This window comes from Pan troglodytes, chromosome X (assembly GCF_028858775.2).
Source record: "Pan troglodytes isolate AG18354 chromosome X, NHGRI_mPanTro3-v2.0_pri, whole genome shotgun sequence".
Taxonomy (NCBI): domain Eukaryota; kingdom Metazoa; phylum Chordata; class Mammalia; order Primates; family Hominidae; genus Pan; species Pan troglodytes.
Window position 1 is genome coordinate 82940367 of NC_072421.2, and position 144179 is coordinate 83084545.

At 35.8% G+C, this 144179-nt stretch overlaps 1 protein-coding gene across 2 annotated transcripts; it reads right to left on the reverse strand.

Annotated features, from left to right (window-relative positions):
- Window positions 1–3131: 3131 nt before the first annotated feature.
- Window positions 3132–105167, reverse strand: POF1B (POF1B actin binding protein). 2 transcript variants are annotated; one of them, XM_016944183.4, is made up of 17 exons: window positions 105060–105167; window positions 104593–104915; window positions 93066–93140; window positions 84936–85016; window positions 76740–76841; window positions 71249–71431; window positions 56359–56489; window positions 41161–41188; window positions 39882–39956; window positions 33571–33663; window positions 32610–32723; window positions 31628–31780; window positions 31238–31357; window positions 29786–29914; window positions 28849–28931; window positions 7946–8060; window positions 3132–5170 (listed from the first exon to the last, which is right to left on the reverse strand). In XM_016944183.4, exons 2-17 carry the CDS (start codon window positions 104872–104874, stop codon window positions 5165–5167), a joined length of 1770 nt encoding a protein of 589 aa, XP_016799672.1. In that variant the 5' UTR covers window positions 104875–104915; window positions 105060–105167; the 3' UTR covers window positions 3132–5164. The 2 variants fall into 2 exon arrangements, with proteins under 2 accessions (XP_016799672.1, XP_016799671.1); XM_016944182.3 differs by lacking the exon at window positions 3132–5170 and having other exon boundaries at window positions 7922–8060; window positions 105060–105164.
- Between the last annotated feature and the right edge of the window lie 39012 nt (window positions 105168–144179).

Genomic DNA, 144179 nt, shown 5'->3' on the forward strand with positions numbered 1-144179 from the left:
CGAGATCGCGCCATCGCACTCCAGCCTGGGTGACAAGAGTGAAACTCCGTTTCAAAAAAAAAAAAAAGAGAGATGAGACCTATGAGAAGTTTGAAACGGGAAGTCCTTGGGAAAAGTTAAGGAAAACAGTACTGTTATATGTTTTGAAAATCACTCTGGAGGCTCTAAGAAATGTAGAGGAGCTGAACGATGCAGCCATGTTAAGTGGTTATTCTAGTTGTCATGGTTACAGTGGGGCTGGAGAAAAGTATATGGATTTTCTTCTACTTGTATATTGGGCTTAGAAAATGCCAGCCCAGGTAGAGCAGACATGAACTTAGCCCATGTTACAAACAAAATATTGTCTTTAAAATACAGATTTTCCTGGCATAAGGCTTTCCTACATACCAGGACAGATTCCACCTAGAATGTAGATCTATAAGTCAAAGTACCTTCACAAGACAAAGAAAAAATTGGGAATTACTGAAAAATCATTTTTCCAGAACAGTTCAGGGTCATATGTGTAGATGGATTTATCCAATTGTCACTTTTAAATTGCTTATGCCATGATGGAGAAGATAGTATTTGGGAACTCTTACACAGATAGGGCCCTTAAGTTCAACTGCTCCTGTCTCTTACATGACAACCACAAGTTTAGTTTGAACCTTGAACTTCCCTTAAAGATATATATCCCTTTAATTGCAGAAAACCGTGTACAAAAATAGAAAAATATAATGAACCTCTATATAGCCATCACCCAGCTTCAACATTTATCACTTTATGGCTAATCTTGTTTCGTTTGTATTCTTCCTCACTTATCCCTTCATCCACTTACACCTGATTAGCTTATTTTGATGCATCCTTCCCCCACTAGTTTAATTTGTAGCAAATCCCAGACATATTTGCAACAATTTTTGAAGGATATAGCACAATTCTTGACATGCCTACTTCCAAGGGGGAAATGACTCGTCCTCTATGAAGGCAGAGGAACAAAATAATCATCTCATTTAACTCTTTCAACTTCCCCTTGTGAGAACCAAGAAAAAGCTGACTAGGCTTGGAATTCTATACAGTACGATTTTTTTGAACTAATAAGGCTTTAGAGAAGCTGCAGGACTAGATTAGAACCCTAGAATATAATTGGTTTGAGACCATTCCCAATCTCCCAACTTTGTTCAGCTCCACCCTGTCTTTCCAAAAGAATTATAACTTGTAAATTTGGAACTGATTGAGAAAGATCTCTTAGAGTCTTGGATCCTGGATAAGAACTGGATATTGTTATGAGGGGTCTTTAGATTCCTAAAGGTCCTGCAGAAGAAATTGGCCAATTTGTAACTTCAAGGGTATAGCACTAGATGTCTCAAACTAAAAATGTGTCGCTTGCCTGTTTCAGTTATGCCTTTCTCTTTGAGCATTACCCAAGTAACTACCCCAAAGGGAACTCTCCTCCATTTTAAAATCTGGACCAATTGACAATATTGACACTATCTCATTTAACCTATAATGTAAGTCCTAGTCACTCCCATCTGATTCCAAAACCCTCTTATCCTAGATTCCAGCTCCATTCACCCATCATGACAAGGCTGGCTCATCAGACCCTTTTAGGGAACTAGAACAAAAAGCCTATATTTTCTCCCATTTAAAGAAATTCATCTGTCTTATTGGATCTTGGCACATATGATTTATAAGTATTCGACACTGTTAGCAAACAAACTACAGAATCAAAGCATTACATTGGAAGCACTGTTCCTTAACATAAAGGATCTCTGGAACATAAACTTCAATTTGAAAAAGAATTTTTTTAATGTGGTAGGATGGGAAACCAAACATAAAGGCTATGAACTTAACAACATCTCATTGTCTGTGTCAGGCCAATCTAAGATTACCAAGACTGCCTAGCTATCTAATTTTCTCATAAAACAATTCTGAAGTATGTCTTCTTCAGGACTAAATATTGTTAAATGTTTTATTAAGAAAGATGCGCTTGTTTATTACTTCCTTTATTTAAATGTTTTCTATGTACTATTTCATATATCCTAAGTTGTGCATGAAATACTTTGTATTTTTTTAACTGGACAAAAAGTACTATGGAAATCCAGTCAATTTAGTTTTGGCATGTGGTGGGGAAGATGTACCTCATAAGGAAACCTTTTCACAACATATTATTTACTTTCAAAAGAATTATTTTCAAAAGAAACATGTCATCTTTGTAGATTGCAATAATGGGAAATGTGTGATGATGGCTTTTTGTTAAGGTGATCTAAATTGGGTAGTGAGATGGAAAGTTTTTTAAAGCTTTACTTTGTTCCTTTTGTACTGTCTATGTTAAGAAGGAGTAAGGCAGCAAAAGCACCATTACAAGGATGGGAAGAATGCTTTATGGAACAAGTGAGTTATGGAACTTAGAAATCTAAGTTTGAAAGCAAAGAAATTCTAATTTAAAGAAGAAACTTGCTTCAACTGGAGGTTGAACTATGTTAAAGTAGTCCACATAAGGAAGTTTTCTGCTTTTGTTTTGTTTTTAATGAGAGTGATGCTTGTTAGCTCCAACATAAACATTCACATGATGATAATTTCCTGACAAAAATATATAGCTAAGCTAAAAATCCTTCTGCATATTTCCTACTTGGACTTTCACACAAACCATGTAAATACTTCACATATTTTATTTAGACACATAAACAGATTACTTTGCATGTCATTGCGCAGTCTCCATTTTATGTGACAAATCTAAAGTGAAAACATACTGGAATAGAAATTAGATAAATAGGCACTCCTCACCTGACAACTTCGAAGTTTTCAGAGATAAGCAGTGTGAAACTTATGAGAGGGAAATATATCACTACTACCTCTATTGATCTTAATCACAAATTGGAAAAGAAATACATATATTTAAATAGTCATTTAAATATATAGAACAGCTCTTTATATCATCACATTTTGTATTACAATTTAAAAAATTGTTAAGTATGATAAGGACGTTGTTATGACCCCAATTCACTATCCATGGATCAAGTGAGCCAATAAAGTGCTGGCTTCTTACTTTTTAAAATCTTTGTGGATATATAATAGGTGTATATATTTATGAGGTACATGAGATATTTTGATACAGGCATGCAATGTGAAATAATCACATCATGGAGAATTGGGTATCCATCCACTCAAGTATTTATTTGTGTTACAAACAATCCAATTATACTCTTAGTTATTTGTACAATTAAGCTATTATTGACTATGCTCACCCGGTTGTGCTATCAAATACTAGGTCTTATTTATACTTTCTAACTACATAGTTTTTGTACACATTAAGCATCCCCAGTTCCCCTCGCACACCCCTTTTCCCAGCCACTAGTAACCATCCTTCTACTCTCTATATCCACGAGTTCAATTGTTTTGACTTTTAGATCCCGCAAATAATTGAGAACATGCAATGTTTGTCTGTTTCTGGCTTATGTCACTTAATATAGTGACCTCTAGTTCCATCCATGACTCCTTAACTGCCCCTGAATTTTTGACACTATTATTTTTAAGTATTTTGGAAAACTCACACCTGTTCTCATTTTTAAACCTTAATAATAACAATTTCCTACTAAGCTAATAAAACTTCCCCTTATATTATTTGTAATGTGTGCATAACATAGTACACTTTTGTTACAGTTACATATATGAATAGTTAGCAGAGGAGAAACTCCTCCATTGTTCCTACACCAAGGGAAAAAATGTAAGGACTGTATAGCTCATGAAGAATATTAACATTTTTCTATCACAAAATATTGATAAAATTGGAATTGTATCAATTCATGTTATGGAGCTTAACATTTTAGCCGAAATATTAAGATAATATAAATAAGGCTTTTAGCTTCATATCAAGACCTATTTGAACACTTCTAGAAAAGAACATTAAAAGTTTTTTCCTCATTTATGGTTTGATTTAGTGTAGTGCCTCAACTGTTCTTAATGGTGTCTTAGTATAATGCATAATTATTAGAATATAATTATAAGGCATTACAGAATTTTATGTGGATACTTGCAAAGATATTTCAGTCCAAAACTTCAAATTACACACCCAAATATGTTTGTTGCCTTAATCTATACTTGGACAAAGGCAACATTTTAATTTTTGCTAAGTCTTAACTTTAGCCAGATGGGTTGAAATTTAAAATTTTCATCCTCATCTTGCATTGAAAAAATACTTGTGTTCAGTTATGTTCACTTTGTAAGGTCATTAAAGCCCAATTGCTAAATCAACTTCTAAGTATACTAAATACTCTGCTACAAAATATTTCTCCCAAGTAGGATAAATCTATCAAGTATTTGTTGTTGCTATTTTTATTCCCTAAGTCTTTATATCTATGTAATATTTCAATGATATGTTTGCATACCACTATGAAAAAACTTACCTTCCTTACACCTACTACTACCATATTGTGTTATATGTTTTTTAAGAAGTAGGTAGGCTCATTTGGGGAAGGTATGCTTTGAAAGAACAGATTTGCCAAGGGACTAATATGTACTTAGAACCAGAATAGCATACTGTATAATTTAGTGGACTTAGTTATTTCAAAAGATATTATTCCACTTCCCTGCTAAATGAAATTAATCATCACCTTTGACTTAGCTATATCTTCAAGAGGTGAAAATAGCGTGTAATAAAGCATATCTTTTAGTCATCAGGCCTAGTGTGAAAAGCAAATACAGACTGTATATATTATATACTAGCTGTTATTTTTTGCTTCAATTGTATTTTATCTCTTTTGCTAAAAAAACATGATTTCATCTTGTAACTGAACTGCACATATAATATCAGAGAAAATCTCCTAATGGCATGACTTGTAAAATCTCTACCCCAACAAATTAGTTTGATATCTAGGAGGTACCTTATCTGAAACATAATGAGTTATGTTCTACAGTGTCTGCAATCAAACTTTAAACAATCAGGTCCCTCTTTCAGTTAGTATGTTGTTATACTGAATACATGAGTGTTATGGAAAAGATTTAGGTCTCATAAATGGGTGAAGAAATTGTCATCTACAGAACTAATTCATTCCATTAGATTTCTTGGGTAGCAGCATGGTTCCAAATTCTGATTGGCCTTTAGTGATGGAAAAATAACAAAGTACTAATGCAGAGACACACACACACAAAAAAAACGGCTTTGAGTTGTAATACTTTAAAGTGGATCCATTCATGGCTAGAAAAGAAAAAAAAAAGGTTATCTTACAACTGGTTCATAATTAAAGTCATTGTTACTATATGCAAAGTTATGGAAAATTATTTAAATTGATATGTATAAAACCAAAGGACATGTATTGCACTTTTGTGGCACTCTTTTATATATATATATTCAATGAAACAATGATTTGTCTTTCTTACTTTAGTCATGGTATGTTTCAAATGACTTTAAGCAAGAGTGAAGGACAATTAAGTAGATTTCCTTCTTAGTAATATTTAGAGTTTAAATATGTCCAATTGTCTCTTAATAAATATGGATTTTCATCTGTAAATGCATTTAAATATATTCTGACCTTGCTATCAGTATCTATAGATTCTTCAAATATCAATTTTGATTTTTACTGCTGCACATTTTTAATGGAGAGAGAAGTAGTGACTACTATTCTGTAGAAACTTTATTTGGCAGGTCTTCATATTGCCACCTCTGGGATACATGTGGTTAGGGTTAGTGGCAGCAATTGCTTCTCAGTCTTAACTTTGGGCATCAAATTATCTTTGAGTGGCCAATTTTAAATTCTATGGGTTAATAATTAGTAGTAAGTAATTTTCAGCTAACTAATGACCTAACAAAAACAACATTTCAGAGTTTAAATGCAGTTATTTTTACTTTGGGATTACTAAACATTGGTTGTTTTCATTGATGATAACAACCATACTTAAAAGATTGATGGCTGGATTGTAGTTAAAGAAGGGCTTCAGCGCTAAAGAAACTTTTTGAATTTTTTTGTTGACTCAAATATTTGAGCTTGTTCAACCAAAAGATGTTTCTAGAAGTTATTTAACAGATGTTTAGATGTTTAATTTTATTAACTATACATCTGAAGCATAATTTTTAAATATTTTTCAAAAGGTTCTGCAGAATACTGGATTGATATTTGTATATTTGTCTATTGCTCACCACGGTACACTTAAGCATTTTAAGGCTTTTACTGAGGTATAATAAACATGTAGAAAGAAATGGACATATTATAAGTATTCAAATAAATGAATTTTCCCAAACCGAACATGCATATGTAACCATCTCCCAGATAAAGAAACAGAACATTATTAAGACCTTGAATCTCTCCTTATGCTTCCTTTTAATCAGTATCCACCCCACAAGGATAACCATTTCTTCATTTAATAGCCATAGATTTAGTTTTGTCTACTTTTATACCTCAGTAGTTTGACAGGTAGATAATTTTATCATAAGAAGTCAAAGGCTGTCATTTTCACAATGTTTTAAGTCAGATCTGTATGATTTGAGAACTAGAATCCTCAAACATTTCTCTGTTCATTTCACCAGAAGGATATCACACATTCCTATGATCCCTACCAGTGGCTTACTATTAGAATCTCTTGCACCAGTGTAGGAGTATATAATAATTAGGAAAAAAACCCAAGAGCATTCTGTTAGCAGAGTTTTTCAACCTCAACACTATTTATTAGGGGCTGGATAATTCTTTGTTATGGGAGACTGTCCTGCACATCGTAGTATGTTCAGAAGCATCCTAGTTCTCTAACCACTAGATGCCAATAACACCCACCCCTCTGGTTGTGAAAACCAAAAATGTCTCTAGATATTGCTAAATGTCCTGTAAGGTACAAAATTGTTGCTGTAGAGAGCAACTGTGCTAGGGAATATATAGTTGGCCCTTGGTATTCATGGGTTCCCCACCAATGATGGGTTGAAAATATTCAGGAAAAAAATCATTTCTGTACTGAACATGTACAGACTTTTTTTTTTTACTGTTATTACCTCCTAAACAAGACGGTATAACACGTACATAGAATTTACATTGAATTAGGTATTGTAAGCTAGAAATGACTTAAAGTATACAGTAAGATGTGCATAGGTTATATGCAAATATTATGCCGATAAGGGACTTGAGCATCTACAGATTTTGATATCTGTAGGGGATCCTGGAACCAATCTCTCATGGATATTGAGGGACAACTATATATCCCCTATTTGATGATCATTACTTTAAAAGTTAATAGAGCAATATGTAAAAGTTTTAGGGAAGTAGCTCTCAGTCCTTTATAAGAAGGTTTCAATAATCAGTCCCCTTAGCAATGGATTGGACCACTTAGAAAGATGCTAAGGTCCATGTCACCTGGCCATTTTGGAGGATGTTGTAGAAGGTAGAGTAAATATTGGAGTATATGATGTTTAAAGTACTCTTCAGCAACCTCACTATAACTATGGGATTTAAGGCTGGAGGATGTTACAGTCTAGTGAGGAAGCTAGAAACATCTCTTCTTTCTAAATCCTAATATATATTATATATATATATAAAATCCACAGGAATAAGTACCACATGCAAGATTGCAAGACAAATTCTATTGAAACATGCCTCTTCTCCATTTTCCAGTTGCCTTCATAATTGTCTATGATATTTGCTACCTGCTTTAGAAAAAGGGAAACTGTTTTGGAAAATTTTAATGGAACCCATTCAATAACTACCGAGCTAGGCAAGAAAATAAATAAAATTAGCATATCACTAATGTTAATCTTCTTCCTTTTGAGGGGCAAAAATTATATTTATATTATAGCTTAAATAATCAATTATATTGCCATATGTATGAATCTTTCCAAAATTTCTTAATTCCCACTATATATCAATAATGGAAACAGAAAATCTCAAAAGAAAAAAATACTCAAAGTTTTTAGTTCATTTGATATTTTACCTCAATTTTAAAAGGCTGTACATATATAGTCAAAATAGGGCTAAAAATGCCCAAGTGAACTTACACAAGTGTATTTGTCTTCTGTTTTCTCAATCACAATAGTCTGTGTTTCACTACCTGGTGGTATATATTCGTAGTCATCATATAGGAGTCCTAGGATTGGATATTGTGTCCTGTACCTGTTGGCAAGAAAAGAGTTAGTTTACAGGCTGCATGAGAAAATAACTTTCATTCCTTTTTAGTCACTCCTAGTTTGATTGCCCTAATTAAGCCAATTCGGCTCTGAATGACTTTTTAACTGTTACTGAAAAAACAAAAAAATAAAAAAACCCTATTTCAATGGACAGAGATGTACAACCATTATTTTCAAGAAAATAAAATAGAGGGACTTCTGTTTCTGGCCATGATGGACGACTGGCAGCACAGGACAGTGACCCCAGAAAAGGGAAGCAAATGATATGGGCCCTACAAGTGCCTAGCTCACTGCCTGGAGAGATTTTCTTGGTCACGGGATAAGCAAAAGGAAGCTAAACAGATCCCAGCAGTCTCACCAAGATAAGGTGATAAAGTTTAGAGTAAATATAGGCAAAGGCACCCAGAGTTTGTGGGGCAGAGTATCAGACGGAAGAGAGCTACATAGATAGAGAGAGGTCAGGACAGCTGTAGAGGTTTTCCCAAAAGCCTTTGGGTGAGTACTGATCAGTGTGCCTGTATGTGAAGAAGCTACCAAGACTTAGGAAATAATGACTAGAAAGGAGCAGGCTGGCAATTTTGGGAGCTCTCATAGGGATGGTAATGTTTTGTGTTCCACTAACAAAACCAGAGTGAAAAGCTCTCCTGATATAGAGGCCATCAGATAGATACTGCAGAATATTGCCTTAGTGGTGGGATAAAATTAGCCTCAAAGTACAGGTTATTCTCAAAGAGTTTAAAAGCAAGGCTTGGATGTATTAAATTGTTTCCAAATAATTTCATCTCAGAACAAAACTCCAAATATTTTAAGTAATACCCTAGCGAAAATCTAAAACTCAACAATATAAAATCACAATTCATGGCATTCAACGAAAAATGAATAGTCATGCAATGGACGATACGACTAATAATGAAGAGAAATATAAATTAGTAGAAACAGACCAAGAGACAACACTGATGAAAAAATTAGTAGGTAAATGTGCATCTATTAGAAACATACAAAATATACAAGGTATATTCAAGAAGTTAGAGGAAAGCATGAACACAGTGAGGAGAGAAATAGAGAATATAAAAAAGATCCACATTGGACTACTAAACATTAAAAAAATTAGATGGAGTTAACAGTAGATTAGGCACTGCATTACAAAAAGACCGATAAATTTTAATACATCAAAATAAATAATTTAAAATAAAACATAAAAGAAAACGGAAAAAAATGAATGCAGCATGAAATAACTGTGGAAAATATCAAACGTCCTTATATATATATAATTAAAGTCCTGCAGGATTGGTGGTGGAAAAAAATAATTGACATAATGACCAAATTATTTCCAAGCATGATGTAAAGCTATAAACACACGTATCCAAGAAGCTCAGTGAACGTGAAAAAAAGAAACATGAAGAAAACTACAGAGAGGCACATCATTATCAAATTCCTGAAAACCAGTGAAAGAGAATCTTAAAAACAGCCTCAGAGAAGAAAGGACATTATTCAAAGAACAAAAATCATAAGATTAACAAAAAACTTCTCAGTCACAATGAAAGTCAGAAGACAGAAGAGCAATATTGTTAAAGTACTTTTAAAAAAAAAGTGTAAAAAAATCTCCTTAAGCTGATAAGCAACTTCAGCAAAGTCTCAGGATACAAAATCAATGTGCAAAAATCACAAGCATTCCTATACACCAATAACAGACAAACAGAGAGCCAAATCACGAGTGAACTCCCATTCACAATTGCTTCAAAGAGAATAAAATACCTAGGAATCCAACTTACAAGAGATGTGAAGGACCTCTTCAAGAACTACAAACAACTGCTCAAGGAAATAAAAGAGAACACAAACAAATGGAAGAACAGTCCATGCTCATGGGTAGGAAGAATCAATATCGTGAAAATGGCCATGCTGCCCAAGGTAATTTATAGATTCAATGCCATCCCCATCAAGCTACCAATGACTTTTTTCACAGAATTGGAAAAAATTACTTTAAAGTTCATATGGAACCAAAAAAGAGCCCACATTACCAAGAAAAACCTAAGCCAAAAGAAAAAAGCCGGAGGCATCACGCTACCTGACTTCAAACTATACTACAATGCTACAGTAACCAAAACAGCATGGTACCGGTACCAAAACAGAAATATAGACCAATGGAACAGAACAGAGCCCTCAGAAATAATACCACACATCTACAGTCACCTGATCTTTGACAAATCTGACAAAAACAAGAAATGGGGAAAGGATTCCCTATTTAATAAATGGTGCTGGGAAAACTGGCTAGCCATATGTAGAAAGCTGAAACTGGATCCCTTCCTTACACCTTATACAAAATTAATTCAAGATGGATTAAAGACTTAAATGTTAGACCTAAAACCATAAAAACCCTAGAAGAAAACCTAGGCAATACAATTCAGGACATAGGCGTGGGCAAAGACTTCATGACTAAAACACCAAAAGCAATGGCAGCAAAAGCCAAAATTGACAGATGGGATCTAATTAAACTCAAGAGCTTCTGCACAGCAAAAGAAACTACTATCAGAGTGAACAGGCAACCTACAGAATGGGAGAAAATTTTTACAATCTACCCATCTGACAAAGGGCTAATATCCAGAATCTACAAAGAACTCAAACAAATTTACAAGAAAAATTCAAACATCCCCATCAAAAAGTGGGCAAAGGATATGAACAGACACTTCTCAAAAGAAGACATTTATGCAGCCAACAGACACATGAAAAAAATGCTTACCATCACTGGCCATCAGAGAAATGCAAATTAAAACCACAGTGATCTCAGGCCACTTAGAATGGCGGTCATTAAAAAGTCAGGAAACAACAGGTGCTGGAGAGGATGTGGAGAAATAGGAATACTTTTACACCATTGGTAGGACTGTAAACTAGTTCAGCCATTGTGGAAGACAGTGTGGCGATCCCTCAAGGATCTAGAACTAGAAATACCATTTGACCCAGCCATCCCATTACTGGGTATATACCCAACAGATTATAAATCATGCTGCTATAAAGACATATGCACACGTATGTTTATTGTGGCACTATTCACAATAGTAAAGACTTGGAACCAACCCAAATGTCCATCAATGATAGACTGGATTAAGAAAATGTGGCACATATACACCATGGAATACTATGCAGCCACAAAAAAGGATGAGTTCACGTCCTTTGTAGGAACATGGATGAAGCTGGAAACCATAATTCTGAGCAAACTACCGCAAGGACAGAAAACCAAACACCACATGTTCTCACTCATAGGTGGGAATTGAACAATGAGAACACTTGGACACAGGTTGGGGAAGATCACACACTGGGGCCTGTCGTGGGGTGGGGGGAGGGGGAAGGGATAGCATTAGGAGATATACCTAATACAAATGATGAGTTAATGGGTGCAGCACACCAACATGGCATATGTATACATATGTAACAATCCTGCACATTGTGCACATGTACCCTAGAAGTTAAAGTATAATAAAAATTTTTTAAAAATGACCAGCTTACTCGTCTATACACAACAAAAATACTTTTGAATAATGAAGAATTGATAAAGACTGTTTTTAGACTTAAAAGGCCAAAAGAAGTCTTCACCAGAGAAGAAGCATGATAAAAAATGTTAAAAGAAGTTTTTAAGGCAAAGGGAAAATGATACAAGATAGAAATTTGAATTTGATCAAAGTAATACATAGCACCAGAAAAGATAAATATGTAGTAAATTTACAACATTGTTTTTCTTATTGTTAACATTTCTTTAAAAGATAGTTGGCTGTTTAAAACAAAAACAATAATGTATTTAGGGGCTAATAATATATGTGAAAGAGGTATATATGATAAAAATAGTAGAAGTCATATTAGTCATATGAAGGGGAAATGGAAGTTAATTATTACAGAGTTGTTATGCTACATGTGATGGGATATAATATTATTGGAAGTCGGCAGTGATCACTTGAAGAATATTATGAACCCTACAGCAATCAAAAGAAAGAAGTATACCTAATAAGCTAATAAAATAGGTTAAATGAAACATGAAGAAATAATTTATCCAAAAGAAGAGAGGAAAAGAGAAAGAAAGAAAATGTGAGGTAAATAGAAAACAAATAGCAAGATAGTAAATTTAAATCTATCCGTATAGATATGTATGGCCTGAACACTCAATTAAAAAGCAAAGATTGTTAAATTTGATAAAAACTCAAGACCCAACTACACATGCTATTTACAAAAACCATACAATCCTTAACACTTTAAATACAAACAGACTAATAGATTAGAATAAAAGGATGGAAACATATGTACCATGCAATTTCTAATCAAAAGAAAGTTGGAGTAGTTATATAAATATCAGATGAAGTAGCCTTCAGAATAAGAAGCATTAGTGCAGATAAAGGGTGATTTTATAATGATAAAGGTGTCAATTCATCAACAAAATGTAGCAGTCCTAAATGTTCATTCATCAATAAAACATAACAATCCTAAATGTTTATGTACCCTCCCAGCAGAAATTCAAAATATATGAAGCAAATACTGATAGAACTGAAAGGAGAAATAAACAAATCCACAATCAGAGTTGGAGATTTTGGCACGCCTTTCAAGGTAATTGATATAAGTAGAAAGAAAATTAGTAAATATATAGATGAAATCCCCAAATATGTGGAAACCAAAAAATTTAAATCTAAAAAACCTGTAGATCCAAGTACAAATTAAAAGGGAAATTAGAAAATATTTTGAACTGAATGCAAATGAAAATATAACTTATCAAAATTGTGGGGATGCAGGTAAAATAGTGCTTAAGTAGAAATTTATAGCATTCAAATTTTATATTACGAAAGAAGAATGGTCTAAAATCAATGACCTATGTTTCCATGTTTTGAAACTGGAAAAGAAACAGAAAAGTAAGTGGAAAATAACATAAGAAAAAACAAAGATAGGAGAAGAAATTAGTGAAATAGGAAAGAGAGAAACAGTATAGGAAAATCAATTAAATTGAAAGCTGGTTCTTCAAGTATATCACTAAAATTGACACAACTCTAGTCAGACTGGTTAGCAAAGAAAGAGAACATACAGTTTACCAATATCAAGAAAGAAAGAAGGGATATCCCTATAGGTCCTATAGTCTTTGAAAGAATAATAAAGAAATATTATGGCAATTTTATGCCAAAAACTTGGCAATTTAGATGAAATGCACAAATTCTTCAAGAGACACAAACTACAAAAGCTCACTCAAGAAGCAATAGATAATCTGAATAAGTATGGGTCAATTTTTAAAATTGAATTTACAATTAGATGCTTTCACACAAAGTCAACTCCAGTCCAGGATGACTTTACTAGTTAACTCTACCAAAAAATTAACAAATAAATAATATCAATCTTACATAAACTCTTCCAAAATATAAAATAGTAGGGCATACTTCTCAACTCATTCTACGAGGTCAGCATTACTCTGGTGAAAAAGCAGTCAGAGGCATCATGAGAAAAGAAATGTATAGGCTAATATCACTAGTAGAATACAGGTGTCAGATCCTTAACAAAATTTTAGCAAATTGGATCTAGCAATATATAAAAAGGATACTACATTAATCCAGCACAATTTATCCCAGTAACAAAAGTTTGGTTTAATATTCAAAAATCAACAATTCATCATTTTAACAGATCAAACAAACAATAGAAACTTATGTGCGGGTTTGGGATTTTAAGAATGGAGAAGTAAGGAGTTTGACAGACACTCTCTACAATAAAACAATGATTCAATGATTTCACTGGTGAAAATTACATATTTTTTAAAAATTAATCATTTAAAGTCTCTGGAACGCATTTAAGGGAGGACAGCAAGTAGAAAAATATTCAAGAAAAACTACTAAACCTTGTTAAGAACATTGAAAGTCTGTGATATTTGAGCCATGACCTGCTTCATCCAACTACCTCCTGCCCCTCAGTTCCTGTTTCGGGCAAGAGTGGTTGAGAAGTCGTACTCTCTTCCTCTACCCTGTCCCCCACTTGTAGAATGGAAACTCTATACCAGACATGGCAGGCTGAAAATATTGGGTTCCTGATCAACTCCATCCAACATACTCCTTGGTCAGAGATTCTACAATGAGAGGAGCAAGCCAAGGAGATCATAGACTGCTACCTCCCCTCAATGCCCACTGACAGAACAGAGATTGTCACTGGAAAAAGTGGGTACCTGCCCCAGTTCTGGTGCAGTGGCACAGGGATTCTTCCCAGGTTGAAAGGCAGTGATATGGTTTGGCTGTCTCCCCACCAAAATCTCAACTTGAATTGTGTCTCCCAGAATTCCCACGTGTTGTGGGAGAGAACCAGGGGGAGGTAATCAAATCATGGGGGCTGGTCTTTCCCATGCTATTCTCTTGATAGTAAGTCTCATGAAATCTTATGGGTTTATCAGGGGTTTCCGTTTTTGCATCTTTCTCATTTTCTCTTGCCACCGCCATGTTAAGAAGTGCCTTTCACCTCCCGCCATAATTCTGAGGCCTCCCCAGCTATGTGGAACTGTTAAGTTCAATTAAACCTCTTTTTGTTCTCAGTTTCAGATATGTGTTTATCAGCAGCGTGAAAATGAACTAATACAGGCAGTCTATAAGTACAAATGCTATGCAGCTCTGTGTGATGGGACTGACTTCATTTGAAACAGATAATGTAAAAATCCACATCTAAGAATGTTGCTGAAAATAATGGTGGACTTGGTGGAGAGCAATTAAGAGGAGGCTGGAGGCTCTAGAATACAAGCAAAATGGCAGAACAGCCTGAAGATAAATAGGGAAAGAGATGGCTAAAAAGAGTCCTCCTGGGACTCTTTATGGGAGTCAAGAAAGCTATGCACATGTGCTAGGCCACAACCACTCAGGCGCATGCAGAACAGAAAGTGGGGGAAGAAATGAAAGCATATCACAAGCTGGACAGACCATCAACACAGGTCACATGACTCACTGGCGCAAGGGGCTTAAATGTAACCTCTAACAAATTGTTGAACAAAAAGTTGCTCTGGTCCAGGGGCAATTCCTAGGAAACAAAGCTAAAAATAAAATCAGGTTCATACATGGCAGTCTGGACAACCGCGTGCATGCCCAAGGCTGCACGCTCTCATGTGCAATCACGGAGGGAGCTTCCAATACACTAGTCTCTGGCTGAATGTGGGTCAAAGAAATGCAAATATCCTGAACTGCGATGGCAGCTCCCAAGCCACACATATATCCAATAGTGTAAAAATATAACTGGGTAAGGTGTCATAAGCACAACTTTTTACCACTAGGTGGCTTATTCAAGCCCGGGGGCATCCCGGTTCAGTCAGAAGGGAAAAAACAAACAAACAAAAAAACCAAAACCAAAACAAAAAACCAAGATAAAAAAATCTGAACAGGGACATTAGAAGATAAACAATTTGGAGAAAACAAAAGACTTTGAAGAATTAATTTAGGGAAAGTACTAAGTACATAATCAGGCAAACAACCCCTAGCAAGAGGTGGGGGTGTGGGAACAGGGATCGGTATCCAGAGTTGCTACAGCATATTATTCAAAATGTCTAATTTTCGACAGAAAATTATAAAACTTGCAAATAAAGAAGAAATGCTGACACATAAAGGGAGGGAGGAAAGCAAGCAATAGAAAATAATTTTTGTATTTTATTTATTTTTCAACTTAAATTTCAGAATAAGGGAGTACAAGTGCAGGTTTGTTACAAAGGTTTACATGATGCTGAGGTTTGTGGTATGAATGATCCTATCACCCAAGTAGTGAACATGGTACCCATAGTTTTTCAGCCCTTGCCTGCCGCCATCTCTCCACCCTTCAGTAGTCCCCAGTGTCTACTGTTCCAATCTTTATGCCCATGAGTATCCCATGTTTAGCTCCCACATTTAAGTGAGAAAATGCACTATCTGGTTTTCTGCTTCTGTTCGTTTTATATAGGATAATGGCCTCCAGCTACATCCATTTTGCTTCAAAAGACATGATTTTTTTTATGGCTGCACAGTATTACATGGTGTATATGTACCACATTTTCTTTTTCCAGTCCAACATTGATGGGCACGTGGGTTGATTCCATGTTTTTGCTATTTTGAAATAACGCTGCAATGAACATGCAGGTGCATGTGTCTTTGGGTAGAATGCTTTTTTTTACTTTGGGTATATACCCAGAAATGAGAATGCTGGGTCAAATGGTAAACTCGTAGTTCTTTGAGGAATCTCCAAACCGCTTTCCACAGTGGCTGAACTAATTTACATTCCTACCAACGGTGCACTAGCATTCCCTTTGATCTGCACCCTCACCAGCATCTGTTGTTTATCGACTTTTTAATAATAGCCATTCTAACTGGTGTGAAATGGTTATCTCATTGTGGTTTTAATTTTCATTTCTCTGATCACTAGTGATGATGAGCATTTTATTCATGTTTGGTGGTTGCTTGTATGTCTTCATTTGAGAAGTGTATGTTCATATCCATTACCCACTTTTTAATGATTTTTTGCTTGTTGATTTAAGTTCCTTACAGATTCTGCATATTAGAACTTTGTCAGATACAGAGTTTGTGCATATTTTCTCCTATTTTGTAGGTTGTCTGTTTACTCCCTTGATATTTTCTCTTGCTCAGCAGAAGCTCTTTGGTTTAATTAGATATCATTTGTCAATTTTCGCTTTTGTTGCCGTTACTTTTGACATCTTGGTCATTAAATCTTTGTCCATGCCTATGTCCTGAATGGTAATGCCTAGATTGTCTTCCAGGAATTTTATACTTTTGGAGTTTACATTTAAGTCTTTAGTTCATCTTTAGTTTATTTTTGCATATAGTGTAACGAGGGGTCCAATTTCAATCTTCTGCATATGGCTAGGCAGTTATCCTGGCACCATTTATTGAATAGGGAATTCTTTCCCCATTACTTGTTTTTGAAAGCTTGGTCAAAGATCAGATTGTTATAGGTGTCTGGCCTTATTTCTGGGTTCTCTATTCTGTTCCATTGGTCTATGTATCTGTTCTTGTACCAGTACCATGCTGTTTTGGTTAGTGTAGCCCTGTAGTATAAATTAAAGTTGAGTAGTGTGATGCCCCCAAGCTTTGTTATTTTTGCTTTGTATTGCCTTGGCTATACAGGCTCTTTTTTCGTTCCATATGATTTTGAAAAGTTTTTCTGTAGTTCTGTGAAGAATGTCAAAGATAGTTAAATGGAAATAGCATGAATCTGTAAATTGCTTTGTGCAGTATGGTCATTTTAACAATATTGATTCTTCCTATCCATAGGCATGGAATCATTTTCCATTTCTTTGTGTCATCTCTGATTTTTTTTGAGCAGTGTTTTGTAGTTCTACTTGTAGAAATCTTTCACCTCCCTAATTAGCTGTATTCCTTTTTGTGGCAATTGTGAATAGGAGGTCATTTCTGATTTCGCTCTCTGCTTGACTTTTGTTGGTGGATAGGAATGCTAGTGATTTTTGCATATTGATTTTGTATCCTGAGACTTTGCTGAAGTTGTTTATCAGCTTAAGAAACTTTTGGACTGAGATTGTGGAGTTTTCTAGATATAGGATCATGTCATCTGCAAACAGGGATAGTTTGACTTCCTCTCTTCCTATTTGGATGCCTTTATTTCTTTCTCTTGCCTGATTGCCCTGTTCAGTACTTGAATGTACCTAACATTCAATACTATGTTCAGTAGGAGTGGTGAGAGAGGGCATCCTTTTCTTGTGCTGGTTTTCAACGGGAATGCTTCCAGCTTTTGCCCATTCAGTATGATGTTGGCTGTGGGTTTTTCACACATGGCTCTTATCATTTTGAGGTATGTTCCTCTAGGTTTATTGAGAGATTTTGACATAAATGGGTGTTGAATTTTATAGAAAGCCTTTTCTGCATCTATTGAGATAATCATGTGTTTTTTGTCTTTAGCCGTGTTTATGTGATAAATCACAGTTATTAATTTGTATATGTCTAACCAACCTTGCATTCCAGGGATGAAGCCTACTTGATTGTGGTGGATAAGCTTTTTGATGAGCTGCCGGATTTGGTTTGCCAGTATTTGTTGAGGATTTTTGCATTGATGTTCATCAAGGGTATTGACCTGAAGTTTTCATTTTTTTGTTGTATCTCTGCCAGGTTTTGATATCAGGATGATGCTGGCCTCATAGAACGAGCTAGGAAGGAGTCCCTCTTCCTCTATCTTGTGGAATAGTTTCAGCAGGAATGGTCCCAGCTCTTCTTTGTACATTTGGTAGAATTCAGCTGTGAATCTGCCTAGTCCTGGCCTTTTTGTTGTTGTTGTTTGGCAGGCTATTTATTACTGCCTCAATTTCAAAACTCATTATTAGTCTGTTAAAGGATTAAATTTCTTCCTGGTTCACTCTTGGGAGGGTGTATGTGTCCAGGAATTAATCCTGGACACAGCAAAGGAAACTGTCAACAGAGTAAACAGACAACCTACAGAATGGGCAAAATGTTTTTGCAAACTATGCATCTGACAAAGGTCTAATATCCAGCTTCTGTAAGGAACTTAACAAGTTTACAAGAAAAAAAACAACCCTGTAAAAAAAAAAAAGTCAGCAAAGGACATGAACAGATACTTTTCAAAAGAAGACATATATGTGGCCAACAAGCATGTGATAAAAAGCTCAACATCACTGATCATTAGAGAAATGCAAATGAAAACCACAATGAGATATCATCTCACACCAGTCAGATTGACTATTAAAAAGATTGATTATTAAAAAGTCAAAAATGACAGATGCTGGTGAGGTTGTGGAGTAAAATGAACACTTATACACTGTTGGAGGTGTGTAAATTAGTTCAGCCATTATGAAAGTGTGGCAATTCCTCAAAGACCTAAAGACAGAGATACCATTCAACACAGCAATCTCATTACTGGGTATATACCTAAAGCAAAATAAATCATTCAATTGTAAAGATGCATTTATGCGTATGTTCACTGCAGCACTATTCACAATAGCAGACATGGAATCAACCTAATGCCCATCAATGATAGGCTGGATAAAGAAAATATGGTACATGTACACCATGGAATACTATGCACCCATAAAAAGAACAAGATCATATCCTTTTCAGGGACATGCATGGAGCTGGAGGCCATTATTCTTAGCAAACTAACACAGGACCAGAAAATCAAATACTGCATGTTCTCACTTATAAGTGGGAGATAAATGATGAGAACACATGGACATGTAGAGAGGAGCAACACACACTTGGCCTTTTAGAAGGTGGAAGGTGGAAGGAGGGAGAGGATCAGGAAGAATAACTAATGGATACTAAGCTTAGTACATGGGTGACAAAATAATCTGTACAACAAACCTCTGTGACTCGTTTACCTATGTAGCAAATCTGCACTTGTACCACTGAACATAAAATAAAAGTTAAAGAAGAAAAAAACAGGCCGGGCATGGTGGCTCATGTCTGTAATCCCAGCACTTTGGGAGGCCAAGGGGCAGATCACCCTGAGGTCAGGAGTTCAAGACCAGCCTGGCCAACATGGTGAAACCCTGTCTGTACTAAAAATACAAAAAATTAGCCGGGAGTGGTGGTGCATGCCTGTAATCCCAGCTACACTGGAGGCTGAGGCAGAAGAATCGCTTGAATGTGGGAATCAGTGGTTGCAGTGAGCCAGGATCATGCCACTGCACTCCAGTCTGGGTGACAGAGCAAGACTCTGTCAAAAAAAAAAAAAATGAAGAAGAAGAAGGAGAAGGAGGAGAAGAGGAACATTTAAAAAGAATTAAAGAAAATGCTACTGAATTTTTACATTAGTTTTGTATTCTGAAACTTTACTGAAATCATTTACTAGGTCTAGGAGGCTTTTGGTGGAGTCTTTAGTCTTTTCTAAGTATAGAATCCTATCAGCAAGGAGAGAGAGTTTGACTTCTTTTCTTAATTGGATGCCTTTTATTTCTTGCTCTTGTCTGATTGCTCTGGCTAGGACTTCCCATACTATGTTGAATGGGAGGGTTAGAGAGAACATCTTTGTCTTGTTCCAGTTCTGAAGAAGAATGTTTCCAGCTTTTGTGAGTTCAGCATGCTATTGGCTGTGGGTTTCTCATAGATGGCTATTATTATTTTGAGGTATGTTTCTTTGATGCCTAGTTTCTTGAGGGTTTTTATCATGAAGGGATGTTGGACTTTATTGATAGCTATTTCTGCATCACTTAAGATAATCACATGTTCTTTTGTTTTCAATTCTGCTTATGTGGTGAATCACATTTATTGATTTGCATAAGTTGAACCAACCTTGAATCCCAGGAATGAAGCCTACTTGAATGTGGTGAATTAACTTTTTGTTGTACTGCTGGATTGGGCTTGCAAGTATTTTGTTGATGATTTTTGTGTTTATGTTCATCATGGTTATTGGCACGAAATTTTCTTTTTTCATTGTGTCTATGCCAGATTTTGGTATCCGGATAATGCTGGCTTCATAGAATGAGTTAAGGAGGACTCCTTCCTCCTCTATTTTTGGAATAGCTATGGTAGGATTGATAGCAATTCTTCCTTGTATGTCTGGTAGTATTCACCTGTGAATCCTTCTGGTCCTGGGCTTTTTTTGTTGTTGTTTTGTAGGAGTTTTTAAATTACTAATTCAATTTTAGAATTCATTATTTGTCAGTTCAAGTTTTCACTTTCTTCCTGGTTCAATCTTGGAAGGGTATGTGTTTTTATGAATTTATCCATTTCCTCTAGATCTTCCAATTTGTGTTATAGAGGTTTTCATAATAGTCTGAGGACCTTTTGTATTTCTGTGGGATTGGTTGTAAAGCCATCTTTTTTATTTCTGATTATGCTTAGTTGAAACTTATCTTTTTCTTTGTTAATCTAGCTAGTGTTCAATTGGTCTTTTTTATTCTTTTGAAGTACCAACTTTTGGTTTCATTGATCTTTGGTATGAACTTTGCATCTCAATTTCATTCAGTTTTTTTCTAATTTTAGTTATTTATTTTCATCTGCTATCTTTGGATTTGGTTTGTTCTTGTTTTTCTAGTTCCGTTAGGTGCAATGCAATATTAGATTGTTAACTTGAGATCTTTCTAACTTTTGTTGTAGGTGTTGAGTGATGTAAACTTCCTCTTAACACTGCTTTGGATGCATCCCAAAATATTTTGATATGTTATTTCTCTATTTTCATTAATTTCAAAGAAATTATTTTTTATTTCTTTCTTGATTTTGTTGTTCACCCAAAAGTCATTTGGGAGCAAGTTGTTTAATTTCCATGTAATTGTGCAGTTTTGAGATATCTTCTTGGTATTGATTTCTATTTTTATTGCACTGTGGTCTGAGCATATGCTTGGTATAATTTTGATTTTTTAAAATTTATTGAGGCTTACTTTATGGTCAAGCATATGCTCAATATTAGAATATGTTCTGTGTGCAGTGAAAGTCTGTTTTGTGGTTGTTGGGTGGATGATTCTGTTGATGTCTATTAGGTCCAGTTGGTTGAGTGTCAAATATAAGCCCGAAATTCCTTTGTCAGTTTCCTGCCTCAGTGATCTCTCTTATGTTGTCAGTGGGGTGTTGCAGTCTCCCATTGTTATTTTGTGGTTGCCTAAGTCTTTTCATAGGTCCAAAAGAACTTCTTTTACAAATCTGTTTGTATGCAGATGTTATGCTCCGATGTTGGATGCATACATATTTAGGACAGTTAAGTTTTCTTGTTGAATTGAACTCATCATCATTATGTAATGCCCTTCTTTGTCTTTCTTGATTGTTGTGGATTTAAACTCTGTTTTATATGATATGAGAAGAGTAACCCCTGCTGTTTTCTTGTTTGCCATTTGCAAGATAGATCTTTCTCTATCCCTTTACTTTGAGTCTGTGGGTGTCACTGCCTGGGAGATGGGTCTCTTGAAGACAGCAGACAGTTGGGTCTTGTCTTTTTATTGAACTTACCACACTATGTCTTTTAAGTGGGGCATTTTGACTTTTTTACATTCAAGGTTAGTTAGTATCGATACGTAAGATTTTGATCATGTCATCTTGTTGTTAGCTGTTTGTTGTGTAGCTTTGGTTGTGTAGTTGTTTCATAGTGTCTGTGGGATATGTGCTTAAGGTGTTTTCATGGTAGAAGATATAATTATTTCATTTCCATGTTTATCATTTCTGTAAGAACCTCCTGTATAGCTGGTTTAGTGATAATAAATTCCCTTAGTGTTTTCTTGCTTTGGAAGTTTATTTCTCCTTTGCTTATGAAGCATAGTTTGGTGGGATATGAAATTCTTGGTTGGAATTTCTTTTCTTTAAGAATGCTGAATATAGAACCACAATCTTTTCTGGCTTGTAAGTTTTCTGACTAGAGGTCTTCTTCTAGCCTGATAGAGTTTCCTTTGTAAGTGACTAGAGCCTTCTGTCTTGTTGCCTTTAACAATTTTTTCTTTCACATTGACCTTCGTGAATCTGATGACTATGTGTCTTGGGAATGTTTGTCTCGTATAGTATCTCACATAGGTTCTCTATATTTCTTGAATTTGCATGTCAACCTCTCTAATGAGATTGAGGAAATTTTCATGGACCATATCCTCAAATATATTTTCCAAGTTATTTCTTCTCTCTCCTGTCAGGAATATCAATTAGTTTCAGGTTAGTCTTGTTACATAATCCCATATTTCTCAGAGGTTTTGTCACAATTTAATTTTTTTTAATTTTTGTCTAAGTTGATTATAAGATTCTGTCTTCAAGCTCCAAGATTCTTTCCTTGGCTTGGACTATTCTGCTGTTAATGCTTCAAAATGTATTAGTTAATTTTTGTAGTAATTTTTTCAATTCCAGAAGTTCCATTTTGTTCTTTCTTAAAGTGGCTATTTTGTCTTCTTTCTACTTTTGGATAGTTTTACTGGATACCTTGGATTGGGTTTCAACTTTTACCTGTATCTTGATCAGCTTCCTTGCCATCCAGATTCTAAACTTTATGGCTTTCATTTAAGTCATTTCAATTTGGTTAAGAACCATTGCAGAGGAGTTGCCTTGTTTGAAGATAAAGGGAAACTCTGACTTTTTGAATTGCCAGAGTTCTAGCACTGATTCTTTCTCGTCTGAGCAGGCATGTGCTCCTTTGTGTTTTGGATTTGCTGTAATTTCTATGAGGCTTTTTGTTTTGATATTCTTTATTTCCCTTTACGGTTTAACTGTTGTGCAAGTTGAGTATAGTTAATTAGCTTTGTTTCTAGGTGCTTCCAGAGGGCCAAGGCTCTGTATGAGATCTTTATTTGTGGCTAGATTCTTACCTTGGGTTTCACAGGCAATGTGTATTGGCAGAATACTTTTGGTATTGTAATTTGGGCAGTGATCGAGTAGATGAGTAATGGTTGGCAGAGAGTCTTACTCTGCTCTGTGGCTTTTTTATATTTCTGCACATTTGCAGTGGTACTCTGTGGGGACCAGGGGAGAGAGATGACACCCTAGCCAGGTCCATTCCCTGGCCTTAGGGTAGCCCCACTTGATCACTGGCACTGCATCCACATTTCATTTGTTAGATGTTCAGGCCATGGGGCTCTCTCAGGCAGATATTTTGTCTAGCAGACAGGCCTCACCCTTCCTGGACAGGCCCTGGAGACAGAGGTGTGCCCTGCTTCTGCACTGGCCTATGAACTCACACCTAACACTCAGTGTATTGAGACTGGGGGCTCCTCCCCAGATTGAGTTCTGGCAAAAATCTCAACTCAGAACTCCTGAGTGTGTGCTGCAACCTTGGGGCATTGGAACCATGTCTGTGGCTTTGTCCTCTACCTCCTTGGGATCAGGCACCTGTTGTGCTAGGAGAGCTGAAGTGTTCCCAGGCTGTGGGGAAAGCACTCCAGCAGGGCCACTGGCAAGACTGTCAGGCCAATCAGTGGAGGCTGTGCTGTGTGAACACAGTTGCAGAATCAGCCAGGCAAGAGCCTTGTAGGGATTGTGGACAGGAAGACATGCAGAACAGATGTGTCCAGAGAGCCTTGGGGGAATGGGTGCCTATGGCCACATTTTGTTGCAGCTGTTCCACATGTAAAACCCCCTGGGGTCCATGCAGGCTAGAGCTCTGTCTTTGTCTATTCTTTGGGCAGATCCTCCTGACAATTGAAATGACTGCAAGAGTCATGAGATCTCTTGTAGCTAGGATGCCAGAGGTACATGGTGAGAGTGGGTTGCCCTGCTGTCACTTCACTCACCCATTCCTTAGGAGGTGTTCAGGACCAGGAACTAATCCTGGTGCTTGGCACACCAATGCAGTTTTCCCAGCTTTCTCCCTATTCAGCCTTAGTATCTGTGTTACCTATCAAATCTCAGTGTTTTCTCTCCAAAGATCTGTTTGAAGTACAAACAGATAGTGGAGAATTTGCTGGTTTGTTTATTGGATATTTTGGTCTTTTGTGGTGGGAGAAGTACTTCCTGGATGTGTCTACTTGGCCATCTTGTCCCTCTCTCCAGAAACTACTTTCAAAGAGGACCAGATGGTGTATTTAGAAGATAAAGACTTCAAAGTAGCTATAATAAATATGTTTATAGGGCTGGGCTCAGTGGCTCATGCCTGTAACCCCAACACCTTGAGAGGTCATCATGGGATGATTGCTTGAGACCAGGAATTTGAGGCCAGCCTGGGCAACATAGTGAGAATACAAAGAACTAAAAAAAACCCCATGCTTAAGGAAGCAATGGAAGACGATGTCAGTGAAAATATACAACAACCTCCAGAAATGCTCTATGCCATAAAAGAAAAAGGAAATCTGGCCAAAAAAAAATCAAAATTAACTTTATCAGGACTCTCAAAATTAATAAACTTTTACAGCCATCAGAGAGCATTTATTTAGGAAAAACAGCTAAATCAGCAAGATTTGTGGCATTTGAAATTGTTCTGTTCTCATCTCTGTCTCTCCAACTATGCAATAGAATTTTAAAACAATCTTTTTTTTTTTTTTTTTTTTTTTTTGAGACGGAGTCTTGCTCAGTCACCCAGGCTGTAGTGCAGTGGCGCGATCTTGGCTCACTGCAAGCTCCGCCTCCTGTTTTCACACCATTCTCCTACCTCAGCCTCCCGAGTAGCTGGGACTACAGGTGCCCGCCACCACGCCTGGCTAATTTTTTTTTTGTATTTTCAGTAGAGACGGGGTTTCACCATGTTAGCCAGGATGGTCTCAATCTCCTGACCTCGTGATCCATCCGCCTCGGCCTCCCAAAGTGCTGGGATTACAGGCGTGAGCCACCGTGCCCGACCCTTAAAACAATCTGGGTAAAACCCAGGAGCCTGGCAGCAACTAGAAGACAAAACAAGGTTAGAGCTCCTTCAAAGCCACATTGTCGTTATTATAATTGTCATTGTTTGATTTGTCTGTTGATTCTGTGGAAAACTCCACTTGCAAGGATGCCTTTTAAAACTTGACTCGTAGCTCAACCAATTTGCAAATCCTTTTTCCTGGGAACATTTGTCGAAAATAATGTGTGGAAATTGTTTAATATCACAACTACCTGAGGTGGCTATAATAGTTCAGGCAGACAAGAAATTGACCAAAAATGATAAAAGGAAAAACTGAGAAATAAATTGTCCATAGTGGGCTTTGAAAATTTGTTATATGTTCCTGGGAATCTAGAAAGGCACAGGCATGTGTAGGGCTTTGTACATGCCCAAGGCTGTACGCATGTGAAGGAAAGACCTGAGAAAACCCTGAGCCCTCAGTACTGGCTAACCTTAAAACTCTGTGTAAGCAGGAACTGGGGGCTAAGGACGAGTTATAAATTGCCTACCAGAACATTGAAGAGGTGTCCAAACACAGACAAAGAGCCTCTCAGTGAAAACTAGGAGACTTACTAGTTTCATGTTTGTAACGAAACCTCTGTTTAAATGTTAACTGACCACTAAGATAAATGAGTAGAGACTTCAGTGACCACATATGAAAAGAATACAGACTTTATAGAATTAAATCAGAAAAGCCACTAAGCAAAAGACAATAACATCAACAGCAAATAATAGCAACAATGAACACCTTGGCAGGAGGGAGTATCTAATTTCCAGAGTTACCACATTATATTATTTTCAATGTCACGTTTTCAATAAAAAATTATAAGACATGCAAAGAAACAAGAAAATATTGCCTATCATGGAAAAAATCAGTTGAAACTATCCATTAAGGAGCCAGATGTTGCATTTACATAGCCTTTAAATTGGCTATTTTAAGTATGCTCAAAGAACTAAAGAACTGAAGGAAAGGATGAGAGTTGTGCCTTATGGAATAAAGAACATTATTAAAGAAAGAGAAATTACTTTTAAGAGAAACTACAGTAATTCTGAGGTAAAAAAGATAATAACTAGATTTAAATTTCTCAACAGCCGATGTAAGCAAACGGAAGAAAGAATCAACAAATTGCAAAGAAGGTCCGTTGAGTTTATCTATTCTGAGGAACAGAAAGAAAAAAGAATTAAGAAAAATAAACAGAGCCTCAGATAACTGTGAGATACCATAAACAGAACATTCTGTTCTGTTTATGGGGACTCCACAAGGAGAGGGAGGAAAGTGGCAGGAATAATAGCTGAAGAAATGTCTGAAAACTTCCCAGATTTGATTAAAAATATCAATCTGCACATCAAAGAAGCTCAGCAAATGCCAAATAGTGAAAAATAAGAGATCCAAACCTTGACACATAATAATCAAACTGTCAAGGGCCATAGAAAAAAATAATCTTGAAAGCAGTAAAAAAGAAACATGTCAGGGGGATCCTCAATTAAAAATTATCAACTGATTTCTCATCAGAAATTATAGAGGCCAGAAGGCAATGGGATGACATATTCCAAGTAACAAAAAAACACTGTCAGCTGAGAATTATTTTATCCAGCAAAACCATTCTTCAAAAATGAAGGAAAAGCAATATATTCCCATACAAGCAAAAACCCAAATAATTTGTCACTACAAAACCTGTTCTACAAGAAATTCTAAAGGAGTCCTTCAGGCTGAAATTTAAGGACTCTATACAGCATCCCAAATCCATTTGAAGAAATAAAGATCACCAGTAAAGGTAACTATACAGGTAAATATTAATTAAATTTCTGGGGGAAACCTAAGGGGAAAAACTCAGAAAATATAGTAAAAGTAACTAAAATGGAATTAAAATGTTACTGTAGAAAATATTTTACACAGAAGAAGGCAGGAATGGAGGAACAGAAGAACAAAAAACATAAGACATAGAAACAAATAGCAAAATAGCTAATGTAAATTCTAACTTATGAATTACATTAAATGTAAGTGCATTAAATATTCCAGCTAAAAGCAGAGATTGGCAGAATGTATAAAAAGATACAACTATGTGTGGTTTACAAGAGTCACTGTTTAGAATCAAATACACAAATAGGTCAAAAATGAAAGGACAGAAAAAGATATTTCATACAATTAGTAACCAGAAGACAGTTTATATTAATATAAGACAAAATACTTATGAATGTAAAATTTATGATCTTGGGTTAGTCAACAGTTTCTTGTATATAATACCAAAAGCACAAGCAAGAAAAAATATAGATGAATTGGATTTTTTTCTATATTAAATACTTATGCTGCATATTATACTCTCAAGATAGTGAAAAGACAACCCATGGAATTGATGAAAATATTTGCAAATCTTGTCTCTGATAAGGGACTTGTGAACATGTGAAAATCTCTTGCAATTCAACTATAAAAAGACAACTCACTTAAAAAATGGAAAAAAAATCGAATGGACATTTCTTCAAACAAGATGTATAAATGGCCAATAAGCACATAAAAATTGCTAAAAAACATTAGTTATTAGGGAATACAAATCAAAACTCCAATTGGATACCACTTTCCACCACCTAGGATGGCCATAATCCAAGAGATGAACAATAACAAATGGCAATGAGGATGGGGAGAAAGTGGAACCGTCATACACTACTAGGAATGTATGATGGTGCTTTTGCTTTAGAAAACAGTATGGCAATTCCTTAAGCATAGAGTTATCATGTGACCTATCAATTCCACTCCTAGGTATATACTCAAAAGAAATGAATACATGTACCTTACACACTTGTACACAGACGTTCACAGCAGCATTATTCACAATAGCCAAAAATTGAAAACAACCCAAATGTCCAACTGATTAATCAATAAATAAAATGTATATCCATACAACTGGATATTATTTAGCAACCAAAAGGAATGAAGTCTTGACTCATGCTAAATCATGCTTGCATCCTGCAAACATTATGCAAAATGAAAAATCCAGACACAAAAGACTATATGTTGTATTATTTCATTTATATGAAATATCCAAAATAGACTTCTGCTGAAGCTATTCATAATTACTTTATATTTGGTTTTGCTAAATGGCTGGAATGTAATTTGTGGTCATATTACTACCATGAGGGTAGACCTTACCTGATTAAGATGTCTACACAGGAAAGAGCAGAGCCAAGATATAAAGAAAGACATATTTATAAAGGCATATTTTGAACACACAAATCCATCTGGATACCAAGTAACCCCATTTAAGTGAATTTAAAAAGTCCCAGTTTACATTGGGTCTCTTGTCACATGAAACAGAAAGAGTCCTAACTAATGTGGTTGGTTAAAAAAACAATTATTTGTTTTTCACTTCCAAGGTAATTAATATATTGTAAATTCAGGAAAGATGTGCTTCAGGATTTTTTTGACCACAATAGTGATGTCTTTTTGTGAATATTCATTCTTCAGTAGAATAACTGGCCAGCAGAAAACACCAAACTCTGTCTAGCTTGTATATACCAATTAAACATGAAATAACTTGGATTATATGATCATAATTTTTATATTCAAATTTCATTTAAAAATACATTACTTTTTAGTGGTAATAGTAGTCTTTCCACCAGTGGAGGGTTGGTTATGAGAGGAATATATTTCTTGCCGCAACTTGGAGAGTTCCTTACAAATAAAAGATAATATAATCATTTGATGGAAAGTAGAAACATGAGATAATAAATATATTTAATCATTTAGAAGGGTTACTAACAATGATTATACCCCCTCCCTTTTACCCCTTTTTAGCCTTGACGTAATAATGTTCTAATCCCACTTGTTGAATATCACCTAGTGTTGCTTCACAGTACCTAATAAGTTATATTATATGCCGGTGCAGGAACCTGCAACTGATACAGGATATCTAAATTTGGAGGATAACTTGAGATTGAATGGGCGTGGTTCTCAGGATGAGGATGTGAAAGTTTTTGCTCTGAAAAGCCTGAAAAGTATATCCATAGAAGAAAAGTATTGAAACTTCAATATATAAGCAGATATAGTTTCTTAAGAGAGAGTTTATCAATGAATGTTACTACAAGCACCATTTGCTCCATAACAGCAATACAATATTACCCATAATTTTTGACAATTCCTTCAGGACCTATTGAATGCCAGGTCATGGGCTACATGCTACAGATACAAGGAGGAATATAACACATGCTTTAATGAAGCAGCTCATAATGTAGTAAGGAGGTCACAGTCTACTGGGAATTTCACTGCTAATGAAATATAAAATCAATGTCTTAAAAATATTAAATGTATAACAGCACTTATTTTTTGCTTCAATTGTAACTTTCATTTGAATTGTTTCTCCTGAAATATGTATATTCTACTTCCTCACTTGCACCTGCATTTTATTTCATTAAATAAAGTGACTCTTGGATATGTGTCCTTTTCTAGTCCATGGGAAGTATTTATCCTACAGTACTACAGTACTAAGTTGTATTACTTTTCTCCATCCCCACCCCTTCCTTTTATACCTCTGACTGACGCTTTATGAGGGAATCCTTCTCTTCCAGCAAGCTTGTCAGTTCATGAAGCTTAAATTGGAAGTCACTACAACTTCCTTCTCTCTTTGAAACATCTTTATGGTACTGGTTTAATTGGGACTAAGGATTTAAAAAGAAATAAATATTATTATAATCTTCATATAGAAAATGTGTAACTGAGTTCCAGGGAGGTTAAGTGACACAAACTCACACAGTTAGTTATGAAATGAAAGTAAAATACCAATAGTCATAAACGTTCGAAGAATTTCATGAGTATGTAATATGAAATGAAATGCCAATTACAAATTTCTCCTTTTTTTAAGGTGTCTTTGCTATGTAGGACTAAACATTATCTACGTAACAGTCTTAGGCCACAAAATTTAAAGTAAAGCTAAGAAAACAGGCACTTTAGAGTCCTTGAAATAATAATTAAGGAAATAGTGATAACAAATTACTACTATTATATTCTGATTTTCAGTTCACAAAATATTCCTCCTTCATGAATTATCTCAGTTCTCACAGCAGTCCCATGAAATAAGCATTATTATAATCTTCATTTACAAAACAGATAATGGGCTCCAGAGAGGTTAAATGACACAGTCACGCAGTAACATAGCTGCAACTCCAAAACAGGTCTTCTGACTACAAATCTTGTCCATTTCCCTCTTTACCTCATATGTGTGTAGCTTAGGTAGAAGTGCTATTAGTAATGTTGGAATGGAAAAGAAATCAGTGGAGGAAATCTGCTAGAAGTATCGGTAGGTTTTGAAAACAAATTATATTTTGTTTCATTTTGATTTTTGGTAAAAATTATACAGTGATGTTTGGAGAGACAAATTTGTGATTATTTTGTTTATTAAAATATTTAAGTATATTTTACTACCTTTAGGAATCAGTAAAATAAGGGTTAGATTAAGTAAATTCAACCTAGAATTACAAGATAAGGCAATATATACTTATAAATATCACCTTAATTTTGATGTCAACTATAGGTACCTAAAACTTAACACTGTTTTCCTCCTCATGCTTGACAAAGTCCTTGCTATTCATCATCCCTCGAAATTAAGTGAGAATTTTTACAAATCTAACTGTGGCTCTGTTGAGTAATTTCATATATTGCTTTTGCCTACATAAGCATGCTTTAGGCAAGATCATGAAGAGTCCTCCACCTATCCCAAAAAATAAGTTAATAAAAACCAAAACCAAAACACTGAAATGAATATCTTCTTTTACTTTCCTAGAAGAAATTAAGCTAAATTAGAAAATCATTTAACAGTTATATTTTAGATACAGTAATGTATTTAAAACAAATGAATACGTGACATATTTCTAAAACTCTACCTTCAGCTAATTTTTTCTGGTAGCTTTAAACTTGAAGCCATCATTATCTTGCTAGAAAGTTTGTGCTGACCTGTGTATTTATGCAATGTAGGATCAACATACCCTCAGTCTGCAGATCTCTCTATCTTTCTCCATTCTCAAGTTTTTTACCATCTCCGTGTAGTGGTTGCCAATCTCATCCATTTTAGCCTGCAGCATTGGGCCTGTGCAAGTCTCAGAAACCTACAGAAGGCAAAATAACTATCTGTAATTGGATTGTTTTGAAGAAAATACATGTTATGTTACAAGGATTGTTATTAGATGAAAACCACATGATTAAATAAGACATTGAAATAATGAAAGTGATTTTCAGGAACTGCATTATAAAGCTCAAATGTCAGTGATTAAGATCTAACAGTATGTGAGGGAAAGCAGTCCATATGTTTTCTAAATGCTAGGATTACAATGATGTAACTAAGGTAATACTGTATATTTAAAAGGAAGTTTTAATACCTGCATTCTAAGGTTTTGATTCTCTTGCTCTAAATTACGTTTACAATATTCCAGTTCTTTTAGTCTGTATTCCATGTCTGATAGTGTATGTCGAAGAGAGAGATTGTTTTCTTCCAATGCCTGGCATTTTGAACTTGAGTCTTGAAGTCCTTGCTGTAAAGAAGACACAAGTACATAAGACAAATGCATTTTGTTTTTGGTGAGGGAGTGTTCTTTTTATTGATTCATTCAATTGAATCAAGTAAATATTTTCCTATGCCCAGTTTTCTTATACTCTGGGTCTTAGATGGTACATTAAGTCACCCATGTAAGATATTATAGTGTTGCCTCTAGTCTCACTCGTCCATTTTGTGAGAGAGGGAATCATGACTAGATGAATTTATAATGTCTCAATTTAACAATCAGACTCTTGCTACTCTGTGACAATACTGTACCCTGCTTTCTAGTAGGCACAGAAACGACCATATGCCTGATTATTTACATGACAACTAGTAACTGAGCAAGAATTTGGGACAGCCATAGAAGTAAAGATCAGGAAGAGGGTAATCCTTAGAGACTACTTACAATTTCCTAGGAATTCTCTCTGCTCAGACATCCAGAGAATTCATCTAGAGTTTTTTCAGTCATTTATTTATTGCACAAACATGTATTAAGGTCTACAACAGCTTTTCTCATTGACATGTTAGTAGATTAAATAAATGCATGAACCTAGATTTTTAGTATTTCTACAATTCTGGTCACCCAACAAGACAAATAATTGTGTCCCATATGTACTTTATATCTAAAATAGATAAGATTATCTGTTTTTCTGAGAGGGCTTTCAGCCATTAGAAATACCCAAAGCCACTCAATTCTCATATGAACAAATTTTTCCATCATATTTAATTCTGTCTTGATTATATCTCATAACTCCAATGTGCCAGTAATTGTGCATATGAAAAGCTATCAATGTAGATTAACACCAATAAAAGCATCAGTTTACCTGCTGCTGGTGATTATTTGCTCTCACTGATGCCAAGAGTTCTTCGTACTCTTTTAATTGAGTGTCTTTGAATGATAAATCTTTCTCAAGTCTCATCTTGTCATTTTCCAGTGACTAGAAGCATAAATTATTTATTATGATTCAGAATTACAAAAACTTAACAGTCACATAATACAAAGACTTGCTTACCTTGGAAGATTTAAATAAGCACTTGTTTCATTTGTACTTGCTTAATAAAGCAGAATTCTTAAAAGTTAAGAAAATACGGGATAGGAAATGATTGAAACTTCTAAAACCTTCATTGAAAGAGACATTTTGATGGACTAACTATACATGAAATGAAGCACAACCCTCTGAAATGTTTTAATGTTTTCCTCCAATCTACAAAGAGTCCTTGTTAATCCCAGCAAGTGGTAAATTTTTAAATTAGAGTCTAAATATGTTCATCATAACCCAGAAACAACAAAACTACTCCAAAGTCCTCAAGGCATTATTCAATGTGTGGAAAGCATTCTGAATGTATCTAGCTGATGGCACCAAGAACACCAATTAAAATAGAAAATGGAAAAAAATTAATTTTTTGGAGAAAAATGTTTTCAAGTTATTATATTTGAATGGAAATTCAGAGTATGCTTTATAATTATGCAAAAGGGGGAATTTACCTCCAATGAGTCAGATTATTTTAACTTTGCAGACTACTCTCTGGCTTTAAGCATTAAATTGCCTTAGTGGTAAACTAAATGATAAGTGCACATCCAACATTCTTTCATTTATACTTTGGATACCTCTTTTCTCCTCTCTCAATGCCAATTAACTGTTTGAAGAAAATAATTTAGCTTTGTCTGAATAAGCATAATATTGTGCTATATTAAATTTTAAAAACATATACTGGACATCTTTATTTCTGTATTAGGAAGCTAGTAACTAGAAAGGCTTTGGAAAAAATCAAAATAAATCTTACTGTCAAATCATTTTGAAGATGTCCAAGCTCCTCCCGTATGTTGCTAAATGTGGACAGCACTAGTCGGAGTGACTTATCAGACATACCCCTCATCTGCAGGAAGAAAGGATTAATGGTTTAGTTTTATTAACATTTGAAAATAGGCAATATAAGTGAAAGTTATCTTATTTTTTTCCTACTAGCAAACTTATTAATAATTTTACTTTGATATGGCAAATTAGAAAGGTGATATAAGGCATTTTGTCAATAGTGTGTTTAAGTAATCCAAATAATATTCCTGAAGATAGCATAGCTAGTATTTATAACAAATATTTATTATTTTTTCCATGACAAAGTATCATCTTTGTCACAAAGTATAATTCTATCAGCAAAATTTAATTTTTACATTATTCTTTATTTAAAAGATTAGAAGAGATGAGACAGTCAATAATCAAATAATAAAATGAATCTCCCTAAGTGTATTGCCAACTGCCTGAATTTTGCCTGAGGTGAGAAGAATATAATTATAATTAAGTTTAACTTTAAAGTATAGAGCTATCTAAATGGTTTTTTTGTTTGTTTGTTTGTTTGTTTGTTTTTTTACCAGAGTCTCACTCTGTCGCCTAGGCTGGAGTGTAGTGGCATGATCTCAGTTCACTGCAATCTCTGCCCCCTGGGTTCAAGCAATTCTTCCACCTCAGCCTCCCAAGTAGCTGGGACTACAGGCATGCACCAACACACCTGGTGAATTTTTGTATTTTGAGTAGAGAACGGATTTCACTGTGTTGGCCAGGCTGGTCTCGAACTCCTGACCTCAAGTGATCCACCAGCCTTGGCCTCCTAAAGTGCTGGGATTACAGGTGTGAGCCACTGCACCTGGCTTATCTCAAATTTTAAAGAGAGGGGAAACTCTTTTACTAGATTATTCTTATTTCTTTAAAGAAAAATGGTTTAAAAAACAGACAACTTCAGCTTCTGGGAAGATGGAGTAAAAATACTTTCCACAACCAATCAGACGTTGTTTAAGGTGTAACTTTGTAACTTCAGCCTCTGATTGGTCACTTTCTGCAACCAATCCGACTGATAACGGGCCACTACTTCATTTACATAGAGTGTACACCAAGTTACCAATGGGAAACCTCTAGAGGGCATTTAAACCACATAAAATTATATAACTGTGCACTTGAGCCAATTGCTCAGCCCACTCCCACCCTGTGGAGTGTGCTTTCATTTTCAATAAATCTCTACTTTTGTTGCTTCACAAAAAAAAAGAAAGAAAAAAGAAAAAAAATACTTTTCCCTAGCCTTCCTGTTAGTTGCAGCTAAAAACCCTGGACATTATATATAAAACAAATATAAAAAGACCCAAATTGGTGAAAAGAGAAATGATTGGTTAGGAATCTTGGGACCTGAGAAATGACACAGCAGTGAGTTCCTGGATTTTCTTTTTGCTTCATATATTAGATCAGTGTTGGGGAAGCTGGTGATCTAGTTACATCAATGGACAACAAAAGTCCTGAGAAAAGCCTTCTCTCTCTAACCAAAGGACCATGAAAGGGTCAGCCTAGCAGGACAGAAAACTTTTAGATAGTAACCACTCTATCTTAGCCAAACACCACAGAAGAAACTGCAACTCTACTTCCACACGGACCACCAAAGGCCAAGAAGAGAGCTTAGACTGCCCCCTTGTCAGGCTCTAGGGAGGTACACAACACCATTCACTGGGATGGTGTCAGAAAAGACAGAGTGAAGAATGGTGCTTTCATTCCTACTGGCCAAAAATGAAATTCCATGCACTGTGATGTCAGTTGAGACTGTGAAGGGAGCTTGGGCTTTCACCCTATCGCATCAAGAGAAGCTGAGTGGGGGAACCTCAACTTCCACCACCAGCTGGCAGTAATAGGTAGTGCACACACTTTCTCTGATATTTGAATATTTGAATGAGACCCAGAGAGTCACAACATAAAAATGGCCAGGTCTCCCATCCAAGTACTAGCCAGGCTCAATCCTGCTTAGCTTCTGAGATCAAACAAGATCAGACATGTTCAGGGTCAATTGAAAATCACTCATAATTCCAAGAACAACAAAAATCTCAACTCAATAAGAAAAAAACACTTAATTGATGACAACATCAAGATAATAGAAATGTTAGAATTATCTGATAAAGTGTATAAAACAACCATCATAAATACTTCAACAAGAAGTTGCAAGGAGACTGTAAAAACACATTGTCTCAATGACAAAATAGAAAGTCTCAGCAAATAAATAGAAGACATAAAGAATACCTAAATGGAAATTTTAGAACTGAAAAGGACAGTAACAAGACAAAGAAACAAAAACCAAACCAAAACAACAAAACTCTCAAGGAGTGGGCTAAAAAGCAGAATGGAGAGAACAGAGGAAAGAATTAATGAACTTAAAGATAGAATAAAATAAAGTATATAATCTGAATATCAGAAACAAATAGATTAGAAAAAATTAAACAGAGCTTAAGGGTTTGTGGGTGTACACCACATATCTAGCTTTCATGTTCAGAGTCCTGGAAGGTAAGGAGAAAGAGGATGGAGCTGAAAAAATATTCAAAAAAATTATGGCTGAGAAGTTTCCCAAATTAGTAAAACCTGGTAACATACATATTCAAGAAGCTGAGCATATCCCAAACAATATAAACCCAAAGAAATCCATTACCAGACAAATCAGAGTCAAACTTCTTAAAACTAAAGACAAACTAAAAATTTTCAAAGCAGCAAGAAAAACATTAATTACTGGGAATAACAATTCAAATGACAACAGATTTCTCATTACAAATCATGAAGCCCAGAAGGAACTAGGATACTATTTTTTAAGTACTAAAAGAAAATAATTGTCAACTGTAAATTCTATATGCAGTGAAATTATCCTTTAGGAATGGAGGGAAATTCACATTTTCAGATGAGGGAAAATGAAAATAATTTGTTACTAGCAGACCTACCCTTAAAGAATAGCTAAAAGAAGTTGTCTAAAGAGAAGAAAATGATAAAAGAAAGAATTTGGAATATTAAGAAGGAAGATATAGCATTGTAAGCAAAAATATGGTAAATACAATAAGTTTTCCTTCTTTTCTAGAGTTTTCTTTTTTTATTATACTTTAAGTTCTGGGATACATGTGCAGAACGTGCAGGTTTGTTACATAGGTATACACGTGCCATGGTGGTTTCCTGCACCCATCAACCTGTCATCTACATTAGGTATTTCTCCTAATGCTATCCCTCCCCTAGCCCCCCACCCCCTGACAGGCCCCAGTGTGTGATGTTCCCATGTGTTCTCACTGTTCAACTCCCACTTATGAGTGAGAACATGAGGTGTGTGGTTTTCTGTTTCTGTGTCAGTTTGCTGCGAATGAAGGTTTCCAGCTTCATCCATGTCCCTGCAAAGGACATGAACTCATCCTTTTTAATGGCTGCATAGTATTCCATGGTGCGTATGTCCCACATTATCTAGTCTATCATTGATGGGCAATTTGGGTTGGTTCCAAGTCTTTGCTATTGTGAATAGTGCTGCAATAAACATATGTGTGCATGTGTATTTATAGTAGAATGATTTATAATCTTTGGGTACATACCCAGTAATGGGATTGCTGAGTCAAATAGTATTTCTAGTTCTAGATCCTTGAGGAAGCGCCACACTGGTTGAACTAATTTACACTCCCACCAATAATCTAAAAGCGTTCCTATTTCTCCACATCCACTCCAGCATCTGCTTTTTCCTGACTTTTTGATGATCGCCATTCTAACTCACGTGAGATGGTATCTCATTGTGGTTTTGATTTGCATTTCTCTAATGACCAGTGATGATGAGCATTTTTTCATGTTTGTTGGCTGCATTAATGTCTTATTTTGAGAAATGTATGTTCATACCCTTTGGCCACTTTTTGATGGGGTTGTTTGCTTGATTCTTGTAAATTTGTTTAAATTCTTTGTAGATTCTGGGTATTAGCCCTTTGTCAGATGGATAGATTGCAAACATTTTCTCCCATTCTGTAGGGTGCCTGTTCACTCTGATAATAGTTTCTTTTGCTGTGCAGAAGCTCTTTAGTTTAATTAGATCCCATTTGTCAATTTTTGCTTTTGTTGCTATTGCTTTTGGTGTTTTAGTCATGAAGTCTTCCCCATGCCTATGTCCTGAATGGTATTGCCTAGGTTTTCTTCTAGAGTTTTTATGGTTTTAGGTCTTACCTTTAAGTCTTTAATCCATCTTGAGTTAATTTTTGTATAAAGTGTAAGGAAGGGGTCTAGTTTCAGTTTTCAGCATATGGCTAGCCAGTTTTCCCAGCATTATTTATTAAATAGGGAATCCTTTCCCCATTGCTTGTTTTTGTAAAGTTTGTCAAAGATCCAATAGTTGTAAATGTGTGGCATTATTTCTGAGGCCTCTGTTCTGTTCCATTGGTCTATCTCTCTGTTTTGGTACCGGTACCATGCTGTTTTTGTTACTGAAGCCTTGTAGTATAGTTTGAAGTCAGGTAGCATGATGCCTCCAGCTTTGTTCTTTTGGCTTAGGATTGTCTTGGATATATGGGCTCTTTTTTTGGTTCCATATGTAATTTAAAGTATTTTTTCTAATTCTGTGAAGAAAGTCAATGGTAGCTTGATGGGGTTAGCACTGAATCTATAAATTATTTTCAGCTGTATGGCCATTTTCAAGATATCGATTCTTCCTATCCATAACAATGGAATGTTTTTCCATTTGTTTGTGTCCTCTCTTATTTCCTTGAGCAGTGGTTTGTAGCTCTCCTTGAAGAAGTCCTTCACATCCCTTATAAGTTATATTCCTAGGTATTTTATTCTCTTTGTAGCAATTGTGAATGTGAGTTCACTCAAGATTTGGCCCTCTGTTTGTCTATTATTGATGTATAGGAATGTTTGTGACTTTTGCACATTGATTTTGTATCTTGAGACTTTGCTGAAGTTGCTTATCAGCTTAAGGAGATTTTGGGTTGAGATGATGGGGTTTTCTAAATATACAATCATGTCGTCTGCAAACAGAGACAATTTGACTTCCTCTCTTGCTATTTGAATCCCCTTTATTTCTTTCACTTGCCTTGTTGCCCTGGCCAGAACTTCCAATACTATGTTGAATAGGAGTAGTGAGAGAGGGCATCCTTGTCTTGTGCCGGTTTTCAAAGACAATGCTTCCAGCTTTTGTCCATTCAGTATGATATTGGCTGTTGGTTTGTCATAAATAGCTCTTATTATTTTGAGATACATCCCATCAATACCTAGTTTATTGAGAGTTTTTAGCATGAAGCGGTGTTGAATTTTATCAAAGGCCTTTTCTGCCTTTATTGAGATAGTTATGTGGTTTTTGTCATTGATTCTGTTTATGTAATGGATTATGTTTATAGATTTGCATATGTTGAATCAGCCTTGCATTCCAGCGATGAAGCTGACTTGATCATGGTGGATAAGATTTTTGATATGCTGCTGGATTCAGTTTGCTGTATTTTATTGAGGATTTTTGCATCGATGTTCATCAGGGATATTGGCCTGAAATTTTCCTTTTTTGTTCTGTCTCTGCCAGATTTTGGTATCAGGATGATGCTGGCCTCATAAAACGAGTTAGGGGGGAGTCTCTCTTTTACTATTGTTTGGAATAGTTTCAGAAGGAATGTTACCAGCTCCTCTTTGTACCCCTGGTAGAATTTGGCTGTGAATCCATCTGCTCCTGGGCTTTTTCTTTTCTTTTTTCTTTTTTCTTTTTTTTTTTGTTGGTAGGCTATTAATTACTGCCTCAATTTCAGAACTTGTTATTGGTCCTTTCAAGGATTCAACTTCTTCCTGGTTTAGCCTTGGGAGGGTGTATGTTTCTAGGAATTTTTCCATTTCTTCTAGTTTTTCTGGTTTATTTGCGTAGATGTGTTTATAGTATTCTCTGATGGTAGTTTGTATTTCTGTGGGATCAGTGGTGATATCCCCTTTATCATTTTTTATTGTGTCTATTTGATTTTTCTCTCTTTTCTTTATCAGTCTGGCTAGTGGTAGGGAAGAGGGTGGAATGGAGAAGAGGAAGGCAAAAACTATGAGATAGAGTCAGATTGTACTAAAGCGCTGAGGAGTGAATAAGGGCATTCTACAGAAGGGAATACTATTTCGAGAATGTTTTCCCAAATGCTAGTCATTCAATATAATTTTTGGTGATCTCACCAAACTGAAATATATCCCTTGTCTAACCAAAGAATCCTCAACTCTTAGGAAATAAGATTTTAATTTGGGACTTTCTGTTCTTAAGGGAAGCAACCTAGGAAGCTGTTTGTTAGTGTTGATTTCACACATCCACTCTTGACCCCATCTCACCTGCAGAATGTAGCGTATTTGCTGTTTTGTAAACTCTGATAATCCTTTAGGAATCAATGATTCAATGTCTTCCAACTGTAAGAAAAAAAGGCTTATCCATGGAACAGATACATGTCAATCGTAAGATCAGCAATCCACAGACTTTTGTGTAATGGGACATATTTTAGGAATATTAAAAGACTAATTCACTTTTTGAGAAACAGTTTCTATGAGTTTAATTTATAGCCTTATCAGTTCTTATTTTAAAAAAATCAATTATATTACAAACAGTATAAAAATAATCCTGAATTCCAAGCATTTTAGGGAAAACCTTTGGGCAACCAATGAGAAGTTCCATTTCTATTTTTAAAAAGATGAAATTAAAAGCAAAATGGTCTATTAAATTCCTTTACACACTTTATTCATTGTATATTTTTAAAAACTGGAAGTTTTGTTGAGTGATAGATATGACATTCTAGAAGCTGATTTTTGAAATAAGGAAAACTTTGGGAAATAAAAATTAAGGGAGTTACAGGTTTTACTGAGAATTTACATAGAGCTGTGGTGACTTTTGGAAGATTATGATGTTGCCACCACAACACTGAAACAGCTTCAACTAATTTTAAGTGAGTAGCTGAAGTGAAGTATTTCTTAAAGGCAATTTAGGAATTACTGCATAATTGTAATGAATGCAGTATGCCAGTACACTGGAAAAAACGATTAAAAACACTAAAGAGGGAATTGTGCTTTTTATTGCATTGAAATAGGCTTTTCTCTATTTGATTATTCTATTAAAAGCAATTAAGATAATATGCATATGTAATAGATTAATACTTGAAAATATTTTTACTTTAAGTTGCTGACTGGCATGGCACATATAAGGTTTTGAAGCATATTAAAACTAAATTTGCTATTTAATTAATCATATAGATTTCAGTTTTCTAAAGCAGAGAATATGTGGTCAGTGAAACATCCCTTGTACCCCATAAATAAATACACCTACTATGTACACACAAAAATTAAAAATAGAACATTTCAAATAAACATTGCAATAAGCATAGACAAATTAAATCATAAAGTGACAGCTGATAACAATTTTTTGTGAATAATTACTAGTTTTATAGCTATTATAAATATGTAGTGTTTATATAATTTTAAAGGCAAAATGGCCATAAATTTTTTCACTTACCTGCATTTTCAGTCTAGTAAGGTACTTAACTGAAAGAATATTATTATTGCAAATATCAGAATCTACTTTGTTATTATACTATATTCGATTTTCAACTATCTTTGCACTTACCTCATCTGTAGACTCAAAGTCCTGTTTGCTGCAAGAACAAAAAAAAGATAGACAACTTTAGGAAAAGGTATTCACTGATCATATATAAATGCTAGTTTTCTATTAATTTTATCTTACTTTTTGAAATATAAGAGGACTTATTCAATTTATAAGCACAAGTGAAAATGTTAAAACTAAAATGGCACTTTTACTTAGTTTGACTAAATTTTTTTTTCTGGAATTAGCAGATCTATTAAAAAAGAACATCTGAATAACAAAATAATAAAATATGCAGAAGTGGTTAGTACCATCCGTTAGCACCAGTTTAATTGTGCCTAGATTAGAAGTCCTCAGTGCTTGGCAATAAATGCTTCTTGGGTGAATGAACAACAAAAATAGCCTTTATCTCTCTATTTCCACCTTCATTTTCTCCTTGTATGTTTCAGTGCTGATTCCATCTTCTCTCCACAGTGTTTTCAAGTTTTTCATACCCTCTTTAACAAAATCAAAGCTTGCAAGACAAGCCTGAATAACTCATTTAATCTATAGTAGAGTATATTTGGTAATGACTGGCTTGAAGGATATTTGAATCTTTACATAGGGACAAAGCATTAAGCAAAATGATCAAAATTCTAGTGGGGTAATAGAATTTCCAGCATCATAATGAGGATTTGGTCACAGGGGTCGAAAGACCCTTTGTGGAGCCGTGATAGGTAGGAAAATGCTGAAGGAGAATTGTTACTGGTTATACCAGACTGGCACTTACTCCTTTGGGAACGTTGAAACCTGGAAAGGATACATTGATAGTGTTGTCTGGGGCAAGACATAGGCCTTCATTTTTGCCAACTTGTTCCCGCTCCACTTGATGGAAGAATTAGGCCCAAAATATATATGGTAAACATACTTCTCAAACAAACAAATGAAGAAAAAACAGTAAACATGGGTTCTGACAGCAAGACAGAATATTTATTTTATTTAAAGTAATTAACTTGACTTTATCATGAAAACATTCCAAGATTGATTTGTCTATTCATTTTTTTAAACTTTTATTTTAGGTTGAGGGGTACATGTACAGGTTTGTTATATAGGTAAATTGCATTTTGTGGTGGTTTGGTGTACAAATGATTTCATCAATGAGGTAATAAGCACAGTAACCAATAGGTAGTTTTTTGATCCTCATCCTCCTCCCACCCTCCACCCTCAAGTAGGCCCCAGAGTCTGTTGTTCCCTTCTTTGTGTCTATATGTACTCAATGTTTAGCTCCCACTTATAAGTAATAACATGCAGTATTTGGCTTTCTGTTCCTACATTAGTTTGCTAAGAATAACAGCCTCCAGCTCCGTCCATGTCCCTGCAAAGAACATGATCTCATTCTTTTATATGGCTATATACTATTCCATGGTGTAGATGTACCACATTTCCTTTATCCAGTCTATCATCAGTGGGCATTTAGGTTCATTCCATGTCGTTGCTATTGTGAATAGTGCTGCAATGAACATAGGTGTGCAAGTGTCTGTATGGTAGAATGATTTATATTCCTTTGGGTATTGTTGAAAACAGTTTGGCAATTAGTCCAAGAACTTAAAACAGAATCAGCATTTGATTCAATGGAATTGCTGGGTCAAATGCTGATTCTGTTTTAAGTTCTTGGACAAATTGGCCAAACTGCTTTTCACAATGGCTGAACTAGTTTAGATTCCCACCACCAGTGCATAATCATTACCTTTTCTCCACAACCATACCAGAATCTGTCATTTTTTGACTTTTTAATAACAACCATTCTGACTGGTGTGAGAAGGTATTTCATTGTGGTTTTGATTTGCATTTCTCTAATGTTCAGTGATGTTGAGGTTTTTTCATATGCTTGTCAGCCACATGTATGTCTTCTTTTGAAAAGTGTCTGTTCATGTCATTTGCCCACTTTTTAATGAGGTTGTTTGTTTTTTGCTTGTAAATTGTCAAAAAGAAGTGTGGCAATTTTTCAAAGATCTAAAGACAGAGATGCCATTTGACCCAGCAAACCCATTACTGTGTATATACCCAAAAGAATATAAATAATTCTACTGTAAAGACACATGCTTGTGTAAGTTCATTGCAGCACTATTCACAATAGCAAAGACATGGAATCAACCTAAATGCCCATCAGTGATAGACTGGATAAAGGAAATGTGGTATATATACACCATGGAATACTACATACCCACAAAAAACAACAAGATCATGCCCTTTGCAGGGACATGGATGGAGCTGGAGGCCATGATTCTTAGCAAACTAACACAGGAACAGAAAACCAAATACTGCATGTTCTCACTTATAAGTAGGAGCTAAATGATGAGAACATATGGACACATAGAGGGGGAACAACACATACTGGGGCCTATTAAAAGGTAGAGGGTAGGAGGAGGAAGAGGATCAGGAAAAATAACTAATGGGTACTGAGCTTAATACCTGGGTGATGAAATAATCTGTACAACAAACCCCCATGACACAAGTTTACCTATGTAACAAGCCTATACTTGTACTCCTGAATTTTAAAAAAATATTTAAATTCCTTGTAGATTCTGGATATTAGACCTGTGTTGGATGTATAGTTTGCAAATATTTTCTTCTCTTATTCTGTAGATTGTCTTTTAAGTCTGTTAAGTCTGTTGATAGTTTATTTTGCTGTGCAGAAGGTCTTTAGTTCAATTAGGTCCCATTTGTCCATTTTTGTTTTTCTTGTAATTGCTTTTGGCATCTTTGTCATGAAGTCTTTGTCAGGTCTTATGTCTAGAATGATATTTCCTGGGTTATCTTCTAGAGTTTTTATAGATTTTGGTTTCAGGTTTAAGACTTTAATCCAACTTGAGTTAATTTTTGTATATCGTATAAGGAGGGTTCCACTTTCAATATTCTGCATATGGCTAACCAGTTATCCCAGCACCATCTATTGAATAGGGAATCCTTTCCCCATTGCTTATTTTTGTAGATTTTGTCAAAGGTCAGATAGTTGTAGGTGTTTGGCATTATTTCTGGGATCTCTATTCTGTTCTATGGGTCTGTGTGTCTGTTTTTGTAGAAATACCATGCTGTTTTGGTTATTGTTGCCTTGTAGTAGAGTTTTAAGTTGGGTAATTTTATGCCTTCCACTTTGTTCTTTTTGCTTAGGATTGTCTTGCTATTCCAGTCTTTTATGGTTCCATATGAATTTCAAAATAGTTTTCTTTAATTCTGTGAAGAATGACATTGCTAGTTTGATAGGAATAGCATCAAATCTGTAAATGGCTTTGGGCAGTATTGCCATTTTGATAATACTGATTATTCCTATCCATTAGCATGGGATGCTTTTCCATTTGTTGGTGTCATCTCTGATTTCTTTGAGCAGTGTTTTCTAATTCGTATTGTAGAGGTCTTTTACTTCCTGGGTTAGCTGTATTCCTAAGTATTTTACTCTTTTTGTGGCAATTGTGAATGGGATTGTGTTTCTGATTTGGCTCTCAGCTTGGATATTGTTGGTGTATCGAAATGTAGCTGATTTTTGTACATTGATTTCATATCCTAAAACTTTGTTTAAGTGGTGTATCAAATCAAGGAGCTTTTGGGCAGAGACTATGGAGTTTTCTAGGTATAGAATCATATTGTCTGCAAACAGGGATAGTTTGACTTCCTTTCTTCCTGCTTGAATGCCCTTTATTTCTTTCTCTTGCCAGATAGCTCTGGCTGGGACTTCCAGTGCTATGTTGCATAGAAGTGGTGAGAGAGAACATTCTTATCTTGTTCCGGTTTCAAGAATGCTTCTATCTTTTGCCCATTTAGCATGATGTTGCCTAAGGGCTTGTAAGAGATGGCTCTTATTATTATGAAGTATGTTTCTCCAATTCCTAGTTTCTTGAGAGTTTTTAACATAAAGGGATCTTACATTTCATCAAAAAACCTTTTCCGTATCTATCAGTGATCATGTGATTTTTGTTTTCAGTTCTGTACATATGGTAAGTAGCATTTATTGATTTGCATATGTTAAACCAATCTTGCCCCCCAGAAATAAAGCCTACTTGACTGTGGTGTGGATTAGCTTTTCGATGTGCTGCTTAATTTGGTTTGCTAGTATTTTATTGGGGATTTTTGCATCAATGTTCATCAAGGATATTGCCCTTAAGTTTTATTTTTTGTTGCATCCATGCCAGGTTTTGATATCAGGATGATGCTGGTCTTATAGAATGAGTTAGAAAGGAATACCTCTTTCTTATTTTTTCAGAAGAGTTTCAGCAGAAATGATACCAACTCTTCCTTATACATTTGGTAGAATTTCGTTGTGAATGCATCTATCTGGTTTTGGGCTTTTTCTATTTGCTAGGCTCTTTATTACTGACTCAGTTTCAGAACTCATTATTGTTCTGTTCAGGGATTCAGTCTCTTCCTGGTTCCATCTTCAGAAGTTGTATGTTTTCAGGAATGTATTTCTTTTAGGTTTTCTACCTTGTGTGCATAAGGGTGTTTGTAATAGTCTCTGAGGGATTTTTGTATTTCTATCCCCTTTTCATTTCTGATTGCATTTATTCGTATCTTCTCACTTTTCCTCTTTATTATTTATCAAACTAGAACTCAGGATTAAGAAACTTACTCAAAACCGCACAACTACATGGAAACTGAACAACCTGCTCCTGAATGACTACTGGGTACATAATGAAATGAAAGTAGAAATAAAGATGTTCTTTGAAACCAACGAGAACAAAGACACAACATACCAGAATCTCTGGGACACATTGAAAACAGTGTGTAGAGGGAAATTTATAGCACTAAATGCCCACAAGAGAAAGCAGGAAAGATCTAAAATTGACACCATAACATCACAATTAAAAGAACTCAAAAAGCAAGAGCAAACACATTCAAAAGCTAGCAGAAGGCAAGAAATAACTAAAATCAGAGCAGAACTGAAGGAAATAGAGACACAAAAAACCCTTCAAAAATTAATGAATCCAGGAGCTGATTTTTTTGAAAGGATCAGCAAAATTGATAGACTGCTAGCAAGACTAATAAAGAAGAAAAGAGAGAAGAATCAAACAGACACAATAAAAAATGATAAAGGGGATATTGCCACCAATCCCACAGAAATACAAACTACCATCAGAGAATACTACAAACACCTCTATGCAAATAAACTAGAAAATCTAGAAGAAATGGATAAATTCCTCGACACATACACCCTCCCAAGACTAAACCAGGAAGAAGTTGAATCTCTGAATAGACCAATAACAGGATCTAAAATTGTGGCAATAATCAATAGCTTACCAACCAAAAAGAGTCCAGGACCAGATGGATTCACAGCCGAATTCTAGCAGAGGTACAAGGAGGAGCTGGTACCATTCCTTCTGAAACTATTCCAATCAATAGAAAAAGAGGGAATCTTCCCTAATTCATTTTATGAGGCCAACATCATCCTGATACCAAAGCCGGGAAGAGACACAACCAAAAAAGAGAATTTTAGACCAATATCCTTGATGAACATTAATGCAAAAATCCTCAATAAAATACTGGCAAACCGAATCCAGCAGCACATCAAAAAGCTTATCCACCATGATCAAGTGGGCTTCATCCCTGGGATGCAAGGCTGGTTCAATATATGCAAATCAATAAATGTAATCCAGCATATAAACAGAACGAAAGACCAAAACCACATGATTATCTCAATAGATGCAGAAAAGGCCTTTGACAAAATTCAACAACATTTCATGCTAAACACTCTCAATAAATTAGGTATTGATGGGACGTATCTCAAAATAATAAGAGCTATCTATGGCAAACCCACAGCCAATATCATACTGAATGGGCAAAAACTGGAAGCATTCCCTTTGAAAACTGGCACAAGACAGGGATGCCCTCTCTCACTACTCCTATTCAACATAGTGTGGGAAGTTCTGGCCAGGGCAATTAGGCAGGAGAAAGAAATAAAGGGTATTCAATTAGGAAATGAGGAAGTCAAATTGTCCCTGTTTGCAGATGACATGATTGTATATCTAGAAAACCCCATTGTCCCAGCCCAAAATCTCCTTAAGCTGATAAGCAACTTCAGCAAAGTCTCAGGATACAAAATCAATGTACAAAAATCACAAGCATTCTTATACAGCAATAACAGACAAACAGAGAGCCAAATCATGAGTGAACTCCCATTCACAATTGCTTCAAAGAGAATAAAATACCTAGGAATCCAACTTACAAGGGACGTGAAGGACCTCTTCAAGGAGAACCACAAACCACTGCTCAATGAAATAAAAGAGGATACAAACAAATGGAAGAACATTCCATGTTCATGGGTAGGAAGAATCAATATCGTGAAAATGGCCATACTGCCCAAGGTAATTTATAGATTCAATGCCATCCCCATCAAGCTACCAATGACTTTCTTCACAGAATTGGAAAAAAACTACTTTAAAGTTCATATGGAACCAAAAAAGAGCCCGCATCGCCAAGTCAATCCTAAGCCAAAAGAACAAGGCTGGAGGCATCACGCTACCTGACTTCAAACTATACTACAAGGCTACAGTAACCAAAACAGCATGGTACTGGTACCAAAAGAGAGATATAGATCAATGGAACAGAACAGAGCCCGCAGAAATAATGCCACATATCTACAACTATCTGATCTTTGACAAACCTGACAAAAACAAGCAATGGGGAAAGGATTCCCTATTTAATAAATGGTGCTGGGAAAACTGGCTAGCCATATGTAGAAAGCTGAAACTGGATCCCTTCCTTACACCTTATACAAAAATTAATTCAAGATAGATTAAAGACTTAAACATTAGACCTAAAACCATAAAAACCGTACAAGAAAACCTAGGCATTACCATGCAGGACCTAGGCATGGGCAAGGACTTCATGTCTAAAACACCAAAAACAATGGCAACAAAAGCCAAAATTGACAAATGGGATCTAATTAAACTAAAGAGCTTCTGCACAGCAAAGGAAACCACCATCAGAGTGAACAGGCAACCTACAGAATGGGAGAAAATTTTTGCAATCTACTCATCTGACAAAGGGCTAATATCCAGAATCTACAATGAACTCAAACAAATTTACAAGAAGAAAACAAACAGCCCCATCAAAAAGTGGGCGAAGGACATGAACAGACACTTCTCAAAAGAAGACATTTATGCAGCCACAAAACACATGAAAAAATGCACACCATCACTGGCCATCAGAGAAATGCAAATCAAAACCACAATGAGATACCATCTCACGCCAGTTAGAATGGCAATCATTAAAAAGTCAGGAAACAACAGGTGCTGGAGAGGATGTGGAGAAATAGGAACACTTTTACACTGTTGGTGGGACTGTAAACTAGTTCAACCATTGTGGAAGTCAGTGTGGCGATTCCTCCGGGATCTAGAACTAGAAATACCACTTGACCCAGCCATCCCATTACTGGGTGTATACCCAAAGGACTATAAATCATGCTGCTCTAAAGACACATGCACACGTACATTTATTGCGGCACTATTCACAATAGCAAAGGCTTGGAACCAAGCCAAATGTCCAACAATGATAGATTGGATTAAGAAAATGTGGCACATATACACCGTGGAATACTATGCAGCCATAAAAAATGATGAGTTCATGTCCTTTGTAGGGACATGGATGAAATTGGAAATCATCATTCTCAGTAAACTATCGCAAGGACAAAAAACCAAGCACCGCATGTTCTCACTCGTAGGTAGGAATTGAACAATGAGAACACACGGACACAGGAAGGGGAACATCACACTCTGGGGACTGTTGTGGGGTAGGGGGAAGGGGGAGGGATAGCATTAGGCGATATACCTAATGCTAAATGACGAGTTAATGGGTGCAGCACACCAGCATGGCACATGTATACATATGTAACTAACCTGCACATTGTGCACATGTACCCTAAAACTGAAAGTATAATAATAATAAAATAAAAAAATAAAAAAATAAAAAATAAAGGTCTATCTTTCTGATTCATTATTTCAAGGAGCCAGCTTCTGGATTCATTGCTCTTTTGTATGGTTTTTTATGTCTCAATTTCCTTCAGTTCAGCTTGAATTTGGTTATTTCTTGTCTTCTACTGTCTGTGGGGTTAGTTTTCTCTTGTTTCTATGGTTCCTCTAGATGTGGTTTTGGGTTGTTAATTTGAGATCTTTTTAACTTTTTGATATGGGAGGTTAGTACTATAAACTTCCCTTATAACATTGCTTTGTCTATATCCCAGAGGTTCTGATATGTTGTATGTTTGTTGTCATTCGTTTCAAAGAATTTCTTGATTTCTGGCTTAATTTCATGATTTACCCAGAAGTCATTCAGGAGCAGGTTGTTTCATTTCCATTTAATTATATGGTTTTGAGTGAGTTTCTTAGCATCAATTTCTATTTTTATTGCACTGTGGTTCAAGAGTGTAGTTGTTGTTATTTCATGTTTTTTGTATTTGCTGATGATTGCTTTATGCTCAATTTTTGGGTCAATTTTGGAATTTGTGCCATGTGCAGATGAGAAGAATGTATAGTCTGTTGTTTTGAGGTGGAGAGTTCTGTAGCTATCTGTTAGGTCCATTTTGTCAAGTGTTGATTTAAGGTTCCGAATATCTTTGTTAGTTTTCTGTCTTGCTGATATGTCTAATACTCTCAGTGGAGTGTAGCAGTCTCCCACTGTTATTGTGTTGTTATCTAAATCTCTTCATAGCTCTCTATGAACTTTCTTTATGTATCTTGGTGTGCCTGTGTTGGGTGCATATGTATGTAGGATTGTTAGGTCTTGAATTGAGCCCTTTACCATTATGTAATGCCCTTTGTCTTATTTGATTTTTGTTAGTTTAAAATCTGTTTTTTTCTGAAATTAGGGTTATAACCCCTGCTTTTTTCTGTTTTCCGTTTGCTTGGTCAATTTTTCTCCATCTCTTTATTTTGAGCCTATGGGTGTCATTTTATGTCACATGAGTCTCTTGAAGATAGGATACCTTTGAGTTTTGCTTCTTTATCCAACTTGCCACCCTGTGCCTTTTTATTGGGGCATTTAGCTCATTTGTATTCAAGGTTGGTATTGATCCTGTCATCATGTTGTTAGCTGAGTATTATGTAGAATTGTTGATGTGGTTGCTTTATAGTATCACTGGCCTATGTACTTGTGTGTTTTTATGGTGTTTAATAAAGGTCTTCCTTTCCATATTTAGCAATTCCTTTAGGACTTCTTGTAAGGTATGTTTGGTGGTACCAAATTCCCTAAGCATTTGCTTCTCTGAAAAGGATCTTATTTCTCCTTTGCTTATAAAGCTTAGTTTGGCCAGATGTGAAATTCTTGGTTGAAAATTATTTTCTTTAAGAGTGCTGAATACAGGCCCCCATTCTCTTTTGGCTTGTAGGATTTCTACTGACAGGTCTGCTGCTGGCCCAATGAGATTCCCTTTGTAGGTGACCTGCCCTTTCTGTCTAGTTGACTTTTACATTTTTTCTCTCATTTCGAGAATCGGATGACGATGTGTCTTGGGTGATCTTCTTGTGTAGTATTTTGCAGGGGTTCTCTGCATTTCCTGAATTTGAATATTGGCCTCTCTAGTGAGGTTGGGGCAATTTTCATGGACGAGATCCTGAAATATGTTTTCCAAGTTGCTTCATTTTTCTGTCTCTCAGGCATGCCCGGGAGTCATAGATTGGGTCTCTTTACAAAATCCCTTATTTCTCAGATGTTTTGTTCATCCTTCTTTATTGTTTGTTCTTTTTCTCTGAGTTATTTTGGTGAGCCAGTCTTCAAGCTCTGAGATTTTTGGCCCACCTTTGTCAATTCTGCTGTTAAAACTTGCAATTACATTATGAAATTCTTATAGCGTGTTTTTCAGCTCTATTAAATCAGTTTGGTTCTTTCTTATAATAGCCATTTTGTCTATCAGCTCCTGCATTGTTTTATTGTAATCCTTAAATTCCTTGGATTGGGTTTCAACTTTCTCCTTCATGTCGATGATCTTTGTTCCTATCCATAGTCTGAATTCTATTTCTGTCATTTCAGCCATCTCATCCTGGTTAGGAACCATTGCTGGGGCACTAGTGCAATCCTTTTGAGGTAGGAAGGCACTCTGGCTTTTTGAGTTGCCAGAGTTCTTGCACTGGTTATCTCTAATCTTTGTGGGCTGATGTTCCTTCAATCTTTGAAGTTGCTGACTTTTGGTTGGTTATTTTTTTTCTTTTATCCTGTTTGGTGTCCTTGGAGGTTTGGTTGTAGTATAAGGTGAGTACAGTCGATTGGCTTCATTTCTGGAGGATTTTAGGGGGCCAAGACTCAGCTAAGGACTCCTGAAGTGCATGCTCTAATTCTGGGGAGTCGTATTGGGCCAGGCTTTGATATGTGGCCCCTGAATGTTAGGAACTTGCCACACTGGAGAGGCCGAATTCTTCCTGGACCGCTGGTCACAACACTCCTATGGGTGGTGCCAGTCACCATACTCCATAGAGTGGTGGCAGTGTGATCCACCCTCGTTTGCACATGCCAACGGCAGTGGCAGTATGGTGGGGTGCACATTCATTGGCTGCAACATGGAGATTGCAGATGCAGGCGTGCCGGCCTCTGTGGTGGTGTTCACAGTGGCAGCAGTGGCAGCATGGTGGTGGCGGGGGAGGTATCAGGCTCCGCCAGTGTCCCTGCATGTGTTTGCCCGGCAGCGGTGTTAGCACAGGGGTGGGGCACTGGTAGCACTGGACTGTGCGCGCCCTTTGTGTGCGCATTCACACAGGCGGCAGCTACTGCTGGGGGGTGGGGGCGGGCCCACTGGTCTCCCCACATATTTTCACACAGGCAGCAGTGTCAGTGCAAGTGCGGGGCGCTGGTGGGTGCTGGACTAGTGGTCTCTGAGCCGGCGAATGCTCTGATGACAATGGCGGCACAGCAGGGGATTGGGGGGGCGGGATGCACGGACGCTGGCAGCTGTGGCACAGGAAGATGCATGCGCACATTCATGCTAGTGGGAAAGGGGAGGCAAGGCCCCTCTGCACACACGCACTGTCAAAACGATGTGACGGGTTGGGGGTGGCCATGGGAGAGTGCGTGCAAGCAAAGTGGCACGAGGGAGGCTTTTGTGGGGAGGACACGGGCAGACTGGTGCATGCCCACGGGGGCTGCTTCCCCTCCCACTTGAGCTCTTCACTGATCAAGTACTGTCTGCCAGTGGAGGAAGTATAATGAGGGCTCCCAGGAGGCACCCCACCTGGGCATCTGAGGCTGCACTACAAGCAGGCAGAGCCAGTCTGGGGCCGCAGGAGAAGGCAGTAGACTGAGGGGTGTTCTGACCTCTTCTCATGGGCAAGACTACCCTGCAACGTTTAGGTCCAACAGTTTCCCTAGGGCTAAAGTGTCCTAGGGATGGGCATCCTTGGCCATGCTCCACCACAGAGGCTCCCACACCAACCCTCTGGGCTCCGCACTGACTGGAGTTCTGCCCCTACCACTTCTCTAAGCATCTCTCCCTGCCAACTCACATGTTCATGGGAGTTGTGGAGTCTCCTGCTGGCAGGTTTCCAGAGGCCCAGGGCAAGTCCAGGTTGCTCTTTACCTGCTCAACTCACTCCTTCCCGAGGAGTTGTTGGGGCCTAGAAAGGAGCCCCAGTGTGTGGTAGCCCCTTTCAGGGTTCCCAGATTCTTCCCTCTTCAGCCCCCATAATATTTATTTTAAAGTAAAATAGTTGTAGTGTGTTAACTCCTACCTCTACCTTCTTTGTAATTGCTTATGAGTAATATATTGCCTACAGAGACAAGAGGGTCACTTACTGTGCAAAACCTCTTACACACACTTATAAAACTATATGAACTAGTGAGTAGAAAGAGAACTGAAGGTTCCCTTTTCCAAGGCATGAGTACATACGTGCAATTGTCTGCATGTATCTATGTGGTATTTCCTGTGTTGCCCAAAATAGAATTTATAGGGAGGGCCTAGCAAAAGTAGAAATATCTTCTTGTTTTTTAATGCTTTACTAAAGTAACTACATGTATAGATGCAAAGTTAAAGCAAGTTAAAAATGTGAATCACAATGCAGTTTTTGTAGCTTTGCATTACTCTTAACTGGAATTATGATAGTATTAATAGACATTTTGCATTTAAAAGATACTAATCCTTACTTCTCCCAATTCAAATGCCAACCTGGTATACATGTCCCTAGTCACTTTTCTTTCTATAAATAAGAAAACAAAACAAAGAAACAAAACAAGGAACAATAAATAGCACTTAATATCAGAATTTTAAAAAGTAACCAGAATGGTTTCATGTGACAAACTTCCTTAATTTTTACCTTGCAGCCCACTAATTGCTGAATTGCATTTTGGAAAAATATGAAAAGTGGATACAAAAGGGGAGGGAGAGATGGAGAACGTGGAAACAAAGACAGTAGATTAGGGAGGTGGAAAGGTCAGCGTGGAGTATATCTCTATTCAACACTGGAAGATGGTGGCTAGAATTACATTGGGCAGAAAAAGGAACAGAGTGACACTCCCTGTATACAGTATCTTTTTTATTTATTTATTTATTTATTTTTTGAGACGGAGTCTGGCTCTGTCGCCCAGACTGGAGTGCAGTGGCGCGATCTCGGCTCACTGCAAGCTCCGCCTCCCGGGTTCACGTCATTCTCCTGCTTTAGCCTCCTGAGTAGCTGGGACTTCAGGCGCCCGCCACTAGGCCCGGCTAATTTTTTGTATTTTTAGTAGAGACAGGGTTTCACCATGTTAGCCAGGATGGTCTCAATCTCCTGACCTCGTGATCCGCCCGCCTTGGCCTCCCAAAGTGCTGGGATTACAGGCGTGAGCCACTACAAAATCTTAAACAATTTGCCTGATATTACACATCTAGTTTTGAAAGGTTAAGTGATTTTCCTAAGGAAAATTGGTTCTCAGAGTGTGGGTTCTAGTCCCAGATTTTGCCACTTTTGCAACTTTAGTTTAGTGGTTCTCAAACTTGATCATGTATCAGAATCCTCTGAAGAGAGTGTTGCTGAGCCCTCCCCACAGAATTTCTAATTCTTTAGGTCTATTTCTAAATGTTCACATGATGCGGATGCCACTTGTAACTACATGTCTTAACTCATTTATTGCTTTAACAAATGAATGAGATAAGTATTTTTACTTGCCTGATACTATACATTTAGTATGTAAAAAAAAAAAAAAAAAAAAAAAAAAACTGTGACATGAACCCAGGATATGAACTCTGGATCTAGAATAAGGGTACTTAAGACTATGTCCTATATACTTCTGAATTTTACAATGTGTACTTTGATAAAAATATTCACAGGGCATGGTTAATGCACCAAAGTAGAGCACCTAGGACAAACTGAAGATTTAGGGAAGGCTTTGCCAAAAAGTTCATAGATTATAGGTAAAGCAGTACTCAAATATGTCTGAATCCATCTCAGGCACTTAGTAGCTGTGTGATCTTAATAACTTATTTTCTTTGGGTCTTCATCTGAAAGTTTGTAAGGTTATCATGCAAATTAGATAATATAGATAATGCCTGGCACATGGTGGATGCTTAACATATAGCTGATTATTACATTAAGGGAAATATTTTAAAATAATGAACATGTGTAAAGAGATGAAATAGTTGTTTGGGTAATGGGAAACAGGGAGACTTGTTTGTGTAATGGGTAATGGAGATGGTGTTGATTAGGATAAAACTATGATGAAGGCCAAGTTGAAGATAGAAATCATGCATTTATAATGGCACCAGTTCAAATAAATGGCTCTGCTTTTCTCTAGCAGTGATCAGCTCCATGGGCATAACAGTAATGAAGGCATTTGTTCATTCAGCAACTATCTATTGAGCACCACAGTAAACCAGCCACCACACTATGCACCAAGGACATCAGGGTAAATAAAGCAGCCCTCATGGAGCCCTCTGCATTCTAAAGATAGTGGGTGTTGGATGAAGGAGGTGGTGGTCGTTTTTTTTTTTTTTAAAAGAGAATAAGGCAGAGAGTTAGAGTAATCCAGAGTTGGGGTTTTGCTAAGTGGGAAGGGCAGTTCAATAAGGAGGCAAAGCAGTTGAGGGTGACAGTAAGATAATGGTTGTAGTCATTAATATGAAAGCAAGAAAAATCAAGTGGGAGGGAGCTAATACATGGAGAAAAGACAAGATATACAAGAGATTAAGAGAGAATACATTACAGACACCAAAATATTGACATGGAAAAATATATACTATATATATTTGAGTGAGAAAATGTACAAAATAGTATATATGGTGTCATCCCATTTACATTAACCTATATATTATATAAAATTATATATTATTTAAAATCTAAGAATTAGAAGAATCTAGTTAGTGAAAAGTCTGAATTAGAAAATATTCTATTGACTTTCCTTTATCTTCCAAATTATTTTGAATTTGTGGAGCTTTCCTAGATATTGCCTGACAGATGGCCACAGATATGCTGTAATTATATAGTAGAAGGCACCTTTTGGGGTGTAGCTTATAGAATTCATTTCATGACAAAATATGGTCTCATCTACACATGAACAGTTGATAAATTTTTAATGAATATCTATTTAAATCTATATAATTTTATATTGTGTTATATAAAATTATGTTTATGTTTATATCTATTGATATATTTTTAATTTAATGTAATAGATAATAATATACAAAGTTTATATATAATATGTGACATATCAAATATATTTTAAACTCTGGCCTACATATGTTGAAATCACATAAGTGGAAGACAAACAGTGGTGTGTTGGCAGTAGGACGGTACCTAATATCATCAGTTTAATATCTTAAAACAAGTTATAGTATGCCATGCATTTTTGAGCTCCTTGCCCAAGATGTTGCTTGTGCCATGAAAGTACATCACAAAGGAAGGTACATGGAATTCTTTACTAATCCTAAAAGGGCTTGTGTTTTTTGTTTTTTGTCTGATGATTTTCATAATCTACATTAACTCTTAAAATGAGACATTTGCTCATATCTGCCCTGTTACCTGGGGGGAGGGAGGAGGGATAGCATTAGGAGATATACCTAATGTAAATGACAAGTTAATGGGTGCAGCACACCAACATGGCGCATGTATACATATGTAACAAACCTGCACGTTGTGCACATGTATTCTAGAACTTAAAGTATAATTAAAAAAAATAAAATAGAAAGTACTAGAGTTTTTGCTGTGAACCTAAAACTGAAGTCTATTTTTAAAGTACTAGAATGTTGTAAAATGTTTGGTAGCTACAACATCAAGGCAAATAATATGTTTACAGTACCTTCCTCCAATTCTCTGCAAATGTTCTAATAAGCAGTGATATAGATCCGTATTCTTACGGCTCAGATCAGCAAGCAACTCTCCAAAATATCTGGGGTCCAATTTTTCAGGGCCATCATCCTGAATTATCACCTGAAGCAAACATCAATCACAATTGTAAGCAATATTGTTTTTCTAAGTTCATAGATATTTTTATGTGAAGCGAAAGAAAGATAACCTACTAAAGTCATCACATAAATCAAGCCATTTTTTTCAGGGATACATTTTTTAATGTGGGAGAAATTTAAAGAAAAATCAACATTGCAATGGCAATTTCAACTTCATTTCACTCGATTCTAAGTGTTCAAATGAAAGCAAAACTTGCATAGCATAAACATTCTTGAATATAGGCACTTAAATAAAACAGCAAAATGAGTAAATTAAATCACATGGCTTATTCATATGTCTCCTGTGGAAAAAGAAAATGTGAATTATATTTTTTATTAATTTTTAAAATTAAAAATTAATTGAAACATAATAAAAGTACATATTTATGAGTTTTACTGTGCTACTTCAATACCTGCATACAATCTGTAATAATCAAATCAGGATAATAGCATATCCATCACCTCAAACAATAATCATTTCTTCATGGTGAGAACATTTAAAATCCTCTCTGCTAGATATTTGAAAATATAGAGTAAATTTCTGTTAGCTATAGTCTCCCCACAGTGTTATAGAACACTGGAACTTATTTTTTTCTACATAGTGGTAGTTTTGGATTTGTTAACCAATCTCTTCCTATATTTTCTTCCCCCTCCCTTCTAAGCCTCTTGCTACCACTATTCTACTTTCTACTTGCATGACATCAATATATTTATATATTTAGCTCCCCCATATAAGTGAGAACATGTGATATTTATCTTTCTGTGCTCTGCTTATTTCAGTTTACATAATGTCCTCCAGGCTTATCAATGTTGCCTCAAATGACAGGATTTTATTCCTTTTTACGGCTGAATATACTCCATTGTGTACATTGTGTATACACATACCATATTTTCTTTATCCACTTATCCATTGATGGACACTTAGGTTGATTTCATATCTTGGATATTGTTAATAGTGCTGCAATCAACATGGAAGTGCAGATATATCTTTGACATACTGATTTTTGAATTATACTGACTATAGAGGAATTACTTCCAGTTGGACGCACATATTCTAAGTGAAAGTCAGCCTGATTTGTTAGTATATCTTAAAGGTAGATAAACCTACTCAATTCAATGTGTTTTAACGTATTTCTTGTTTGACTTCCCCCGTTTATTATTTAAAGCCAATATTTAGTCAATCTCACATGGGAAAGAGTAGCTCAGGGCCAACTGTAGAGAACTCATAGACTTCAGAGACATTTGAAATCCTAGACGCAAATTACTATGAACAGTGTCCTAAATAAGACACATTCTGTTGGCTTCCTATTCTTGGGTATCAATCTTTTCAATATTATTGGGCACTGTGGCTCCCATCCCCAAAACGCACTGCCTGGAGGATAATAACTTAGGTTACACTCCATACTACTTTCAACATTGCATGTAAAACCAAGTGCCCTAAAAACACATTTATTCTTAAGCATATAGATGGTAAATGGATTTGAATTTGACTACTGATACTTCCTTTTCAACCTCTCCTCTGAATTCAGACCTTAAAAAACTGTACATTCTAAGGCAAATGGAAGAATTGCAAAGTAAGCAAAGATAAGTTTTCATAATTACATCTGTGACACAAAAATCAGTTTATAAAATATTGGTCAGTTAAAAAAAGTGAGACACAAAAAAAGTGTAGTATCATCACATTTTTGTTCAGTCTAGATGAATATACCACAATGTTAGTTATCTTGTCCATGTACCCTTTGGAGTTGCTTCCCTGAGTAAATAATGATTATTTCTTAAAAAGAATAAACTCTCATATGTGAAGGCATGAGTAGATGGGTAAACCTGTAAAGTCAATATCATCACATAGTATGTTTAAATATCATAGAATTAACAAGTAGTGCATATATAGAGATGTAGATAACATATGAAAATAGATATAGATTCATATGTCTATATCTACATATTCTATATAAAACCTGTAAATACTTAGATATACATAATTTTATTTTTTTCCCAGTATGTTCTCTCCTTCAGCCATAGTAGATTTCACTCTTTGGGGCACACACCATACATTCCTGCCTCTAGGATTTTACTCACATTGTTTTCTGCTTAAATACCCTCTGTCCTTCTTGTTGTGTATCCAAATCTTACCCATCCTTTGAAACTCATCTCAAAATCTACCATATCCATGAAAACTAAAACTATGCCAGCCAACAAGCTAATTCAATTCAGCTCTTTGTGCTCAATTATTTTTAATTGTTTTATTTTATTATACAGATGTAAGTCTTGTTTTCTCAGCACCCTCTTTTTACCACAAAAGAAATAAACAAGAATGAGTCATACTTTTTGGTATATTTGATAGTATCTAATACAATACTGATTAAATACTCTACAGCTGCTCACTAAAACTTGTTGCATTGAAAGAAATCATCTACCTGATTAGAACTGCCCCCAAGTGCTAGTAATTCTGGAAAGAATTTTTTTACAGGTTTCTCTCTTAAAGCCTCCAACAACAACAACAACAAACGGTTAACAAAGTCAGCAAAAGTACAGGCAGCCCTTCCTTAGGAATATCATGGTGATCCCTTGTACCTTCCTTACTAGGAAGAGTCAGTATCATCACACAGTCTAATTGGAGCAACTAAACTGAACTCCTTATAGAGTTGGAGGCTGGTATTTGAATTCTACATGGACTTCTGAATAATGTCCATCAGATTCTCAGTGATTGACTCCTCTCAGGAAATGAAAGTCAAAAGCAGGTAAGTCGTTATTCACAATTATGTCTCATTTAAACAGTCAATGTGTTTATGAAAATCATAAAATCAGGACCAAACTAGCCCTTTTGGAATCCATAATCCATTTGGGTTCAAATTTGGGAGGGGAGAGGGCTGAGGGAATTAAAATTCTCATCTATTGTTAAGTCAGGACTATTACTCAAGACCAAGGTGAAATTTCCTAACCATAAACTGTGTTGTGCTAGTTAGCAATATTTTCCATTACTAAATCACAGCTCTTTGGAGCTTCTTAATTTTAATGGAACTATTTGTGGGTGTGTTTCGACATAGATTTTAGAGTTGGCTCAAAGCTATCTTTTTTGTTGCCTTGAGAAAGCCAAGATAGAAGTCGTCCCAAGGATACATGAGTGCCTTGGGCCAGAATAATGGTAGCAGTAATGGATAGAAGTTTTCTCCCTGTTACAATACTGACTTGAAATATAGCTGCACCTCATATATACTCATCTGCCTGATGAATGAGAGCTATCTCAAATGTTAATCTTTGATAATTAATTTAGTTGTTTATCTATAATCAAGGAAGGAATACAGGCTGTGCTGAAGAATATAAACATATACGGATACACAAAACATGATAATTTTCTAAAAAACTACAAAAATTGTTAGATTCATGAGCATGCATCAATGAAGTACGTTTAATCGGATCACTATTTGACTATAATAATTGCCAAACAGTCTAATTCCTTGTCTCTAATTATAGATGAGAAGCCCATGGTGATAATTGCTCCAGTAAACTCAAAGCAAAGCAACAATGCTTAAGTGTGCAACCAGAGGCGAATTAGTGTCCATTTTCTGGGAAAATCTGTAGAAAGGAAGTAATTTCAAAAGGAAGTCATTTCTAAAGAGAAATTACAGACCTCACCTCACTACTGCCTTGGAAGTTCTTGACCTGGCTCCAATTTGGGGTGTTGTTTCATATTTGTGATCTATGAGTAGTAGGTGGACTTTTCTTGCTAGCCTCCACACTTTATAAACTTTCATATTCAAAGACAACACACTTAACCAACCATATTTACATAGTTCAGTGGTAGTGATTATAAGGCACGATCAATAGTTGCTGATTTCAGCTGAGCTATCTATATTCTCTTGCCTGGTTTCCCTTCAGCTTAAGAACAAACATTTGTGAGAATGCTTCTCAGGGGTAGGGATAGTTTGTAGTCAAGGAACAAATGACAATCCAGTAGAACAGTCTTGGCTTAATTAAATTTATTCCTACTAGGTAACTGGCTTAAATGTGTGCATATTTCACCTATTTAGAAGGGTCGTTTAGAGATTATAAAGCGCTTAAAATGCCATGTTATGTAAAAGCAATTATATCTAAGTAACTAAACTCCTAAAAGGTCATGAAAATATTAAGTAATAAGATCTGCTGTATTAAGATCCAACTGGGTAGTAAGTTTTGAACTGCTGCATGGCAATGGAAAACCTCACTATTAGTAAAAGGTTATAACGTAGTATAGATTATACATATATGTCCAGCAAAGATTATAAGGATGTGGTGACAGTTTTGGATGTATAAGATTACTACTTGATTTTGCTTTGATTTGGAACATTTAATATCTGTTAGACTGATTCAAACATAGTTAATCCAGTGGGCATTAATCCCTGACAAAATTAAATGCATTTCAGATACAATGTCATTTGGCTACTGAGGTAAAAATAAATAATTGGTCTCTCCTTATTTTATACCAGGAGTAGCAATTCTAACAAGAGAAAAAGTAAAAGAATTTTAGGTTCTGAAAATCCTCACTATTATTTTAATCTATGTAGATATTTTAATAAAGAAATGATGCTACCTAGTGCATATTAGATTATCTTTTATATTTTTTTCTTTTTCTTTAATTTTTAAATTTTGTCTGTTTATAGTAGATGTACATATTTATGGGATATTTGAGATATTTTCATACAGGCATGCAATATGTAATAATCACATTAGGGTAAATGGGGTATCAATCACCTTAAGTATTTATGCTTTCTCTGTGTTACAAACAATTCATAATGCTCTTTTAGTTATTTTTAAATGTACAATTAAATTATTGTTGATTATAGTTACACTGTTTTTCTATCAAATACTAGATCTTATTCTTTCTAATTCTTTTTTGTGCCCATTAACAATCCCTAATACTCTCTCACCCCCGCCCCACTAACCTTCTCAACCTCTGGTAACCATACTCTACTCTCTATCTCCATGAGTTCTAATGTTTTGTATTTAGTTTCCACAAATCAGTGAAAACACGTAATATTTGTTTTTCTGTGCCTGGCTTATTTCACTTACTATAATGTCCTCCTTTTCCACCCATGTTATTGTAACTGACAGGATATCATTCTTTTTATGGCTGAATAGTACTTCATTGTGTATATGTACCAAATTTTCTTTATCCATTAGACTGTTGGATAAAGAAAATTTTTAGATTCCTTCCAAATGTTGGTTATTTCCTTTCTTTTATGTATATACCCAGCAGTGGAATTGCTGGATCATATGGTAGCTCTATTTTTAGTTTTTTGAGGAACCTCCAAACTGTTCTCCATAGTAGTTGCACTAATTTACATTCCCACCAACAGTGTACTATGGTTCCCTTTTCTCCATATACTCACCAGCATGTGTTATTGCCTGTCTTTTAGATAAAATCCATTTTAAGTGGGGTGAGATAATCTCTCACTGTAGTTTTGATTTGCATTTCTCTGATGATCAATGATGTTTAGCACATTTTTACACCTCCCGTTTGCCATTTGTACACCTTCTATTGAGAAATCTCTACTCAGATATTTGGCCCATTTTAAAAAATTAAATTATTAGATTTTTTTTCCTATTGTTTGAGCTCCTCATATATTCTGGTTATTACCTCCTTGTCAGATGGGCAGTATGCAAATATTTTCTTTCACTCTGTGGGTTGTCTCTTCACAAGTTAAAAGCTGTACAGAAGATTTTAACTTGATGTAATCCCATTTGTTCATTTTTGCTTCGGTTGTTTGTGCTTTTGGGTTATTACTCAAGAAATCTTTGCCCAGTCCAATGTCCTGAATAGCTTCCTCAATGTTTTCTTGTAGTAGTTTCATAGTTTGAGGCATTAGATTTATGTCTTTAGTCCATTTTGATTTTATTCTTGTATATGGTGAGAGATAGAGGTTTAATTTCATCCTTTGCATACGGATACCCAGTTTTCCCAGCACAGTTTGTGGAAGAGACTGTCCTTTTCCCAATGCGTGTTCATAGCACCTTGGTTGAAAATGAGTTCACTATAGATACATGAATTTGTTTCTGGGTTCTCTATTCTATTCCATTCATCTATGTGTCTGTTTTATGCCATTACCAGGCTATTTTACCAGGTTACTGTAGCTCTGCAGTATAATTTGAAGTCAGTTGAGTTCTGCCCAATTTTGACAGCACTGAGTTCCAATGCAAAGTCCCACACTCACCTTGCTCTCCCTCCCTCAAGCACACAGATTCTCTCTCCCTGCCACACAGCCTCTGTCAGGTTATGAGGGATGGGTGGCATCAGCAATTCAAGACTGTTTTTCCTATCCTCATCAGTGCCTCTTTCAGTGATACGAAGTTACATTCAGGTACTGTGATCACTCACCTAATTTTTGGTTCTTATGAAGACGCTTTTTTTGTATGTAGCTAGTTGTTAATTTTGGTGTTCCTGCAGGGAGGACAATCGGTGGAAGCTTCTCTTTGTCCATCTCGCCCCACCTCCTGGTTCATATTAGATTTTCAACACATGTTGTCACTGAATTGAATGTACTGTACAATAGTCACAATTCTAAAATGAAGACTTCTTTATAACAGTTCTGTACTTGAAATAAAGAACTAATTTAACTTTCTATGTGAAAAAACATAGATAGCAAAGTGTTGCAATGAAAAAAGAATTGAATTTGAGAACAAATGTGGAGCTTCCATTTCCCATTTGTGAGTTAAGTAAATTGCTTAACTTCTCTGTGCCTGTATTTCTCAACTGTATTATGTAGGCAATTTAGTACTTATTTTATAAAATTGCAGAAGGCATCAAATAAAATTAAATGGGGGGGAAGTGCTCAGTAAATTGTTAAACAATCGTGCAAATAATTTTCTTTAAGGCATATGTACAGTTTGCTACTGAAATGACAGAATAAATGAAAGACAATTGCCTCATTTTCTATAAGACTCTCAGCTGCCTGGGAGTAGAGATACTGTTGTTTTTTAAGTTCTAGTGCCCAGCATGGTGCCTGAATATAATAAGTCCTAAGTAAACATTTGTTGGATAAAAATATTTTTATCACCATAAAAATAATAATAATGCTGATTCTGCATCAACTCATCTTGTTCATCAAAAGAAATATTAAGGACATCCCTTTTAATAGCTTAATCTTTCAAGGTAAGTAAGTAGTGAGAAAGTTGATTATAATAAAGGATAAAATTGGAGCTACATATTAAGCAGAACAGAGGGAAAAGCACTGGTTGTAAGAGGTGCTTTAACAAATCACACTGAAATGGATTTAGTGAAACTTATTCAAAGCTATTCTCACTTCCTTTTGGTGTGTGAGTGTGTGTTTCCAGTTTGACATTCTTCTTTTCCAAACCAATTAAAAACAATGTAGGTGGTTTGAGTTGTAATTTTATAATGAGTATAAGTAACTGAATAATAACATTTGTAACAGCGTAAATTATTCTTTCTCATGGGAAAATAAAGTGTATGATCTTTTCTTGTACTACAAAGTGAGTATCAAGAATTTGCAAACCTTTTTCTCATAAACAATGGGAATTCTGCAACAAGGGCTCTAACGAGAGCTACAGATCAAATGCTAAGAGTTCCAAGAAGAAAACTTAACTTTCAGCTGTATGAGAGAGGTTGTATGAAGAAAGAATCATCAAACTATGACAACTAATTAGGTGTGGAGTGGCAAAGCAGACAGAGCAGTAAAAAAATGATGTTAAATATTAAGACTAGTAAATAAAGCACTGGATATATCATTGATAGATGAGAGAAAGTGAAAAGCAGATATGATTCGTTTGAGATGACTGTGGGACAGTCAAGTAGAGATGTCAAGTAGGCAATTAAAAATGATGCATTGGAGCTGAGAAAGTTTTGGGTATTGTCCATACAAAAGTAGTAGCAAAAGTCAAGATTTTATATCATGTTGTCAAGGGATAGAGGGTAGAGAAAAAAGAAGGGGGGCTGTTCTCATGCTGCTGATAAAGACATACTTGAGAATGGACAATTTATAAAAGGAAGAGGTTTAATGGACTTACAGTTCCACATGGCTTGGGAGCCCTCACAATCATGGTGGGAGATAGGGAAGACCAAGCCATGTCTTACATGGATGGCAGCAGGCAAAAAGAGAGAGCTTGTGCAGGGAAACTCCCTCTTATAAAACCACCAGATCTCATGAGACTTACTCACTATCACAAGAATAGCATGGGAAAGACCTGTCCCATGATACAGTTACCTCCCACTGGGTCCCTCCCACAACACATGATCATTCAAGATGAGATTTTGGTGGGTACACAGCCAAACTATATCAGGGGCCAAGAATGGGTCCTTGGAGAAGAGGTCCAGATGAAAGAAGGAAGAAGTGCCTGAGAAGAAGTCATAGAAGCTGCAGTATAGTATAATGGAAAGAAAGATATCAAGAATAGAATAGATTAGCAGTGCTAAATGCAGTAGAACTGAAACAAAATGAGGGTCAAGAAAAGTAAGTGGGATTCAACAACTTGGAGGTCAATAAAAGCAGTTTCAGGAACATAGTGAAGCTAGAATCTGGTTTGCAGTGTTGAGGAATGTGTGAGTAGTGAGAATATAGCATCTGAGAGTATGTCTCCCTCCTTTGGAAATTTTTCAGATGAAGGGAACAAAAGAGATGAGATTATAAGTCAATAGAATGGTAGGGTCACAAAGGGAGTCACCCTGATCACCAAGTTAGAGTCTTAATTCTTGAAGATCAAAAGAATCAGAAGTTTGCTGAAGGTATAGAAAAATTTTTCAGTAAAGTGGAGCATTGAAGGAATTTATATGGTGAACCAAAATCATGGTCCCTGGGCCAGTAAAGTAGCATTGGGATAACCAGGGAACTTGAAAATGCAGATTATCAGGCCCCAGCAATCTCTCCTTAAATAATTCTTCCAATTGATTCTGGTGCCCACTAAAGTTTGAGTTCCGCCATCCATTGTTAGTAGAAGGCAAGGCTACCTGCAGAGAGGGAGACATCAGCAGTGAGACTTGGAGTATGAGCAGGGTGGGACAGATAAGAATTAGACATTGAAGACTGGTAATGAGTTGATTAGAATCAATTAAAAAGGCTGTTTAACAATGGTGGGAGTCCAGAAAGACCGAGACAATCTGTACTAGACTAAATTGGTTTAGTCTGAAGACTCTCTAGTATACAAAGAAGTCAAAATCTAGGGGCACAGAAGGTGGATGGCAGTCTACACAAAGCAAAGGATCAGCAAAGTGATGCCAGTAAAAGGAGAAGGGCTTCTAGCAAGATCATTGCTGAACTGGCTGACAATGGAAACCAGTGTGGCTTAGAATTGAGGGATGGAGAGTTTGGTGAAGGTGACATTAAACAGAAATGAGAGAGTAAGAGATAAAACAAGAATGTGATGGTAAGAGAAAGAGACATTCAGAATCCCAGGTTAAACAGTTTCAAGTGAAGATATAAATTCAAGGACTGGCTGAAAGTTATGTGAACTGAAGATGTAGAAATGAAGAAATTGAGAGTGAGGAAGAACCATGAAGACAGTGTGGGAAAGGGTACTGATGTGGGTGGTGAAGTTCTTATAGATGATTCTAGATTCAGTAGGAAGTGGAGAGAAGATTGTAAGTTGGCTGATGAAACTGTTGAAGGACAGAGAGAGTGACCAAAATGTCAGTAGAGAGTGATAATTCAAACCAAGGCAGGTGGTGTATAAGGATTACAGAGTTTCAAGGAGAGTAGAAAGCTGATAAGGGATAATTGATCAATAGGAACCAGAACATTTGTGTATTGAGAAAAGAATTAACAATAGATACACAAAAACCAAGCAAATGAAAAAAATTAGAGAATTATTAACACCAGCAAAAAGTTGTGCGAATAAAAGAAGCAAAATAATACACAATTTGGTTCAGCAGTAAATGATATTTTATAGCAATAATAATATAAACACTGAACACTGATTTACCAAAAATAAATGGAGATTTAACTATATTGGGATGATGGAAGGGATGAAAACAGTTGGATAAGAGATTAATAGAATTAAACCTGTGTGTCAGAATTATCAACAGATAATATGTAACACTGATAAATCAAGACATAGCAGCATAAGTATACCCATACTATAAGTTTATGCATACTGAAAATACATGCATGCCATTTAGCTTTATATATAGCTATTTAGCTAAATGCAAGTAAATACCACAAGACGAAGCTAACAATTGAAAATGATTGCCTCTGGGGATCAGCTCTGGGTGGTGAAGAGGGTAGGGACAGGGAATTGCTGTTTGTTATATGCCTTTTACTACTATTTGGCCTTTTAAACTATATACATATATTACTTTAACTAAAAAAACTAATTTATAAAAAAGCAAATAAGTAACAATGTGTTAAAAATAAAGTTGAGTTTGCCATAAAACAATAGTTCTAAAAGGTTTCATAGTAAGAGGTTGCAGAGGTTGCAGAAGACAGATAAGGTAGTGTTGGGAAAAGATAGGCCCCAAATGGACACTAATTAAATTTGTGGAAGCAACAGCAGGGGATACAAGTTTACATAAAAGGCACTCATTTTCAATATTTGGATTGAAGAGGGCAATAAACATGGAGAGGAACTTGAGCCACCTGTTAATGAGCGAGGGGATAGACAGAACTGCTGAGTTTATTGAACTAACCAGCCCTGAAATTCTATCATTGGTGAATGACATGTTAAATAAACATTATAGCGAGCTTCACAGAGACCTGCCAGAAAAAGCACCTGACACTAAGATCTGATGTTTTCTGTCAATTCATTAAAGGCATCACATCACCAATTGGAGTATTTTTCATTGGCAATAGCACTATCCAGGTGATCAGGACTGTTCCCTTTACATCTTCCCATGACTACAAAAGACTTCCCTGAATCCTTAAGCCAAGTGGAAGAGAGTTGCACACACACTATATACACTTATTTGAATATTTCTTACAAACGCCACCTATATGACAACTTGTAAAATGACTTCAACTGAGCTGTTCCCTGTCATCAACAGGTGTAAAATTATCTGTTCCTTGCTAATGACAGGAAAATGATCACAGCATGTTATCCTTAATTTCTTCAGGGAAGTATATGTAACTTGTAATATTTTGAATTTGAAATCAAAAGGGTGATATTAGTAGGGAGGACCATGGAAAATGCACATAAATTAATTTTATAAAAATATTTTAAAGCCACAGTTTTAGATATCTGATTTTGAAAAATATTTTTAATGCCTTTCACTTTGGGGAAAGTACTTTAAAGGTGATCTAGTTTCATCTAAAAATAGTCTTACAATGAAACTAATTTCTTATATTGGTGATTTGAAACATTTGCGACCCAGAGTTGGGGCAAGAAGATCAATAATCAAACATTAATTTCAGCATCTGCTATGTACTTGACACTAAGATAGGTGCTTTACTTATTTTATCTCATTTAATCCTCTTGTAGGATATATTGTACATTAAAGTATGATTCTTCCCCTTTTAGAGATGTAGAAACTGAGGTTCCGTCCAGCTAAGTCTATTGCTGAAGGTCATGCAGCTCAGCAGGATCAGGTTTTATAAATTCAGATAATTAAATTGAATGCCTGTGTTCTATTCCTCTTTACCACGCTCCTTCCGAATTACAGTTTAACTCTAAACACAAACCATGAAAATGGGTCCTACTTTAGTTTTAAAAGAGCCTAATCTATGTCTGCGCATCACTCTTTAAAGATACTCTTCTACCCACATATCACTACAGGGGACATGTAAACACCAAGGTGCCTAGGTGGGAGAACTCCCTCCTTTGTCCATGGGATCTGCACAAGCAGGTTACCCTGTCATCACTCTGAGCAGGAATGGACCCAATCCAAAGTAATCTATACAAGTGAAATTACTAACTCTAAGCTTCCAGTAGAGTGGTGCTTCCAAGGGCCTATTCTATTTTCAGCAGCACTTCAACTTTATCCTTATAAAATATTGAAAAAGCTGGGGGTGGGGGGCTGGGGAGGGATAGCATTGAGAGAAATACCTAATGTAGATGACAGGTTGATGGGTGCAGCAAACCATCATGGCACGTGTATACCTATGTAAACAAACCTGCACGTTCTGTACATGTATCCGAGAACTTAAAGTATAATAAAAAAAGAGATTATCTAAAATGGAAAAAAAGCGGAATTTAGTAAAATTAAAGAAAAAAATCCTCCAGCCTTTACAGAAGCCACATAGAAATCTCAAACTACAGTATGAATAATAAAAAGTGATACATTAGTTACCCAACTTTGCCCCTTTACTGAGTAGACAACATGTAATCTAGTCAAATGTATTATTAGATGTACTAAGCTGGGGAAAGAATATTATAACATTACTGTTGCCACTGGACAAAACTCTTAATCCTGTCATACAGTTCCCATCTCTGATCATTGTCCCTTCTACCATTTCTATTGTCATTATTCTACTTTGTTTTACACCTAGACTATTGAAATAGCTTCTAATAATCTTTCATTTGCAAAGTTTTCTCCATTGATTTTTTCAAGTTGTAGACTTTGTAGTTTATAAAAAATTTCCAGCACATATTTTTATTTAGTATTTTATGGATGAGGATGTTGCTGAGAGATTTTGTATTACTAAGAACACATAGCTTGAGAGTAACAGAGTTAAGACAAGAACCCAGGTCCCCATACACTGAAACTAGTCTGCTTTCTATCACCAATACCTTCCCTGTGGCAGACTCTTCTTAACCAAGTGCTTTCTTTATGTTTATACTATTGCTCAAGGACTCTCCACATAAGTGACCCAAATTCAAGGAGGAACTATCAATGGGCTCTGGAGTCAGCCTACATATGTATAAATCTTGGCTTTACTGCATGCTGGCTGTATAAGCCTTTGCAAATAATTTAAACTCTTTGAAACTCGCTTACCTTATATGAGCAATAAGGACAACAATAGCACCTTCCTAATCTGATCATTGTAAGAAGAAAATTAATCAATATGCTAGCCATATCTATTAGTATTTTCCAACTCAGCAACCTTCACTCACCCTCCATTGCCTACTAAAGAAAGCCCAAAGTTTTTAAATTAACACTTGAGAATCTCATGACCTGGCCTTAATGTATCATATTAACACTACACCATAATACTCCTTGTCACATGTCTTTCATGCCATACAAATCAAACCCCTAACTTTTTCTGAAACCCAGAATTTACTTTCCCAAATCTATGACTTTGTTTATGTGATTCTCTCTTCCTAGGATATTATTTCCATGCAATATCACAATACCATATATAGAAATTCTGCCCATTTTTCAAAGCCCAGGTTAATTAATTCCTCAACATAGCCTTCCTTGATCTCTCAGCCAAAATTAATTTCTTCAATCTTTTGTTCCCAATGTGTGTTGTTTTTTCCTCTTTTATGACTGAAAACACTTTGGTTTGTATTATGCTTTTTTATGTGCCTGCCACTTTCCCCTATTAGAAGAAACTAAGGCAAAGCAAAGTTAAGCATTAGGTTGAACTGTATAAAATTGTTGCTATTATACCAGTTTCAACCTACAAAAATGACAATTTCAAATGATCTAATCTAATAAAATGGCTCTTTTATGGTTATATCTAATACACTTAAGGTAAACAATCAATACCTTCTGGATTGTATTCTATGAGTTATTCTAGAGGCCAATGTTTCTGTGCAGATATACAGAAGAAAGACAATTTTAGGCTTTTCTTTAAAATTAGAAAATTTTAAAAAATGTAGAGATAAGGGTCTCACTATGTTGCTCAGGCTTGTCTTGAACTGCTGGCTTCAAGAGATCTTCCAGCCTTGGCCTACCAAAGTGCTGGGAATGCAGATGTGAGTCACCGAACCTGGCTCTAGGCTTTTCTTAGATTGAAAAAAGATGGATTTTAAATCTTTTGTAGTTCTTTTTGATTAATGTGGCCAAAATGTATATTTCAAAATTTCAGTTCTTAGAAATAATCTCATGTATACTTAATATAAAATAATCAAATTCTTATGTGGGCTGGCTCCTTCTTTATTTTTTTCTTGTTTTCTTTTGTCTTTTAGTAAGAGGTGCCTATGAAAGAGGTCAATTGGAGATCTAGAAAAATACAAGTGATGGTTGATTCCCCATTGTTCCAGTTATTAATATTAGTTTTACCAACATACAAGAAAATCTTTTTTCCTTCAACACTTGTATAGCAGATGTTTATAAGATTCCAAAATTTTCATAACATAAATTAATTACCAAGAATTGTATTACATGAGATTTCTCCTTAGCAACTAAGTTCTAGTTTCTATTTTGTCAATGTGATACATAATAAAATCTATACATATTTTGATTTGATTCTCAAGACAAATAATATATTCTCAAAGAAGACATACAGAAAATATGTATATATTCTCAAAGAAGACATACAGGAAGTAAATACCAGTTTGTGAAATGTGACCATTAAAATCATCTTAGATAATATAACTTCCAATTTATTGTTCATTTAAATACCATACCTCATGAAAATATTTAACATTGCACAACTGTTGGGCCCATTTTAGAACTGAAGATCAGCTACAAATTAGGTATTCATTAACCAGTTCATAACTAACCTCATATATTTAATGTCTTAATTGACCTAAATTGTTTTGTCTTCTGAGAGAAGATGGGAAGATTTGTTCTAAAAATGCTGACAAGGCACAAATACCAGTGATACAACTTCTCAGTATTTTGATGAAAATTTAATGGGAGCACCTGCATAGTGGTATGAGAAGAGTTCAAGAACATTATTTCAGTTTGTTAAGGAATCAGCTGATTGATCTTACCTGCTCACAAATCTGGCTTGATCCACTATGGCACAGTTCATTTCCAATATGTGTAGAAATTGGATTATTTCCTGTGATGGCTTGGATTTGCTGGCTAGAATCAGGTTGTTGCCAGTGTGCAGAGTGGATGACCTGGGGCTGTTGGACAATGTGATGATGGCATTGAGCCTGAGGATGGCACCCCTAAGACACATACACATGCCAAAAACAGCCACTTAGGATAAACATTACTAATCAAGAAAAACAACTGAAACCATTTTTTTAAACTTAATGTTTTCTTTCACTATAATTCAAACCCTAGGATTTATAGATTTAACTAGTGATATTTTTTCAATTTTTTTCATTGGGAAAATTTGTATTGAATTCTGTTTTTATTTGATCAGGTTGTCGTGACCATCCGAATACTTATGTAGATTGGCCAAGGCATTGCATGTTCTAATTAAATTAATATTCCAGCTATACTTAACACTAAAACCATAATGAATATTAATATTAATATTACTTTGATGATTCAGTAGGCACTTCAGAATCTAATTACATAAAACACTATAATACCGAAGATATAGGTAAATTTAAAATTAAAAAATAATATAGTGATTTTCAATGTCAGGAAGCATATTAGAATCACAGTGGGTGAGGAGCAAAGTTCTTATCCTTATGAAACTTAAGGATAAATTTCTTAAAAAGATTAAAAAAACCAGCGACTGAAACTTTAGACCTAGAAAACATGGATTCTAACTCTGATTTTATCACTAACTCTGATCTTGAGAAACTGTATATGCAACCTTTATGAGCCTCCGTTTTTCCCATTTATAAAAGTGAAGATGGTACATATTCCATAGGGGTGCTATGAGGAGTAAATAAGCTAATGTCTATAAGTTGATTACTACAAAGTAGGTGAGTAACAAACATTATTATTATGATCACATCATCATCATTGTCATAGTCATCATCAACTTTATCATCATTTACCCTACTAATTTTGCAGATGAAAAAAAAAACTCTGAGGTCTAGAAAAGTAAGATAATTTGCTCATAGTAATGCAGCTAATTAATGAAAAACTTGGGACTGGAACCCATGATTTCCAGCTTAGACTTCTTTTAGGATATTAGGCTGAATTTGCACTGACTTCAAGATATTCTGGAATTTGTTGTTTTTAAACTAAATCTTTATTATCTGCTTATTTGTCATGGCTTTTTTCTGGTAAGTATAGAGCACAGACTAAGAAAAGATATCCAGTTATTTTAGTTTGGGGGATTTCAGGCATACTTGAATTTGCTTTCTTATCTTGTGATTATTCTACTTCGATAAGAGATATCTGGAAGCCTGTTTTCAAAAGAAACATACTGTATTTTGAATCACAGTGCTACATGTATGCACATACAATTAATTTTGAAAGTAAAAATGCAATGCACTATATCCTTTTGACTATGGAAAGTTGGCCTATATTAATACAGTAAAACACTTCATATTTTACATTTTTATATGAAACAATTTTCAAGCTGTATTAAATGAAAAAAGTACAAAAGAATGAAATAGTATACTCTTTCTGCTGTAACATGTTTTAAAAGTGACGTATACATTTACAAACATATATAACTGCTTTGATATGCATAGACCAAAATAGTTTTAAGAGTAGCTGCTTCTGGGAAGAGAAACTGGGGACAAAAGTGTCTGGATAAGGAGGTTTATTTGTCACTGTATACCTTTTAATGCTCTTTTTATTCCTTTCAATGTTTTTTATACTTTAAAATTTTTCCATGTATAAAAATTACCTTTTCATGTATACAAAAAATATTTTGAAAAATGAAATATATATAAATAAACACATTTTACAAATAGAAGTTGCCTTGGTAGATATAGAGATAATAAAGGTCATAGAATAAGTTCCTGCTATCATTTTCTCTAGACTCTTTTCAAATAGCACACTTTGTACATATACTAGCACTAAAATCTTTACAGTTTAGGAATTTTGGGGGTGAATGTATGTTACATTATTATTATCTTTTATGTTACAAAATATCTTCATATACTGGAATGAGGTAAAATTACACTGATAGTCTGAGATGACTATCACTCATTGGAGAGCTTGTAGGCTATTGAAATAGAAGCTCTCCTGAAGGAATAAAACAAAACAAAACAGTATGTTCCTCACAAAGCAAGTTAGGAAACTCTTGGAAAGCACACATCGCTAGAGGGCAATAAAGAAATCAAAACCTGTTTCTTAAAAATCTCCCTTTGTTAATGTATCAGTTGTCTCTTGAATAGAACACTGACATTCCCATAATCTGGGGTGCCTTGCAGTCTACCTGAGCCCATTTGGCCTGTGAACAATTTACTGGTACCACTGAGGTCTTAGCAGGTTTTCAGTTTTCAATTCTTACACTAAAGTTCTTTTTCTAAAGCAAAATGTTCATATATTCATCATATTTTTAAAATATATAATAAGCTGAATTTTTAAAGTACAGACAGATCAAACATTTCTGATTTGTCATATTGTTTTTCCTTTTTGATAGAGTAAAAAGAATTATGATGAGTACAAATCATATGAATTGGATAGTTATCTTGCACCTGGCACCACTTTACCACCCTTCCAACACAAAGATCTCTTTTTTCTTGAACATTTCTCATCTCCTAAGAGCTAGTCCTATTTGATTTGGTCACATGTTACGGTAAACAGGTTCATCCAGACTCTGGCTTTACTCAGATTGTCCTAGTTTATCTCCACCAATGAGGAAACTAGTAGGACAATGCAATTGCAGTTTGCTCTATCTGCATGGTTCCTTTTACACTGGGCAGCTTTCGTGGCGGTTCCCAAACTCCGAAACTGTTTAAGTAATTAATAAGATAAAGTGGGCATAAACAAGTAAATATTCGAGTTAACAGTAAATAGCAGCAGTATTCTCTTAAAGGAGCTAGTCTTTAGTTGTTCCAGCTGCACAGCAACAATGTACAAGATATTCAATCTTTTACTCTAGAGTCCAAGAATTAGAAACACTATTTGTTCTCTTTAAAACAAGAAGCTAGAAGCAGCATGAAATGATTTGCCTCTAACATTCCTTACTATTTAAAACGTGTCAAACTTATTTTTTGTAGCCCAGTTGGATAAAGGACAGATGTTATAATTTGATTTCTTATAAAGGAAAACACTCCTTGACGAATAGGTACATTTCATGAAATTTTTTCTGCTTGGTGTCATAATGTCCAGAAATATTCTGCTGCTCCTCTGTAAGATAAGTATTCAATACATACCATAGCAAACCCTTCAGACTATATCCCAGCTTTCCAAGCAAACCAAAATGTTAAAGATTTGCATGTTTATGATTCTGAAAGTTTGCTTCATTTTAACTGGACACAAATAAGTAATAATGCATTAGTTCCTATGAATCTGGTAACAAATGTCCACAAGTGCTCATAAAAAATAAAATGAGTTCTTATGCCAAAAAGTTCAAAAAGGAAAAGCTAGAATTTTTTAGTCAGTTTGATTTGCATATGAAAAAAATGATTTTGTTATCGCAACTGATTTGATAGTGTTTAACTGCCTCTTATGGGTCGAATTGTACCCTCTCATACCCAAGATATGGTGAAGTCCTAACCCCAGTAACTCAGAATGTGACCCTATTTAGAGACAGAGTCTTTATAGAGATAATCAAGTCATTAGGATAGCCCTAATAAAATATGACTGGTGTCCTTATAAAAATGCAAATTTGGACACAGAAACAAACATGCACAGAGGGAAGATGATGTGAAGACACACAGGAAAGTTTCCATATGAAGACAAAGTATTGGAGTGATGCATCTACAAGCCAAGGAATGTCTGAGGCTACCAAAAGCAAGGAGACAGGAATGAAAGAGTTCCTTCTCTGGCAGCTTCAGAGAGAACATAGCCCTGCCAACATAGTAATTTCAGACTTCTGGCCTCCAGAACTGTGAGACAATAAATTTCTGTTGTTTTAAACCATACAGTCTGTGGTACTTTGTTGCAGCAGCCCTAAGAAACTAATACAGTGCCCTAGTTCAAGAATGTCCAACAGACAAGTCCTGGACATTGGGCTGGACATGCTTGTATGAACTGAGAAGAGCAATATGAAACCTCTGTTGGTTATAGTAACAACTCTGCATGAAGGACTTGCGGCTCTAGATGCCATGGAATTACTGTGGCCTTGCTGCAGTTTTTTTTTATTATTATTATACTTTAAGTTTTAGGGTACATGTGCACAATGTGCAAGTTAGTTACATATGTATACATGTGCCATGCTGGTGTGCTGCACCCACTAACTCGTCATTTAGCATTAGGTATATCTCCTAAAGCTATCCCTCCCCCCTCCCCCCACCCCACAACAGTCCCCAGAGTGTGATGTTCCCCTTCTTGTGTCCATGTGTTCTCATTGTTCAATTCCCACCTATGAGTGAGAATATGCGGTGTTTGGTTTTTTGTTCTTGCGATAGTTTACTGAGAATGATGATTTCTAATTTCATCCATGTCCCTACAAAGGACATGAACTCATCATTTTTACGGCTGCATAGTATTCCATGGTGTATATGTGCCACATTTTCTTAATCCAGTCTATCATTGTTGGACATTTGGGTTGGTTCCAAGTCTTTGCTATTGTGAATAGTGCTGCAATAAACATACGTGTGCATGTGTCTTTATAGCAGCATGATTTATAGTCCTTTGGGTATATACCCAGTAATGGGATGGCTGGGTCAGATGGTATTTCTAGTTCTAGATCCCTGAGGAATCACCACATTGGCTTCCACAATGGTTGAACTAGTTTACAGTCCCACCAACAGTGTAAAAGTGTTCCTATTTCTCCACATCCTGAATAGACACTTCTCAAAAGAAGACATTAATGCAGCCAAAAACACATGAAAAAATGCTCACCATCACTGGCCGTCAGAGAAATGCAAATCAAAACCACAATGAGGTACCATCTCACACCAGTTAGAATGGCAATGATTAAAAAGTCAGGAAACAACAGGTGCTGCAGTTTTATACTTGGTCTGTCGATTTGAGCTTAACAGAATTTTTTAAATGTACTAGAAGCTTTAGTTTTCTAGATCTTTTACAGTATATGGCATTTCACATATCTGTTCGTATGTATTGTACATTTAAAATTCGTTCTATATTAAAAGAATTAGAACAAAATTATAATGTTTTAAATTATGATTTTTGTTGGACCAGTTTAAAGGAAAACATACAAGGCATTAGGATATCTTTATTAAGTTCAGATTCTGCCATTAATTTTCTATGTGACTTCACATATCCTGGTTTCAATTTTCTTTCAGTAAAATGAGGACAATAATACTTCACATGAAAAATGGGTATGAAAGTATTAAGGATGGTATGAAGGGCTGTAGATATCACAGCATATTATAAGTCGTGGTGGTCTTGCCTTGCACTTCAGAGTTGAATGTCACTTGAGCTCTATTAAAATACAATTCAAAATTATACACTTAAAAACAAGTTTTAAAACAAAATATTACTTACCTGATCAGTATTTAGCTTCTCCACTTTTCTTATTGTTTTTTCATAAATAACATTGTTTCCTGGGAAGAAATGGCTTCCTCTTAGGAATTGAGACAGTGGTTCCTAAAATGATAGTAAATTATATGTTTTGTTTTGAAAGTTATCTTTTCAGAGTAACCTTAAATTAGGCAAATATCCAGTGTCGAATAGGCTCTGAAGTACTGGCTGACCTTAGGAAGAGAGAGGAATGACATCCCAATAATGTTGGTAGATGCAAGGAAATAATAATAAAGGTAGTTCCCTTTATCAAAAAGAACAATCTGGATTTCTCCTATTACATTTTACTAAGCCTAATAACGTCTTTTGTGGAGATTGGTGGAGAGTGGGAAAGATAATTTTCTCTCTGTTCCTAAAGCAAGATATGATGAGTTTCCTTTGAGGTAGGCAAGCATGAGGTCAATCTCATTTAAACTGGGTTCACTGGAAGATTTCTTTCTATGCAAAAATATTGTTGGAGAAATGCAAAATAAAAATATTTCAGCACAACTAGGCCACAAAGTAGGTAGAACTATATTAAAGATTTTTTTTCTGCAACTCAATTTGAGTGCCCTTGAATTGTACAATTCTTAATTGTAATTATAATCAAGGCTAAGACTCTCAGAACAACATACGTTTTGAATATTAATAGCAAAGTAGAGGCTTTAAGAGCCACTTTATCTCCACATATTCAACTAAATTGCTGTAAGATTAGCTGAGTGCCTAGAAGATGTCAGCCAATGAAATATAGGCTGGTGACATGTCCAAAATCTGAAAGAAACTGGGGACGAGCTAATAAGAATCAGACCAGGAGTCTAAAATAAATGTCATGTGTACCATGTTCTTTTCCCTTCCTTTGGTTTTCATTTGAAGTCTACTTGGGTAGGGAGATCTGGAGTTGTTTTGTTTGTTGTTTTTCTACAAAACAAAATTTGCATTCATTTATTTTGTGATATAGGAGAATACTATAGAAGACCATATAGGCAAGTCTGTTATTGGTTAATGTATTTAAGAACATTTCACAATCAACAAAATGTACTAGGATTTTTGTAGTCTGCTATTGTAAATACCCATAGAGCAGCTGGACCAAAACACTGATTGTTTAAAAGGCAAGATGCTCTTGAATCAAAAGTTATATACTTATTGTATTCAAGTTTGAGCAAAAGGTGTTTCAACCAAATGTTCCTTGGGGACTTTGGTAAAACAAATATATAAGTGACCAAATCTGACTAGGTGATGAAGTATTAAATCTAAAGCTGGATATATTTAGAAAGACTTCCCTAGAAGATATTTTGTGTTTGTTTGTTTGTTTTTGCAAAAGAGCCCCTATGGTAGTTATGTGCAATCATGGAACACATGCTTAAGTGCTTGCTATGCACAGTGTACTTTGCTACATGCTTTGAGGCATAAAAATATAAGTCTGACTTATTTTATTACCAGGAGCATTTAATATTGATCAAGATTCATCAAACTATGGTAGATAGCCTGTTTTTATTCTGTCCTCAAGCTAAAAATGGTAGTTAGATTTTAAAGGACTATAAATAAAAAACAAAGGCCAAGAACCTATGTGGCCAGCAAAACCTAAAATATTTGTTATCTGTTTCTTTACAGAAAAATTATGCCAATCCCTGATCTCGATAATATATGAACATAAACATATATGCAAAGTAGAAAGAGACAAATGCCTTTACACGTACAGAGAAAGAACTTATGGGATGGAGTTCAGAGGAAAAAAACTGAGTTCCATCTGGCTGTGCTCTAGTAGAGTACCTGGATTAGGTGGCATTTGAAAGAAAGTTAAAGTGGTCTTTGGATATGAGAAAATTGAAGAAAATGGTATTCCAAGTGAAGGAAACAAGACAATTAAAGTCACCAAGTTTGGAAAAGTGTAAGTTATATGTATGGGACATACTTAGCAGATAGAGCTTGGTTCTTCAAGCAGTGAGAAGTCCTTACATGCTTTTAAACAGGGGTATGAGGTGAAGTTTACTTCAGGGAGATTAATTACAGGAAGAGTACAGATGAGGAGACTGGTAAGATTATCCCAATAATCAAAAACAGTACTGTTCAAAGATGACTCTGAGATCTTGAACCTGAGGAGTCTACTACACGGTACCAAAAATGAAAATGTTGAGACATTTTACGTGCTCCTAATAACAATCTAGGTCTGATTATGATTTTATTCCCCAGAACACTCAGCAAACTACACAGTGCATAGTAATCCCTTTAACATGTCACAAATGATTGCAAATAGCTCCAAAAGAGACTCTTTTACAAAAAAATGTCTGGGTAGACACTCAGATGTAGACGTTCAACACATAGGTGAAAACACAGGTCTGGAACTAAGTGGTGAGTGCAAGGCTACAGATCTATTACATATATCAAGACCACCTGCTCACTAGTGCTAGGTTAAACTAGCAATTGCTGAATAGTCAAATGAAGAGCAAATACAGAACTAGACATGTCTCAAGAGGTCTTAGAAGAGAAAATATTGTAATTTAAAGGAAGAGTAATTTTCAAGAAGCAGTAGGAAGTCAAAGGTAAAAATGTTTCAGAGTGCCCAACAGATGGGAATTATAAAGTGGATTGGATTTGGATTACTACAAATCCATTGGGTTTGACTACTAAAATCAGTGGAAGAAAGTATAATGGGAAAAAAATTATGGAGTCATAAAACCTATATTTCAGTTCTTCCTTCTCCTATGTGCTGCAGAAAAGCAGGTAGGCCACTAACCTTATTGGAGGCTCAGTTTTCTTAGCATAGGGAGGGTAAGGCAGAATATCAGGTAAGATCATGTGTTTTAAAGGACCCTTAATCTATAATTTTAATGTAAAAATGACACTTGTTTTAAATAATATTGTAATATAATATTTAAAATCCATACTGTGTTTTAAATAATATTGATAATTCCCTTATAACTTTTGTAGAATATCAAGTATAAAAATACACACAAGTAGGCTTACTGAGGGCAGGGACTTTGACGATCTTGAGTACCATATAGTGAAGGAACTAATGATTGAGTGAGAAGGAATGATATGAACCTTCATCTTAGGAATGTAATCATCCTCTAAGAGAGGGAAAACAAATTTAGCAAAAGCATGAAATTTTTTTTCTGTGAAATGAAGTTCACTATAAATGATGAACAGTCATTCCCTGTTTGCAGATGACATGATTGTATATCTAGAAAACCCCATCATCTCAGCCCAAAATCTCCTTAAGCTGATAAGCAACTTCAGCAAAGTCTCAGGATACAAAATCAATGTACAAAAATCACAAGCATTCTTATACAGCAATAACAGACAAGCAGAGAGCCAAATCATGAGTGAACTCCCATTCACAATTGCTTCAAAGAGAATAAAATACCTAGGAATCCAACTTACAAGGGACGTGAAGGACCTCTTCAAGGAGAACTACAAACCACTGCTCAACGAAATAAAAGAGGACACAAACAAATGGAAGAACATTCCATGATCATGGATAGGAACAATCAATAACGTGAAAATGGCCATACTGCCCAAGGTAGTTTATAGATTCAATGCCATCCCCATCAAGCTACCAATGACTTTCTTCACGGAATTGGAAAAAACTACTTTAAAGTTCATATGGAACCAAAAAAGAGCCCACATTGCCAAGAGAATCCTAAGCCAAAAGAACAAAGCTGGAGGCATCACACTACCTGACTTCAAACTATACTACGAGGCTACAGTAACCAAAACAGCATGGTACTGGTACCAAAACAGACAGATAGACCAATGGAACAGAACAGAGCCCTCAGAAATAATACCACACATCTACAACCACCTGATCTTTGACAAACCTGACAAAAACAAGCAATGGGGAAAGGATTCCCTACTTAATAAATGGTGCTGGGAAAACTGGCTAGCCATATGTAGAAAGCTGAAACTGGATCCCTTCCTTACAACTTATACAAAAATTAATTCAAGAAGGATTAAAGACTTACTTGTTAGACCTAAAACCATAAAAACCCTAGAAGAAAACCTAGGCATTACCATTCAGGACATAGGCATGGGCAAGGACTTCATGTCTAAAACACCAAAAGCAATGGCAACAAAAGCCAAAATTGACAAATGGCATCTAATTAAACTCAAGAGCTTCTGCACAGCAAAAGAAACTACTATCAGAGTGAACAGGCAACCTACAGAATGGGAGAAAATTTTTGCAATCTACTCATCTGACAAAGGGCTAATATCCAGAATCTACAAAGAACTCAAACAAATTTACAAGAAAAAAACAAACAACCCCATTGAAAAGTGGGCAAAGGATATGAACAGATACTTCTCAAAAGAAGACATTTATGCAGCCAAAAAACACATGAAAAAATGCTCATCGTCACTGGCCATCAGAGAAATACAAATCAAAACCACAATGAGATACCATCTCATGCCAGTTAGAATGGCGATCATTAAAAAGTCAGGAAACAACAGGTGCTGGAGAGGATGTGGAGAAATAGGAACACGTTTACACTGTTGGTGGGACTGTAAACTAGTTCAACCATTGTGGAAGACAGTGTGGTGATTCCTCAGGGATCTAGAACTAGAAATACCATTTGACCCAGCCATCCCATTACTGGGTATATACCCAAAGGATTATAAATCATGCTGCTATAAAGACACATGGACACGTATGTTTATTGCGGCACTATTCACAATAGCAAAGGCTTGGAACCAACCCAAATGTCCATCAATGATAGACTGGATTAAGAAAATGTGGCACATATACACCGTAGAATACTATGCAGCCATAAAAAACGATGAGTTCATGTCCTTTGTAGGGACATGGATGAAGCCGGAAACCATCATTCTCAGTAAACTATCGCAAGGACAAAAAACCAAACACCACATGTTCTCACTCATAGGTGGGAATTGAACAATGAGAACGCTTGGACACAAGAAGGGGGGCATCACACACTGGGGCCTGTTGTGGGGTGGAGGGAGGGGGGATAGCATTAGGAGATATACCTAATGTTAAATGACGAGTTAATGTGTGCAGCACACCAAGATGGCACATTTATACATATGTAACAAACCTGCACATTGTGCCCATGTACCCTGGAACTTAAAGTATAATTAAAAAAGAAAAAAAAAGAAAAAAGATTGTCTAGGCACTAACGATGTTGATTCTGTCTGGAATATTTTTGCCATATTACTTGAAATGTCTTACTGAAAAAAAAAACCTCCAAATTTAGGGGACAATTACTTTCCCCAAATCTGTAAGGAAGTAAATCAAAAATTGATATAAATAAACAATTCTGTCAAAATAAGTCAACAAAATAAATTTAATCAGACGTTTTAGATGTCTCAACAAATGAACTGCTAGACAATTCTACTATTTTGGCACCTTCTTTTTCTCAACCTGTCCATTTGAATTGGTGCCAGATCCACCCTAAAAATTAATAGGTGTTTTCAAAGTGGCAGATCTTATAATGTTAATTGTAACAGCTAGAACCTCTGGTAGTAATTCTCACATCTAACAAAGTATATAATCCCCAACATTTACTTTACTGTTCCCAGGCCCCAAAATCTTGGTGGAAGAAACTTTTTTAAAAAAGATTTGCTGATTTGGCTCATTAGAGTTTGAAGATATCCAACTTGAAGTAGACCCTTCAACCTTTGTGGTTATATTTGTATTCATCAAATTCTTTACAACGTTGCTTACAAATATTTTCATTTTCCTCAACTCCTGTGCTTATACTCCCTCTTTCTCCTCCTATTTACAGAGACAACCAAGATAATCTATCCAGTGAGATCTCTCTATTTTCCTGCACATCTCAAAAATCCCTCTTTTCTGCTCCTTCCATCCACTTAAGGAAAAAGATACATTCTCTCTCTCTCTTTGTTTTTCCTGAAGTCATTTCTCCATCTGTATCTAGAATCCCATTCCTTCTTATCTCTTCCAGAATATTATCCCATTTGTCTCCTTTCTCTGTTGCATCTTTAGCCTTCCTTATTACTGGTTCTTTCTATCTACAAGTTTCCCAGGTTCACAAGATTCTCATTTCTCCTTTAGCGACCATCCGTCTCTCCTTCCTTTAACCAATACCCTTCCAGAAGAGTAATCTTCACTCATTTTTTTCAATTCATCTCATCTTCTCACCCATTAACTTCTTGCACCTGGATTTTGGCTCCATAAGTATACCAAAACTGCTCTATCAATGTCACTATCACTTTCTTAATGGTCAAACCCTATTCTCAAACCTCATCTTCTTAGGCCTTTTGGTCATTTGAGACGGTTGACCACCCCATGTTTGCATTTGCTTCTGTTATGGTGTGTTCACATCCCTCTCTGATAACTCCTCTGTCTGTGAAAGTGGCTCCTTCCTTCTATTCACTTAAAGTAGACATTTCTCAAGGTTCTGACCCAACCTTCTCCATTACCTCTTAGTGATCTCACTCATTCCCATAGCTTCAATGATACCTTTAAGAGGAATGATTCCCACATCTCTGTTAAATGTGACCTTTCTTTGAGTCGTTTTTTAACTGCCTGTTAGTTAAAAATGCACCTAAAATGCTACTGGTTCAAATAAAACTCAAAGTTTCACCCTTTTCTAAATCTACTTCTCCTCCCGCTCACTTTTCAATCACTTTAAGTGGGTCACCTTACTCTCAGTGTCTCAAGCTAAAAAGCTTAGGGTCATGTTGACTTTTCCCCATATCCAGTAAGCCATCGAATCTTGTTAAAGCTACCATCTAAAATAGCTTCCAGAAAAGATAGAGAGTGATGAATTAGCATCAGAAGACCTGAGCAAGTTACACTTATTCAAACTTTCATTTCCTTAGTAGTAAAACAATGCTAATATCAAGGTTAATCATACTAATACCTTAAACACCACAATAAATCCTTCCCTGATTTCCCTCAAACAAATGTATTATCTCCGACATCTGAACTCCAATAATAATTTATCTGTGGTCCTTTCACGGCATCTATCCTACATCTCACCATGTATTCTACATAGCTATTTGTGGACCTGTCTTATCTCTTTCCTTGAGAAGAGCTGTATGCTCCTTTAATTGGGGAAACATGCCTTATTTCCCTGTTTCTGTTGAGAGACTGTATAGTGTCTTCCCCATAGCAGGAGCTCCACAACTGGAAAATTAATGAAATTGATTAGTATTAATTGGATTATGTCCACTAATGGAACAAAGGTATTTCCTTCATTTCTGGATCAAATGTTAACCAGAATGCATAAATCCTTAGATTAAATGATGACAAATGGAGACTAAGGAAGATCAGGAACAACAAAAAAATAAAAAGGCTTAACAGAGATAGAAAAAATCATAATGCAACAATTGGACTGAGATTATTTTAATTACAGGAAAAAGAAATAAAGATTAGACAAGCTGGGAGGTGAAAGAGGATGAAATTGCTATTTAGAAGGCTCAGCTTATTATAAATATTGTAATTAAACTAGAATCTTCTCCTGAGGGGATTTAAAAGAGCAAACAAAAAAGGAATCTACTTAGATAAATAAAATGGGGGGTATAGCTAAACAGGATTTTCAAGCTGCTTTGTAAAACAAGTTAGATTACTTTTCGTTTACAAAGCATCATGAAACTTGAAATTTGTTTCATTCTTCAATAATGGAAAGAGGCTTATTAAGGTGGAATCTTAGTTTGTGAAATGTAAGGATTTATATCTCAGTAAAAAAAAATGTAATTTTCTAAAAAACTCATTGCTGGGTACAAAAGTTCACACACCACAGGCAATAAAGGCATAGGGACACTTTTTAACTTTTGACCTTTAATTTTCATCTTCCTAGTCCATATCTCCATGGCAAAGGTAAATAGCCTGAAAACTCCAACCCCTGGTGCAGCAGTTGACAGAGCTTTTACATGAAGCTTGTAAAAGAACTTTGTCCCTTTTTTCTTTCGTTCAAAGTGCATAAAAGTCTTTTGTAGCATAAGGGTGGGGCTATAGAAGAGGAAAATCTTTACAACCCAAGAATTTCCAACCTGCTTGGAAGTATTGCATCTCTGAGTCAGAATATATAGACTCATGGTTGTCTGGCATTAAAGATGGCATTTATTGATACTGATAATCAGCAATTTACTTTGTAAGAAAGTCCAACAATCTGATCTTAAGGATCTGGTAACTGATTAAGCCTTTTTGTTTAAGCAATTAACTTCTAAAGAATTATATGTTGGCAAAAGTTTGTGTCTTACCTGTTCAGGATTTTGTACTACATATTTCCTAATAGTGGTCTGTGGATATGTAATAAGTTTCACTGTTGGAGAATGAAGTTCCTGTGAAGAAAAGACAAAAGCTGGATATAATCATAGTTATTTAATGAGCTTGGAGCTATCAATAATAATAGGGAACAATTTCCAGGGTTAAATTTTTAGTTATTCGCATGAATGATAATGTATGATTTTATGATTTAGTTAATTTTAATTTCAGAAACATGTATAAAAGCATGTGTTCTGTGCCCAGCATTTTACTGGGTACTCGTATTATACTCATTTCATGGTATTTCATCCACATTCCAAACTATATTTGACAAGCATTTTAAAATGCTTCTTTCATTGTAAATGATTACAAGAAAATAATACCTCAATAGCTGATGAATTAAATCTCTGGTTTGGAAAAGACATGTTAAAAAAAATGAAAAGAGACATAAAGAGAAAAACGTGTATGTGTGTGTAGTTAAACATATAAATCCTCAGTGTGCTGGAAAGAGAGGACCATAGATATCACTGTAAAATGTTGATGGGAAAAGAGTTTTTTGGGGGGTTCATGTAGATTTATTTATTATTTATTTATTTATTATTATTTTTAACTTTTATTAGAGGTTCAGGAGAACATATGCAGGTTTGTTATATAGGTAAATTCACGTCACAGGGGTTTGTTGTACAGATTATGTCATCACCCATGGACTAAGCCTAGTACCCAGTAGTTATTTTTACTAATCCTCTCCCTCCCCCAACCCTGCATCCTCAAGTGTGGGCCAGTGTGTATTGTTCCCCTTTTTGTGTCCATGATTTCTCATTATTTAGCTCCCACTTATAAGTGAGAACATGCGGTATTTGGTTTTCTGTTCCTGTGTAAGTCTGCTAAGTTTAATAGCCTACAGCTCCATCCATGTTCCCACAAAAGACATGGTCTCATTCTATTTTATGGCTGCCTAGTATTCCATGGTGTGTATATATATATATATATATATATATATATATATATATATATATATATAACATTTTCTTTATCCAATCTGTCATTATTGGGCATAGTGATTTCATATCTTTGCCTTTGTGAACAGTGTTGCAATGAACATTCATGTACATGTGTCTTTATGGTAGAATGATTTATATTCCTTAGGATATATACCCAGTAATGGGATTGCTGGGTTGTATACCCAGTAAGGGGATTGCTGGTAAAAGGGTAGTTCTATTTTTGGCCCTTTGAGGAATTGCCACACTGCTTTTCACAATGGTTGAGCTAATTTACACTCCCACCAACAATGTATAAGCTTTCCCTTTTCTCCACAGCCTCACCAGCATCTGTTAGGTTTTATTTTCTTCTGACTTTTTAATAATAGTCATTCTGACTGTTACGAGGTGGAATCTCATTGTGGTTTTGACTTGCATTTCTCTAATGATCAGTGATATTGAGTTTCTTTTCATATGCTTGTTGGTTACATGTATGGCTTCTTTTGAGAAGTGTCTGTTCATGTCCTTTGCCTACTTTTTAATCGGGTTGTTTGCTTTTCTCTTGTAAATTTGTGCAAGTTCCTTATAGATGCTGGATATTAGACTTGTCAAATGTGTAGTTGACAAATATTTTATCCCATTCTGTAGGTTTTCGTTTCACTCTGTTGATAGTTTCCTTTAATGTGCAGAAGCTCTTTAGTTAAGTTAGATTTTATTTGTCAATTTTGCTTTTGTTGGGATTGCTTTTGACATTTTGTTTCTATGTCCAGAATGGTATTGCTTAGGTTGTCTTCCAGGGTTTTTAGAGTTTGGGGTTTTACATTTAAGACTGTAATCAGTCAATCTTGAGTTGATTTTTGTATATGGTATAAGGAAGGGGTCCAGTTTCAATCTTCTGCATATGGCTAGCCAGTTATCCCAGCTCCATTTATTGAATAGGGAGTCCTTTCCCCATTGCTTGTTTTTGACAGCTTGGTCAAAGATCTGATAGTTGTAGGTGTGTGGCCTTATTTCTGCGCTCTCTATTCTGTTCCCTTGGTCTATGTGTCTGTTCTTGTACCAGTACCATGCTGTTTTGGTTACTGTAGCCCTGTAGTAGTTTGAAGTTGGGTAGCGTGATGTCTCCAGCTTTGTTCTTTTTGCTTATGATTGCCTTGGCTATTTGGCCTCTTTTTCTCGTTCCATATGAATTTTAAAATAGTTTTATTTCTAGTTCTGTGAAGAATATCCTTGGTAGTTTAATAGGGATAGCATTGAATCTATAAATTGCTTTGGGCAGTATGGCGATTTTAACAATATTGATTCTTCCTATCCATGAGCATGGAATGTTTCTCCATGTTTGTGTCATCTCTGATTTCTTTGAGCAGTGTTTTGTAATTCTCATTGTAGAGATCTTTCACCTCACTAGTTAGCTGTATCCCTAGGTATTTCGTGTGTGTGTGTGTGTGTGTGTGTATGTGTGTGTGTGGCAATTGTGAAAGGGACTGCATTCCTGATTTTGCTCTTGGCATAATTGTTGTCCGTGTATAAGAATGTTAGTGATTTTGCACATTGATTTGGTATCCTGAAATTTGGCTGAAGTTGTTGATCAGCTTAAGGTAGTTTTTGGCCAAGACTATGGGAGTTTCTAGATATAGAATCATGTCAACTGCAAACAGGGATAGTTTGACTTCCTCTGTTTCTATTTTAAAGTTCTTTATTTCTTTCTCTTACCTGTTTGCTCTGACCAGGACTCCCAATACTATGTTGAATAGGAGTGGGGAGAGAGGGCATCCTTGTCTTATGCCAGTTTTCAAGCGGAATGCTTCCAGCTTTTTCCCTTTCACTATGATGTTGGCTATAGATTTGTCACATATGGCTCTTATTATTTTAAAGTATGTTCCTTCAATACCTAGTTTATTGAGACTTTTTAACATGAAGCAATGTTAAATTTTATCAAAAGCCTTTCTGCATTTATTGAGATAATCATGTGGTTTTGTCTTTAGTTCTGTTTATGTGATGCATAGCATTTATTGATTTGTGAATGTTGAACCAGTGTTGCATCCCAGAAGTGAAACCTATCTGACGGTGGTGGATTGGTTTTTTGATGTGCTGCTGGATTAAGTTTGCAAGTATTTGGTGGAGGATTTTTGCATCAATGCTCATCAAGGATATTGGCCTGAAGCTTTCTCTTTTTTTTTGTTGTGTTTCTGCCAGGTTTTGGTATCAGGATGATGCTGGCCTCATAAAATGATTTGGGGAGGAGTCCCACCTCTTCAATTTTTTGTAGTACTTTCAATATGAATGGTACCATCTCTTCTTTGTACATCTGGTAGAATTTGGCTGTGAATCCATCTGGTCCTGGGCTTTTTTTGGTTGTTAGGCTATTTATTACTGTTTCAATTTTGGAGCTCATTATTGGTCTGCTCAGAGATTCAATTTTTTTCCTGCTTCAGTCTTGGGAGGAAAAATGTGCCCAGGAATTCACCCATCTCTACTTGGTTTTTCAGTTTGTATGCATAGAGGTGTTTGTAGCAGTTTCTAATGGTAATTTTTATTTCTCTGAGGTCAGTGGTAACATCCCCTTTGTCATTTCTAAGTGCGTTTATTTGGATCTTCTCTCTTTTCTTCTTTATTAGTCTAGCCAGCAGCATATCTGCCTTATTAATTTTTTGAGAAAATGAACTCCTGGATTTGTAGATCTTTTGAATTTTTTTGCATCTCAATTTCCTTGAGTTCAGCAATGATTTGGTTATTTCTTGTCTTCTGCTAGCTTTGGGGTTGGTTTGCTCTTCATTGTCTAATTCTTTCTGTTGTGATGTTAGGTTGTTAATTTGAGGTCTTTCTAACTTCTGGTTGTGGGTGTTTAATGCTATAAATTTCCCTCTTAACACTGCCTTAGCTGCATCCCAGAGATTCTGGTATGTATCTTTGTTCTCATTAGTTTCAAAGAACTTCTTGATTTCTGCCTTAATGTCATTATTTACCCAAAAGTCACTCAAGAGCATGTTGTTTAATTTCCATGTAATTGCATGGTTTTCAGCGATTTTTAAAACTTTGACTTCTATTTTTATTGTGCTTTGGTCCAAGAAGGTGTTTGGTATGATTTCAGTTCTCTTGCAGTTCCTGAAGATTGTTTTATATCTGATTGTTTGGTGGATTTTAGAGTATGTGCTACGTGATGATGAGAAGAATGTATATTATGCTGTTTTGGAGAGGAGAGTTCCATAGAGGTCTATCTGATATATTTGGTCAAATCTTGAGTTCAGGACCTGAGTATCTTTGTTAATTTTCTGCCTTGATGAGCTGTCTGATCCTTTCAGTGGAGTGTTGATGTCTCCCACTATTATCGCATGGGAGTCTGCATCTCTTTGTAGGTCTCTAAGAACTTGCTTTATGAATCTTGGTACGCCTGTGATGGGTGCATATATATTTAGGACAGTTAAGTCTTCCTGTTAAATTGAAATCTTTACTATTATGTAATGCCCTTCTTTGTCTTTTTAAAAATCTTTCTTAAAGTCTGTTTTGTCTGAAATTATAATTGCAACCCATGCTTTTTTCTTTTTTTCATTTTCTTGGTAGATTTTTCTCCATCCCTTTATTTTTAGCCTATGGGTGTCATTGTATGTGAGATGGGTCTCTTGAAGACAGCATTTTTTAGGGGGAGTCTTGGTTCTTCATCCAGCTTGCCATTCTGTGCCTTTTGGCTGGGGTGTTTAGTCCATTTACATTCAAGTTTGGTATTGAAATGTGTGCATTTGATTCTGTTATTATTTTGTTGACTGGTTATTATGCCGGCTTGTTTGTGTGGCTGCTTTATAATGTAACTGATCTGTGCACTTAAGTATGTTTTTCTATTGACTGGTAATGATCTTTACTTTCCATGTTTAGTGCTCCTTTCAAGATCTCTTGCAAGGCAGGTCTGATGGTAACAAACTCCCTTAGCATTTGCTTATCTGAAAATAATCTTATTTCTCCTTTGCATAAGAAGCTTAGTTTGGCTGGAAATGAAATCCTTGTTTGATGATTTTTTTCTTTAATAATGTTGAATATAGGCCTCTACTCTCTCCTGGCTTGTAAGGTTTCTGCTGAGAGGTCCACTGTTAGCCTGATGGGGTTTCCTTTGTAAGTGACCTGCCCTTCCTCTCTAGCTGCCGTTAACATTCTTTCTTTCATTTCAACCTTGGAAAATCTGCTGATTATGTGTCTTGAGGATGATCTTCTTGTGTAGAATCTTGCATGGTTCTCTGTATTTTCTAAATTTGACTGTTAGCCTCTCTAGCAAGGCTAGGGAAGTTTTCATGGACCATATCCTCAAATGTGTTTTCCAAAATTTTGCTTTCTCCCTGTCCCTTTCAGAGTTGCCAATAATTCATAGATTTAGCTTGTTTACATAATCCCATATTCCTCAGAGATTTTGTTCATTCCTTTTCATTCTTTTTTTCTTTATTTTTGTCTGACTGTCTTATTTCAGAGAGCCAGTCTTCAGTTCCTGAGATTCTTTCCTTGGCTTGATGTATTCTCCTTTTAATACTTGTGATTGCATTGTGAAATTCTTCTAGTGTGTTTTTTCAGTTCTATCAGATCAGTTAGGTTCTTTTTTTTACTAGCTGTTCCATGTATTGGTTTTTGTATCATTTTATTGTGATTATTAGTTTTCTCAGATTGGGTTTTGCCATTCTCCTAAATCTCAATGATCTTTATTTCTATCCATATTCTGAATTCTATTTCTGTTATTTCAGCCAGTTCAGCCTGGTTAAGAACCCTTGTTGAAGAACAAGTGTGATCATTTGGAGGACATAAGCCACTCTGGCCTTTTGAGTTGCCAGAGTTCTTGCATTGGTTCTTTCTTATCTCTGTGTGTGGGTGTTCCTTTAACTGCAGTGTAGGTTGACTACAGTCAATAGACTTCTTTTTTGTATGTCTTCACAGGGCTGAGGTTTTGTGCAGGGTCTAAATAGCTGACTTCTTGTCTTTGGTTTCACAGGGGGCTATGTTAGTGAGGTATTGTTGAAGCTTTGGGTTATGATCCAATAGGTGGCGCTTAGACATAGTGGTCTGTTGGTAGGCTCTTGCTCTGTCCTGTTGCTCCTCTGTTATTTCCTCACAGTTGCAGCTATGCTCCCTCTCAATGCCCTGAAAGTGTGGGCTCCTCTCCCACTTGAGTGCTGGCTGTAGACTGTGGCTTGGCACTCCAGGGATGTCCATTACAGCTCTATGGCGATATCAGAGTTTGTTTTCTCCTCAACTTGGAGGCAGCAGAGAGGACCTCAGCAGTGGTTGTGGCCAAAGGTCTTTTACTTGTCTCCTGGGGGCTCCACCCAGGGAGATACAGGTCAGCAGTCACTCAGTGCTATCAGCCCGGGATGGGGGTTCTGTGCTGTAGGCCTAAGTCGGGGGTTCCCTGCCTGGTAATGAGCAGGTGAGGGGTTCCATGGCAGGGAAAAGAGTTCATATCATCCATATAAAGAGAGTTCTTATATATCAATGAGAACAAAATCACACTTATAGAAAAATGAGCAAATGACATGAACAATTTATAAAAAATAAAAGCAAATGGTTAATAAACTTAACAAAAAGTGTTCAGCCAAACTAGGAATCAAACATAGCAGAAGAATGCCATATTTTTACTGGAAAATTTGAAAAATAATGCTGATGAAGGTTCAGCAGGGCAGGTATTCTCTTATGGAGAGGGGAAAGCTTGAATAATCATCCATAGGCTGGAATATGTAGCCATTAAATAATGATCTCGAATAATACAAATTTACATTAAAAGCTCATAATATCATATAAGTGAGAAAATGGGGATATAAAACTGTATATATGGTATAAACTCAATTTTGTATTTGAATGGAAGAAAACACAACAAAATATAAAGAGTAGTAATCTCTAGGTGGGGGAAGGAATCATGAATGATTTTTGTTTTTGCTTCTTTATATTCTTTTATAGTTCTAAAATTTACTACAACAAACACATATTTTCATTATCAGAAATAATATGTACAGTAAACCCAATTTTAAAACCCTTAATTATGAAAAATAAAATAGATAATACAATTTTTTGACTGGATTTGACTGTAGTCAACACCCCTGTGATTTAAGTGAATCAATCTCACTTTGTTGGTCCTATAGGGCTGCATTTCTAAGTCAATTATAACCTTTATCCCACTGTCCAATGGTTTGTTATGTATGTGGCCCATGCTAGTCTGTGAGCTCCTTGAAAATAGTGATTGTGTCTAATTTACCTTTGTGCAGTATGTGGCACATACTTGGTGTTCGGCAAATGTAAGCTGAGTAAGTGCATTACTCTAATTGACCTAACTCTAATCTAGACCAAACTGAGAAGTAGTAGGGAAACATTTCTTTGATAATCTTCTTATTTTTCTGCATAATATCATATTTTCCTTGCTATGCTCAAGGACTAAAGACCAGTTTTTGTTCATTTGTCTCCTCACTGTCCAAGTTCACATCCTGACCCCGCATCTGGGTCAGATTGTTTTCTTAAAACAGCATCTCCCGCCTTCCTACCCTTTAAATCCCATAACCCCTTTACTCCTCTTTCGTGTAACAACAAACTTAGCGTGCTTTGTGTTTTGCTTTCTTCGAATTTACTTTTTGATATATGGCAATTACTTAATGAAACACATATTTCAATATGTGTTTATTATTATAGCTACCTTTTGGATACACAATGCCTAGATTCAAGAATAATCCTAAAAGTGGGACTATTAGGCCATAAAGTCTAAGGAAATAGATCCTTGTGTGTCTTTCAAATCATACACCTATAAGAAGAGTTAGTTATGACCCTATAAGTTATTCTCTCTGAATATGAACTCATAATACTATCACTCATAAAGCCAAGTCTTCAATCAATCTGAGATCTAGCTATTTCATCCATACTCACTTGGCTAAATTAAACTGCACTCAAACTAAAAGCAGTCAGACTGAACAGGCAATGAAACAGAAGAAGCTGATTCATAGCACTTGTTTCACATTACTTTTATGGGCTGAGGTGATTCTCATATGTGAGAATCCTCTTTCATATTTTATGATCCTCACATGGTGTGAATGTGTAAAGTCTTATGGGTGTCTAAAGATTGCTTACATACATGAAGAAGACTTCCATATAAAAAAGAGGAACAAATCTAATGTAATTCACAACTTCTTTTACCTGTTCAGTATTTTGGGTTATATGTAGAGTACTTGGGGCACATGTAGATATTTTTAAAGTTGGAGAATGGAGTTCCTGTTAAGAGAAACAAAAGGGAGTTCAGAAATTATTTGAAAGTCTTAAGTTCTCATGGTATTTTTTCTTTATTTTTATAATAATGTGGTTAGTCAGAAATAAGAGCATTATTTAGTGCTTTCTTAGATAATATCCATCTTTCCAAAGAACTAAATTACTTTGTTGTCTTCTCACATAACCCAATGATAAAAGAGTTTCTAGAGTGCTTTCATAGCAATACATTCTACTTGTACTGTTAGGTTGCATTCTTTTTGTTTCTGCTTCAAGAACTCTGCATTCATATACACCCCAATGTTATTATATGTTTGCAATTAGCAAGATATAATATTTTACAAACAAAACTTTTCTTTCAGTATTTGTTATATTTCTTTTTTAAAATTCTTATAAATTTAAGGAGTACAAGTGCAGTTTTGTTACATGGATATTTTGCATAGTGGTGACGTCTGGGCTCTTAGAGTAACCATCAACCGAACAGTGTACATTGTACTCATTAAATAATTTCTCATAAAATGATGTAAAATTTAATAATTATCAAACCAAGAGATAGACATCCCATTCTTCATGATGTGCTTATTTCACATTGCATGCCTGTATCAGAACATCTTATGCACCCCATAAATATACACATTTACTATGTGCCCAAAATTTTAAAAATAAAATAAAACTTAGAAAAAATAATTCTCAAACCAATATAAGAAACTACCTTTGAAAACTCAACTAAGAGTGATTTTAAGAGTAAATTTTAAAGTACCTTTGAAGAAGGTAGTTTGAAGAGTAAATTTAAGAGTAAATTTCAAACTACCTTTGAAAACGCAACTAAGAGTAATTAATTTTAAATCATTTCAAGCTAACTCTTAATTATGCTTTGTCTATTCTGCTTCTAGTCTAATTTCAGAGTAGGCTCTGTTGTTAAAATAATCTGTAAAAGTGAAAGAATATAATTTTTTAAAATGGTCCAATAAAATGATCAATCTATCCATCATGCTGGCATTGTTTACATATTTCCTCAAAACCAACAAAACTGCAATCACTTCATTAGTGTGCAAAGAAATGATGGCGTTACTCAATCTCCCCATACCTTACCATAATTTACAATCAATTGGCACGACTCCATTATATCTTCCTACAAAGGTATAAATATTTTTTCTTTAGAACAAGGGAACTATTAAAAATCAGAATCATTAATTTACAAGGGAAACACTGACAGACTCATACAGAACTATAGCTATAATGTAGGTGTTACATGTATTCTTAAAACAGGACTATGCATTTACTCAAACTGCCAAATGTTCTGAATTCTTTCTTGTTGTTGCTGTTGTTGAACTTGTAACATTTTCATCTTCCGCCACCCTTTATATCAACAGCAATACTGCAGGCTCAGTATTTCTAGGAATCTTTTGCATGTATTCTCAGATTTTCTGCTAATAATTGAGAAGACTTGCTCAGACAAATGCAGAGAATTACAGATTATAGACAAAACAGGTACACATTATCCAGTTTAGGAAAATGGTTATAAATACAACCATGTGCAGGCAGGTTTGGCCCACAGACCCAAGAGGAGCAGATTCAAGAAGACAAGAAAAAAGAGGGGTGCTCTTTAGTTATGGAATAACACATGAACACATTCTTAATATAAACATTTATATAGATAAGGTTAAAGACCTTCTCTTGACCATCTTCCCTCCATTCACTTACCCAGAAGTGACTATTGTTGTCAGTTAAGATGTCTTTACATATATACCTATGTATAAATAGTAATATTATTGCTTTCATTGTTCTACAACTTAAACCAAACAGTATCTCTTGTATTATGTACTAGATACATGTTTTAACTCATTATTTTCAATTAATAGTATTCCAAAATGCTTGCTTTATAGCTTGTTTTTATGTTTTCCTGCTGATTAACATTTATATTATTTCCAGGTTTCCACTGTGCTGCAATGAGCATCCTTGTGCAACATGTTTCTTTAGAATCCCACACAGAATTGGGATTGCTGGGGCATGAAGTATGTGTGTTATTCATTTGAACAGATACTGCCCAACTAATTTCCCAAATTTGACTATGATAATTATACATCCACCAGCAGTGTGTGAAGGTATTCATGACTAGAGGATGTTTGGTCTGTTTAGGCTGGGGCTAATAATACTAGTATCATTCTGAGAAGACAACTATACACATGGTTAGTATCTGGTAGCTGTTGTAGAAATGATAGCTCTGTCCTTCTTGTAACCAATTCAAATATGATGGCATTAGCAAATGAAACATAGCAAATCTTACTAGCCAACTGGACTAGCTTTTAAGATACAAAAGCGTACTAAGAAGTTTTATAAATCTGCAGAAATTTAAACAAATAGGAATACACACACATCACACATCACAGATAAAGACATTTATTTATGCAAGTATAAGCAGTATTACTTTATTCAGATGTTAAGATAATTGATGTTTAAACGGCAAACAGTTGTATTTGAGCAAAGACTAGTCTTGCCCTAAAATGAAGGAATTCTTTAATCTTCTTATATGTGGAAAGCTGGAACATTAAGTCCATAGATTATAATGTACTCAATTATTTTTAGCCCTACTTCAGCCTTCATTATGAAAATTGATCATCTAGACAAATGTGGCTTTCCCACGCAACCCTCATGGAAACATTAGAGAACAAATATAATAGGTTCAAAAATTACAACATTAAGATGTAGCTTAATATGAGTCAAAGATATTTTGACATATGGTGTTGACCAGCATGAATTTAAATTGCATCAGTATGGATTTAGGCTGATCATAAGGGGGAAAACCTCTCTGAAAATAGGTTTATTAATTCCAGAAATACTTGCTAAAGAAAACCCCTTTTCCCTGGAAGTCTACAAAATTAGGTAAGATGGTGTGAGTAAATGTCCAAAATGAACAAAACCTTGATGTTGAAAGGTACTTTCAATGGCATCAAGATCTAGGCAAGATTGCAGCAAGTCATCCCATAAATAGCCATTGACCATTCCATAGAAAGTGATCCAAAATATTTTTGAAAGAATGAATGAAAAGGAGATCTTAGTTTTAAAAGCACTCCAGGAATAACAATCCAAATCTCCCTCTTAATAACCTGTATCAGTCAGTGTTTAATTTTGTTACTCATCTGTATATAGCTTACCTAAATCCTTCATGTTGAAACTATTAAATTCAATGAACAGTCACTTTTTTTGTTTTTATGCCTTTTGTGCCACAGCCCCACATTCCTGATGACCAAATAATTGAAGGCGATAATGGGGTGGTGGTGGTTATCATGACATAGTGGAAAAAGTGCTAGACTTGGAGTCAGCAGACCTGGATTTTATTCCCATTTATACTACTAGCCACTTTTGTAATACTGGTCAACTCATGTTCTCTCTCTGAGATTTGTTTCCTCATGTGAGAAATGAGAAATGGGATATGGGTGTGGGCGAGTGTGGATTAGAGGATCTTTAAGTTTGTTTCTGACGTTCTGTGAATATAAGAGACCATTCCCAACTTATTTTTCCATACAAACAAAACAATTTCAAATTTTTTAAACTTGTCAGTATTGTTTTCCTTTTGATGATGATTATAATGATGACTAACACCTATTAATAGCTTTCTGTGCCAAACATGTTACATAGATCATTCTCTTTAACACTCAAAATAACCCCATAAAGAGGATACTATTATAATCCCATTACATAAACAAGTGAAGTTAGACAGAGGTAGGATAGGTAACCAGATGGAGATTACACAGCTAATGCTAAGGTGCTGGAATTCCAACTCAGCATGACTCCAGAACTCATGCTCTTAATCACTATATTTTGCCACTTTTATTGCTTGCTTCATTATATTTTCTGTTTTTCAAGTTGTGTAACCTAATTATATGGTTAAGTTTGACTAGTCCTTATAACAGAAGGTCAAATACTGGGACTTTTAAAATTATTCACTGTCAAAAGCAACTTTGGAGGCCTGAAAATAAGACACCCACCCACAAGTAGCTGTGTGAGAGAACAGCCTTGATTAGATAATTTAAGTTTCCATAAACTCAATAGAATTTGTAAAACGCGTGATACATTTACAGAGTGTACTCACAAGCCTCTAAAACTCAATAAACCATTGAATTTTTGTTTAATGCTCATATCATCTAATCTCTTCAATTTTGCAGGAAGACCTTACTTTTTCTGATAAAATATTCAGCATTTTGTTGAGTTGTTTATTCCTGTGGGTCAGACTTGCTATATACACAAACATTATACTTTATTGGCAACTTCAAGTAGAGTCTGGTGAAAAAGAATTTGGGGCCGGGCGTGGTGGCTCACGCCTGTAATCCCAGCACTTTGGGAGGCTGAGGCGGGCGGATCACGAGGTCAGGAGATCGAGACCATCCTGGCTAACATGGTGAAAACCCGTCTGTACTAAAAATACAAAAAAATAGCCGGGTGTAGTGGTGGGTGCCTATATTCCCAGCTACTCAGGAGGCTGAGGCAGGAGAATGGCGTGAACCCGGGAGGCAGAGCTTGCAGTGAGCCGAGATCGTGCCACTGTGCTCCAGGCTGGGAGACAGAGCGAGACTCCGTCTCAAAAAAAAAAAAAAAAAAAGAAATGAAAAAGAATTTGGTTTATAATTATGTGGGCTTGGGGATAATTTCATTACATCACTTGAGATAATTGTCCATACCTTTGTACACACTAAATCTGAGCTAGGAAACTGTGGTTTCCCTAGAGAATTCATTATTCATAAAAGTATATCTTATTTCCACCTATTTGTTAAAAAAGCTGTTTTCAGGGGAACATCACACACCGGGGCCTGTCAGAAGATGGGGACCTAGGGGACGGATAACATTAGGAGAAATACCTAATGTAGGTGACGGGTTGATGGGTGAAGCAAACCACGATTGCCCGTTTATACCTATGTAACAAAACTGCCCTTTCTGCACATGTACCCCAGAACTTAAAGTATATATATATATATAAATATATTTTATTCATATTTATATATATTATATTATATATACTTTATTTATATATATATATACATACTTTAAGTTCTGGGGTACATGTGCAGAAAGGGCAGTTTTATATATAAGCTGTTTTCAGAGTTAAATCAGATGATGTGCAAATGGCCTAAATGTCTCAGTTATTTACTTTAGTGAAAATGCTTTTGAGTAGCTCAGTGCAGTAAAGAAAGAAGGGAAGGCAGAAGCTCAAAAGGTGTTATTCTCCTTTGAAAGAAAGAAAACCTTAAAAACTTAATATATACCCTGAATTCTAGGATTATTTTTGAGCAAGACCTTGAAAACTAGAGGGAAAACTATTTTTGTCCTCTAATGTATTTTTGATATTTTCCATTCTGATAATGGAACATTAGAATGGGAAAATATACAGTAAGGGTAATCATCAAATGTTTTGTTGAAATAAAAAATGTGAACTAATTTAAACTGAAATCATGAATATCGAAAGTTAATTAAGGGAGATAGCTGATGTAATGAAAATATCAGGAGCTGGTTTCTAAACTCAGGGCATTCACTAACCAGCTGTACGAAATAGGCAAGTTATTTTGAGCTATTCGCGTCTCAATTTCCTTATTTGTTTAACAGATAAATAATACACAATGAATATTGTCTTTATTTGTACATCGTACAATTTGTACAATAAACATAATAATGCTTGTTTTATCTAATTGTTGATGTTCTAGTAAGTTGTTTACTAGATAATCATATACATGGAAGAGTTGTGAAAAACAAAAAACCCATGTATTAATATGAAATATTATTTTCACTGGATTGATTATATATGTGACTAAGTTACTAACTTGCAGTTTCTTTACTACTTATTGTGTAGTGGCATTGAAAGAGATACAAATGATGTTAGAATATAATCTCTACCCTCTCATGGTTATAATCATGTAGGGGATAAACACTATGAGTACAAATAGGAATTAAGTAGACTATCATAAGACCTATAAGAAGTTCACTAGGTGAGTTTTGAGGGCTAAGAGATAACTTCAACCTGGGACAATCAGAGGATCAGAAGGTTACACTTGAGGAAAGGCTTGAAAAATTTGTATAATTTCAGGGTGTCTAGATTGGTGAGGGTGAGGAGCAGGAGCAGTTCAGATGTAAGAGCAACGGAGTGAAAGACATAGCTGTGGAAAATTGGGGACTTTATTTAGAGAACAATCATTTACACTTAGCTAAAACATAGGACACCAGAAGGAGAGTTCCAGGAAGTTCCATAGGAGCCCTATCATGGAGGGCCTTGAAAGTCAGACTAAGCAATTTATAGATACTTAATGTCATTGAAGGTTTTTGCAGCAGAGGAGTGATATGGGATGTGTATAGGGAATTTAAGCAACTTTTCTAGAGAACATATTCTTAGGTGTAATTAAAGTTGTGGAGATTTTAAAATTAATATTCCTAGGGACTCCAACTAGACTGCTTCATAGTTCTATTCTGGCAAAGTTCACCTCATGATTGCATATCTATTTACAGCTCTTCCTGAGACATTCCACATAGACCTTTTTGGGCATTTTCTTCATACAATTTTCTCTGCAATTGGTCTTTAGACTGCAAAATCTGAACCTCTTCAGTCAAGACCTGTTGGCTTCATTTTCCTGTTGATAGCTGTGGTCAAAGAGCTCAAAAGCCTGGTGTAAGACATACAAGAGAGACTGAAGGTAATGAGAATTAAATCATAGAGAATATTACATACGTAGTGCAGGCTTTGTTTCTAAATATTTGGAAACTTGTTAACATGAAAGTATAACTCTTTATGTTGTCGAATTTGAATTTTAAAACTTTACACAAAGACTAATATACAGTATAATATTCCATGAAGGAAAACCATGGAAGGTTTGTGTATGCTCCTGTTACTCCCAATGACTATGAGAATCACTGAAGGTAATAATGGTGAGTTACAAATACTCTAGGCTGAACAGTTTCAAAAGAAGCAATATCTTTAAAAACCACCTGACATTTATGCTGACAGAATTTGCCAAGGCAAACCTCCATTTGAATAAATTCCCTGAATAGTATGGGAGATGTTTTTGTTAGGATCTTTCAAAGCCATGTAACATAGTTAAACACCTGTCTGAGGTTATTGTTGAGATGTTATACTCAACTTATATAGCAAGAAACATGTTATTTATAATAATCTCTCTTTAGATGAAATAAACACTTCTTTGATTTAGGATAAAATCTGTGTTTCTGTTGTCATACAAAGAAAGCAACCGAATGTATAATAGAACTACTTCCTGTTCCTCCTTCTCTCCAACCCAAATCCCTCATTTAAGAGGTCCATATTGGGTTCTTTCTCTTCTTTTTCTGAAGAAAACTAGGAGACAGAGAGAAAATAAAATACACAGTCTTTTTTGTAGTGCATGCTTTCTGTCTTTAAAAATTATGAGTATATATACTTTATTGAAAATCAAAAAATGACCTCTACTGGGATAGCTCCTGGTCTGAAGAAAAAGTTGGCTGAAATATATTTATTAATAAAAGTTTTAACTTTTAAATAGGGCTTAAGAGCATGGCAAATTCCCCAATTGTTTTGTCATGAATTGTCAAGAAAATAAACTTGAAAGGACAGTTTCCCTCTCTTCCACTTGCCACCCTCATATCTTGCCACACACACACCGTGACAGCTTATGAGTGCCTTTGACTGAAAACAGGCCCAGCAATTTATCAGACCTCCCTTAAACAAGATACAATTGCCATGGGCATTTTCACTCAGCAATTAGTTGCACTCTCCAATTTCTATAGCTTCATTTAATTGTAAGCACAAAAGAGGAGACCAAAGCTGAAAATGCAACCCCTTTATCCTATGACCTCATTCTTTTTTCAGGCAACGCACTTCCTTGAACAATCATTCACTTTAGTGACTACGCCCTTGAACAACAATTTATCAAAGCAGCACACCCCTCCCCACAGAACGGGAAACTTTTCTGATAGTGGAAGAGTAGAAGAGTTATCCACAATCTTTGCAACCAAAGAAAAAGCACAAAAAAATCATATAAACAAAGGTAAGCCCCAGCTGAATAATTGTTGAGAACAGAGGTCATTCGTAAACACACATTTTCCCCCAGGCTGCTCTCTAGATTTTCTTTGCAAGTTTCAAATTCAAAAGAATGACAACCCTTATAACATATACACTAAAATAATCCTTCTCTCACAAAAGCATGTTTTACTTGATAAAATGCTGATGGTCACAACACAAAATACTCCTTTAAAATGAAATATAGATAGACACATGGGACACCTACAGACCAGGCTCTGTATGTCTGTCCTAAAAATGAACTCTCCCTGGACAGGTTAATGGTATTTATCCAGAAAATCACAGTGTTTGCTAAAAAATAGGCACTTAATAAACATGTATTCAGTGAATGACTGGTATTTAAAAATATTTTATTTTAATCCATTTTTTCTCTCTCACATTTTTTCTCTCTCATGTATACAGCTGCTCTGTATGCATGAAAAATACCTCGAACTTCATGAAAACCTTAATTAGTGGAAGGAAAGAATGTTAGCCCAATGAGTAATTCATATCAATGTTGCTCATTTAAGGCATTTCATTTTGAGTTAATGATGGTAGGTTAACAGCTAAGCTTTGTAAAAGATTGAACTAAGAATTTTTGTTTTACTTTAAGCTTCTAGAATTCTATTTATTTGCAAGACCACATTCAGTTCTAAAATGCATCTGAGACCTTGATTATATCTGTGTTTGACTACACGTGTTCTTGCAGATAAACCCAGTAATTTTAATTCTACCATTAATTTAGAAAATTTCACCAGCAACTGGTTTCTACACTTAATTTTCTCTGAGAAACACTCTATCAATCAAACAAAATAATAACCAAAAAACATAAAATATATGTTTAATTAAAGAAACAAAGTAACATTATATATCTAGAGAAATTTAAAATATGTTTATATCCATAAACACCATTTTAGTGCACAAGAGGTTAAGAGAATAAAAGCATGTACTCAAAAGCTAGAAATGGAAAATAAAGTGCTACAAAAAACATTTGATTAAATCAAAAATGCCTACTACATGACCTAAAATTATGATTCAGGAAGCAAAGCAGAGTAGCATCAATTTTGGTTTCTCAAAGGCAACATATTTTACTACTGGTAATATTTATTTTAAAATCTCATTAATTCCCTGAATGTCTTCCAAAAACCAAAAGGCAAAAAACAAAACAAAACAAAACAAAAACAAAGACAAAGTAAAAGTTTAACTGAATTCATGATGATCAACCATTGATTGTGAAATCAATTTTTCTTGCTGCCATGGTCACAAACTCTGGTATTAGGCTAATTGCTACACATCAACTCATCTGAAACATGGTTTATTAAGGATAGACTTTATTGAAACATAAAGTGAATTAAGGGTTTTTGAGTAATATGTACTGCTTGCTCATGCCTGTCATGGTACATTATACATACCATCACATTATACTCATTACGTTAGCAGAAAGGTAATTTCAGATCAAATCTAGGTCCTACTTTACATGATGCCACAATGCCATTCCATCAATAAACAGGGAGAAAGGAAAATAAAATAGAAGAGTTTCCTCATCATATTCTTTGTGGCAGCTATCTAAAAGCTGTCTTGCCAAGTTCTCTTTTAGTGGATTTGTGAATGCCCTTTGATATCCAACTCAGTTTGAAAATTTATAGTCAAATATTCTTTCTTCTTGTTTCACTAAGGAATTAATACTTCTTTTTTTCCCTTTACCACATAGCTTAACTTTCACTTTTCTCATTTTCTAACAGCACTTACTTTTCTTCCTTTTCAATAATAAATAACTTCAGACTTCACAGAGCCCTCCATTCTAATCTTTTATCCCAGTTTCTGCAGCTGCACTTTCTAGCCCTAAGTTGTTTATAAACTCCTGTGTGGCGAGCTACATTTTAGGAAGGAGATAGTCCATTTTTAAGGATCACTTTGGCAAATGCCAGGTAAAATAAGGAAAATCTTGTAAAAAGCTCAACCAACTTGATCCTGAGTTATTGAAAGGAGAAGCTGAACCAAGGAGTAAATAATAAAACATACTCCTAAAAATTGTCCAGTAGCCAATATTTATAATTTGTCAAATTTCAGCTTTTAAATATCTATTTATGTTTCTTTTACTAGCAAGTTGACAAAAAAGGGGTCTAAATATGTTTAAATAGCTATGGCAGATAGGATGATTTTAGGATTCCTAAGATAATAGTAATTGTTTTTAACCTGCACATCATTGTTTTTGAGCTACAATAAAACAAAGGTGGCATTCATTTTGTTCTGCATTAGCATCTCAATATGAATATTGGAGTGCACATTTGCATTATTTTTATCACTAATGCAAACTAGTATTTATGACCTTTATATTTTTCTTCTCCTTGACCTCAGTATAAGTGGAGTTTTTCTCAACCAGTTGAGAAATGTTACTTTATATTCTACTCAAATTTGTGGGTTTTGGAAAAATAATATGTATTACTCCTGATTGGTAATAATAATGTAAAATAGCATCATATCCCAATGACTGCTTTTTGAGATTTTTGTATCTTAAAAACATAATTTCAGTTTGGACAGAATTTTCCAGAAAGCTTAAAACATGCAAATTTAATGTAAAAGGAGTCAGAGGATAAAAATACACATAAAGCTGTTAATTTTATACAGTCTTGCAGTGTTACCTTGTATTTATTGGGAAGGTTATTAACACAGGTATTGGTGCTAAGAATAACTCTTAAGAAACAAACGTAGTGCTAAGAATAACTCTTAAGAAACAAACGTATTTCATTTTATGGGATGTCTCAGAGTTCCATCTTTTGTAGCTTTCATGTAACAATTGCTTACATCTTGCCTTCCTCAATCCTATATCAACTCTTCCAGTACTCTTTCTACAAGTATTCCATAAATTATTCACCTAGGCTGTACGATAAAAAGTGTGTCATTCTTGGAAGATGAAACACATATGACAATTCAGACATCTGCACCTCTCACTTATCCTGGAGCAGCTATACTATTTGCTGAGCACAAATAATTGCTTATCACTCAGACATGCCACAGTACCTGTATCACCATATTTGATACCGAAAAAAACCTGTTTGCTTCTGATATGAAGTTAATCAGTAGGAACTTGTTCTAATAAAAATCTACTGTACTCAAGTTGAGAACTGCTTTGCAGTAGGGGCAAAGGGATTCCTTGGATCAGATCTTTCAGTCAGATCAAACAGAAAATGAGCCTTCCTATACTATGGTTAAATTATGAAAATCAGTGAAACCCGGAAACAAACAACCACAGACACTAGTAAGTGAAATAACAGCCAAGAGATGAATTTGGGTGACTATCCAAGGCATATATAACTGCAATCCACCAAAAGATATCCTGTGGAATAGAAGCAAAGAAGCAGAAAGGAAGAGAAATCAGGTTGAAGATTGCCCTTCTCCACTAGTCTGGCATAGCTTTCTTTGTTGTACCTGAGAATGGTCGCTCCAAACCAAATTTTGGTAGGAGGAGGTGGTTTTGAGAGGGGAGAGCACTTCCCGTGAGTTGAAGGGGTCCAAGGCCTGCACCACCTTGTTCATGGGCCCACTGTAGGTCCTCACTCGCTCATACACTACATTTTTTTCTGGAGGCTGCTGGGCTTGGCTTGACTGATGGTAGCAGTGGTAATGCTGGGGCTGGCACTGCAGCACCTCTGGGAGCTGCTGGGTTCCACAGCTGCTGCTGCTCGTCTCACTCCAATAGCTCGAGCTCATCTTCTTCCAGTGGTCAGCAAGGGACCTCCCAGATGTTCTACCTAAGGAACAAACAGAGAAATATAATGGAAAAAAAAGGCAGGCAAGCAGGCAGGCAGGCAGGCAGACAGACACACGACACACGTGTGGAAACCGCTTATCAAAAACCTCTGCCAATAGTGGTGCCGGGAAGAGAAGAAAGCTACCTGAGCAGCAGCAAGAGCAGGTCTGGCAGCTACAGAGGAAGCAGCAAAATATTTGAGCTCAAATGGAAAATGGAGCCACCCTGTGACATTGCTCCAGGAAATGGTACTGACACGCCCTTAGGGGCGGATTCACTTAGCAGGTTTACATGCCAGGAGAGGCCCTGCCTTGCCACAGAGATAGCTACAAGGCTGCCCAGCAGGTAAAGGAGTCTGTGAAGAGCAGAAATGTAGAATGTCAGGGATGAAGCCAGAGTTTCCAAGCACATGGGCTTAAAAATTCACAAAGACATGAAAATGCAAGAAACTTGCTAGAGAAAAAAAGTCACACATGTTATATGAAAGTGTCTTTTTATGGTTCTTAAGTTTAGCAAAGGTAGTTACCAGCATAAGTATTATTATTCCAGATTCCCAGACTAAAATAATGAGTATTACTCTAGTAATACACCAATTTTCACAGATAAATTTGCATTCTTTGCAAAACCCATCTGATAATTGCAGTAAGGAAGATTACTAAGGGGTCTCTTTCTAGTGACTCTGTCTAATATATGGACTTGTTTATCTTACTCAAAGCCTCGTATTCTTTTCTATCATTTGTTGAAGGAAATTTGTCTAAATGATTGAATTGCTGTATAGAAAGGTGGATGGTCAAGAAAAACCTAAAGATTCCACAAATGCTTTGCATTTTGGCATTCACATTTGTTGTTTTTCATTTATGCAAGGGAATTTCTCCTGCCCTTATATGTGCCCTAGGAAACACTGAGTTTGATTGACTTTTTAATATCTAGTTATTAAGGGAGCTGCAAGTCCTGAGAGATGCCTTAACTGACATAATGAGATTTAAATGTGTTTACAACTTACATTTATTACTACTTGAAATTTTGATCATAATGCCTACTTACCCTCAGATTTTGCTATGCAATATACTTCAGCACCACTTAAATCCAGAATACTCTCATTCAAAGTGACTTTAGTAAAAAGTATCTTCCTAATGTGTATATGTGCAATAGGACCTAGTATACTACCATCATTCTAGAGAGGAAGAGAATGTTATCCAGGGGGCTAGCAGCATTTTTTTTCTGCCCAGTGAACAAAGTGTTATGATTTACTATTCACTGTGTGTCAGGTACTGTTCAAGGGGTTTTATGTGGATTATAATTATTTCATCATTGAAGTGACTTTATGAGGTTTATAGGTGAGAAACTGAGGCACAGACATGGAGAGTTTGAAAAACTTTCCAAAGTTAAATAACCTGTAAATGGTGGGCCTGGCATTTTAACATATGGAGATTCATATTAGAGTCTAAGCTCTTATCTGGTATATTATACAGCTAGATAAATTCTCAAATTGTTCCATTTTACAGCTAGATAAATTCTCATATTGTTCTGTATCCTGTCATCTAATAAATCTTCTAGATGTCAACATCAAAAAACACTTCAGAAATGCTAGCCATGAGAGACTTTAAAGGAATCTTTAGATTTTCTTTTATGGCTGAGGAGTGTGCAAAAAGCTGAAAATTACCCTTAAAAACTTTTAAGTTAGTTATTACATATTTACATTTATATTTGTGTGCTGAGTGCAGACCTGTCAAATCTGATCCTTGCTCATTTTAATGATATTCCTCAAGAATCAATTAAAATTTTATTAGAAATATGTGACATGTTAAACAGCCTGGTAAAATATCAGATCAATAACTTACTAATATCATTAGCAGTATCACTTTGAATAAACTTTATGTGTGAACAGAGAATAGGGGTTAAGTGGGATCATCCAGTCAGCTTTGATTCATGATAAAAATATAAATTAAACACACACACACACACACACACATTCATGTGAGCACACAGAATGCTGTAAATATCTGCTGCAGCCAAGAAGTGACCTATTAAATAAAGCAAGAGATTGAGATGAAGAAAAAAATTTCCTTTATCCATAAACTGGTGACCATACCTGCCCTTCACATATCTTGGATATATAGTGTTTTGAGCCAACTTCCTTGATACAGTTTGGCTACAATTTGTGTGTAAAGCTGATACCTTCACCCAATATCTGAGCCTCATTCATCACTGTTCTCCATCTCTGGGTATGAGGGACAGAGAGCTTGAAGCTTAGGCATAGTATATTAGAAATGAGATTAAGCACTATCTGGCATGCAAATCACATCTAACTATGAAGCAGGTGTTGACCACAATTGTTCATTTCGGAAAGGCTTATTAATCATTGTCACCAAAATTTCTACTTCTCTGACAACTCACTTGTGCATCACATGATCGATTTCTCTAATTGGTTTTTCTCTTTTATGAGGATGATGTTCATACTAACACATTTTTGATTAAGAAATAAATATAAATATGTCTTTATGGTAGTAATAACACTTGCCCTATTTTACACTTGAAAATCCAAGGGATTGACATTCTGTATTCTGCATCCTTCATGATTATACCACCCTTCTAACATGAGTGAATGGAGTAGTAAGAGTTGATTCCTTATTCTTAACTCCAGATTTTTTCAGGTAATCTTTAATTAAATTTCCAACAGTTCTTTTGTTTCACACAGTAATGGAGATATTTTATGCTTACCACTGAAAAAGCCTCATTTACAATGACAGATTTGGGGGACACAATTGGTAACCCTTTACAAGTTAATTCAGTTCTAACAGACTTAAGAAAATCTTTATTGCTTTTGATTAAAAAATAATTCATTTTTAAAATTTCAAATGAGTAAATACATGAACAAAGTAGAAAATTAAACTCATCATACTGATAATAGGAGTAAGGGATAGAGCAAGGAACAGAAATGTCTGCTGCACACTTTAATGGTAATTTTTAAAAAAACAATGATTTACATTTTGACTGAGTTGTCTTGAAGGTCATCCGAAAAAGTCCTGATTTGACCTACTGAGGCTGTTGGAAAAACACAGTTGCTTCTATACTCTCACAATACAGAACACTTCTGTGACCCCAGATGTGTGAGGGTTATTTCCCTACCCAACTAGTAAGTGATCAGTTCTACAGTGGACACCAGCTGTGTGTCCTCTAATTCAATCCTGACACTATCTACTTGGAGATAGCATTAAAACTCACAGGTTGAGGACTTTCAGTCCCACAAGACTGTCCCCATTCAGACACCAGTCGCAAGCCCCAGATCGTTGTACCTGTGCTCCTGACCAACCAGCTATCAATCGGAGTTCATATGACCCCCCTCCTTGGATTTAATTAATTTGCCAGAGCGCTCACAGAACTCAGGGAAATACATACTTACATTTACTGGTTTATCATAAAGGATATTATAAACGATTCAAATGAACACCAAATGGAACAGATGCATAGGGCAAGGCACAGAGCCTCCATGTCCTCTCGTTATGCTCCATTCTCTAAGAACCTCCACATGTTCAGCCATCAGGAAGCTCTCTTTGAATCTAGTTATTTTGGAGTTTACATAAGCTTCATTATGTAGGCATGATTGATTAAATCATTAGTCATAGGCTATCAATTTCAACTTCTCTCCCCTAAAGAAAGGTGGGGCTTAAAGTCCCAACCCTCTAATCCTGCCTTGGTCTTTCCAGTGACCAGCTCCCCTCCTGAAGCTACCTAGGGGATGCCAACCCTCAGTCAATTCATTTGCATATGAAAATATATTTATCACTTTAGAAATTTCAAATATTTTAAGCCTTGTATGCCAGAAAACAGGGAAGAAGACCAAATATCTATTTCACAATATCACACCTACTTCATAAAATTGTTATTAGAATCAAATGTGAAAGTGTTTGCTGATTGTAATATAGTACCCAGGCATATGATTTTAAAATATGTTATTCACAGATAATGTGTTATAATTTTTGTCAAATAGTAGGCTTTGAAAAGAAAATATGAATGCCAGAGGAGGCTATAGGCCTGGTTTATAAAAAGCTTAGCTACCTGAAACTGTTAACGTAAAACAAATCGGTAATTAATTTATCAAAAATGATATATATATATATAACTATCTTAAACATTAAATCATAAAGGTAATTATAAACTTATCATCAAATATATTTCATCAGCATCAGTAGTTTTCATGTGTATAACTAATCCTGCACTCCACCTTCTATTTTATGGGGATGATGCTCAAGTCTATCTCTAGCCCAGCCTCACCCCCGGGGCTAATGATACAATGGCAAAAGATAGTTAAAGCAAAGTTACTCAAGTCTTTTTACTTCTGTGTTCTCTATGATCAAGGAGAAGTATGTACACACTGGAAAGGATCAATAACCATTGGTCCATTCAGAGGAAACTGAAGCCCCAAAGTAGATGAGATGACTGTATGAAATCACTTACGTTTTACTAAATGAGTCCAACTCATTTGATTCTGCAGAACTACATTCCAGCCTTCTGACAAAGTTGAGCTTGTTTAACTGCTGTTGAGAAACTTTAGACTGGGAAGTGTTTCAGATTATAATATATGAAAAAACATCTGTCTTGATTTGGAAAAAAATGAATGGCAGAGTTTACAAAGTGAGTATGTCTGACATCAGTGCAAGTCAAAATTCTATATCAGACTATAAAGTGTATAATGATACATATACCAAGAATAGAGATAGGTGATCCCCGAAAAACTTTTGGTATCTCTGCTTCATGGTCTCTGAATATCTACTCTTAAAGTCAATTTTACCAGTGGCACAGTTTTGTTCAGAACTAACTGATCCCAGTGTTCCAAAAACCATAGTAGATAAAATTATATTTTCATTCTAGACAAAATAAATAAATCCTCAGTGTGATTTGAATGAAGTGGAACCAAGCCTCTATGATCCTGGAAAATCCCCAGGGATGACTGACCTCTCCTGTAAAAAAAGATTAATTTAAAGCAGCATTTCTCAAAGCTTGTCCTGAATAACACTAGTTCTACAGGGTCCTATACCTGGGAAAAAATGTTTGTGATCAAATGAGTTTAAGAAATATTTGGAAATACTTGGTTAAATATAATTTGTGAATAGTTTTATTGCTATAATACTTCTATCCTTTCCTAAGCTGATGTGCACCATGATCTTCTAAATGGATCAATGGTATGCAGTGTTTTTCAAGTTTTGTTGGTGATAAAATATATTTTGTGTGTCATATTTTGTGTTTTTCTGATTTTTTTTTCTTTTTTATGATTTTTTTCTTCTGCATGCTTTTGGCTAGACTCATATAGTAAGAATTCATATCTAGTTTGTAATTCTACTTATATAATAAAAACATACCAAAGACCATTTGATCAGCCACATTACTATACTAGTGATACTCAAGTGAGATCCATGAACCTCATTGGGAAAATTTTTAGAATTGCAAATTCTCAGGCCCCACCCCAGACCTACTGTGTAAGAAATTCTGGGGGTGAGGACCAAGGATCTGTTTTAAAAAGCTCTCCTGGTGATTCTGATGTACACTAAGGTTTGGATATCCCTGAACTATACCAATATATTGGAGGCAGGCTTCAACAAAAGAGGACGATGGTAGTGGCACGAAGATGAGACTTCCTATTAGGGAAGAAATTGTAAGCAGCTCAAGAATAGGTGACTAGAAGTCTGCATGCAAGTAGAAGTGAGCTATGACTCCGGATAAGAGTCAACACGTTCTACATATATGGAGAAGTTAAAATGGGCCTGAACTATAGTGTAGTACATTAATTATAGCTACATAAGGTATTCTGGCAATAAAAATAAAAGAGGATAATATTAGAGTATACCAGAAAGCTGCACACTATAGCGTTAATTAATGTAGTTTTGCGGTCAGATAGGCCGGGATTTACATTCTGGTTCTACCATGAACTAGCTCTATGGCCTAACAAACTATGTTACTTTCCTGACCTTCTGTTGCTTTTCAATGAAATGGACGATAGCCCCTAACAAAGAATTTGGTGTGTCCATTAGATAAAATGCATGTGAAGTGTTTAGCATGATGTGTGGTACCTAGTAGCTGAACAACAAATGGAAATTCTTAACATTATGCTCTAGATCTGACTTGAAGGAAAGGAAGAAAGGGCTTGCCATGACTTTGCAGATAGAAATATGTCTGTAGCAGAGCATATCACGTAAGAAGGCCTTACTTGTGAAAAGAGAAGACAAACAGAGGTAGGGAAATGACCAACGGCATAGTCACAGAAAAGGCTCAATCAATTTACCAAAAAGGAAAAAGTAGAATGAAGCTTGAGTGAAAAGCAAAGGCAGTCATTTATAATTTAAAATGCTTGGCTATGATGGAAGACTTTAGTTGGAGGTAAAGTCCTGTGATATCTCTTCTAGGTGTCTGTTTTGTAATGTACAAAAATTGTAAAGAGTAACTTAAATGTTAATTCATTGATTTAGAATATATGTACAAAAGTACTCTTAGCAAGCAAGAAGAAAGGAAGTAATAAAAATAAGAATTGAAATAATTGAGATTGAGAACAGAAAAGTGGTAGAGAAAATAAATAAAACCAAAAGATGGTTCTTTTAAAAAAATTAGTAAAATTGATAATCCTCTGACAAGACAGACCAAAAAAGAGAGAAAATACATATAACGAAATCATGAATGAAAGAAGGACTCCACAGACATTAAAATGATAATGGAGTATCTTATAAACAATTTTATGCACACACATCCTACAACTTAGATGAAAAGGACCAATTCCATTTTCATTAGGAAATGAACCAATTCATAGTGAGAAATAGACGAACTACCACAACTCACCCAAGAAGAAATAAACTTAATAACCGTATATAAATAGAAGAGATTGAATTCACAGTTATAAACTTTCCAAGAAGAAAAATGCTGAATTCCACCAAATATTTAAGGAAAAACAATGCATTTTCTTTTTAAAATGTGTATTGAAGAGGTACAGCTGCAGTTTTGTTACATGCACAGTGGCAAAATCTGGGCTTTTAGTGTAACCATCACCCAAATAATGTACATTGTATCCATTAAGTAATTTCTCATCCCTTACCTCCCTCCTACTCTCCCACCCTTCCAAGTCTCCAATATCTATGTCCATGTATATACATTGTTTAGTTCCATTTATAAGTGGAAAACATGGGGCATTTGACTTTCTGTTTCTTTGTTGTTCACTACAGAACTCTACATCCAAAAACAATCGAATATAAATTCTTCTCATTGCCACATAGTACACACTCTAAAACTGATCACATAATCCGAAGTAAAACACTCCTCAGTAAATGCAAATTAACTGAAATCATAACAAACAATCTCTTGAACCACTGTACAATCAAATTAGAAATCAAGACTAAGAAATTCACTCAAAACCTTACAATTACATGGAACTTGAATAATCTTCTTCTGAATTACTTTTGGGTAAATAATGAAATTAAGGCGGAAATCAAGGAGATATTTGAAATTAATGAGAGGAAGCAGACAACATGGCAGAATTTCTAGGACACATCTGAGGCAGTGATAAGTGGAAAATTTATAGCCCTAAATGCACACATCAAAATGTAGAAAGATCTCGAGTTAACAACCTAACATCACAACTAAAAGTACTAGAGAACCAAGGCCAAACAAATCCCAATGCTAGCAGAAGACAAGAAATAACCAAAACCAGAGTTGAACTGAAGGAGATTGAGAAACAAAAAAGCATTAAAAAGATCAACGAATCCAGGGCTGGGTTTTTTTTTTAAATTAATAAAATAGATCGCTAGCTAGACTAATAAAGAAGAAAAGAAAGAAGATTCAAATAAACACAATCAGAAATGACAAGGGAGATATTACCACAGATGCCACAGAATAAAAATAACCATCAGAGAATATTATAAACAACAACCACTATGCACATAAACTAGAAAATCTAGAAGAAATGGATTATTTCCTGGACACATTTACCTTCCCAAGACTAAAGCAGGAAGAAATTGAATCCCTGAACAGACCAATAAAGAACTTTGAAATTGAGTTAGTAATAAATAGACTACAACCAAAAAATGCCCATGACCAGATGGATTCACAGCTGATTTCTACCAGATGTACAAAGAAGAGCTGGTAATATTCCAGCTGAAACTATATCAAAAATAGTTCCAACTCATTCTATGAGGCCAACATCATCCTCATACCAAAACCTGGCAGAGACACAACAAGGAAAGGAAACTTCAGGCCAATATCCTAGGTGAACATTGATGCAAAAATATTCAACACAATACTGGCAAACCAAAAACAGTGGCACATCAAAAACCTTATTCATCATAACCAAATAGGATTTATCCCTGGAATACAAGTTTGATTCAACATAAGCAAATCAATAAATGTGATTCATCAGATAAACAGAACTGAAGACAAAAACCACATGATTATCTCAAGAGCTGCAGAAAAGGCTTTTGATAGAATTCAACACTTTTTCATGTTGAAAACTCTTAATAAATTAGGTATTGAAGGAACATACTTGAAAATAATAAGAGCTGTCTATGACAAGCCCACAGCCAGAATTATGCAGAATGGGCAAGAGCTGAAAGCATTTTCTTTGAAAACAGGCATAAGACAAGGATGCCCTGTCTCACCACTCCTATTCAACACAGTTTGGGAAGTTCTGGACAGGGCAATCAGGCAAGAGAAAGAAAGAAAGAGCATTCAAATACTACAGGGGAAGTCAAACCATCTTTGTTTGGGGATAGCATAACCTTACATCTAGAAAACCTCATAGTCTCAGCCCCAAAGTTCCTTAAGCTGATAAACAACTTCAGCAAAGTCTCAGGATACAAAATCAATGTGCAAAAATCACTAACATTTCTATACACCAACAACAGTCAAGTCAAGAGCCAAATCAGGAACACAATCCTATTCATAATTGCCACACACACACACACAAAACCCTAGGGATACAGCTAACCAGGGAGGTGAAAAATCTCTACAAGTAGATCTACAAAACACTGCTCAAAGAAGTCAGAGATGACATGAAGAAATGGAAAAACATTCCATACTCATGGATAGGAAGAATCAATATTGTTAAAATGGCCATACTGCCGAAAGCAATTTATAGATTCAATGCTATTCCCATTAAACTAACATTGACATTCTTCACAGAACTAAAAAAAAACTATTTTAACATTCATATGAAACTAAAAATGAGCTGAATAGCCAAAGAAATCATAAGCAAAAAGAACAAAGCTTGGAGGCATCACACTACTAGACTTCAGCCTATACTACAAGGCTACACTAACCAAAACAGCATGGTACTGGTACAACAACAGACACAAAGACTAATGGAACAGAACAGAGAGCCCAGAAATAAGGCCGCACACCTATAACTATCTGATCTTTGACCAAGTTTTCAAAAGCAATCAATGGGGAAAGGACTTCCTATTCAATAAATGGTGCTGGGATAACTGGCTAGCCATATGCATAAGATTGAAACTGGAGCACTCCTTATGCTATATGCAAAAATCAACTCAAGATGGATTAAAGACTTATATGTAAAACACAAAAGTATAAAAATCTTTGGAGACAACCTAGGCCATACCATTGTGATCACAGGAATAGGCAAAAATTTAACGAGGAAGATGCCAAACGCAATTGCAACAAAAACAAAAATTTGGCAAATGGGATCTAATTAAGCTAAAGAGCTTCTGCACAGCAAGGGAAACTATCAACAGAGTGAACAGGCAACCTACAGAATGGGAGAAAATTTTTTCAAACTATGCATTCAACAAAAATCTAATATGCAGCATCTATAAGGAAATTAAATTTCAAAAGAAAAGCCATTAAAAAGTGGGCAAAGAACATGAACAGACCCTTTTCAAAAGAAGACTTACAGGCAGATAAAAAGCATATGAAAAATGCTTGTATTACTGATCATCAGAGAAATGCAAATCAAAATCATAGTGAGATAACATCTCAGGATGGCTATTATTAACACATTTATGCTTAGCGTTCCATTATTGGAACGCTAAGCATGTGGGAGTTATTTATATCCAACTGCTCAAGTCATCGCCAAGGTCTGACTGCAAAAATTCAAAAAATTGTAACCTCAGGCATAAATGGGTTAAAAAGTTAAAAAATAACAGATGCTGGTGAGGTTGTGGAGAAAAAGGAACACTTATAGACTGTTGGTGGGAGTGTAAATTAGTTCAGCCATTGTGGAAGACAGTGTGGCAATTCCTCAAAGACCTAGAGGCAGAAATACCATTCAACTCAGCAATCCCATTACTAAGTATATAGCCAATGGAATATAAATCATTCTATTATAGACACATGTACACATATGTTTATCACAGCACTATTCACAATATCAAAGACACGTAATCAACCTAAATGCCCATCATTGGTAGACTGAATAAAGAAAACGTGATACACATACACCATGAAATATTATGTAGCCATAAAAAAGAATGAGATCATGTTCTTTGTAGGAACATGGATGGAGCTGGAAGCCATTGTTCTTAGCAAACTAACTCAGGAACAGAAAACCAAATACCAAAATACCACATGTTTTCACTTATAAGTGGCAGCTAAATGACGAGAACACATAGACGGGAACAAAACACACTGGGGTCTATCAGAGGGTGGAGGGTGGGAGGAGGTAGAGGATCAGGAAAAATAACTAATGAGTACTAGGTTTAATATCCTGCTGATGAAATAATCTGTACAACAAACCCCCATGACACTAGTTTACTTACATAACAAACCTGCACATGTACTTAAAATAAAAGTTTTAAACTGATCTTGAACTTAAGTCTTTAAAAAAGTAAGATAGATACACAATTTTTTAAAAAAAATTTAAAACAGCAGATGGATAGTTAAAGAAAATATGCTAAATATTCACAATGGAGTACTATTCAGTCAGAGAAAAGAATGAATTTCTATCATTCACAACAATATGGAAGGAACTGGAGGACTTTATGTTAAGTGAAATAAGCCAGGCACTAAAAAACAAGTATAGTATGCTCTCACTCATATATGGAGGCTAATAAAATTGATCTCACGGAGATAGTGAACAGAATGGTGGTTACCAGAGACTGGGAATGTTAGGGGATCGGAGAATAACAAAGGGTTGGTTAATGGATCCATACATATAGTTAGATAGAAGGAATAAGTTCTAGTGTATGATAAAACAATAGGGTGACTATAGTTAGCAATAATTTATTGTATATTTAAAAATAGCCAGAAGAGATTTGGAAAGTTCCCAACACAAAGACATGATAAATGTTTGAGGTGATACATATCCCAATTACCCAGATTTGATAATTACACATTGTATGCTTGTGTCAAACTATTACATCTTCAGGGAAAGAGAAAAGCAATATAGCAAACTTGTAGAAGAACAAAATAGAGCTCTAAAAATAAACAAATGAGATTAAAAGTTTAGTGGATGACTTTAATAGCAGATTGGACACAGCTCAAGAGGGAACTAATAATCTAGGGTATATACAAGAAAATATTGCTCAGAACACATCAGAAACAGACACAAATATGAAAAATATGGACAAAAGATTAAGTAATATGGTGGACAATGTGAGACATTTTAATCAACTTCTACTCTGAGTCCAAGAAGGAGAAGAGAGAATGGAATAGGAGTAATATTAAAAAGATAATGACTTAGCATTCTCCAAACCTGATTTAAGGCATAAATCTACTGCATCAAAACACCTAGTGAATTTCATAGAAAAAAATAAATACTGAGACATAAAGTGAAAGTGAGGAAAACCTAAGAGACAGAACAATTAAAATCACTCAGAGAAAAGACAGAACCACATAAAAGATCAACAGTTAGAATGACAGCTGACTTCTGTACAGCCACATAATAAAAGGAAAATGTCAGATACCTTTTCAATGTGCTCAGAGAAAATAACTGTCAACCCGAAGTTTTATTCCCAGTGAAAATGCCTTTCGTGAATGAAAGATACTTGGTTTAATTGCTTACTGATGTGTAACAAATTGCCTCAAAATTTTAGGACTTAAAATACCAATCATTTTATTATCTCTCACAGTTTCTGTAAGATGAACTTGGAGTATTTCTGTGTTGAGATTTCTCATGCAGTTGCAGAGTGGCTGGAACTGGAACAACGAGAGGTGGGAGCAGGTCAGGGCTGGCTCTGCATCTCTCTTCATGAAGTGTCAGGACCTCTACATGGGGTTTTTTCACATAGGCCAGCTTGTGCTTATTTATAGCAAAGAAGTTTCAGGGAAGTCAGACTGCTTCCCTAATGGCTGAGAGCTTCAAGAGTAAGAGTTATAGGGAACAAAATAAAGCTTCACCAAATTTTATCACTTAGCCTCAGAAATCACATAATATCACTTCTACCATATTCCTTAGATCTGTAAATTTAAGATAAAACTGCCTCCTTACATATGTTAAGTTTGGCGTAAAGACTTCTCCATAGAATGAACTATAACCTAACTGGATATGTAAACAGACTATAACCTGCTCTTGTAGCCAATCACATGCAGCCAACTATTAAAACCCTGTTCAAACAAGGCAAATGCCAAGCTATAACCAGTCCAGCTGTTTCTATACCTTATTTCTATTTCTGTATATCACTTTCCTTTTTCTGTTCATAAATATTGTCTGACCATGTGGCAGCCCCAGAGTCACTCTGAACCTATTGCAGTTCTGCGGGCTGCCTGAGTCATAAATTGTTCTTTGCTCCATTAAACTATTAAATTTAATTTAGCTAAAGTTTTTATTTTAATAGGTCACATAAAAGCCATCCAATGTTAAGGGGGAAGAAAAGTAGACTTTAATCTACGGGAAGAGTGTCAAAATCACACTTTAACAGCAGAACGTGGGATGAGACATATTGTTGCATCCATCTTTGAAAAATACAATCTGTGTAGCCACATTTTCAGACAAAAACAGGTCATTGCCAACTAATAATAAACCATAATCTAAAGGAGGTGATGCCTGATGCAAGGAAAGAAGAGCAAATCAAGTAGGTATTTGATGTTAATTTAAATGAACATTATATAAAGTAATGATAATGTCTAGCAGAGTTAATGAGTAATATATAAATATAATTAAATACACGACAATAGTAATGTATATTTCAGAAGGCAGAAATGAGTTCTCAAATATCTTACTGCCTAGGATAAGGGTAAATGTATCTATTAATTTTAAATTTTGACATGTTGCCTGTGAATGCTGCAATTTCAAGAATAACCACAAAATGAATAGAAACACAGTAGTAGAGTGAAATAAGCTAGTAGAGGGAAAAATGAAGTCATAAAAATAATCTCAATACAAAGAAGGAAATAAAATGAGATAAAACGTAGAATAGTTAGAACATTTAAAAATTATAAAATAAGATGGTGGATTTAACCACAAAATATGGCAGTAATCATATCAAATGCAAATGTATTAAAATGTAGTTAAAAAGACAGTTTTTCCAAAAGAATTTTTTTTTAAATCCAAGAATACGTTGTATACAAAAGAATTTATTAAACATGAGGATAGAGAAAGGTTACAAATACAAATCAGAAGAACGCTGAAGTAATTATATTAATATAAGACAAAATTGATTTTTAAGATAAAAAGCATTGCTAGAGACCCAGTGATCACTACATAATGATAAAACTTCACAAAGTAGATAGACAATTTTAAATTTATATGCATTTAATACTGTTTAAAATTATATAAAGCAAAAATTGATTAAGGCAAAATGGCATGGTCAAATACAAACTCATATTGCAAGATACTTAAAACATCTCTCTGAATAACAGATATAGGAGGAAGAAATCAGCACAGACATAGATTATTTGAACAACACAATTAATAAACGTGATGTCTTAACCTATTTTGTGTTACTATAAAATACTACATGAGGCCAGGTAGTTTATAAAGAAAAGAGATTTAGCTCACAGTTCTGTGGGCTGTACAAGAAGCATGGTGGCGAAAGTCAAAGGAGAAGTGGGCACCGGCAAGGAGAGGGACAAATGAGGAACATCCTGGTTTTATAACAATGCACTCCAATGGGAACTAAGCTGATTCCACAAGAGTCAATCCAGCCTCCAGTTTCATGAGAAAAAGAACTCACTACTTCTAGAACAGCACCAAGCCACTCATAAGGAATCTGCCCCATAACCCAAACACCTGCCAGTAGGCCTCACATTCTAACACTGTCACAATGATAACCAAATTTTAACTTGAGCTTTGATGGGGACAAACAAATCATATCAAAACCCTAGCACCTGCCTAGTGCACATATTCAGAATACCACACTCCTAAAAGGCAGTAGATACATTATTTTAAGGGACATACGTAATTTTAAAAATTTACTGTATATTGGGTCATAAAGAAAATAGCAATTATTTTTAAAAATTGAAATAATTTATATTCTGTCCTGTGGCTAACATATGATTAGAAATCAGTGCAAAAAAGATGAATAAATGTCCACATATACCTGGAAATCAAGAAAAACACTGATAAATAATCTTTGAATCAAAACAATCATATTAGGAAATAAAAAATTTGACCCAAATGATAACAAAATAAGTCTCTTCACAGCACAACTTATGATTTGCACTTAAAATATTACTCAGAGGGATTATTTTTCAAATCAGAAAGATTGAAATAGAATTTCTGTATAGTAAGACACACGTGTTGTGGTGTGTACTTATATGGAACTTGACAAAGGCATTGACTTGTGTATCTGCCACTACAGTTATGATGCTGAAGTGTACCACCACTCCAAAGATTCCCCATGTTGCCCCTTTATAATCACTACTCCTCTCACTTTTAACCACTAAACTGTTTATATCTCTACAGTTTAGTCTCTTCCAAAATGTCATATGCATAAAATGACACATTATGTAGCTTTTTGAGTTTTGAGTCTGGCTTCTTTTATTTAGTAAAGTTCATTTAAAGTTCATTTATGTTGTTACATATGAATATAAATAAATTCAATGCTTTTCACTGCTGAGTAGGATTCCACTTTACAGTTGAAGGGCATCTGGGCCATTTCCAAATTTTGGCAATTATGAATTAAGCTACAATAAATATTTGAATGCAGGCTTTTGAGTGAACATATGTTTTTATTTCTCCAGTATAAATATCTAGAAGTGTGTTTGATGGGCTGCATGGTAGGTATGTGTTTAATTTTTTTTTTTTTTTTTTGAGATGGAGTCTCGTTCTTGTCGCCTGGGCTGGAGTGCAGTGGCACCATCTCAGCTCACTGCAACCTCCGTCTCCTGGGTTCAAGCGATTCTCCTGCCTCAGCCTCCTGAGTAGCTGGGATTGCAGGCACCTGCCACCACACCCGGCTAAGTTTTTGTACTTTTAGTAGAGATGGGATTTCACCATATTGGCCAGGCTGGTCTCTGACTCCTGACATCAGGTGATCTGCCCCACTCGCCTTCCCAAAGTGCTGGGATTACAGGCGTGAGCCACCGCGCCCAGCTGTGTTTAACTTTTTAAAACGCTGCCAAATTGTTTTCCAAAGTGGCTATACTCACAGTTAGCATTTCCACTGGCAATAATAGAGAGTTCCAGTTGCTCCTCTGCTGGCCAGCATTTGGTAGTGTCAGGTTTTTATTGCTATTTATTTACACCCTAATAGGTGTTTAATGGTATCTCATTGTGGCTTTAATTTGAATTTCCCTAAAGAATCATGATGCTGAGCATCTTTCATATGCTTACTTTCCATCCATTTTTCTTCTTTGGTCAACTATCTGTTGAAATCCTTTTTTTTTCTTTTTTTAATTGTTGAGGCTTGAGGATTTTTTAAAAATGTTTTCTGGGTGTGTCTTTTATGAGACGTACATTTTGCAAATATTTCCCCCCATCATTGGCTTGTATTTTCACTTTCTTAACAATGACTTTTGACCGGGCATGGTGGCTTACGTCTGTAATCCCAGCACTTTGGGAGGCTGAGGTGGGTGGATCACCTGAGGTCAGGGGTTTGAGATCAGCTTGGCCAACATGGTGAAACCCTGTCTCTACTAAAAATACAAAAATTAGCTGGGCGTGGTGGCAGCAACCTGTAATCCCAGCTACTCGGGAGGCTGAGGCAGGAGAATCGCTTGAACCCGGGAGGCGGAGGTTTCAGTGAGCTGAGATCGCGCCATTGCACTCCAGCCTGGGAAACAAGAGCGAGACTTCATCTCAAAAAAAAAAAAAAAACCAATAAAAACAAACAAACAAACAAACAAAAAAATGACTTTCAAAGTACAGAAGATTTTAATTTTAACAAAGACCAATTTATTCTTATTTTCTTTTTTATATATTGTGCTTTTGGTGTCATATATGTATATATAATATTTGTCTAACCCAATGTTGTAAGAATTTTATATTTTCTTCTAATTAATTTTGTAGTTTTTAGTTCTATGTGTAGGTCCATAATCAATGATGAATTCATTTACTGTAACTTGTAAGAGGTCCATGTCAAGATTCTTTTTTTTTCTTTTTTCTTTTTTTTGCACGTGGAAGTACAGTTGTCCTAGAATATTTGAAGAAAATTCCATTTTTCTCCGTTTAATTGCTTTTTCACCACTTTTGAATTCCAATTGACTATGTATGTGTGTGCCTATTTCTGGGTTCTCAATTCCATTTTATTTTTCTGTATCCAATAGATATAGAACACTCTTTTCCAATAGAACATTGTCTTGATTACTGTAGCTTTATAGTAAATGTTCAAATCAGATAGTCTGAAGTAGAGATAAATTAACTTTAAACATAAATGATAGGAAAGAAGAATGGCTGAAAGTCAATGACTGCCTTTCTAGCTGTCAGAAAAAGAACAGCATTAAAAACAAAGAAAGGTAATAAAGAATAAAAATTACTGAAATAGAAAACAAAGTTCAGTAGAGAAGATCAACAATGCCAAAATTGAAAAGAGTAGAGCAAATAGTAACCAAGTAAAACAGTGTGAAGCCACAGATGTATCATATCACAAAAGAAAAACCCAAAATGAATATGTATATATTGCATCAATATGAAGATAATTCATATTAAAAATAATTATTTTACATTATAAATAATATTTTAATAAGAGATATGAACTTGAAGAATAAATAACAAGTTTTTAATAAACTTTTTTATATTTATATTTTTAATTTTTGTGGGTAGAAGTAAGTGTATATATTTATGGGGTATATGAGATGTTTTTGATACAGGCATGCAAAGGGAAATAAGCACATCATGAAGAATGAGGTATCCATACCCTCAAGCATTTATTGTTTGAGTTGCAAAAAATCCAGTTACACTCTTTTAGTTATTTTAAAATGTGCAATTAAGTTATTATTGCCAGGCACGGTGGCTCACACCTGTAATCCCAGCACTTTAGGAGGCAAAGGCAGGTGAATCACTTGATTTCAAGAGCTTGAGACCAGCCTGACCAGCATGGTGAAACCCAATCTCTACCAAAAAGTACAAAAATTAGCCAGGTTGAGGCAGGAGAATTGCTTAAACTCAGGAGGCAGAGGTTGCAGTGAGCCAAGATTGCACCACTGCACTCTAGCCTGGGTGACAGAGTAAGAACTTGTTTCAGAAAAAAAAAAAAAGTTATTATTGACTATAGTCACCCTGGTGTGCTGCCAAACACAGCATTCTTTCTACTTGTTTTTGTAAACATTAACCATCCCCACCTCTCCTCTACCCCCTCCTATAACTATATGCCATTTTAACTGGGGTGAGATGATATCTCATTGTAGTTGTGATTTACCTTTCTCTGATAATCAGTGATGTTGAGCACATATGCCTGTTTGCAATTTTTATGCCTTCTTTTGAGAAATGTCTACTCAGAATGTTTGGCCCATTTTTTGATGGGATTATTACATTTTTTCCTATAGAGTTGTTTGAGTTCCTTATATATTCTTATTATTAGTTCCTTGTCAGATGGATAGTTTCAAAATGTTTTCTTCCATTCTCTGGGTTGTTTCTTCACTTTGTTGATTGTACCCTTTGCTGTGCAGAAGCTTTTTAACTTGATATGATCCCATTTGTCCATTTTTGCTTTGGTTGCCTGTGCTTGTGGGGTATTGCCTAAGACATTTTTGCCCAGACCAATGTCCTGGAGACATTTTCCGATGTTTTCTTATAGTAGTTTCATAGTTTGAGGTTTAGACTTAACTCTTTAATCAATTTTGATTTGATTTTTTTATATGGTGAGAGATAGTGGTCTAGTTTATTTCTTGCCTGTGGATATTCCGTTTTCCCAGCACTGTTTATTCAAGAGACTGTCTTTTCCCCAGTGTATGTTCTTGGCAGCTTTGTTGAAAGTAAGTTCACTGTGGGTGTGTGGACTTGTTTCTTGCTGCTCTATTCAGCTCCTTTGGTCTATGTGCCTGTTTTTATGCCAGTATCATGTTGTTTTGGTTATTAAAGCTCTGTAATATAATTTTACATTAGGTAACGTGATTCCTCCAGTTTTGTTCTTTTTGCTTAGGATAGCTTAGGCTATCCTGGGTCTTTCATGGTTCCATATAAATTTTAGGATTCTTTGTCTATTTCTGTGAAGAATGTCATTGGTATTTTGACAGAAATTGCATTGAATCTGAAGATTGCTTTGGGTAGTATGGACATTTTAACAATATTGATTCTTACAATTCATCAACATAGAATTTTTAAAATTTATTGGTGTTCTCATCGATTTCTTTCACCAGTGTTGCATAGTTTTTATTATAAAGATTTTTCACTTATTTAGTTAAGTCGAATCCCACTTATAAATTCACTTATTTAGTTAAGTCAAATAAGTATTTAATTTTAGGTGTGGGTATTGTAAATGGAATTACTTTTTAAATTTCTTTTTCAGCTTGTTCACAGTTGGCATGTAGAAATGCAACTGAATTTTGCCAGGCACATTGGCTCCCACCTGTAATCTCAGCACTTTGGGAGGCTGAGTTGGGCGGATCACTTGAGGCCAGGAGTCCGAGACCAGCCTGGCCAACATGGTGAAACCCCGTCTCTACCCAAAATACAAAAATTAGCCAGACTTGGTGGCACACACCTGTAATCCCAGCTACTAGGGTGGCTGAGGTAGGAGAATCGCTTGAACTGAGGAGGCGGAGGTTGCAGTGAGCTGAGATAGCGCCACGGCACTCCATCCTGGGTGACAGAGTGAGACTCCGTCTAAAAAAAAAAAAAAAAAAAAAAAGAAATGCAACTGAATTTTATATGTTGGTTTTCTATTCTACAACTTTACTGAATTTGTTTACCCATTCTAATAGTTTTCTTGTGAAGTCTTAATGTTTTTCCAAATATAAGATCATAGCATCTGCAAACAAGGATAATTTGACTTCTTCCTTCCCAATCTGGATGTCCATTATATCTTTTTCTTGTCTGATTGCCCTAGCTAGGACCTTCAGTACTATGTTGAATAACAGTAGTGACAGTGGGCATTCTTATCTTGTTTCCAATCTCAGAGGAAAGGCTTTCAGTTATTTCCCATTCAGTATGATACTAGCTGTTAGTCTGTCACATATGGCTTTTGTTATGTTGAGGTAGGTTCCTTCTATTCTTGGTTTTTTAAGGGTTTTCATCTTAAAGGGATGTTGAATTTATCAAATACATTTTCAGCATCAATTGAAATGATCATATGATTTTTATCTTTCGTTCTGTTGATATGATGTATCACATTGATTGAATGCATATGTTGAACCATCCTGACATCCCTGGTATAAATCCCACTTGGTCAAGATGAATTATCTTTGTAATGTATTGTTGAATTCTGTTTGCTAGTATTTTGTTGAAAAATTTTACATCACTATTCATCAGAGATATTGGTCTGTGGTTTTCTTTTCTTTCTTTCTTTTTTTTTAATGTGTCTTTGTCTGGTTTTTAGTATCAGGGTAATACTGGCCTCATAGAATGTGTTTGAAAATATTTCTTCCTTCGCTGTTTTTTGGAATAGTTTGAGTAGGATTGACATTAGTTCTTTAAATGCTTAGTAGAATTCAGCAGTGAAGTCTTCAGGTCCTGGGCTTTCCTTTACTGGGGCGGGGGGGGGGGATTTTTTATTACACTGTTGATATCATTACTTGTTATTGGTCTGTTCAGGTTTCGGACTTCTTCCTGATTCAATCTTGGTAGCTTGCAGTGTGAAGGAATTTGCTCATTTCTTCCAGATTTTCCAATTTATCGGCATACAGTTGCTTATAGTAGCCACTAATGATCCTTTGAAATTCTGCAGTATCTGCTGCAATGTCTCTTTTTTCATTTCTGGTTTTATTTATTTGTAACTTTTCTGATTTTTTCTTAGTGTGGCCAAAGGTTTGTCTATTTTATCTTTTCAAAAACCAAACTTTTTGTTTCATTGATTATTTTGTATTATTTTTCTTTGTTTTAATTTATCTTATTTCTGCTCTGATCCTTATTATTTCTTTTCTTCTACTAATTTTGGCTTTGATTTTCCCTTGCTCTTCTAGTTCCTTAAGATGCATCATTAGATTATTTATTTGAAGTTTTTCCTCTTTATGATATAGACACTTATGGCTAATAACCTTCTCTCTTCATACTGCTTTGGCTGTACCCAATGGGTTATAATATGTTGTGCTTTCATTATCATTTGTGTCAAGAAATGTTTCAATTTCCTTCTGAATTTCTTCACTGACACACCAGTCATTCAAGAGTATGTTGTTTAATTTGCATGTGTTTGTATAGTTTCAAAATTTCGTCTTGTTATTGACTTATAGTTTTATTCCATTGTGGCCAGAGAAGATGCTTGATATCATTTTAATATTTTTGAATGCTTTAATAGTTGTTTTGTGGCCTAACATATGATCTATCCTTGAGAATAATTCATGTGCTGAGGAAAATAATGTGCATTCTGCAGCTGTTTGATAAAATGTTCTGTAATTATCTGTTAGAGCCATTTGGTCTCCCATGCAGATTAAGCCTGATGTTTCTTTGATCATTTTCTGTCTGAAAGATCTGTCTGGAAGACCTGCTCAGTGCTGAAAGCGGGTGTTGAAGTCTCCAGCTATTATTGTGTTGGGGCCTTTCTCTCTCTTTAGTTCTATGTCTTTTTTATACCTGGGTGTTACAGCATTGGGTGCATATATATTTAAAATTGTTATAGCCTCTTGATGAATTGACCCCTTTATCATTATAGAGTGAACTTATAGAGTCTCTTGTAGTTTTTGTCTTGAAATCTACTTGTCTGATATAAGTATAGTGACTTCTGCTCTTTCATGATTTCTGTTGGCTTGAAATATCTTTTTTTCATCCCTTAATTTTCAGTCTATGGGTGTCTTTATAGGTGAAGTGTGTTTCTTACATGCAACAGATAAATGGGTCCTGTCCTTTCATGCATTCAGCCAGTTTATATCTTGATTGGAGAGTTTATTCAATTTACATTAAATGTTGTTGATAAGTCAGCACTTACTCCTGTCATTTTGCTATTTGTTTTCTAGTTGTTTTGTGGTCTTCTCTTCCTTATTTCTTTTCTTCCTGTTTTCCTCTAGTGAAGGTGATTTTCTCTGGTATATGATTTAGTTTCTTGCTTTTATTTTTTATGTAGCATGTTTTTTGGTTTAAGGTTACCATCAGGCTTGCAAATACTATCTTATAACCTGTTATTTTAACTGGTAAATAACTTAACACTGTTTGCATAAACAAACAAACAAAAAGAAAACTAATGTAAATTCTACACCTTAACTTCATCCCCCTGCTTTTTAACTTTTTGTTGTCTCTATTTCTATCTTATTGTATGGATTATGTCTTGAAAAGTTGTTGTAGTTATTATTTATCATTGGTTTAATTTTTAGTCTTTCTACTTGGGATAAGAGTAGTTTACACACCACAGACACAGTGCTATAATATTCCGTGTTTTTCTGTGTACTTACTATTACCAGTGAGTTTTTTTTACCTGTAGGCAATTATTTATTGCTCATTAAAATCCTTTTCTTTCAGACTGAAGGACTCCACTTAGCATTTCTTCTAGGACAGGTCTGGTGCTAATGAAATCCCTTAGCTTTTGTTTTTCCGGAAAAGTCTTTATTTCTCCATATTTGAAAGATATTTTCACTGGATACACTATCCTAGTGTAAAAGTTTTTTTTTTTTTTTCCTTTAGTACTTTAAATATGTCATACCACTCTCTCCAGGCCTATAAAGTTTGCACAGAAAAGTCTGCTGCCTGACATATGGAAGCTCCATTGTATGTTATTTGTTTCTTTTCTCTTACTGCATCTAAGATCCTTTTTCTATCCTTGAACTTTGGGAGTCTGATAATTAAATGCCTTGAGCCTTTTTTGGATTAAATCTCCTTGATGTTCTGTAACCTTCTTGTACTTGGATATTTATATCTTTCTCTAGATTTGGGAAGTTCTCTATTATTATCACTTCGAATAAACTTTCTACCCTTTTCTCTTTCTCTACCTCCTCTTTAAGGTCAATAACCTTAGATTTGCTCTTTTAAGGTTATATTTTTGATCCCATAGGCATGCTTCATTGTTTTTATTATTTTTGTAGGGGAAACTCAGTTTATTTATTTATTTATATATTTTCATTTTTATACTTGAAGTTCTGGGACACATGTGCAGAACATGTAGGTTTGTTAGATAGGTATGCACATGCCATAGTGGTTTGCTACACCCATCAACCCGTCATCTACATTATGTATTTCTGCTAATGTTATCCCTCCCCTAGCACCCCACCCCCTGACAGGCCCTGGTTTGTGATGTTCCCCTCCCTGTGCCCATGTGTTCTCATTGTTCAACTCCCACTTATGAGTGAGAATATGGGATGTTTGGTTTTCTGTTCCTGTGTTAGTTTGCTGAGAATGATGGTTTCCAGCTTCATCCATGTGCCTGCAAAGGACATGAACTCATCCTTTTTTATGGCTGCATAGTATTCCATGGTGTATATGTGCCACATTTTCTTTATCTAGTCTATCATTGATGGGCATTTGGGTTGGTTCCAAGTCTTTGCTCCTGTGAATAGTGCCACAATAAAGATACGTGTACATATGTCTTTATAGTAGCATGATTTATAATCATTTGGGCATATACCCACTAATGGGATTGCTGGGTCAAATGGTATTTCTTGTTCTAGATCCTTGAGGAATTGCCACACTGTCTTCCACAATAGTTGAACTAGTTTACAGTCCCACCAACAGTGTAAAAGCACTCCTATTTCTCCACATTCTCTCTAGCATCTATTGTTTCCTGACTTTTTAATGATCACCATTCTAACTGGCATGAGATGGTATCTCATTGTGGTTTTGATTTGCATTTCTCTGATGATCAGTGATATTGAGCTTTTTGTCATATGTTTGTTGGCCACATAAATGTCTTTTTTTGAGAAGTGTCTATGAGTATCCTTTGCCCACTTTTTCATGGAGTTGTTTGTTTTTTTCTTGTAAATGTGTTTAAGTTCTTTGTAGATTCTGGGTATTAGCCCTTTGTCAGATGGATAGATTGCAAAAATTTTCTCCCATTCTGTAGGATGCCTGTTCATTCTGAAGATACTTTCTTTTGCTGTGCAGAAGCTCTTTAGTTCAATTAGGTCCCATTTGTCAATTTTTGCTTTTGTTGCTATTGCTTTTGGTGTTTTCATCATGAAGACTTTCTCCATGCCTATGTCCTGAATGGTATTGCCTAGGTTTTCTTCTAGGGTTTTTATGGTTTTAAGTCTTACGTTTAAGTCTTTAATCCATCTTAAGTTAATTTTTTATAAGATATAAGGAAGGGGTCCAGTTTCAGTTTTCTTCATATGGCTAGCCAGTTTTCCCAACACCATTTATTAAATAGGGAATCCTTTCCCCGTTGCTTGTTTTTGTCAGGTTTGTCAAAGACCAAATGGTTGTAGATGTGTGGTGTTATTTCTGAGGCCTCTGTTCTGTTGCATTGGTCTCATATCTGTTTTGGTACCAGTACCATGCTGTTTTGGTTACTGTAGCCTTGTAGTATTGCTTAAAGTCAGGTAGTGTGATCCCTCCAGCTTTGTTCTTTTTGCTTAGGATTGTCTTGGTTAAATGGCCTCTTTTTTGATTTCATATGAAATTTAAAGTATTTTTTTTTTTCTGTGAAGAAAGTCAATGGTAGCTTGATGGGGTTAGCACTGAATCTATAAATTACTTGGGACAGTATGACCGTTTTCACGATACTGGTTCTTCGTATTCATGAGCATGGAATGTTTCTCCATTTGTTTGTGTCCTCTCTTATTTCCTTGAGCAGTGGTTTGTAGCACTCCTTGAAGAGGTCTTTCACATCCCTTGTAAGTTGTATTACTAGGTATTTTATTTTCTTTGTAGCAATTGTGAATGGGAGTTTACTCATGATTTGGCTCTCTGTCTATTATTGGTGTATAGAAATGCTTGTGGTTTTTGCACATTGATTTTGTATCCTGAGACTTTGCTGAAGTTGCTTATCAGCTTAAGGAGATTTTGGGCTGAGACAATGGGGTTTTCTAAATATACAATCATATCATCTGCAAACAGATAATTTGACTTCCTCTTTTCCTAATTGAATACGCTTTATTTGTTTTTGTTTTTTGTTTTGTTTGGTTTGTTTTTGTTTGTTTTTGACAGAGTCTCACTCTGTTGCCCAGGCTGGAGTGCAGTGGCGCGATCTCGGCTCACTGTAAGCTCCGCCTCCTGGGTTCACGCCATTCTCCTGCCTCAGCCTCCTGAATATCTGGGAATACAGGCGCCTGCCACCATGGCTGGCTACTTTTTTGAATTTTTAGTAGAGACGGGATTTCACCATGTTAGCCAGGATGGTCTCGATCTCCTGACCTCGTGATCCGCCTGCCTCAGCCTCCCAAAGTGCTGGGATTACAGGCGTGAGCCACCGCGCCCAGCTGAATACACTTTATTTCTATCTCTTGCATGATTGCCCTTGCCAGACCTTCCAATACTATGTTGAATAGGAGTGGTGAGAGAGGGCATCCCTGTCTTGTGCCGGTTTTCAAAGAGAATGCTTCCAGCTTTTGCCCATTCAGTATGATATTGGCTGTGGGTTTGTCATAAATAGCTCTTATTATTTTGAGATACTTTCCATCAATACCTAGTTTATTGAGAGTTTTTAACATGAAGCGGTGTTGAATTTTATCGAAGTTCTTTTCTGCATCTATTGAGATAATCATGTGGTTTTTGTCATTGGTTCCGTTTATGTGATGGATTATATTTAGTGATTTGTGTTTGTTGAACCAGCCTTGCATCCCAGGGATGAAGCTGACTTGATCATGGTGGATAAGCTTTTTGATGTGCTGCTGGATTCAGTTTGCCAGTATTTTATTGAGGATTTTCACATCGATGTTTATCAGGGATATTGGCCTGAAATTTTCTTTTTTTGGTGTGTCTCTGCCAGGTTTTTGGTATTAGGATGATGGTGGCCTCATAAAATGAGTTTGGGAGGAGTCCCTCTTTTTCTAATGTTTGGAATAGTTTCAGAAGAAATGGTACCAGTTCCTCTTTGTACCTCTGGTATAATTTGGCTGTGAATCCGTCTGGTCCTGGGCTTTTTTTGGTTGGTACACTATTAATTACTGCCTCAATTTCAGAACTTGTTATTGGTCTATTCAGAGATTCAACTTCTTCCTGGTTTAGTCTTAGGAGGGTGTGTGTGTCCAGGAATTTATCCATTTCTTCTAGATTTTCTAGTTTATTTGCATAGACGTGTTTATAGTATTCTCTTATGGTAATTTGTATTTCTGTGGGACCAGTGGTGATATCACCTTTATCATTTTATATTGTGTCTGTTTGATTCTTCTCTCTTTTCTTCTTTATTAGTCTGGCTAGCAGTCTATCTATTTTTTTGATCTTAAAAAAAACCAGCTCCAGTATTCATTGATTTTTTGAAGAGTTTTTCATGTTTCTATCCCCTTCAGTTCTGCTCTGATCTTAGTTATTTCTTATCTTCTGCGAACTTTTGAATGTGTTTGCTCTTGCTTCTCTAGTTCTTTTAATTGTGATGTTAGGGAGTCCATTTTAGATATTTCCTGCTTTCTCTTGTGGTCCTTTAGTGCTATAAGTTTCCCTCTAAACACTGCTTTAGCTGTGTCCCAGAGATTCTGGTACATTGTGTCTTTGTCAACTTAATGAAATAAAGTGTGAAGACAAGATTAGAGAAAAAAGAATAAAAAGAAAGGAACAAAGCCTCCAAGAAATATGGGACTATGTGAAAAGACCAAACCTACATTTGACTGGTGTACCTGAAAATAATGGGGAGAATGGAACCAAGTTGGAAAACAGTCTTCAGGATATTACCCAGGAGAATTTCCCCAACATAGCAAGACAGGCCAACATTCAAATTCAGGAAATACAGAGAACTCCACAAAGGTACTCCTCAAGATGGGCAACCCCAAGACACATAATTGTCAGATTCACCAAGGTTGAAATGAAGGAAAAAATGTTAAGGGCAGTCAGAGAGAAAGGTTGGGTTACCCACAAAGGGAAGCCCATCAGACTAACAGTGGATATCTCTGCAGAAAACCTACAAGCCAAAAGAGAGTGGGGGCCAATATTCAACATTCTTGAGGAATTTTCAACCCAGAATTTCATATCCAGCCAAACTAAGCTTCATAAGCGAAGGAGAAATAAAATCCTTTACAGACAAGCAAATGCTGAGAGATTTTGTCACAACCAGGCCTGTCTTACAAGAGCTCCTGGAGGAAGCACTAAACATGGAAAGGAACAACCGGTAGCAACCACTGGAAAAACATACAAAATTGTAAAGACCATTGACACCATGAAGAAACTGCATCAACTAACAGGCAAAATAACCAGCTAGCATCATAATGACAGGATCAAATTCACACATAACAATATTAAACTTAAAAGTAAATGGGCTAAATGCCCCAATTAAAAGATGCAGACTGGCAAATTGGATAAAGAGTCAAGACCCATCAGTATGCTCTATTCAGGAGACCCATCTCACGTGCAAAGAAACACATAGGCTCAAAATAAAGGGATGGAGGAAGATTTACCAAGCAAATGGAAAGGAAAAAAAAGCAGGGGTTGCAATGCTAGTCTCTGATAAAACAGACTTTAAACCAACAAAGAAAAAAAAAGACAAAGAAGGGCATTACATAATGGTAAAAGGATCAATGCAACAAGAAGAGCTAACTATCTGAAATATATTTTCACTCAATACAGGAGCACCCAGATTCATAAAGCAAGTTCTTAAAGACCTGCAAAGACACTTAGACTCCCACACAATAATAGTGGGAGACTTTAACACCCCAGTGCCAATATTAGACAGATCAACGAGACAGAAAATTAACAAGGATATTCAGGACTTAAACTCAGCTCTGAACCAAGCGGACCTAATAGACATCTACAGAACTCTCCACACCAAATCAACAGAATGTACATTCTTCTCAGCACCACATCACACTTATTCTAAAATCGACCACACAATTGGAAGTAAAACACTCCTCAGCAAATGCAAAAGAACAGACATAATAAGAAACAGTCTTTCAGACCACAGTGCAATCAAATTAGAACTCAGGATTAAGGAACTCACTCAAAACCGCACAACTACATGGAAACTGAACAACCTGCTCCTGAGTGACTACTGGGTAAATAACGAAATCAAGGCAGAAATAAATAAGTTGTTTGAAACCAATGAGAAGATAGCTTTTTATTTTTTTGTCTCCTCTGACCGTGTAGTTTCAAATAGCCTGTCTTCAAGCTCATTCATTCTTTCTTCTGCTTGATCAATTCTGCTATTAAAGGATTCTGATGCATTCTTCAGTATGCCAGTTGCATTTTTCATCTCCAGAATTTCTGCTTGATTCTATTTATTTCAATTTCTTTGCTAAATTTATTTGATAGAATTCTGAATTCTTTCTCTGTGTTATTTTGAATGTCTTTGAGTTGCCTCAACACAGCTAATTTGAATCTCTGTCTGAAAGGTCACATATCTTTGTTTCACCAGGATTGGTCCCTAGTGCCTTGGTTAGTTCATTTGGTGAGGTCATGTTTTCCTGGATGGTGTTGATGCTAGTAGACGTTCATCTGTGTCTGGGCATTGAAGAGTTACATATTCATAGTAGTCTTCATTGTCTGGACTTATTTGTAGCAGTCCTTCTTGGGAAGGCTTTCTAGTTATTAGAACAGACATAGGTGTTGTGATCTAAGCTGTATCTGCTTCAGGGTGCATCCCAAGCCCAGTAATGCTGTGGTTCTTGCAGCCTCATACAAGTACCACCTTGATGGTCTCTGACCAGATCTGAGAGAATTCCCTGGATTAACAGGAAGATAATCTTGTTCTCTTCCCTTTCTTCCAAACACAGAATCTCTCTCTGTTCTGAGACACCTAAAGCTGGGGGAAGAGTATCCACAAGCACCCCTGTGGATACCACCACTTTGACTCTACTAAATGAGACCTGAAGCCAGCACAGCACTACCTGTTGCCCAAGGCCTGCCCTAACCATTCTCTGGCTACCGCCTATATTCACACAAGGCCCTGCAGCTCTACAGTCAGCAGGTGGCAAAGCCAGCCAGGCCTATGTCCTTCCCTTCAGCATGGTGAGGTCCTTAGGCCCTGGATGGGTCCAAAGTTGTCATCCAGGATTCAGGGCTAGAGTTAAGAACCTTAGAAGTCTACCTGGTGTTCTATTGTACTGCAGTTGAGCTGGCACTCAAACCAAAAGTTGCAGTCCTTCCCATTCTTTCCTCTTCTTTCTGAATGTAGAGGAGCCTCGCCCCATGTCTGCCACCACCCTAGGCCACAAGGCATACAGCCAAACTACTGCCAATGTTCCCTTAAGGTCCAAGCACTAAGTGAGCTTGTGGTGAATGCTGCCTGGCCTGGGAGTCAGCTTTCATGGCAGTGGTCTCCTCTCTGGCCCAGGGCAGGTCCAGAAATGACATCCAAGAGCCAAGTCCTCGAATCGAGGACCTCAAGAACCTGCTTGGTGCTCTACCCTGCCATGGCTGAGCTGGTACCTAAGGTGCAGGACGAAGTCCCCTTTACTTTTCCCTCCATTTTTTTTTTCAAGCAGAAGGAGTCTTCCCCATAGCTACCATGGTTAGGAATGTGCTGAGTCTCACCTGAGACCAGCAAGTCTTAGCATCTCACCCAAGGCTCTTAACATAGCACCTGGATTTTGTTGCTGGTTATTCAGGGCCCAAGAGCTGTTCAGTTAGCAGGTGATGAATGCTGCCAGGACAGGCTCCTTCCCTTCAAGGCACTGGGTTCCTTTCTGGCCCAGTGTGTGTCTAAAAATGTAATCTGGGAACTAGGGCCTAAAACGGGGGCCTCATGACTCTGACCTCTGTCCTAGTCTACTGTGGCTGATCGGATATCCAAGATGCAAGACAAAGTCTTCCTCACTCTTCCCTCTCCTGCCCTCAAGCAGAAGGAAGGGGTCTCTTTTGGAGCTGCTAGCTATGCAGCCTGGAGTTAGGGGAGGGGTGGTGCCAGCAGCACCTTGTCTGCCCCAGCTGGTGCCTCAATATGTCACATGCCCTCCCCCTACCCAGTCCACTGTGTCTGGGCCCAATTCAGCACTAGGACTCACCTAAGAATTACAGTCTTTATGGCCTAGACTGCCTTTCAAGTTTACTTAGAGACCAAAAGCACTTTGACCATTCATAGCAAGGTTTGAGGAAACTCAAGTGTGGAACCCTGGGATCAGTGATTCCCCTCTGGCTAGGGCTAGTTTAAATGCTCCCTCCATGGGCAGGTGTCAGCTGAGTTCGATCCAGTTTTTCTGTTTGCTCTAACAGAACAGCACTGAGTTCAATGCCTCACAATTGCTGTGTTCTCGCTTCTTCAGTGCCCAGAAATGCTCTCTGCACCATGCCACGTGCTGGGGAGGGGTGGTGTCGGTGATTCAAGACTGTTCTTTTTCTATTTTTCCAGTGCCTCTTTCAGGGATATGAAGTTACAGCGAGGTACTATGAGTGCTCGCCTGATTTTTGGTACTTATGAAGGTGTTTTTTCTGTGTAGATAGTTAGTAACTTGATGTCCTTGCAGGAGGGATGATTGATAGAGCCTTCTATTCTGCCATCTTGATCCACCCCCTTCAACAACTTCTACTGACTCAAGAAAAAATGGAATATTTGACCACTGAAGAATTTGATTCTGAATTTTTTATACAACATTCTATCCACAAAAAAAATTTCAGGTCACAATAGTTTCAATAGCAAGTTCTACCAGACATCAAAAAAGACATAATTTAAATAATATGGAAGTTTTTTTTTTAGAAGATAGGAAGAGTATATCTTTTCAGCCACTCATGTTAAGAGAGTAAAATAACATAATTTAATAATCTGAAAAAGGCAGTATGGCAAAAAAAATCTTATAGGCCAAGTTCATACTTCCACATAGATAAAAAATCCTAAGTCAAAAATCAGAAATCTAAATGAAACATTTTTTTTTTTTTTGAGACAGGGTCTCACTTTGTCACCCAGGCTGGAGTGCAGTGGTGCGATCTCGGCTCACTGCAGCCTCGACCTCCTGGGCTCAAGCGATCCTTCCAGCACAGCCCCCCAAGTAGCTGGGACTATAGGTGCACACCAACACGTCAGGCTAATTTTTTGTGTTTTTGGTAGAGACAGGGTTTCGCCATGTTGCCCAGGCTCATCTCAAACTCCTGAACTCAAAGATTACAGGCGTGAGCCACCATGCTTGGTCTAAATTAAACAGTTATAACAACATAATGCTTTATAACCAAGTTTGGTTAATCCCAGGAATGCAAGACTGATTTAACATTTTAAAAAGCAAGCAGTATAATTCATACATTGATCGATTCAAGCAGGATTTTGCAAACTGCAACTCATTGACCAAATCCAACCCATTATTTATTTTTACAAAATTGTACTAAAACACAGCTACACCCTTTAAATAATTTTTAATTGAAATATAATAACTAAACCTATTTATGGAGCACATTGTGATGTTTCAATACATGTATACCTTGTGCAATGATCCAATCAGGGTAATTAGTATATCCATCACCTCAAACATTTATCATTTATTTGTGATGAGAACATTTAAAATTCTCTCTTCTGGCTATTTTTAAATATACAGTATATCACTATGTATAGTCATTTTAGACTATAGTCACCCTATTGTGCAATAGGACACCAGAATGTATTCCTCTAAATGTAACTTATACCCCAGAACCAATACTCTTCATTGTCCCCTCCCTTTTGCCCTCCCCATTCTCTGGTAAGCACTGCTGCTATACTTTCTACTTCTACAAGATCAGCTTGTTTAGATTCCACATATGAGTGAGATCAGAGATCAGGTGTTATTTATATTTCTCTGCCTGGCTTATTTCACTTAATATGATGTCCTCCAGGATTATCAATGTTGTCAAAATGACAGAATACTTTTTTTTGCCTGAATAGTATTCCTTTCTGTATGTATACCATTTTTTATCTATTGATCCGTTGATGGACATGAGGTTGATCCTGTATCTTGACTAGTGTGAACAATGCTGCAATTAACATGATAGTGCAGATATCAACACACTGATTCCATTTTTTAAAAATATATACCCAATAGTGAGAATGATGGATCATGTGGTAGGCATATATTTTCACAGAGCCTCAACATTTTTATTGGCTATTTAAAAAAAAATATTGTGGGTACATAATAGGTGTATACGTTTATAGGGTATATGAGATATTTTGATACAAGCATACAATGTATAGTAATCATATTTCAAGGTACATGGGGTACCCATCACTTCAGGCATTTATCTTTTCTTTGTGTTACAAGCAATCTAATTATACTCTTCTAATTTTTTTACAGTGGACAATAAATTATTGTTGATTGTAGTCACCCTGTTGTACTAGATCTTATTCATTCTAACAATATTTTTCCACCCATTAACAATCCCTATTTCCTCAACCCCCCGACTATTTTCAGCCTCAGGTAAACATCTTTCTACTCACAGTCTCCGTAAGATTGGTAGTTTTAATTTTCAGCTCCCACAAATAAGTGAAAACATGCAAAATTTATCTTCCTTTGCCTGAATTATTTCATTTAACAAAATGTCCTCCAGTTCCATCTATGTTGTTTCAAATAAAGGGATCTAATTATTTCTATTACTTAATAGTACTTCAGTATGTATATGTACCACATTTTCTTTATACATTCATCTGTGGTGGACACGTAGGTTGCTTCCAAATCTTGGCTATTGTGAGCAGTGCTGCAATAAACGTGGAAGTCCAGATATCACTTCTATATACTGATTCCCTTTCTTCCAGATATAAATCTATCAATTTGATTACTCGTTCATGTGGTAGTTACATATGTAGTTTTGTGAAGAACCCCTAAACATTCTCCAAGGAGTTGTACTAATTTACATTGCCACTAAGAGTGTATGAGGGCTCCCTTATCCTTGCTGGCATTTGTTACTACCTGTCTTTTGGATATAAGCCATTCTGACTGGGGTGGGATAATAGTTCATTGTAGTTTTGATTTGCATTTCTCTGATGCTTATTAATGTTGAACACCTTTTCTTATACCTGTTTTGCCATTTGTATTTCTTCATTTTAGAAATGTCTATTAAGAACTATTTCCCATTTTTAAATCAGATTATTAGATTTATTCCTATTAAGTTGTTTGAGCTTCTTATATATTCTGGCTAGTAATCACTCATCATATGGATAGTTTGCAAATATCTTCTCCCATCCTGTGAGTTACAACTTCACTTTGTAGATTGTTTCCTTTGCTATGCAGAAGCTTTCTAACTTGATATAATTTCATTTGTCCATTTTGCTTTGATTGCCTGTGCTTCTGGGGTATTATTCAAGAAATATTTTCCCATATCAGTGCCCTGGAGAGTTCCCTCAATATTTTATTTTAGGAATATCATAGTTTGAATTTTTAGATTTAAGTATTTAGTCCATTTTTATTTGACTTTTATATGGCTAGAGATAGGGGTCAAGTTTTATTTTTCTGCATATGGATATTCAGTTTCCTAGCATCATTTATTAAAGAGACTTTCCCCAATACATGTTCATGGCACTTTTCTCAATAATGAGTTTACTGTTGATGTGTGGATTTATTTATGGGTTCTCTATTCTATTCCTTTGGTCTATGTGTCTGTTTTTGTGCCAAGACCATGCTGTTTTGGTTTCTATGGCTCCATAGTATAATTTGAAGTCAGGTAATGTGATTCCTCTGATTTTATTCTGTTTGCTCAGGATAGCTTTGGTTATTATATGTCTTCTGTGGTTCCATATACATTTTAGATTTTTTTTTATTTCTGTGAAGACTGTCATTTGTATCATTTTGACAGAGATTACATTGACTCTGTAGATTGCTTTAAGTAGTATGGACATTTTAACAACATTGATTCTTCAATATTGTTGAATATCTTCCCATTCTTTGTGTCCTCTTCTATTTCTTACATGAATGTTCTATAGTTTTCATTGTAGAGATCTTTCAGTTCTTTGGTTAAGTTAATACCTTGGTATTTTATTTTCTTTGTAGCTATTGTGAATGGGATTACTTTTTCGATTTCCTTTTCAGATTGTTTAATGTTGGCATATAGAGATAGTACTGACTTTTGCATGTTGATTTTGTATCCTGCCACATTACTGAATTTGTCAGTTCTAATCGTTTTTAGTGGAGTCTTTAGGGTTGTTTTTATTTTCAAATATAAGAGCATCTGCAAACAAGGATAATTTGACTTCTTGCTTTCCAGTTTAGATGTATTTTCTTTCTCTTGTCTGATTGCTCTAGTTTAGACTTTCAGTATGATTTTCAATGACAGTAGTAAAATGGGGCATACATGTTATGTTCCAGATCTTAGAGGAAAATCTTCCATTTTTTCCCATTCAATATGATACTAGCTGTGGGGCTGTTTATGGATTTAAGTGTGTTGAGGTATGTTCCTTCTGTACCCAGTTTCTTTGAGGGTTTTTATTATAAAGAGATGTTGAATTTTATCAAATTCTTTATCAACATCAATTACAATAATCACATGGCTTTTGTCTTTCTTTCTGTTGAAATGATATATCACATTGATTCATTTGCATATGTTTGACCATCCTTATGTCCCTGGCATAAATCTTACTTGGTCATAATAAATTATCTCCCTAATATGTTGTTGAATCTGGTTTGCCAGTATTTTGTTGGGGAATTTTGAATTAATGTTCATCAGGGATTTTTGACATATAATTTTGTTTTGTTTTTTAAGGAGTCTTTGTTTTTTGGTATCAGGGTTAATACTGGCCTCATAGAATGAATTTGGAAGTATACCCTCCTCTATTTTTTGGAATAGTTTGAGTAGGATTGGTATTAGTTCTTCTTTAAATGTTTGGTAAAATTCAGTAGTGAACCCATCAGGTCCTGGACTTTTCATTGGTGGGATACTTTTTTTTAATTACTTTCATTTCATTACTTGCTATTGCTCTGGTCAGGTTTTTGATTTCTTCATGGTTCAATCTTGGTAAAGTGTATGTTTCTAAAAGTTTACTTCTTCTAGGCTTTTTATTTTTTGGCATAATTGCTCATAGTAGCCTTTAATGGTCCTTTGAATTTCTTTGGTATCAGTTGTAATGTGCTCTTTTTCATTTCTGATTATATTTATTTAGGTCTTCTGTTTCTTTTGTAGTTAGTCTGACTAAAGATTTGTAGCTTTTGTTTATCATTTCAAAAACCCAACTTTTCATTTTGTTGCTCTTTCATATTGCTTTATTTCTTTCTATTTCATTTACTTTTGTTCTGATCTTTATCATTTGTTTTCTTCTACTAATTTGGGGTTTGGTTTTCTCTTGCTTTTCTAGTTTCTTAAGAGGTATCATTAGGTAGTTATTTCAAGTTTTCCCATTTTTTTTGTGTAGGTACTTATTGCTATGAATGTTCCTCTTAGTAATCCTTTTCTGTATCTCATAGGTTTTGTTTGTTGTGTTTTCATTTTCAAAGGTTTCAAGAAATTTTTAAATTTCTTTCTTAGTTTCTTCATTTCCTCACTGGTCATTTGGGAGCATACTGTTTTATATCTGTGTGTTTGTATAGTTTCCAATATTCCTCTTGTTATTGACTTCTAGATTTATTTCATTATGATCAGATAAGATACCTGCTATAAGCACATTTTTTTGAATTTTTAATTACTATTATACTTTAAGTTCTAGGGTACATGTGCATAACCTGCAGGTTTGTTACATAGATATACATGTGCCATGTTGGTTTGTTGCAACCATCAACTCATCATTTAAATTAGGTATTTCTCCCAATACTATCCCTCCCCTAGCACCCCACCCCCAAGAGGCCCCAGTGTGGGTTGTTCCCCTCCCTGTGTCCATGTGTTCTCATTGTTCAATTCCCACTTATGAGGGAGAATATGCGGTGTTTGGTTTTCTGTCCTTGTGATAGTTTGCTGAGAATGATGGTTTCCAGCTTCATTCATGTCCCTGCAGAGGACATAAACTCATCCATTTTATGGCTGCATAGTATTCCATGGTGCATATGTGCCACATTTTCTTTATCCAGTCTATTATGGATGGACATTTGGATTGGTTCCAAGTCTTTGCTATTGTGAATAGTGCTGCAATAAACATACATGTGCATGTGTCTTTATAGTAGCATGATTTATAATCCTTTGGGTATATACCCAGTAATGGGATGGCTGGGTCAAGTGGTATTTCTAGTTCCAGATCCTTGGGGAATCACCACACTGTCTTCCACAATGGTTGAATTAATTTACACTCCCACCAACAATGTAAAAGCATTCCTATTTCTCCACATCCTCTCCAGCATCTATTGCTCCCTGACTTTTTAATGATCGCCATTCTAACTGGCGCGAGATGGTATCTTATTGTGGTTTTGATTTGCATTTCTCTGATGACCAGCGATGATGAGCATTTTTGAATATGTCTGTTGGCTGCATAAATGTCTTCTTTTGAGAAGTGTCTGTTCACATCCTTTGCCCACTTTTTGATGGGGTTGTTTGTTTTTTCTTGTAAATTTGTTTAATTAAATTCTTTGTAGATTCTGAATATTAGCCCTTTGTCAGATGGCTAGATTGCAAAAATTTTCTCCCATTCTGTAGGTTGCCTTCTCACTCTGATGACAGTTTCTTTTGTTGTGCAGAAATTCTTTAGTTTAATTAGATCCCATTTGTCAATTTTGGCTTTTGTTGCCATTGCTTTTGGTGTTTTAGACATGAAGTCTTTGCCCATGCCTATGTCCTGAATGGTAATGCCTAGGTTTTCTTCTAGGGTTTTTATGGTTTTAGGTCTTACATTTAAGTCTTTAGTCCATCTTGAATCAATTTTTGTGTAAGGTGTAAGGAATTTTTAAAGACCTTCTTTGGGCCTAACATATGGTCAATCTTTGAGAATGATCCATATGTTGAGCATGTGTGTTCTGTAAATATCTATTAGGTTCACTTGGTCCATAGTGCAGAGTAAATACGATATTTCTTTCTTAATTTTTTTGTCTGTTGATCTGCCCCATGTTAAAAGTGGAACATTGAATTCTCCTGCTATTATCTTTTGGGTCTATCTCTCTCTTTAGCTGTAATAATATTTGCTTAATATAATTGGTTGCTGCAATGTTGAGTGCATTTACATTTACAATTGTTATATCCTCTCCCTGAAGTGATCCCTTTGTCATTATATAATGACCTTTTTTGTCCATTTTCATAAATTTTATCTTAAAATCTATTTTGTTATAAGGTTAGCTACTCCACTTTTTTTTTTTTTTTTGCTTTCCATTGGCATGATACATCTTTTTCCCTTTTTAAAATTTCAGTCTATTTGTGTCTTTATAGTTGAAGTGTGTTTCTTGTAGGACACAGATCATTAGTTTTGTTTTTTATTTATTCAGCTATTGCATGTCTTTTGATTGGAGAGCATAGTCCATTTACATTTCATCTCACCATTGATAAGGACTTACTCTTGCCATTTTGTTGTTTTATATTTTTTGTCATCTTCTCTTTCTTCTTTTCTGTCTTCCTTTCAATGAAGGTGATATTCTCTCATTAAATGTTTTAATTTCTTGCTTTTTTGTGTGTGTATATGTTGTCTGATTTATTATTTTGGATTATCATGAGGCTTGCAAATACTATCTTGTAAACCACTATTTTAAACAACACTGATTGCATAAACAAAATTAAAAACAAACTAAGATAAAACTAATAAAACTCTAGATTTTTTCTTCCCATTTTTAACCAATTGTTGTTTCTATTTATATCTTATTATATCATTTATGTCTTGAAAAGTTGGAGTTATTATTATTTGTCAGTTCATCTTTTAGTCTTTCTACTAAAGGTATGAGTAGTTTTCCCACCACAATTACAATGTTCTGTAATTTTCTTTATAGTTTCTATTGCCAGTAAATTTTGTACCATCAGATAATTTTGTTTTTGCTTTTTAGTGTCATTTTCTTTTAGATTGAAAAATTCCCTTCAGCATTTCTCGTGGGACAGGTTTCATAATGACGAACTCCCTCAGCTTTTGTTTCTCTGGGAAAATATTTCTCCTTTATGTTTGATGCATACTTTTGCTGGATATACTATTCTAGGATAGAAGTTAAATTCCTTCAGCCCTTTAAATATGTCATGTCACTCTCTCCTGGACTTTCAGGTTTCCACTGAAAAGTCTGCTGCCAGACTTATTGGAGCTCCAATGTATTTTTTCTCTGATCTCTCTACTTCCTCTTTAAGGCCAATAACTCTTATATTTGCCATTTTGAGGTCATTTTCTACATCTTGTAGGCATGCCTCATTCTTTTATCTTTTGTCTCCTCTGTGTAGTTTCAAATAGACTGTGTTCAAGCTCACTAATTCTTTCTTCTGCCAGATCAATTCTGCTGTTAAGAGACTAATGCATTCTTTAGGTATGTCAGTTACATTTTTCAACTCCAGAATTTCTGCTTTATTCTTTTTAATCATTTCAATCTCTTTGTTAAATTTAGCTGATAGGGTTCTAAATTCCTTCTATGTGCTATTTTGAATTTAGAATGTGCTCCCTCAAAACAGCTATTTTGAATTATCTGTCTAAAATATCAGATATCTCTGGTTCCCTGGGATTGGTTTCTGATGCTTTATTTAGCTTGTTTGGTGAGGTCATGTTTTCCCGGATGGTCTGAATGGTTGCGGACATGCAACAGTTTCTGAGAATTGAAGTGTTAGCTATATATTGTAGTCTTCGCATTCTGGGCATTTGCAACCTTCCTTTTTGGGAAGGTTTTCTAGGTATTCAAAGGAACTTGGGTGATATGATTTAAGTCTGTGGTCACTGCAACCATATCTGCATTAGGGGCACCCCAAGCCCAGTAAAGCGGTGGCTCCTGCAGACTCACAGAATTACCATCTTGGTGGTCTTGTGTAAGATCCTGAAGGATTCTCTGGATTACCAGGCAGAGACTTTTCCCCATACTAACTGTGTGTGTGTGTGTGTGTGTGTGTGTATGTGTGTGTGTGTGTGTGTGTGCTGGTATTCAGGGAGGAATGAAATAAGTACCCTCATAGCCTCCACCAGTGAGACTGTGCTGGATCAGACCCAAAGCCAGCAGCACAGCACTGGGTTGCACCCAAGGCCCTGCTGTTCACTGCCTGGCTACTACCTATATTCATTCAAGGCCCAAGGGCTCTACAACCATCAGGTGGTGAATTTAGCCAGACTTGTTTTCTTCCTTTCAGAGTGGTGAGTTCTCCCCAGTCCCAGGCTGGTCCAGAGATGCCATCCAGGAGTCAGTTTCTGAAGTTGGGGACCTTAGGAATCTACCTGGTGCTCTATTCTCCTACAGCTGAGCTGACATCTTGGCCACAAAACAAAGTATTTCCCACTCATCCCTCCCTGTCCTCGAGCAGAAGATTCTCAACTTGCGGCTACCACTGGCCCCAGGCATTTGGTGAATACTGCCTGGCTACTACCAGTTTTCACTCTAGGCCCAAGGGCTCTTCAGTCAGCTTGCAGTGAATGCTGCCAGGCCTGGATTTCTCCCTTCAGGGAAGTAGGTTTCCCTCTGGCTCCAAGCAGTTCCAGAAATACCACCAAGGAACCAAGGCAGCCTGGAATCAGGGGCCCCAGGAACCTGCTTGGTGCTTTAGCCCACTGTTGCCAAACTGATACCCAAACTGCAAGACAAAGTCCCCTTTACTCTTCCCTCTTGTTTAATCAAACAGAAGAACTGACTCCTCATAGCCACCATAGCTGTGAATGTGCTCAGTCACCCCTATAGTCAGGATGACTCTGAATCTCACTCGAGGCCAAAAATGAGTATTGCCTGTCTATCACTGCTGATTATTTAGTATAGAAGGGCTCTTTAGTCAGATAATAAATCCTTCCAGGACTAAGTTCTTCCCTTCAAGGCAGTGTTTTCCTTTCTGGCCCAGAGT

Bases quoted from the DNA above. Each gene is read 5' to 3' on its own strand.
- POF1B (XM_016944182.3), bottom strand. From the start codon at position 104,874: ATGAGCTCGAGCTATTGGAGTGAGACGAGCAGCAGCAGCTGTGGAACC. The intron at 76,842-84,935 runs GTAAGACACAAA...CTATCATTTTAG, and splicing joins TAGTACAAAATCCTGAACAG to GAACCACTGTCTCAATTCCT. The intron at 71,432-76,739 runs GTAAGTAATATT...TATGTGTCTTAG, and splicing joins AGAAGCTAAATACTGATCAG to GGGTGCCATCCTCAGGCTCA.